This window comes from Crinia signifera, chromosome 19 (genome assembly GCF_055691185.1).
Source record: "Crinia signifera chromosome 19, ASM5569118v1, whole genome shotgun sequence".
Taxonomy (NCBI): Eukaryota; Metazoa; Chordata; class Amphibia; order Anura; family Myobatrachidae; genus Crinia; species Crinia signifera.
This window is the reverse complement of record NC_139226.1, coordinates 45,033,559-45,177,737: the sequence shown is the minus strand read 5'-3', so window position 1 is coordinate 45,177,737 and position 144,179 is coordinate 45,033,559. Positions and strand designations below refer to the sequence as shown.

Genomic DNA, 144,179 nt, shown 5'->3' with positions numbered 1-144,179 from the left:
TTCTCTGTGTCTTTTTTGGGTTAAATCCTAAGAGAAAAAAGGAGAAATACACATTTCATCTTGACCTAAAGCGCTCTGGATTAACTCAGAATCTATTGTGGTATTGTATGTCTTTGTTAAATTGGAGTGGTTCTCCAATCAACTGTTGTTGTTTCTGGGGCTGCTTGCTATAAGCGCACGGTATACTGATTTGAAACCATCCTATTTGTAGCCTATTTGGAGATGCTTATAAATTATTAGCAGCTTGCAGTTCTAAAGAGAGGTCCTGGCCAATTGGCAGTATACAGGCAATAAATTCCACACCTTCCAGATTATGAACCCTCTAATGTATCTTCTTCTTTTTTTAAGAAGAGCATTCATTGCAATCACATCATGGGTCTGGTCACCTGATGGGACTTTAAGTCTTCGTCCCCTTTTGATGTGAGCATTCAGAATACTATGTATGAGGACTTCTACAGGAATGTTGTACTGTATATTCTAATATTGTTGTGGAGACCCCTGTTATCCAGATCATCAATGTTTCATTGAATTACACTCAAGGCCTGTAGTGCGATACTGTACCACAAACCTGCAAAAGGAGGTAATCAGAAGCATCCAGTAGGTATCGATTCTCAACCCCATTGGTGCAACATATGCTTGATCATAAGTTACATGAGTTATCTGAATCTATAAAGAATCTTGCAGTCCAGATGCAAGCACCTGTACAGTCTGTTGGAGGAAATTTAACTACACAGTTGGATGAACTGTGAGGTTGCCAAATTGAAGGGATTAGGCCATTGTTGTAAAGGAGAACCGTTGGGCCATAGGAAAGTTTCACTAAGGTGTGACATTTTTAAAAGATCTTTTCCCATTGGAGAGCTAAAGCAAGTTAATCTGCTTGGGTAAAGAGCTTGGCTAACATTTGTGTTGAAGAAGGTCACATTCTTCTGTTAGGGCCAGATGTACTAAACTTGAAAAGTGGTAAAATGGAGAGTGATAAACCACCAACCAATCAGCTACTAACTTCCATGTCACAGGCAGGGTTTGAAAAATGACAGGTCGGAGCTGATTGGTTGGTGGTTTATCACTCTTCATTTTATCACTTTTCAAGCTTAGTACATCTGGCCCATAGTGAGCTCAAAACAACATGATGGTTGCATAGAGGTACATTTACTAGATGGGAGTTCTATTTCAGATGGGATGTTGCTATGGTGGAAATTTACTAGGATGGGATGTTGCATCTTATTTATTTATCACCTTCTAGAAGATAATACTGTAGATAGTATCTGATAGGTTGCCCATAGCGACATCACATCTGAAATAGTACTCCCATCTTAGAAAAATGTCCACCATAGATTCTCTATGCAAGGCCATGACACACATGGAGCAGCTGCAAGGGCAAACGCAGCGGACAGCAACACAAACAGCGAAGCAGCATGTCTCCTCTGCAGTCTAATAAGTCCTGGGTCCTCCAGAAGAGAGCAGCCCGCATTAGCCCACAGGAGATAGAACCACTCCCAGTGATTCAGAGTGAGGCAGGAGCAAAGCTTGGTTATGCCCAGGTTGTTAATTGGCTGCATGGAGAAAGTTAAACGGGTGACACACAGGCTTTGTGACGCCAACTCCAGCTACACATATCAGCACCAAATAGCAGTCAAGCCACACACCCCACAAACATGTTAACTAATGTCGCTGCACACTCACAGCCTAAAACAGGTGTCCTGGTACAACATTACCCGAGCATGCTGTCATATGCCAGTACACAAGTATACAGGATTAGCGGTTTCAAAGCTAAAACTTTAGTATAGCATTTGTTGAAAAATGAGAAAGCAGTGTGTTATCAAACACTGCATGATACACAGTGATAGTATTACAATATGACCAGTGTAAGCCATTGATCATTATAGATCTGAAATGTACAGACCACCCTGCTGTAATGGAATACAATCTGCAAGTAAACGAAGGATAGGTAGAAGGAATATACAATTATTTACAAATTGGAAATAGTATTTCTCACTATAGATCACTCTGCTAAAAAGCTCATTTCAAAAACAATGGGCATCACAGAAGCAGACCTTATTTTTAATTTGAGATCAACTGTCTTCGTTAGAAACCTACTGACGATGGTATTTGTAAACAAAATGCATTTAAAGTTTGACACAATAGTGTAAGTTGATAAAAGTATATATACTTAGCACACAGGCTGTACAAACACATATAAATCCTTTATCTTTGTGTGTTCCAAATATGCAGTAGCTAGTGATGCCTGTGTGGTCTTGCATTCCATTGTTCATCATGCCGCAGTGTTGATTTGGAGAGCTTTAGGCAATTACAGCACATTATAAATATTTCTACAAACACTTCCACTTTAATGCTTAGGAGTATCAGTTATCCAGCACATTACAGGCACGTGCTTATCCCCTTGTTGTAACAGGTATGGAAAAGTCATTTTTTAATTTACAAATTGAAGTTAGCCTATAAATATCTACCCACCTGACCCTGACCTTACATTCATTTTTCTGGATAATACGTATCAATCTCTATTTAGTTTAAAATAAGGTCTATCATTGTGATATATCTTTAGGCAACATAAGCCAGTCTGTCTTGGCTTTTGCCACCTAAACTGTAAAAGATATATCACTGTGATAGACTTTATTTTAATCTATGTAGAGATGGATGATTTTTTTTTAAATTTACTTAAATCATCACCGCTTTCATATGTTTTTGATGGTTTTACCACATTTTAAAATGTACTAACACCCGGCTGCCGCGTTTTCGCTGGCCAGGGTATCGTCACCTTTGGGTGGCGCAGCGATGGGTGGAGATACAGCCTGCCCTAAATCTTTCTTAACAGTTGCTCTATAGAATTGTAAAAACTGCTTAAAAATCCATCCAGTGGTTCTCAAAACTAGCCCAGACACACAGATGCCTACCAGGGTAGTGATATACTCATACACAGTATAACCAATGATAACAATACATACAGTTTGTATACTCTTTGTCTTATATACTGTACATTACCAACAAGCCATCCCGATTTAGATGGGGCAGTCTGGATTTGACCTTAATAGTATGTACGACAGAAGGACAATAAGTAATAAAGGATATGATTTCTCAAAGCTGGGAGAGAGATAAAGTAACAACCTACTCAGCTACTGGCATTTATCAATCACAGCCTATAAAATGACAGCTAGAAGCTAAGTGGTAGGTACTTTATTTCTCTCTAAGCTTATAAATCTCCTACAAAATATATGAATATATTTTCATAATGTATATAAAAGAATCAGGGCGTTCCTAAAAAAAATAAAATTAAGTTAAAAATAAACTGAAAAAACAAACAAACAGAATAAAAAAACAACTATATAAAGACAACGATTTCAGGGTCCCTATTACCCTGCGTATCACTTATTCCTCAATCTACATAATGACCTCAAAATCTATTATTTAAGATATTCAATAATTGGAAGGACAATTTCCAAATATGCAAAATGAAAGATTTTTTTTATTTTTTATTATGGTTAAGGATTCGGTAATTTTATTTGTTTTATGGACTATAACACAACCCATATTTTAGAATGATACATTGGATAGAAACGAATTACATCCAGACTTCAAAGCAAGAAGAGTAATACTTAGATGCCATTATGTGTATTGGACTCTCACTTGCAGTGGTCAAACTATAATGATCTTGATCTATTATAATATGAGGCTCTTACATCCTCTTTTTTTGTAATGGATATATATATAACGAATGCATCAAATTTTGCCATTTGTATATTGTGTACCGAACACCGTTGTTTTGTTTTTTAAAAGGGAATTAATGTAATTTCCAGTGTGGATGACCCCTTCCCTTACATGCATCTATGATGGACCAATAAACGGATTTGAAAAAGCACCAATCTGTATATCACTATTCTGGCATGATAATATCAGTAGTTGCAGGGAATGCTGATACTTGTAGTGCCATATTGGAGGATTTGAGGGTGCTTTCAGGGGAATTGGATCTTAGTTAAGAAATTAGTAAATGTATGGCCCACAATAGGTGCTATTATCATGGAGCACAGGACTGCCAGAGCAGAGACGCCATGCCATGGCTGGTGGCTTAACGCATACCTGCAAATGGATGTAACTGAGATCTCTGCATTACTCTTCTCATGTAGGGTGGAAGTCTTTTGCTGAAGCATTGCAGGGTGCCGGGGGGCAGTTGTTTTTTTCTTGTCTAGATAGACCATAACGGGATCTGGTCAGCATCCTGGTGGTCAGGATGCCGGTATTCAGTATACTCACAATGGCATCCTGACTGCTGTCTGAAGATTGGTGCTGGAACATTGAACAGGATCAGGATGCAGATGCCAGAACACTGACAGGAGATTGGTAGGTATACACGGGCAGATGTATCAAGATTCAAAAAGTGATAAAATGGAGAGTGATAAACAGCCAGCCAATCATATCCTAAACTGCCATGTCATAGGTGGAGTTTGAAAAATGACAGGTAGGAGCTGATTGGCTGGTTGTTTATCCATTTTACCACTTCTGAAGTTTGATACATCTGGCCCACAGTGTGGGCTAACACGGGGCATTGGGTTGGGCATTAGTGGGGGACTTAGGGTTAAACTGTAGGGAGGGGAAGGTTAGGGTTAGGCATTGAGGTTTAGGCACTTACTGTAGAAGAGGGGTTAGGGTAAGGCTACGGGGAGGCTAAGTTTAGGTGGCGGGTTATGGGGGATAGGTTTAGGCACTAGCAGGGAGGGATAGAGTCAGGTTATAGGGAGGTAAGGTTATGGTTAGGCTTCTGCAAGGGAGGGTTAGAGGGTAGGGGGACAGGCTTAGTGCTATTCATTCATGTGTGGTTGCACCTGCGCTATCCTGCACAAAGTACTGATGTTCGGCAACAGATTGACAATCTGCTGCCTTTTCTTGGGGGGTGAAGACGGGGTAGCGACGACCTCTGTTTGTGAATATGGAGCCATGTTGCTGCCATTTAGGTTGCAAACCTTTAGGTTGGAAACCTATGCTTGGAAATCTTATCCTAGGATGAGATTTCCAAGCATACTAAGGTGCAGTAGTGTCCCAATATTATTATTATTATCGTTTATTTATATGGTGCCACAAGGTTTCCGCAGCGCCTAACAATACATAAATGAGCAAAAAACAAATAACGAATGACAGTACAAGACAATTTAGGACAAGTACATGGTAAATAAGGATAGTTACATCAGGGGACAGGACACTGAAGCAATCATCAGGGTGGCAGAGATTTATATATTCTAAGAAAGGCACATGAGGAGAGAGGGCCCTGCTCGTGAGAGCTTACATTCTAAAGGGGAGGGTTAGACAGACAGGAGTGACACAGAAGGGGTAGCAGTGAGCATAAATAGACTGTTAGGATGAAAGATGGTTGGATTTTATGCGGGAGGGTGGGGAGATGATCAGTTCAGTCCTAGACATTTTAAGTCTAAGAAAGCGCTGGCTCATCCAAGAGTAGATAGCAGAGAGACAGTTGGGAATGAGTGAGGATAGAGGGAGAGAGATCAGGAAAGGAGAGGTAGAGTGGAGAATTATCAGCATAAAAGTGAGCTCACCCTGAAAGGGAGTATAGAGAGAGAGAGAGAGAGAGAGAGAAGAGGATCAAGAACAGAAACTTGGGAGACAACTAATGACAGTGGAAGTGCAGGACAGGTGGAGGCATTAGAGGTACAGCTGGGCATTTTCAAGACTGACAGTACAAATACAAGCATTAACGGTTATAGTGAATGTTCTTGCTGATGTCAAAAAGATTATGTGATTATGGAAGAATATTCAGATTAAGCAGCAGGAGTTGTATGGTGTGAGGATAAAGTGAACTCACTCAAAGTAGTCCTTTGATATTTAGAGTTATGGTTGTGCCCATTAGTGCTTTAACCGTCACCTTTTTTGTGTGCAGTAACTGGGCTGTTCACAGTTTGGGTCATCTGCTGATGTGTGAATATATACTATAACTCTGCAATATTCACTCCTGCATATACACATCATTGCCAACATGTAGAAGCTCCTGTTGACATGTTATAAGTTATAGGAGGACATACCATCAGCCACAATAATTTGCCTTTCTGTTTTATTGTGCATTCCTGACTGTCTAGTTCAGTGGTTCCCAACCTTTTTTCTCTCCCGTACCCCTTGATTAGGCTTTTCATTGATAAGTACCCGCTCCTCTCATTTTGAAGTATGGACAGTACTTAGCGGTATGCGGATCCTTATGCATGTCCTTATATTAAGGAGGAGCAGAGGTGTAGTATACAGCAAGGAATCATGCCCTTCTGTGTCTAGAGACTCGTTGTGTACTATCTCCAGGATTCCCGCTAACACCAGTAGAATTAATGCCGCTGCTTCCTCCACCTTTGTCAGTGCTGGGCAGATGAAGGCTGATGTCTGAGGGCAGAGCGGGAAGCTCCCAGTGGATTGCAGGTCAGGCATATGACACAACATGGTTTGTCTCCATGGGTCTTCTTCAGCCATCAAAAGACCTTTTCATCGTCAGCCATTACCAATATTGTTTTCAAGTACCCCCAACTGGTCTGCAGAGTACCCCCAGGGGTACTAGTACCCCAGGTTGGGAACCACTGGTCTAGTTCATATCTGGTACAGTTCAACTCAGATTTTAAGGCATCACATTTAGCTACATTCTGACTGGTGTTTATCACTACAGTGTCACGGCATACTTGCCTACCCTCCCGGAATGGTCCAGAGGCTCCCAAAAATCGGGTCTCCCTCCCGGCCCCCCAAAAAAGTGGGCAGGTCCCCTGTATTGCTTCCAGTCTCTCGCAACCACCCTTCCGCTGGGTTTTGTGGGGACCAAATCGTGTCATCATAGCCCCGCCCCCGCTGTGTAGTGCCTGAAATACCAGCATTGCATGGAGGGCGTTGCCATGATGATGTCATTACACTGGCCATGCCTCCAATACAAAACTCCCCCCCCCCGTAAGATCTTCCACCGTCCTGCCCCTTTTACATCCTGCCCCAGAGAGGGCAGCCGAAAAGTAGGAAAGTATGAGTCGTGATTAAAAGCTGTAGTTGAGGCTTTCTTTGTTGAATCATTTATTTGAGTAAGTTTAATTTAGTGCAGCCTTGGACAGGAGCTTTAGATGTACATGTCCAGGAGGATTGGTATCTCGACGCTGGCACATGGGATGTAGCAAAAGACCAGCAGTAGCATCCCATGTGCGGAATTCCAACACCCACATGGTAATTGATTTATTGTGAGCAGTGTCGGAGTTCCACTGCCAGTCTTCAGACCACGCCGGTATTTTGACTGCTGACTTCCCAAACATCCCGACATTTAGGGTAACATTGCTCCGACGCCATGTGTTCCAGGTGATTTTTGTACGGGCAAATGCACAAATCTCTGGGAAAATGGTGGCTGGTTTGTTTTTCTGGCGATTTGTGCAGTGAAGGACTCCAGGGAGGTAACTGTACCAAATGGATGCACCCATTATAGTTACATAACTGAGACTAATTGTGGCATATGCAGAGTTGAAAATAATCTGAAATCCCCCCCCCCCAGGCATATAATTGGCATTGAGTCTAGGCTGTTGATGATGATGATGATGATGAAGGTGGTGGTTGCGAGTAACACTAAATAAACTTTATTCCTAGGTGATGTTTCCATGATTTGATTTGCTGCTCATGCTGTGTATTCTGGAGATGAGACATCTAGCTGAGCTATGTCTGTACTGTCTGCCAATGACATTATTGTTGCTGCCCTCTGGTGTCTTCATACAGAATGCCATCTTGCCTGAAAAAATACATGAGAAATGTCATAATGCCGTCATGCATCAACAGTCTTTGCTAAGAATTTACCAGTTCTCTAAACTCACAACACACTTTGGGCCTGATTCAGTTGTGGTTGGTGTTGCTATGGCTGCTGGTAACATAGAAGCAGAAGGGATAGCATTACTATTACGAGTTGTGTCCTGCAGGTCTGAGTGACCCATCGCAGGAGCTACAGTAGGAAGAGGCCAGGTAATCTCTGTCATTGCTATCCCAGGGTTGCCTACCTCCAGGAATTGCCGGGAGGGTCCCGGAAATGGGGTCCCCCTCCCGTCCCCCCCAGAAAGGGGGGCAACCCTCCCGCAGAGCAGTCCATCTCCCACTAACCATCCCTTGAACCATCCATGGGTCAAATGACACGAATCGCATCATTTTAGCCCCACTCCCTACAGTGCAATGCCAGAAATACTGGCATTGCATGGAAGGGGCGTGGCTAAAATGACGCAATAGCGCTCACCCCGACCCCAAACAAGTCAGCCCTCCCATGGATAAAGGGAGTAGGCAGTGTTAGCTCCAAGCACTGCCTCCTCCCCCCTGATGATGTCAGTGACTTGCTGGGTCATTGTGGGGAGATTTACCTCCCAAGTGCCGGGTCGCTCCCAGGATGGACCTGTGTCCAAATCTCAGGTGCAACCAGGCTTTTGCGATGTGGAAGGGGTATGCTGAAAGTGTGTAATAACTACTGATGAAGTTGGAAATCTAAATGCGTTGGAATTGGGAAGTGAGCAGGAAGTGACATTAGAAAGCCTTTGAAAAGAAAAGTGGAAAGAGATAAAGTACCAAAACACAGCTCCATACCCCTCCCCCAACATTGGTGGTAGTTCAGGAGGGACACTAGTGTCCAAGGGTGAGGCAGCATGGCCTATGGTTGCAACAAGATTTATCACTCATTCATAAATAAGCCCACAGCCTATTGGGGACCTGATGGCATTTAGGCACCTGATTGGATGTTACTTTACCTCTCTCCACTTTATCACTCTCTATGTATTATCATGCACTGCTGCATATTCCTCTAGGTCTGTTCTGGTGGAGGGGAAATCAGAGGTCAGCATGAATCAGTACTGTTTTTCGGGATTGGAGGTCTGGTTGTCCATTTAATTTGTGAAACGCACGTATGTGTTTTTTATGAGCGCATTATCTTACCATTTTGCACCCCCCTTATCTGCTCATACTCCCAGATAATCTGAAGCCTAATAGAAAGTACACCAGAGGTTACCCCAGGGGAGCTGCACCTTACTACTGATACTCTACCTGGGAAAGAGAAGTGGATATCTGGGAACTTGGGCCCTTATTCTGATCGGTGCGGATTTTTCCGCATGCGGTCGGACCGCCGATGGTTTCCGACTGCGCATGTGCAGAGGTCACTCTGCGCATGTGCAGGCGGTTTCGCCGTACCTATTCTTTAAACGCCGCACAGGGGGCGGAGAGGGGCGTGAAGGGCTACTTACCCTCATTACCCTATGCATACGCCCCGCGTTTCATGGGCGTTCCCATGCAAACGCAGGGCGTATGCATGGTAATGAAGCCGTGACGCATGTTTAGGGGGCGGGCATCTGACATCGCCGGATGTCAGCTGCCCACCCCCATACATGATTTCATACGGACAAGTGTCCGTGTGGTCTAGGGTGGCGGGCGCTGGTGGAGCGTGCGGCCCTGCATTCGATGTTCGGCGACCATCGAATGCAGGGGCTGCTCCCAAGATGGAGGAGGCGTATCCCCGTCCACTTTCATGCGGACCGCCACATATCCGCGTACGGACGGCAGGTGGCGATCCGTATGGAAGGCGGGGATTCGCCTGCACGGTCCTGGCCGCATATTCTGATCTGGCCGCACAGATCAGAATAAGGGCCCTGGTCTGTTGTGCGGGACTCTAAACTACAGTACTGCATAATAAAATATTGGGTTATTCTTACCAGTGTAATGTGTTATAATGGACAGACAGGGCCTCCATTAGTGGGGTGCTATGGGGACAACTGTCCTGGGCCTAGCCACTCTGATAGATGGTAGGGTCCAGGCTGCTGTATCCCAGGACATTTTACGCAGCTGTTCCGAGCCCCTCTGAGAGTATTCATTCCACACTTTACTTCAATGCTGCTACAAGCCAATATGCTCCCAACTGTTACAAGCTGTGTTTGCAAAATGACAGGTGACTGGTTGGTAGTTTATTTCATTCTACTTTATCACTCCCCAAGGCTTAGTACATCTCCCATTTTATCTCTATCCACTTGTCATACAGAGAGTTTGTTATATAGGAAGTATTTGTTATACAGGAAGTGCCTTTGCCGCCATTGTTCAGCATGACTGCAGGTCATAGACTAAAGTCACACTTCCACAGCTCTACAGAGTCCTGAGGTGATTGAACAAAGACTAATTTGCAGCAGTAAATAGAATTTTTCAACTTTAGTGCCAGTGCTAGGCTATTACTGCCAGAGCCGGCCCTAGTCAATATGATGCTCTAGGCAAAATTTTGCCTGGTTCCCCCTAGCACTGCTGCTAGTTCCGCCTTTGATCCAGCACCCATAACCCAGCAGCACAGATCACAGCAGCAGCCAGCAACACCCACCACCCACTGGCATACCCTGAATGAGTGCAAGATTTGCGGTGCATATGGTCCCCTGGGTCCTGGCGGCCCCACACACTGTACACCCTGCACCCATTTCATTATACTTACCTCTACGTCTTTCCAGCAGAGCAGCGTTAACGATCACTGGCAAAATAGCTGCATAGTGACCCATAGTCACATTACACAGCGCATAGTGACCCATATTCACATTACACAGTGTGTACTGACCCATATTTATTTATTTATTTATATTCACATTACACAGCACGTAGTGACCCATATTCACGTTACAGAGTGTGTAGTGACCCACAGTCACATTACATAGCATGTAGTGACCCATCGTCACATTACACAGCTCGTAGTGACCCATAGTCACATTTCACAGAGCATAGTGACCCATAGTCACATTACACAGCGCGTAGTGACCCATAGTCACATTACATAGTCCGTAGTGACCCATAGTCACATTACACAGTGCGTAGTGACCCATAGTCACATTACATAGCCCGTAGTGACCCATAGACACATTACACAGCGCATAGTGTACCCATAGACACATTACACAGCGCATAGAGACCCATAGTCACATTACATAGCCCGTAGTGACCCATAGTCACATTACACAGCGCGTAGTGACCCATAGTCACATTACACAGCCCATAGTGACCCATAGTCACATTACACAGCATGTAGAGACCCATAGTCACATTACACATGACGTAGTGACCAATATTCACATTACACTGGATGTAGTGGCCCATATTCACATTACACAGGACATAGTGACCCATATTCACATTACACAGGACATAGTGACCCATATTCACATTACACAGGACATAGTGACCCTCAGTCACATTACACAGCCCATAGTGACCCACATCTTATTACACAGCCTGTAGTGACCCACAGTCACTTTACACAGCCCATAATGACCCACAGTCACATTACACAGCGCATAGTGACCCATAGTAACATTACAGAGCCCATAGAGACCCATAGTCACATTACAGAGCCCGTAGTGACCCATATTTACATTACACAGCCCGTAGTGACCCATATTTACATTACACAGCCCGTAGTGACCCATAGTCACATTACACAGTCCGTAGTGACCCACAGTCACATTACACAGCGCGTAGTGACCCATAGTCACATTACACAGTCGGTTGTGACCCGTAGTCACATTACACAGTCTGAAGTGACCCACAGTCACATTACACAGTCTGAAGTGACCCACAGTCACATTACACAGCCTGTAGTGGCCCATAGTCACATTACACAGTCCGAAGTGACCCACAGTCACATTACATAGCCCGTAGTGACCCACAGTCACATTACACAGTCCGTAGTGACCCACAGTCACATTACATAGCCCGTAGTGACCCACAGTCTTCTTTTGGCTTCCTGAACTTTTTCAAGATAGGAGTTCAGGAAGCCAAAGAGAACTTTGAGAAAACATCCTCAATGAACAAGGGCATATGCTTGGGCAGCACCAAGCAGGTGGATTTGCAGCTATTCCCACCTGCTCAAAAAAAAAAAACTAGCACTGAATAGGTCGGACCTATTAATGTTGAAAACTGCTGTCTTTCGACATTTATTTATTTATTAACATTTTCTTATATAGCGCATACATGTTCCGCAGCACTTTACAGAGAATATTTTAACATTACAGACAATATTTTAACATTCACATCAGTCCCTGCCCAGAGGAGCTTACAATCTATATTCCCTACCACATGTACATGCACACACAGACATTCTAGGGTTAATTTTTGTTGGAAGCCAATTAACCTAGGATTGTGGGCGGAAACCGGAGTACCCGGAGGAAACCCACGCAAGTACGGGGAGAATATACAAACTCTGCACATTTAGGGCCATGGTGGGAATCGAACCCATGACCTCAGTGCTGTGAGGCAGTAATGCTAACCATTACACCATCCATGCTGCCATCAAATGAATATACCCCACAGTCTAATTTTGTTGACAATAAAATAAATCAGTTATGTACATTAAACAATTACAGTTAATTTATTTTTATTTTTTTATTGTCTATGGAAATTTGCTTTAGCTGAAATCAAATATAAACTGAAACATTCATCTGTTTGGGATCTCAGAGGAGCTTACTTGAGTGTTATGAGTAGATATTGGTATTTGCCATTTTGACATCATATAAAATAGCCTGTGACAGTTACAAGCAGAGATAGTGTATAACGTTACAGCATACAGTCCTTACTTCCTACAGTCAGAGCACTTAGTCCCAGGAGTTCTGAAAACCAAGACAGAAGCAGCATGAAAGGATATTCCTAGAGATGTGAGACGTTTCAAAAATGCTCTTTGGAATAGGTGCGTGCCTAATGTTTCACCGCCAGAATTTGGCATTTACTGCTCCCCCATTTTACACCAACAAAACCGCACGGCAGAATAATTTCAGTCTTTCTTACTGGTTAATTCAAAGAATAGAAATTCCAGAGAAATTCAAATTTACAAATAGAGCAGATTGGCAAATCCAATTTGTGTGAAATTCTGCCCAACCTTAAATATTCTAAATTCTAAATTATTTTATCTTATATCTTAGATTTCCTATTAAGTCCCTGTGTGTTATGGCATAGAATCAGAGATGTAACTCTGGGAGGCAATGGAAGCATCTGCCACTGAGCTCCTGCTCCCAATGGGGCACCTCTACTCTCCTGCGAGTTTGATTCAGTTAATTGAAGCTGTCGATATTTCTTCTGTGGCTGACTCTCAATCCTCACAGTACAATAAGATGTCACAATGTCTTTATGCTAAACATCATTTTTGCAAGTGTCACGACCTGTATTAGAACCCATGACCTGTCTTACTGGAGCCAGAAACCTTACTGATGGTGTTATTTGGGGGGAACCAATATTTAGCTTGCCTCTGGGCAATTGGGATGAATTTATTAGAGATGAGTGGGCTCGGATTGCCCAGATCCGACCCCCAACAAACGTCACGGATCCAAGCCCGCGTTCAAAACGTCATTGCCCGATCCCGGATAATTGTGAGATCCGGATATCCATAAATAGCGACTCCCGCACTGCCATCTTCATTCCAGTCTGGGAACCGGGGTGGAAGTGTGTGTTAGCTCTCCTCCTGTGCTGGGGCCTAATAATTAAATAATATATTGTCTAGTCCACTGGTGCCACTGCATATTTAACTCTGCTTGTGCCTACCTACCGCTGTGTATGTATGTTTATGTGGCGAGCGGACGCGTATTACTTTACATGTATTCTGCGTCCGCTCGCGGGGCTCGCTGCACTTGCCACGCTTCGGGCTCGGTGGCTCGCTGCGCTCGCCACACTATATAAAGTCAACTCCACGCCGACATGGATAGTGGGGGTATGAAAAGGTCGTAGGACGCGTACCGCCGCCCCTCGCAGGCTCGCTGCGCTCGTCACGCTTTGGGTTCACGTTCATAGTGGGGGTGGCGTGGGGGTGCATTTAACATTGTAAGCCCCCATTAGGGTGCTTATACAATTTTAAATCGCATACCATTGTATATGCAATAGATTTAAAATTGTATAACATCGGCTGCCATCGCATCGCATGCCTTATGATCTGCGATGCGATGGGCGCCGTGCTAGTGCACAAGTACCTAATATTATATATAATAATTAATTATATTATATATATAGTCCACTGGTGCTGCCTGCACTGAATCTGCCAGTATAATTGAGTTACTCAGTCCACTGTTGCCACTGGCAGTGCTACTGCCTAAGTGTACCTACCTAGTACAACTACATACTAGGCTGCTATATATAATTTAATAAAAAAATAATACTTGTGCTGCGTGGGACTGTAAAAAATAATTCCATGCTGCTGGTGCACTGACGTGTGCCACTGAGTGCCACTGCCAAGCAGTACCTAATTATAAAATTAATTATTATAAATTCTGCTGGTGCACATACTAGTATTGCTGACGTATCTACCTGTCTTGTGCCTAGTACTGTCTTATCTACCTGTCTTGTGCCTTGTACTGCCGTATCTACCTGTCTGGTGCCTAGTACTGCCGTATCTACCGCTGCAGTGCCACTCTTACTGTACATGAGCCATGTGTTCGTGCCGCACACTTGTGTGGCTTAGCATAGTTATCCAGCTACCTCGGTGCAACCTTTTGCCCTAAAAACAACATTGTGAGGTGTGAGGTGTTCAGAATAGACTGGAAATGAGTGGAAATTAGGTTAATATAGCGTAGGAGCAAAAAAAAAAAAAAAAAAATTCTGCGATTTTAGCAGTTTTTATGCTTTTTTTAACAAAAAAATCAGAACCCAAAACCCCAAAAATCCAAACACAAAACACTTAGGAGGTGTTTTGCCAAAACCCATTAGAACCCAAAACCTCAAGGTAATCAGAACCCAAAACCTGAAAAGTGGCCGGTGCACATCCCTAGTTAAAGTGTGCATGTCCTATTTTGCAACATAAGGGTGGGCGGAAGGGCCCAAGGACAATTCCATTTTGCACCTCTTTTTTTACTTTGTGTTATGTGCTCTTTCGGGCCTAGTTTTTCAAACTGCCATCCTGTGCGCCACTGCAGTGCCACTCCTATATGGGCCACGTGTTTTTGCTGCCCACTTGTGTCGCTAATCATAGTAATCAAGCTACCTCGGTGCAACCTTTTGTCCTAAAAAAAATATTACGAGGTGTTCATAATAAACTGGAAATGAGTGGAAATTAATGGTACTGAGGTTAATAATAGCGTAGGTGCAAAAAAATATATATATATATTCTGCTATTTTAGCAGTTTTTATGCTTTTAAAAAAAATCAGAACCCAAAACCCAAAACGTTGAGGGGGGTGTTTTGGCAAAGCCCATTAGAACCCAAAACATGAAAAGTGGTGGGTGCTTTGGTTTTAGCACAAACTGTAACTTATTTGCTAGTAACATCCAGGAAACTACTGAATTGTTGTGGTGTTTCTTTGGCTGAATCTGCTGCATAATGATGTGATTCTCATTGAACTGCTTCATTTTGCACCTTCTACATTTCAGAGACCTGCAGTTTGTAGTATTATGATGGGAAGCGCCGAGCCTTGCTGCCCCCAACATTGTAAATCACCATCTCCCCTCCAGTAGGCTAGTATGGACTGCAAGCAGAAAAAAACAGTGAGTATAACCAGGGGCGGATTTAGGGATGACGGCACACCTAGGCACAACAATAACGCTACCCCCTGTCTAATTATATTATTTTTATTGATTACGTATAAGCCCTCATTTGATAATAGCCAATATAATGGATTTATTAAAAAAGCCACTAACTGTGACATTCTTTTATTATGTATACATATTACTAAGTAGGACAGTTTACAGGGGCAGTATCTGCATCTATTTAAGATGGAATACGGTACAGTACAGTGGATATTTTGCAGTTATTGGTACACTTTGGGCTGACAGTACCATCACAGGCATCCAAGTGCCGCCCCCAAACATGTGCCGCCCCTAGGCACGTGCCTCACGTGCCTAATGGGAAATTCGGCTCTGAGTATAACCAGGGGCATAACTAGGGTGGTGCGGACTGTGCGACCACACATAGCGCTGCATGGTAGAGGTCTGCTCCCCTACCACTTTTGTTGCTAATACTTACATAACATTCATGAACTTAGTTTGAGAGATCTTTATTAATCAGTCACACTGTCCTTTATTACATTTCAAGATACCTGGGTTTCGAATCCATCGCCTGTGGCATTGCAGTCAGACACTCTATTCATTGAGCTATCTTGCCTTGAATAGAATGCTAGATAACTCCAACTATTTGAAGGGGATGCGGTCATCTATTGCCAACTGTGTCCATGTCGACTGTGTCGACATTCGGATAAAAAAACAGTGAAACACCCATGTCGACCTTATGACCAGTCGACCTTCCTCATGTCGACCTTTATGCAAATTCGACCTTAAGTCATGTCGACCTTGGCCCATGTCGACCTTAAGTCAGGTCGACCTTCCTGCCAGTCGACCTAGTGGGGTCGACCTAATGACTGTAGACCTAAATGCAGTCTGACGCATTCCATTTGAAGGACCCCTTGTACTTTGTGATAAAAAAAAAAATATCAACATTGCAGCTGAGCAAATCTATGTAGTGTGTGGCTGCACGGGATTCAATGTGTGGCTGCACATGACCTAGATCTGCCCAGTTTCAATGCTGATTATTCATTGAGTACACATGGATTCATATAGTTAGATATCTCATAGGTTTTATGCAGGATGAAATAGCTTAATGAGTAAGGTGTTTGACTGAGTAAGGTGTTTGACTGGCTTATGGGTTTGATCCTGGGTATGGCAGTATATTGAAATGTGTTATTGTAACTGAATAACAAAGAGCTCTCAAATGAAGTGAATAATAGTGGCTTAAAGACGATTTGTGTCCAAATCCATTTTTGTCAGATACTGTACATCGCATGGGAATTCTGTGGGATCAGTATTTGCATGCCCCTTCCCTACAAGGGCATGCACCTTATGTCCTTATTGGAAAATGGGGTGGGCACTCATTTTCTTTCTGGCACAGAACATCATAAAGTTTTAGTTACTGCTCTGAGTATAATATTCTAAAAGCAAGCCAAAGGGTCCTGGAGGTTTATTATTTTGTATGGTCCCATATCTGAGTATTGTCCTTTTAACTGCAGACAATTCAGTGCTGTTTTCCATGTTCATATATGTACTGGTTACCAGCCCGTAAATATGACAGAACACCATAACAGTAATGTTAACATGAATGGCTGTGTGAGCGATGCTTGAATGGGCTAATCTACTACTGTGATGCCCACAGGCAGGGCCGGTGCCAGCCCTGTCGGAGCCCCAGGCGACCCCCGCTCAGCCCTCCCCTCCACTCACCCGCTCCGGCAGATTATTTCGCTCCGTGGGGGTGTGGGGGGGGGGGGGTCCGGGCACTCCCCGCAGGTCTGCAACACCAGCAGGGAGGAGGGGGTGCAGCAGTGGGTGCCTGTTGTGGATGTCGTTGCTGGGGGGCTCCCGGGGATCGTGGGTGCGCCGGTGCAGGCAGCCAAAGATGGGTCCGTCATACCAGCGGGGGGGGGGGGAGAGTTGGGGGGCAGCGGGTGTCTGCCATGGATGTCATTGCGGGGGGGCTCCCGGGGATTGTGGATGCAGCCTCAGGCAGGGTAGGCAGCAGGTTTGACAGGGGGGTGGCGGGGGCTATGGGCATACGGCTTACCTGCTCCCTGCTGCAATGCATTCTATGATCCTGGGATCGGGTAGCCGGCTGCTGCAGCTTTCTTTCTTCTTTCCTCAGCGGCTCAGTACTGCCCTCCAGTGGCCGGCGCCCTAGGCAAATGCCTAAAGCTGCCTTGTGGTGGCGCCGGCCCTGCCCACGGGCTAATCTTCTACTATTGTGATCCGCAAGGGCTAATCTACTACTGTGATGCCCACAGGTCTATCACTCACTAAAATTCATTGTGTTCCATCCTTTTCTACTTTTCATGAGCCTGTGGTACAGTAAGTGGATCTTGCCTGAGCAGAATAGTGGGTGTTTTAAATAAGTGTGGACCATTAGGTCGACCGCTATTGGTCGACATGGTCAAAAGGTCAATATGAAAAGCCAACATGTAAAAAGGTCTACATGAGTTTTTTTTCAGGTTCGTTTGGTGTCTATGTCAACATAGGTCGACATCGGCATCATATTAGTGTACCTCGTCCCCTCACATGTCTCGCCATGCATTAGGCACGGTTATATTCTCCCTCTATGCCCATTAGGATAGTAAAGTATGAACAAATCAATAAAAAAAAATCATGAAAAACTCATGTCAACCTTTTCATGTTGACCTTTTGCTTTTGTTGACCTTTTTCATGTGTGGACCTTTTACCTGTCAACCAATTGACTGTTGACCTAGACACTGTCAACCTAATGAATGCATACCGTTTCAAACAGGGATAACGGAACCCTATGATAATCATTTCAGATTGAATTGTTGGTACTTGTGTATTATCTCGGCACCCACGATATTCAGTTGTATGGCATTGTATTCCATTTAAAATTGTATATGGCATACAATGGCATACAATGCAATGAGATGCGATTATAAATTGTATATACAATCTTTAATTGTATAAGCACCTTAATAGGTGCTCACAATGTTAAATGCACCCCCACGCCACTGCCACTATCAACGCCAACCCGAAGCGTGGCGAGCGCAGCGATCCCACGATGGGCGGCGGTACGCCTCCTCCGACCTTTTCATACCCCCACTATCCACGTTGGTGTGGAGTCGATTTTATATAGTGTGGCGAGCGCAGCGAGCCACCGAGCCCGAAGCGCGGCGAGCGGCTGCGCATTACTTCACATGTATTCCACGTCCCCTCGTGGGGCTCGCTGCGCTCACCACGCTTCAGGCTCCGTGGCTCGCTGCGCTCGCCACACTTTATAGAGTTAACTCCACGCCAACGTGAAAAGGTCGAAGGACGCGTACCGCCGCCGCTCGCCACGCTTTGGGTTGGTGTTGATAGCACGGGTGGCGTGGGGGTGCTTTTAACATTGTAAGCACCTATTACGGTGCTTATACAATTATTTATCTTATAGGGGGCACATTTAACATTGAAAACACCCATTAGGGTGCTTATACAATTTAAAATCTTATACTATTGTATATGCCATACAATGGCATACAATTCAATGGTATACAATTTGAAATTGTATAACATCTGCTAACATTGTATCACATCGCATCTCATACCATCGTATGCCTTATGGTATGCGATGCGATGGGCGCCGTGATAATACACAAGTTCCAAATTGTTCACTTATAGACATGAGCGTAAACAGAACCCAGTGGATCAGCCATGCACTCAGATGAAGGGGGCAGGCTGTACGGGTGGAGTCATCCAGCATACTGTATACTGGGAGTAGTCCTGTATACTGTTCGATCTCACAGGATTCAGTTATATCTCTATAACAAAAGTGCTGATTATGCTGCATTACATAGAAATGACTGGCATATGTGTAAATGGTGCAGGGTGTATGGTGTACATAAACCTTAATAGCCTACTCTCCACTCACTTCCTAAGTCCAGGTGGGTTGATGATGTCATTCCCACTGAATTGTATCATGGCGGTCCTATCCAACACTTTTGCAATGATGGTTATCATGGCAATGTACTGCAGGGTGAGACCACAGTGATGCAACCTCAGTGTCATGCCTGTGCTGTGACTCTCTTGGCATAGCGCACCTGCTGCCCTTTCCTGCAGGGGGCAGCCAAATACTCAACAAGTATAATATGAGCTCATTGGTAATGGGGAAGAGACTGTGTCACTATACCGTGTAGCAGGCATCATCTGTATACCGGCTACCAGCAGCCGATGTGTCAGTCTCAGCTATCTCCAGCTTGTGTGCCATATTTTAGGAAAACATCATACACAAGATGGCTCAGGCAGCTGCACACTGGCTCCCATATTACGCCAAGCAATGGTACCACTGGTGCTCTCTTGTATAGAAGCTCATTCTAGATTTGTTTGGCAACTGAATAGAAGCTTAACCATACTTCCCAACTGTCCCACTTTCCACGGGATTGTCCCTTTTTTGGGGATGTTCCCGTGTTCCGCACGGGGCCGGCAGTGTCCCGCGGTGGGGGGTCAGTTGGGAGTCCCCCCTATAACCCATGAATAGACATTGTGTGCATGCACACAGCGTCTATTCATGCCCCCACATGGGCAAAAATGGGAGCGTGGCCTCGCGTGAACATTGCGAGTATAGGTCACGCCCCCTTTCCACTAGGCCACACCCCCAGCGCAAGCGTCCCTCCTCAAAGTTGGGAGGTATGGCTTAACCCTTTGAGTTGTAGATTTCAATTAGAGTGCTAGAAATTAGAGATGATACAAATTGTAGAAAAGAAGGAACAAGTGGTACTGTACTTGTGGTGGAGGAAATAAATAAATGAACATTTGGGAATTGAACTGAATAACATGAGATAAAAAAATATAAAAAATAAAGAATCAAAAATAAATGAAGGGTTATTTCAATAAAAATGGTGGTGAACGTGACACCTGTGGAAAGAAATGGGTTAAAATGTATACAGCTCCTTTGAGGAGAGTTGAAGGACCGCAGTGCTCTTATACTGTCCCTACCTGCAGTTTTGCCGAAGTGGTGTTGCCGCAGATGGTCCGTGCAGGCTGAGGTGTAATCCGTCACTGCTACTACAATGGTGTTTGCAGTGCAGGAGCAGCCGGGCTGCGTGGTGGTCTCTCTCCAGCTTCTGTTAGAACTTGCGACTAAAGCTGTGTACACACGTTACAATATCACTGGCAATATGGTCGCTGAGCGACCATATTGCCAGTGATTTGTTTGTGCTGCAGCGATAAATTGCCGGGTGCACGCTCCCGTGTTCAGCCTCCTAATGGTCGCTGGTCGCAGGAGCTTGCACCTGTGATCAGCTGTTTCCCTCTGCGGCTCCCCCAGCAGAGTCTCCTGTTCATCAGCGACAGAGCCAGATTAATGTCTAAATGGGCCTGGAGCTGAAAATGATCAAGGGCCTATTATGCGCAATAATAGGGGTTGTGGCCAGCAAATAATAATGTGGGGGGCGTGACCAGTGTTCTGGTTGGGTGGTCTGCTCATGGGTGTGTCTCTATTTTTGTAAATACTTTAAACTAATTATATATGCCTGGAAAAAGCAGGGGTCTGACATAGGAAAAATGCAGGGAGATATCCAAAGGTGCACCCGCAGGATGCCGATGTCCTAAGATACTTGCGGGGTGAGGCGGCACTCCAGTCAGAATAAAATAGTGTGCCGAGCGTAGCAAGGCACCATGCCCTCTGCTTGGTGAGTGCAGCGAACCCGAAAGGGGGAGCGATCCACAGCCCCCCCTTGTCAGGATTGCGGCGGTTGGGAGTCCGGCGTCGGTATTTCGACCGCCAGCATATCAAACCGGAGCCCATATATCCCTTAGACAAATCATGCAACACAATAATAACCCCTTTATACTGTACACACCCCTTTATACTCTTACACATTATGCCACATGGAATGAGAAAAAAATTCACACTGACTGAGCTAAAATTCACACTATGGTTCACGGATTGAGTCAAAATTCACATTATGCCACACAGATTAAGGCAAAATTCACATTCTGCCACATGGATTGAGCCAAAATACACACTATACCAAACAGATTGAGCAATAATGCACAATATGATTCATAAATGGGCATTGCGCGCCAAAGGTGTGCATTAAAAATTACACCATAATATCCATTACATGTTAAGCCACACACCATAATGTCCATTACGTATTAAGCCAAACACCATAATGCCTATTAAAAATTATGCTACATAAGTGCTGCTTACCTATATGCTCATTGCCAGGGGTTCCATGCTCATTGCCAGAGTTTCCATGCTCATTGCCATATGGGATTACATGCTCATTGCCAAGGGGGAATACATGCTTGTGGTAACTGAGGGACAGCCGCCGCCAGGCAGAAATGACAGCCATTGACAGCCGGACAGAGAGCAGGGGGCTGCCCGGCTGTATTCAGAGCAATGTAGGTCCCAGCTATTTGATATGATACCCCTTTCACACCAGAAAATGCAGGGATTTACCCAGGAATATTGACCCAGGATCATGCAGGGACATTCCCGGATTGGCCCCTTTTACACCAGCCTAGTTCCTGCATTTTCTGGCGTGAGGAAGAGAGAAAACTACCCTCCCCCCTTTAAACAACCAGCTATATCTTCGGAACCAACTGACCCATTTACATGAGGGATTTTAATTATTTTCAAATGAATTTGGTCCTGTGAAACTGGGCCATTTGGTTCCAGAGAAATCTGTCCTCAAACAACATGAACAACCATGAAATTACATTTAAAAAATGAAAAAAAAAAAATAATAATCGGTTTACACGAAATATCTCTAGAACCAATGAACCCATATGGACCAGCCTGGTATCAGATTGAAGGCCCAATTTGGGTTAGACTGAGATCAACCTTGAGCTTCTGTGATGCCGTTGGAACCAGGTGGGAGTCGGAATTTGTGGGTCTCATGTTATCCTATGGGGAAAACGTTCCAGCTTTGCCTGGCAGTATCTCCGGTTCCCGGGTGGCTAGAGACTCGGGGCTGGTCTCGTTGGAAAGCCCTGACCCTCAGCTACAAAATGGGCCTATTTAGAGAGTGGGCCTGGAGCTGTAGCTCCATCAGGCCCATTGTTAATCCGGCTCTGATCAGCGACCATCTCTGGTAGCTGATGAAAACTGGACACTGAGCAATATATTGCACAGTCTGTACACACCTTAAGACTTCACCTGGCGGGTGACGTCAGTCAGCTTTTTCGTCCTTGGAAATTGGGAGTAAGCTGTAATGCGGATCTTGGGGGCGCTGCTTGTTGTCCTTTGATGTCGGGATCAACGCATTTCGTGCCCACTGTACTTTTTCAAGATAAATATTTTGTTTTTAGTTGTCGTTTTTATACTGACTTTAGTGAAAAAACTTTAAAAAGCGGAAGTCAAAAAAGGAAGTGCTTTAAAAAGAGTGGGAACCACATTTTTTTCCTTTCTGAGAGACCACCACGCAGCCCGGCTGCTCCTGCACTGCAAACACCATCGCATTAGCAGTGATGGATTACTCCTCAGCCTGCACGGACCATCTGCGGCAACACCACTTCGGCAAAACTGTAGGTAGGGACAGTATAAGAGCACTGCGGTCCTTCAACTCTCCTCAAAGGAGCTATATACATTTTAACCCATTTCTTTCCACAGGTGTCATGTTCACCACCATTTTAATTTAAATAACCTTTAATTTATTTTTGATTCTTTATTTGATCTCATTTTATTCAGTTCAATTCCCAATTGTTTATTTATTTCCTCCACCACAAGTACTTTTTTATTTGGTACTTGTGTACTAGCACGGTGCCCATGATAATTAGTCGCCCGATTTTTTAACGCATCGCAGCGCATGCAGGAAAAACATGCGATGCGATTTTGACCCATATACGATATTAAATTGTATAAGCACCCTAATGGGCGCTTTTAAGCACCCTAATGGGTGCTTACAATGCTTAAATGCACCCCCACGCCACCCCAAGTATAAACGTGAACCCGAAGCGTGGCGAGTGCAGCAAGCCCGCGCGGGGCGGCGGTACGCGTCCTACGACCTTTTCATACCCCTACTATCCACGTTGGTGTGGAGTTGATTTTATAAAGTGTGGCGAGCGCAGCGAGCCACCGAGCCTGAAGCGTGGCGAGCGGACGCGGATACCTGTGAAACCCGCGAGGGGACCTGTCATACAATTTTAAAATTTTATGACATTATAGTACATCGCCCGATATCGCATCGCATGCGATATGGTCTGCGATGCGATGGGCGCCGTGCTAGTACACAAGTACCTTTTATTTTAAGCCTCCACAGATTTCTTCTTTTCTACACTTTGTATAATCTTTCATTTTTTCATTTCTAGCGCTCCAATTTAAACCTACATCTAGCTCTTTTCTTTATTTCCTTTTCTAGTTTTCTATACATCACTCTTTCATCAAAGGAATTTATCGCAGTGTCAAACCTCTGTTAACCCTTTGGGTGAGATTTAATAGGATGAGAGATTCAGAAAGTGAGAGATTTGGTAAGAAATCTCCAGTTTTTTTAAAGCGCCAATAATTTACACTGCAAAACCAGTGTGATTTTGCAGTGTAAGTGATTGCCGCTTTAAAAAAACTGGAGATTTCTTACCAAATCTCTCACTTTCTGAATCTCTCATCCTATTAAATCTCACCCTTTGAGTGCTAAGGGAATTTGTCAAAGTAGGTGTGAAAATTGCCAATCAAACCTTTTTCATAACCCTTCGAGTGCCATCGTTGCTGTAAGCGATCCTCAAAATGTCCGCTAAAAAATCCCAGCGCCGCTCAGAGCGACTGTACTTTTTGGGTGCAATTAATTGACTTGGCTGTATTTGTATTTATTCATACTAAATGAACAGTCGCTGTGAGCGGCGCTGGCATTTTTTAGCAGATATTTTGAAGATTGCTCACAGCAACTCTGGCACTTAAAGGATTAAAAGGTGTCCTATGGATTAAGCCAACTGAAAACGAGATCTCCAGTTTTTAATTCGAAAAATAAAAAATGCGGATCCGGCGTTGGTGGGTTACTGTATGTGCCTTTTCCACCGCCGTCCACAGTTTACTCTCTGGGACATAAAGGATTAGTGTGTGTACTCAGGGGGGCTAGAGAAAGGGAGATGCTAGGAGAAAAAAAAAATGAGTGTGCATATCCTTAAATACTCAGGGCTGAACATGACACCGCAGCGTCAGTGAAATCCAGCTCGTTCTCAGGATGGGTGGCAGCAGGTGACACCTGTTCCAGGAAAAACACGGATAAAAAAATGTAACCAGGGGCATGTTCGCTTAGCAAAGGCTAGATTAAATCAAAGGGCAAAGAAGAGCACCTTACTGCCAGATCAGTGTCCCTCGTACATACTGTATATTAACTAAGGCCTCTACTATAAAGCAAATGTACTATGAGCCACATTGTTGGCACAAAGCAATAATGTGAGTATATTGGCGTCATCCTGATCATGACATATTTGTAGCATATCAGTTACATGCGTGCCCATTTCACTGTTTTTCCATATGGTTGCAATTATTGGCATATACATTTTATCCCACATTCTGATGTCAAGCGTATATAAAGGGGTATTCTCCTCCAGGGCACCCCCAACCCCTGGGCAATGGAAATTAAAGGGTTAAAAAGTGTAAAAATAAGATATTGGGTTTTGTAGTAGAACCACAAGGCCCAGAAAGCCTCCCCCACATACTGGGACTTGGAGAACCACAAGTCAGAGAATGCAGGGCGTTAATGGACCCGCTGGGACTTGTAGTTCTACAACAGAACCAATACCAAAAGAAATGCCCCACGCACCAAATAAAGTAGCATTTTATTACACACTTCATACATATTTACCCATCTTGATCTTATAGCTTTGATACTCTTCTCCAGTAGAAAATCCAAATGGTTACCAATAAAAAAGATTATACTTACCATCCCTCCAGCGTAGATCGGTCCTCTTTGGTCAAAGTAGGCATCTAGGGGGTTAAAAAATAACAAACCGCAAAAAGCCGACACCAAACTGTGTTGACACTTGTGACTCCTACCCATGAATGTGGGAATCCCCATTGACATCAGTCAATGCAGCTTCCATCAGCCTATCAGAAACGTCCTCCAGGGGTGCTCCATACCTGATAGGCTGTGTACAGCTCCATTATTGCGTATGTTATGAGTTTAACATGTGTGTCTATGGCCGGTTCCCACCATAGAAGCCTATGTTACAGTTTTAACATGGACATCTATGGTGGGAACCAGCAATTCAGGCTGTCCGCAAAATCAAGTTGGGTCAAGTCTGTGCGTATCAAAAGTTTCCTCCAGCTGTGACATGACACCAATGCATGTTGGAGCTCGGTGCTGGTTATAAAAATATGGGGAATCTGATATTTTTTATCCACCATATTTTTGAAACCAGGACTGGTCTCACTGATCTGTTCAGGCTTCAGTTAAATACGAATGTAAAATGTGGTGTATTTTTCTTTTGTATTTTCTGCCGAATTTGTAGCCAAAGGTTAGTAAATTATTTGACCACAACAGAACTCTTGGATATATATGGCCAAGTTCTATCGATGCTGTTCTCATTCATACACCCGAATTTGTTTGCAAAAACGGCAAATCAACCGAATTCGGCTGATAGTATATTAGCCATACACGGTTTACGGGCAGTATTTTAGATCAAATGGGTGCATTCTATCTTAGTAAATTCCATTACATTGCATTGGAAGAATTGTCCCCTTACTGCTTTTCCATGTTTACTACTAACCATTGTTTTTAAGGGGTGTGGTATAGGGGTCCGACAGTCGGGACAGTCATTAGCCCGACGTCGGGATCCCCCGACTCTCAGACATCATGGTGAGCGCAACAAAGCCAAAGCTACGCTTGCCACCTAATCTATTCTGGCTCTATGGGGGTCGTGGACCCCAACGAGGGAGAATAGCCGGTGGCCGTCGGGCACCCGGCTGTCGGTGTTTTGACTGTCGGGATCCTGACTATCGGGACCTTGCCCGGCACCCGTTTTTAAGTTTTCTTGCTTTATGCAGAATTTAGTGACAGAATAAGATTGTTCTTTATGCCTGGATGTAGTTTAACAATCAGCCGGGTGGCTGGCATCTGGGGTGTAAGGTGATGGTGTCCAGTTTTGTATGTAATATCTGTAGGTGTAACAAAAGCCCCCAAAATGTAAGGTACTTGTGTATTATGACGGCGCCGGTGCGCACTAAGTAGTCAGCGTAGTCAGAGCTACATAGTCAGCCTCAGCCAGCGTAGTCGTAGTAAGGCAGCGTAGCAAGTGTAGTCACAGGGTCAGGTGCGCAGCAAGCAAAGTCAATGTAATGTAAAGTAACGAGTAAAGCTGCCGGCGTCCACAGGGTCGGGTGCAATGGCAGACGTTGGAACAGCATCTTAGGATGTGCTTTACATACAGTGCCGGGAACCGCCAGATCCCCAACTCTGGCTGACGCTGGCAGAAAAGTGCTCCATGTTAGTTAAATGTGCAAGCGTCTAATACGCACGAACGTCCAAGACACTCTGCGGCTGTGGACCCAGGGTTAGGGGGTGTGGCACACGTGCGTCTTGTGCACAAAAAAACATGCATTTGCCAGTGCTCCGTGTCCAATTCTAGCAAATGCCTCCATATCAAACCCCCACTATTCAAGTCAGCCCAAAGCGTGGCGACCGGACACCCCCACTATCCACGTTGGTGTTGTTGATTTTCCAAATTGTGGCAAGCGCAGCGAGCCACCGAGCCCGAAGCGTACTGAGCAAAGCGAACCCCGTGAGGGGACACATAAAACAAGCCCGAAGTGTGGCGAGGGGCAGCGGATTACTTCACATGTATTCCGCGTCCCCTTGCGGGGCTTGCTGTGCTCGCCACGTTTCTGGCTCATTTTCCGCGTCCCTTTGCAGGGTTTGCTGCGCTCACCACACTTTATAAAATCAACTCCACACCCGACGTGGACAGTGGGGGTATGAAAAGGTTGGGAGGACGCGTAATGTGTCCGCTCGCCACGCTTCGCTCTGACGTGGATAGTTGGGATGTTTAAAGAAAACATTCGCACCTGGCATATCATCCATCTGAAACAGTAATGATGACATTTGTTAACTGGCAACTGGATTTTATTGAACAAGAAAGAAGAACAGGACACTCGTGCTAAAGGGACGTCAACTGTCACCGCTGTGCTGAATGAACACTATGTTGAATAGTACAGTACGTAAACTACTTAACGCGTGCCATGATAATACACAAGTACGAAATGTAAAATAAAAATTAGCTACATAGTTCTTCCAGATGAATGTCTGTGCAACCATAAGGTATAAAGCTAAACCACTTTCACAAAAAATGTCAAGATCTCATGTATATTTGTAGACTGGGTTGTATAGTCTCACTTATAGTTATATTTTATTTTATTGTTCTTCAGCTGCAGGAATTAATGTCAGTGACTACACAAGTCTGCCGAAACCTGACCCAGTGTACGCCATTTGACCATCAGGAGTTGTCCCCCTTGGGTACTTGTTTCCTAGCACGGCGCCCGCTATTTTGATTGTATTGATCGGGTCGGAAAAATCGCGTCTATCGCATTGCATGCCAACCAAATCGCATGCGATGCGATCGACCCGATTTTTACATTGGAATCAATGTGAAATGGTCCCTGAGACCCGATTTTACATTGATTTCAATGTAAAAAGCCCCAAAACTCCCCTTTTTAATAGCAAACCCCCCCTCATGTTTGAAATGCCCCCCCATTGTTAATGCCACCCCACTATTGACGCCAACCCGAAGCGTGGCGAGCGTCCTCCGACCTTTTCATACCCCCACTATCCACGTCGGCATGGAGTTGATTTCATGAAGTGTGGCGAGCGCAGCAAGCCACCAAGCCCGAAGCGTGGCGAGCGCAGTGCATAACTTCACAGGTATACGCGTCCCCTCGCTGCGCGCGCCACGCTTCGGGCTCGGTGGCTCGCTGCACTCACCACACTTTATAAAATCAACTCTACGCCGACGTGGATAGTGGGGTATGAAAAGGGCGCGTACCGCCGCCCCTCGCTGGCTCGCTGCGCTCCCCACGCTTCGGGTTGACATCAATAGTGGGGTGGCGTTAATAATGGGGGGGGGGGCATTAACCATACTTTATAACCATATTCAATGAGAAATTGGCCATATTGGCCCATTTCCCATTGTCCCCTATGTAAAATCGCGTTGATCGCATCGCGGGCCATTATAATGGCCCGTGACCGACGCGATCAACCCGATTTTGACTTTAGAAATAATTTAACATTATTCTCTATGGGAAAATCGCATTGATAATGGGCCGCGATGGATGCGATCAACGCGATTTTCTGTTTCACCAGCAGATTAACTGGTTAGTGACAGAAAATCGGGTCCATCGAGTTGATTGCATGCATTAAGTACCTTAAACTTAAGGCATACAATCAACGAGACGGGCGCCGTGCTAGGAAACAAGTACCCCCCCTTGTTATGGCCACTATGCTTTATTTTGTCCACACACATCGTAATCTATTGTTCTAATATAGATGAAATGACACTGTTTTGTTGTGACCAGCACATACTGTACTTGCCTACCCTCCTGCATTCTGCAGGAGACTCCCTGAACTAGCAGCAATCTCCCTCTCTCCCTCATTAGTCTAGCAATCTCCCTCATTTCACCTAGCCCACATTACACTGTTACATTTTTTGGGGAAAAATAAACGAGAAATAGATACAGTTACATTGAATCATCAGCACCATTTCCTAGCACTTTACCAAGTATAGTATATCTTACTAACTGCTTTGGGGCTCATCTACATTTGGATATAAGTTATTTTAAAAGATTCCTCTCAGATGTAGCAGTACACACCCACGCTTCTAGGTGCCACATTCACAATCTCTTTTCACAATCTTTCCATATATTGAACTAGACACGCCCCCTCAATTTTAATACCAACTGTAATCTCCCTGAAACTAGCTTTTAAAAGTAGGCAAGTATGGACCAGCAAGTGGCTACTATATAGATTTGTGGAATAATTCAGCAATATATAAATTCCTAAAAAAAATTGTGAACATTGTATCAAAATCGGTTCTATTACCACCAGGGCTTAAAGTGGTCCTGGAGTGGTGTCGGCCCTACCACCGCCCGTAAGCAGAACCCACGTCAGTGTCAAGGTTTTCTACACCCCCTCACAATAGTACCCCCAATTCAAACTATGCCACACAGTAGTACAATCATATTCACATTACACATGTTATGACTCATATTGATTCACACTGATTCATACTGCACCACAAAGTAGTGCACCTTATTCATGTTATGATGCACAGCAGTGCCCCATTTTAGAGTAACACTACACAGTAGTATTCCTTATACATGTACTGTCTACACACAGTAGTGTCCCTTGCAAATATTGCCCATAGTAGCATTGCTTATGTAAGCATAATGCCCACAGCAGTAGTACCCCTTACACAATATGTCCACAGTAAGTGCCCTTTATACACATATCTATCTCTGTATCTCCAGCAGCGGGTGCCGGACAGGGTCCTGACAGTCGGGATCCTGACAGGCATTTACCCATCGTCGGGATCCCGACTGTCGAAACACCAACAGCCGGGTTCCCGACGGCCGTCGGCTATTTTCCCTCGTGGGGGTCCACGACCCCCATAGAGGGAGAATAGAATAGGTGGCTCGCTACAAGCCATCATGCCCGCAGCGTGGCGAGCGCAGTGTGGTGAGTGCAGCGAGCCCGCAAGGGGCTTTGATGCGCTCGCCATGCTGTCTGGGTCCGGCCAGTCGGGATCCCAACGTTGGGCTAATGACTGTCGGGATCCCGACTGTCGGACCCCTGTACCACACCCCCAGCAGTTTTCTCTCCTCTCTTCAGTGGCAATGACAGCATGACATCACCACATGACATGCCAGAAAAGGAAGGCGCTGGGATAGGCTTTTCTGTTGTAATTACTGTGCATGGCAAAGGTGTAACTGAGTTCCCCACACCATTACAGGTAGCCAAACTCAGTTCCACCCAGTTCCCCCCACTTTAACCCCTGATTACCACATAATTGGTCTGACTAGTCCAGTACCAATCATTATTTTAAACTACTATTGAATTTATGCATTTCTGTATCCTTTTTTAATATTGATGTTTGATACATAATTTTGTTTATTTTATGTAGGTGGCTGCCTATAAAACATTAGTTTTATTTTTTAATAAATTGTTTATAGATTATTCATACCGATATGTGTATTTGACTTATAAGCAGATGAACAAATTTTATATATATATATATATATATATATATATATATATATATATATATATATATATATATATAACTAGCACAGTATTATATATATATATATATATATATATATATATATAGCAAAAATCTAGCCCATGGGACTTTCAGATACACTTTCTGCAATGATTGATTCATTTTGATTTAAGTGCTGTGTACACATGGTGAGATATAGGCTAATGGCCAATTTTGACTAAGCGATTTTGGATTTGTGCACAAACAATTTTGACTAAGGTCCTAATTCCGGTTGGCTCACAAAAGCAAGATCTCTTTCCAATGGGCAAAACCGTGTTGCACTGCAGGTGGGGCAGATGTAATATGTGCAGAGAGAGTTACCTTTGGATGTGGTGTGTTCAAAGTGAAATATAAATTGCAGTGTAAAAATAAAGCAGCCAGTCTTTACAGTGGCGGATTCAGGGGGGGGGGGGGGGCACCCGGGCACGTGCCCCTCTGTCATTTGTTTTGTAGATGAGGATCAGGGCTTTCCAACGAGCCCAGCCCCGTGTCTCTAGCCCCCCGGGAACCGGAGATATCGCCTGGCAAACCTGTAACGTTTTTTCCCCATAGGATAATATGGGACCCGTCAATTCCGACCCCCACCCGATTCCGACGGCTGCCAGTTCTCGCCCTGGCATCACAGAAGCTTAGGGTTGATATCATTCAATTCCAAATCGCTGGGCCTTCAATATGATACCAGGCTGGTCCAAATCGGTCAATCGGTTTCAGAGATTTTTTCATTTTTGAAATGTCATTTCATGGCTGTTCATGATTTTGAGGGCAGATTACTCTGGAACCAAACGTTCCAGTTTCACTGGACCAAAATCATTCAAAGCCCACTCAAAAGTTCTTCAATATCATACTTGTCTCATGTAAATGGGTCAGTTGATTCCGAAGATATAGCCGGTTAAATGAGATAACTGGTTAAAGGGGGGAGGGGTGATTTTCTCTCCCCCTCACAGCAGAAAATGCAGGGACTAGGCTGGTGTAAAAGGGGCCAACCTGGGAATGCATTTTCTGGTGTGAAAGTCGTATTATTTCAAATAGCCGGGACCTGCAGTGCTCTGAATACAGCCAGGCTCTGCCACTGTCAGTGGCTATCACTTCTGCCTGGCGGCGGCTGTCCCCCATTTAACGCGAGCATGTATTCCCCCTTGGCAACGAGCATGGAACCTCTGGCAATGAGCATGGAACCCTTGGCAATGAGCATGTAGAGAAGCAGCACTTATGTAGCATAATTTTTAATAGGCATTATGGTGTTTGGCATAACACATAATGGACATAATGGCGTGTAACTTAACGTGTAATGGACATTATGGTGTAAATGTTTAATGCGCGCCTTTGGTGGACAATGTCCCTGTTTATGAAGTGTATTGTGAATTTTGGCCTAATCTGTGTGGCATTATGTGAATTCTGGCTCAATCCATGTGGCATTATGTGAACTTTGTCTCAATCCGTGTGGCATTATGTGAATTTTGGCTCAATCCATGTGGCATTATGAGCATTTTGCCTCAATCCGTGTGGCATTATGTGAATTTTTTCCCAATCCGTGTAGCATTATGTGAATTTTGGCTCAATCCATGTGGCATTATGTGAATTTTGGCTCGATCCGTATGGCATTTTATGCATTTGGCTCAATCCGTGTGGCATTATGTGAATTTTGACACAATCCATTTGGCATTATGTGAATTTTGGCTCAAGCCGTGTGTGTTATTATGTAAATTTTGGCTCAATCCATGTGGCATTATGTGAATTTTGACACACAATCCATGTGGCATTATTTGAATTTTGGCTCAATCCATGTGGCATTATGTCAATTTTGGCTCATTCCATTTGGCATCATGTGTAAGGGGTAAGTATAATGGGGTCTAGTATTTTGTTGCATAATGTGTAGAAGTTGTATATGGTGTTGACACGCCCCCTGTTGAGTGGCCTCACACCCTTTTCTGGAGCGTGCCTTTGGCGCGCGCACAACTACATCCTTCACTTTTGTCGCCATGGTGGGCCTGCGTACTTTAAATGCCAGGGCCTATTTTTAATTCCATTCCCACCCTCTCCTGCCGCTCTCTTAGCATGTACACTGGCAACACTAACACCGCCCCTCCCCCACCCAAACCCATTTTTATCATGGTGCCCCCCCCTGTCATTTTATCCTGGATCCGCCCCTGAGTCTTTACCCTGCACAGAAACAAAATAACTCACCCAAATGTAACTCTCTCTGCACATGTTACATCAGCCCCACCTGCAGTGCAGCATGGTTTTGTCCATTAAAGGAGTTTACTTTAGCATACCAACCTGAATCACCCCTGATGTGTGATTTGGCCAAAGGCTAAATACACACAGGGGGCCTAATACTGACCTGATCGCAGGATAAATTTGTTCTGAAAATGGGCAAAACCATGTGCAATGTAGGTTAGACAAATGTGCGATTTTATCTAATATGCTAGACAATTTTCACTATTATTATTTATTAACAGTTTCTTATATAGCGCACACATATTCCACAGCGCTGTACAGAGAATAGTTGAACACTCACATCAGTCCCTGCCCCAGTGGAGCTTACAATCTATATTCCCTACCACATGTCCACGCACCCACAGACATTCTAGGGTTAATTTTGTTGGGCGCCAATTAATCTACCAGTATATTTTTGGATTGTGGGAGGAAACCGGAGTACCCGGAGGAAACCCACGCAAACACGGGGAGAATATACAAACTCTGCACACTTAGGACCATGTTGGGATTGGAATCAATGACCTCAGTGCTGTGAGGCAGTAATGCTAACCATTACACAGTCCGTGCTGCCACTATACTGTATAAAGTATTTCTAAAATAATCCCAGATTTAACTAGTCTCTGTGCAATAACTTTAAACTGCAAATTACAATTAGTAATATAAGCACAAAAAATCTAATTCAAACTTGTATTTCCATTTACAGTATAATACAGTTTAGCATCAACAATCTGATCATCCAGGGAAACATTTTGCCTATTAGCAAAATGCATGTGGCTGATCCATGTACATGCCTCTGTGACTGATCCATATACATGCCTCTGTGACTGATCCATGTACATGCCTCTGTGACTGATCCATATACATGCCACTGTGACTGATCCATGTACATGCCTCTGTGACTGATCCATGTACATGCCTCTGTGACTGATCCATGTACATGCCTCTGTGACTGATCCATGTACATGCCTCTGTGACTGATCCATGTACATGCCTCTGTGACTGATCCATATACATGCCTCTGTGACTGATCCATGTACATGCCTCTGTGACTGATCCATATACATGCCACTGTGACTGATCCATATACATGCCACTGTGACTGATCCATGTACATGCCTCTGTGACTGATCCATGTACATGCCTCTGTGACTGATCCATGTACATGCCTCTGTGACTGATCCATGTACATGCCTCTGTGACTGATCCATATACATGCCTCTGTGACTGATCCATGTTTATGACTCTGTGACTGATCCATGTACATGCCTCTGTGACTGATCCATATACATGCCTCTGTGACTGATCCATATACATGCCTCTGTGACTGATCCATGTACATGCCTCTGTGACTGATCCATATACATGCCTCTGTGACTGATCCATATACATGCCTCTGTGACTGATCCATATACATGCCTCTGTGACTGATCCATATACATGAATCTGTGACTGATCCATATACATGCCTCTGTGACTGATCCATGTATATGACTCTGTGACTGATCCATGTACATGCCTCTGTGACTGATCCATATACATGCCTCTGTGACTGATCCATATACAAGCCTGTGACTGATCCATATACATGCCTCTGTGGCTGATCCATATACAAGCCTCTGTGACTGATCCATGTACATGCCTCTGTGACTGATCCATATACATGCCTCTGTGACTGATCCATGTACATGCCTCTGTGGCTGATCCATATACAAGCCTGTGACTGATCCATATACATGCCTCTGTGGCTGATCCATATACATGCCTCTGTGACTGATCCATATATGTGCCTCTGTGACTGATCCATGTACATGCCTCTGTGACTGATCCATATACATGCCTCTGTGACTGATCCATGTACATGCCTCTGTGACTGATCCATATACATGCCACTGTGACTGATCCATGTACATGCCTCTGTGACTGATCCATGTACATGCCTCTGTGACTGATCCATGTACATGCCTCTGTGACTGATCCATGTACATGCCTCTGTGACTGATCCATGTACATGCCTCTGTGACTGATCCATGTACATGCCTCTGTGACTGATCCATGTACATGCCTCTGTGACTGATCCATATACATGCCACTGTGACTGATCCATGTACATGCCACTGTGACTGATCCATGTACATGCCTCTGTGACTGATCCATGTACATGCCTCTGTGACTGATCCATGTACATGCCTCTGTGACTGATCCATATACATGCCTCTGTGACTGATCCATGTATATGACTCTGTGACTGATCCATGTACATGCCTCTGTGACTGATCCATGTACATGCCTCTGTGACTGATCCATATACATGCCTCTGTGACTGATCCATGTACATGCCTCTGTGACTGATCCATATACATGCCTCTGTGACTGATCCATATACATGCCTCTGTGACTGATCCATATACATGCCTCTGTGACTGATCCATATACATGAATCTGTGACTGATCCATATACATGCCTCTGTGACTGATCCATGTATATGACTCTGTGACTGATCCATGTACATGCCTCTGTGACTGATCCATATACATGCCTCTGTGACTGATCCATGTACATGCCTCTGTGACTGATCCATATACAAGCCTGTGACTGATCCATATACATGCCTCTGTGGCTGATCCATATACAAGCCTCTGTGACTGATCCATGTACATGCCTCTGTGACTGATCCAATACATGCCTCTGCGACTGATCCATGTACATGCCTCTGTGGCTGATCCATATACAAGCCTGTGACTGATCCATATACATGCCTCTGTGGCTGATCCATATACATGCCTCTGTGACTGATCCATATACGTGCCTCTGTGACTGATCCATGTACATGCCTCTGTGGCTGATCCATATACAAGCCTGTGACTGATCCATATACATGCCTCTGTGGCTGATCCATATACATGCCTCTGTGACTGATCCATATACGTGCCTCTGTGACTGATCCATATACATGCCTCTGTGACTGATCCATATACATGCCTCTGTGACTGATCCATGTACATGCCTCTGTGACTGATCCATATACATGCCTCTGTAGCTGATCCATGTACATGCCTCTGTGACTGATCCATGTACATGCCTCTGTGACTGATCCATGTACATGCCTCTGTGACTGATCCATATACATGAATCTGTGACTGATCCATGTACATGCCTCTGTGACTGATCCATATACATGCCACTGTGACTGATCCATATACATGCCACTGTGACTGATCCATGTACATGCCTCTGTGACTGATCCATGTACATGCCTCTGTGACTGATCCATGTACATGCCTCTGTGACTGATCCATATACATGCCTCTGTGACTGATCCATGTTTATGACTCTGTGACTGATCCATGTACATGCCTCTGTGACTGATCCATATACATGCCTCTGTGACTGATCCATATACATGCCTCTGTGACTGATCCATGTACATGCCTCTGTGACTGATCCATATACATGCCTCTGTGGCTGATCCATATACATGCCTCTGTGACTGATCCATGTACATGCCTCTGTGACTGATCCATATACATGCCTCTGTGACTGATCCATGAACATGCCTCTGTGGCTGATCCATATATGTGCCTCTGTGGCTTATCCATGTACATGCCTCTGTGGCTGATCCATATATGTGCCTATGTGGCTGATCCATGTACATGCCTCTGTGGCTGATCCATGTACATGCCTCTGTGGCTGATCCATATACATGCCTCTATAGCTGATCCATGTATACCTTTGTGGTTGATCCATGTACGTGCCTCTGTGGCTGATCCATGTACGTGCCTCTGAGGCTGATCCATGTACGTGCCTCTGTGGCTGATCCATGTACGTGCCTTTGAGGCTGATCCATGTATGTGCCTCTGTGGCTGATCCATGTACGTGCCTCTGAGGCTGATCCATGTATGTGCCTCTGTGGCTGATCCATGTACGTGCCTCTGAGGCTGATCCATGTATGTACCTCTGTGGCCAATCCATGGACAAGCCTCTGCCGTTGATTCGGATTATAATGCAGTGCATTAGGCTGTAGCAGCAGCAGGGGTATTGCAGTTACAAGACTAGTTAATTTACACCAATGCAAGTGCCCACTGATAATGATGATGATTGTTATGACACTTTGCATGTGGATAGGGACGGTGATGTCACATATATGCTTACTGGCAAAGATCCCTATTTCCTTTGTGCATGCAATGCAGGTACAATCATGGCCGACTTATCTTCCATTCTAAGCCACTGTATGTTTTGAGGTTACAGTATTAAATGTAAGTCACTGATGAGAAATATCAGAATTTTAATGTAAGACAAAGATATTAAAAACTCCAAAAGTTTCTAAGTTGCTTGTTTTGGAAATTCCCAATTGGGGTTTCCATCTAGAAATAATAGGGAGATAAGTACCCTAAATTAATTGTAAAATTGAGGGTTTCCTCAAGCTCTCATGTCCTTAAAAGAAGTTCTTAAAAAGGTTAAAGGCATCAGCTCAAAAGCCGTCCAGGGTGTACGGCGCTGAGATGAGCGGTGGGCGCTGATGCACACTCCTTCATCATCGCTGGCCTGGCCGCTCATCTGCTGGTATTACCAGTGGATGAGCGACTGGGTGGACGGCTTTCCATAGCATCCTGCTATGGTAACCGATCCATCCCCTGGGAAAATCGCTAATACGGGCATAAAAGGCTCAGTGTGCATTCAGCCCAGCGATTTTGCCCATCATACAGTCAGTATACAAAATTTCCCAGTGTGTATGGACCTTAAAAGCTATGTAGAAATTACTTGTCTTCTTATGGGAGACTATAGGTGCAGGAATATCGCACATGGCACTGACCAAAAATAATTTTAATTGGTCCTGGAAGGTGAATATCTACTATTTATTTATTATCAGTTATTTATATAGCACACACATATTCCGCAGCGCTTTACAGAGAATATGTGAACACACACATCAGTCCCTGCCCCAGTGGAGCTTACAATCTATATTCCCTACCACATGTACACACACACAGACATTCTAGGGTTAATTTGTTGGGAGCCAATTAACCTGCCAGTATATTTTTGGATTGTGGGAGGAAACCAGAGTTAGAGCCATGGTGGGGATCGAACCCATGACCTCAGTGCTGTGAGGCAGTAATGCTAACCATTACACCGTCCGTTACTATACAGATAAGCACCTACATTTATTGTTTTGAAATGCATCCACCTTTACTGTATATCATAGTTTGTGTTTCTGCACGTTGGCCATCAATCTTCATTATCTTATCTTAATTATAACCAGTCCTTAAATTGAACTATTAAAATATTAACATCCACCTGCAGCATTAGCAGGTGGCACTTATACTGTATATGGGGCCTTATTCTAGTTCACTCTTTCCGACAAAATCCTTCTTAGATGGTCAAAACCATGTGCACTGCAGGTGGGGCAGATGTAACTTGTGCAGAGAGAATTAGATTTAGATGGGGTTTTACTTCAAAGTGAGATCTATATTTCAGTGATAAAAATAAAGCAGTCAGTATTTACCCTGCACAGAAGCAAAATAACTCACCCAAATCTAATTCTCTCTGCACATTTTACATCTGCCCCCCTGCAGTGCACATGGTTTTATCCATCTAAGAAGGATTTTGTCAGAAAGAGTGAACTAGAATAAGGCCCATGTAGCGGTGCCAAAGGGGGGGGACGTCTTTTTAATTTGGCCACTCCCCCTTCAATACTATGGTCCTGTGCATTCCTCTACGTACTGTTAAAATGTGTATTTGCATATTATATTTCTTATTGATTCTTCACTTTATATATGCACTGGACAGTATATGTTCTATATAGTTTTGTATTAGAGATGTGCGGGCTCGGATTCCTCAGATCCGAGCCAGCACGGACGTCATCAATCCGGGCCCGGATACGAGCAGCGCTCGGCGCTTCCCGCCTTACTCGAATCCGGGCGCACGGGCAAAACGTCATCGCCCGGCGTCGGATTCTCGCGAGATCACGGAACCCTTAAATTCCGCAACCTCGCGCCGCCATCTTCACTCCAATCTCGGAGAAGGGTAGGGAAGGGTGTGCTGCTGCTGTGTGTGGTCTCTGCTGGGGCCCGTGCTGCTGTGTACTGTGTCTCTGCTCAGTGATCAAGACATCACCATTGCAAGGATGACTGGTGCTGTGTTCTGTCTCTCCTTTGTGCTGGGGCCTGCCTCTGCTGAGTCTGCTCCTGTATAGTCAGTCACAGTGTGATAGTCCACTGGTGCTGCTAGTGCCACTGCCTGCCCTGCACTGCCTAGTGTCTGCTGCAGTCTGCTCTCTGCTGTTGCCACTGGCTAGTGCCTACCAGTACCTATTACAGTATATAATTCCAGTGTGCTGTTGCCCCTGTCTATCAGTACCTATCACAGTATATAATTCCAGTTTGCTGTTGCCACTGGCAGTAGCTACCAATATTTTATTTATTGCAGTATATAATTCTAGTCTGCTGTTGCCACTGGCTACCAGTATTTATCGCAGTATATAATTCCAGTCTGCTGTTGCCGCTGGCTACCAGTATTATTTATCACAGTATATAAAAATCCAGTCTGCTGTTTCCACTGGCTACCAGTATTTATCGCAGTATATAATTCCAGTCTGCTGTTGCCGCTGGCTACCAGTATTATTTATCACAGTATATAAAAATCCAGTCTGCTGTTTCCACTGGCTACCAGTATTTATCGCAGTATATAATTCCAGTCTGTTGCCACTGGCTACCAGTATTTATTGCAGTATATAATTCCAATCTGCTGTTTCCCATGGCTACCAGTACTATCAGTCCAGGGGTGCCCACATGTGTGCTGTATCCATCCAGGGGTGCCCACATGTGTGCTGTATTTGTCCAGGGGTGCCCCCATGTGTCCTGTATCAGTCCTGGGGTGCCCGCATGTGTGCCATATAATTCCAGGGGTGCCCCATGTGTCCCATATCAGACCAGGGGAGCTGCCCTTTTTTTTAATGAAAATAAAATTAAGGTGTTTTTTTTTTACTGCAAGGGCTGTTAAATGCGCTGTAGTCCAGGGGTGAGCCAAGAGTGCTGTATAATTCATGGGGTGTTGCTAAGTAAGGTGTGCTGCTCTTTTTTATAATTAAAAGAATACACATTTTTATTTTTACTGCAGGATTTTGTCTGCCGTATAATTCCATGCCTGCCGCCATGTGTGCCGTAACAGTCCAGGGGTGCCGCCATCTGTGCCGTATAATTCCATGTGTGCTGTATCAGGTCAGGGGTGCCACCATCTGTGCCGTATAATCCTGGGGTAAGCCAAGTCTGCCGTATAATTCATGGGGTGCTGCCAAGTGTGCTGTATTAGTCCAGGGGTGATGCTAAGCGTGCCATATCAGTCCAGGGGTGATGCTAGGTGTGCCGTATCAGACTAGGGGGGATGCTAGGTGTGCCATATCAGTCCAGGGGTGATGCTAAATGTGCCGTATCAGTCCAGGGGTGATGCTACCTGTGCCATATCAGTCCAGGGGTAATTCTAGGTGTGCAGTATCAGCCTAGAGGGTATGCTAAGTGTGCCATATCAGTCTAGTGTTTGTGCCGCACACTTGTGTGGCTTATCATAGTTATCCAGCTACCTCGGTGCAACCTTTTGCCCTAAAAACAATATTGTAAGGTGTGAGCTGTTCAGAATAGACTGTAAATGAGTGGAAATTAATGTTATTGAGGTTAATATAGCGTAGGAGCAAAAAAAAAATAATAATTCTGCGATTTTAGCAGTTTTTATGCTTTTTTAACAAAAAAATCAGAACCCAAAACCCAAGAAAATCCAAACACAAAACACTTAGGAGGTGTTTTGGCAAAACCCATTAGAACCCAAAACCTCAAGGTAATCAGAACCCAAAACCCAAAACCCAAAACCCGAAAAGTGGCCGGTGCACATCTCTATTTTGTATCAGGAGCAGAGGCGTAACTATAGCACCGCAGCCCCCGCGGCCGCGGGGGGGCGCTGTGCATGTGTGGGCGCCGGGGGGCTGTGGTGCTATAGTTAGCCCCCTCCCGTCCGCCCATCTGCCGCCCGCCAATCCACCGCCCCCAGCCTTACCTGACTTCACTGGTCCCGTCCCGGCTCCCTTGCTGGCTTCATTCTGCTAGTGAGACGGACCACAATAAAATGTACGCCCCATATAGCAGACAGTTCTCTGAAACTGTCTGCTGTATGGGGGCGGACATTTTGTGTTGGTCCGTCTCACTAGCAGAAGAATGAAGCCAGCAAGGGAGCCGGGACGGGACCAGCAAGACAGGTAAGGCTGCGGGCGGGGGGTGCGGCGGGGGGCGCCCCCCATTAACGGCGGGGGGGCGCCCAATTCATAGTTACGCCACTGATCAGGAGCTTATGTGCATGATAATTATCTATCTATCTATCTATCTATCTATCTGGTTTGTGCTCATGAGAAGGTAACTGTTATTGTCATCATGCATCACACCACATGATATAATTACAGCTGGTGCCTTTAACTCTGTTGCCTACTGTTTTTGTGAAATAATGTGTCCTTTTAGTGTAGCTCATCAGCAAATTGCCCACCTGCTCCTATACTTCCTCTACAACAATAGGCAGTCATGCCATGTCAACAGCTGAGCAACGTCCTTACCGCAAGCGGCAAGCCCTGCTAGGATCTAGTATCCAGTCTGTCACCATTCATGACATCATGAGTTTATCATCCACTGATTGGACAGCTCGCTGGCACAGGAGTAACAGGTGTGTTGTTAGGTAGTTAGAGGACAGACAGACCTTAGTGTGTGTTGATGAGCCCCTAAGCATATGTTCCTGACTGTCAGGTGTCAGAGATATTGGGATGGCGCTTGCTGATCACTTTGACATGACTGCTGCAGTCAACTTTCGCTTTGGTTGCTGAAACCGTATTTGCTCTCACAACTACTGATGATGTTATAGTCACATTTTCTCTTGCTTTTTGGTTCAACTCATTATCTGTCATTTACAAAACATCTATGCTCTTTTGTGACCTCACACCTCTACTTTGTTCCAATGCATGTAGGGGAAAACATGGAATTGAAATTCAAGCTTACAGAATGTGAAGGGTTACAAAGGTTTGCAATGTATGATAAAAGGAGTTGGGAGTAATCCTATAGACACACACAGTGCGATTTGGGCTATCGATTTTGATAGTCAAAATCAATAGCAAGTTAGTGCAAATCTCATCGTGTTTGCCTGCCCCGCGGCATCGGAATCCAAAGTAGAAATAGAGTTTGCAGCATGATATTTTGCTACTATCTTGGAACAAGGGCCACGCAGCATTGAGCAGCCCCCCACTGTGATGTCCCTCCCTCGCTCCCAGCCGATGTCGGCACCCCACGACCACTAATATCAGATTGATATCGGCGGCAGCCACATCGTACAGTGTGTACTGAATAATGCTCAATCCCGGGATCCCATGATTGGCATCTCTAATAAAAAAAACACAACCATCCCGGGATTGAAATTCCAGACATTTTGGGGCCAATTTCTAGGATGTCGCCGATCACGGGATTGGCTGCCCTAGAACACGTGATAGTGGGATGTGCTAAAGGATGTGGGATGTGCTAAATGCGTGGAAACCCCAGTATTTAGGGGTTTTACTGCATTTCCTTATGTACTAAGCCCTTGAATCCTTGACTTTGGCTCGGAGGGTAATTCCAGCTTTTGCTGCCATTAAGCTATAGAAGCCTATGAGTTTCTTTCTGCATTCAGAAAAGAGAGGGATCCAATCAGATCCCACCCAGCGCACCATGCGGCCAATGCCTTACTCTGAGCATGTGCAGACAGACTCCTTGTTTATAAGGGTATGGATCATTAGGTCTCCAGCATCATGGTAGACAAGCATTAGGTCGACAATGACATGCATTTAGGTCGACATGAGTTAAGGTCGACATGCAGGAAGGTAGACATGACAGGGTCATTAGGTCGACATGGGTAAGGTTGACATTGAGAAAGTCGACGTGTTTTTTTTTTTTTTTTTTTAACCAGAATGTCAACACAGTCAACATAAACACTAAAACGTACAGTGGCGGGCTGGGCCGGGGGGCAGAGTGCCATATGCCCCCCGGGCCGCTTACCCACCCACTGGCTGCGGGCCGTGCTGCGGCTGGATCAGCTTCTCCAGCCCTCCTGCACTGGCCGCGGCTTACAGAACACGGCCGCGGCTACAGGAAAATGGCCGCCGGCCCCCTGCACTGAGGACATGTTCTCAGTGCAGGAGGCCGGCGGCCATTTTCCTGTAGCCGCGGCCGTGTTCTGGAAGCCGCGGCCAGCGCAGGAGGGCTGGAGAAGCTGATCCAGCCGCAGCACGGCCCGCAGCTAGCGAGTGGGTAAGCGCTCTCCCCCCCCCTCCCTCACCCCAGCATATGTGTTTCTGTCACTGTGGGGGCATATCTGGCACTGTGTGGGGGCATATCTGGCACTGTGTGGGGGCATATCTGGCACTGTGTGGGGGCATATCTGGCACTGTGTGGGGGCATATCTGGCACTGTGTGGGGGCATATGTGTATCTGGCACTGTGGGGGGCATATCTGGCACTGTGGGGGCATATATGTATTTGGCACTGTGGGGGCATATGTGTATCTGGCACAGTGGGGCATATGTGTATTTGGCACTGTGGGGGCATATGTGTATCTGGCACTGTGGGGGCATATGTGTATTTGGCACTGTGGGGGCATATGTGTATCTGGCACTGTGGGGCATATGTGTATTTGGCACTGTGGGGGCATATCTGGCACTGTGGGGGCATATGTGTATCTGGCACTGTGGGGCATATGTGTATTTGGCACTGTGGGGGCATATGTGTATCTGGCACTGTGGGGGCATATGTGTATCTGGAACTGTGGGGGCATATGTGTATCTGGCACTGTGGGGACATATGTGTATCTGGCACTGTGGGGGCATATGTGTCTGGCACTGTGGGGGCATATGTGTATTTGGCACTGTGGGGGCATATGTGTCTCTGGCACTGTGGGGGCATATGTGTCTCTGGCACTGTGGGGGCATATCTGGCACTGTGGGGGCATATGTGTCTTTGGCACTGTGGGGGAATATGTGTCTCTGGCACTGAGGGGGCATATGTGTCTCTGGCACTGTGGGGGCATATGTGTCTCTGGCACTGTGGGGGCATATCTGGCACTGTGGGGGCATATGTGTCTTTGGCACTGTGGGGGAATATGTGTCTCTGGCACTGTGGGGGCATATGTGTCTCTGGCACTGTGGGGGCATATGTGTCTCTGGCACTCTGGGGGCATATCTGGAACTGTGGAGGAATATGCGTATTTGGCACTGTGGCAGAATATCTGGCACTGTGGCGGCATTTGTGTCTGGCACTGTGGGGGCATATGTGTATTTGGTACTGTGGCGGAATATCTTGCACTGTGGGGGCATATCTGGCACTGTGGACATCACATTGTGCGGTGTAATGGGCATCATGGTATGGGGCGTAATGGACATTACGGTGTGGGGAGCATTGGGTAATTGCCATCACAGTATGGGGTGTAATGGGCATCAAGGTGTGCAGCATAATGTGTAATTAGCATCACAGTGTGCGGTGTATTAAGTAATTAGCATCGCAGTTTTGGGCGTAATGTGTAACTGGCATCATGGTGTTCAGCATAATGTGTAATTGGCATTACGGCATGTGGCTTTATGTGTAATGGGTATTACAAGGTTCGCTAAAATGTGCAATCTGCAGGTACACAATACAATCATGGTACAGGCAACGCCCCTTATGATAGGCCACGCCCCTAATTTTTCGGCGCGCCTATGGCGCGCAAAAGCATTCCTTCCGACGGTGGCTTGGCTGATTATGGGCCAGTGCTCTGGACTTGCCCCCTAGGCTAAAAGTTGCCAGCCAGCCCCTGAAAACGTAGCACCGTGTCCCCTCACATGCTTCGGGTATAGTATTTTATTCTCCCACCACGCCCTAGTGGATGGTAAGGCATGAAATTCCTCCTGTCGGCACATGTCGTGTCGACATGGAGACCGAAACGTAGCACCGCGCCCGCATGGTTCGCTACGCTCGGCACACTATTTTATTCTCCCACCATGCCCTAGTGGATGGTAGGGCATGAAATACCGCCTGTCCGCACATTTTTGCTCAAAAACCAATAAAAAACCCCATGTCAACCTAATGACCCTGTCGACCTTACCCATGTCGACCTAGTGACCCTGTTGACCTAACCCATGTTGACCTCAAGTCATGTCGACCTAAATGCATGTCGACCTAATGGTGTCAACTTAATGCTTGTCTACCATCATGCTGGTGACCCAATAAGCATACAGAACTTATGGGTAGAAAAAACAGTAGAGACCACACAGGCACTGACTAAGCTGCTGCTCATTAGGGGGGTGTTAGGTCACCAGTAATCCAATGAGAACAAATGGGGAAAAACAAGGTCAGTGGTAGGGCTCACCGAACACATGCAATACAGTATATGCAGCGGCTTGTTAAAGACATTCAAACATCCATGAATAATAAATCAATCTATCTCCGTCCACTTTATCTCTCGCCACATCTTAGTAAATAGACCCCTACATGTGTTTTGGCCCCTGAAATACAGCAACAATTTAGATATTGTACTGTACTTTTTTATGATTGACTTTTTTTATGCATTGACTTTTACTAAGATGAGAGTTCTACCTCAGATGGGAGGTTGCCATGGGCAACCAATCCAAAACTATTTATTCTCCTCTAGAAGGTGCTAAATAAATACGAAATAGATCCTGATTGGTTGCCCATAGCAACATCTACATAGTAAATTTCCCACTTAGTGATTAAACCCCTAGGTCTAATAGATATTATTTACAATGTGTTTTTAAAACAAGTTAATGTCATCAAGCTTCAAAAGTGATAAAATGGAGAGATAAGCAACCAACCAATCATCTGATGCCTGACATTTTTCAAACACAGCCTGTGACATGACAGGTAGGAGCTGATTGGCTGGCTGTTTATCACTCTCCATTTGATCACTTTTGAAGCTTAGTGCATCTGGCCCATACTCTTCTCAATTGATCTGGATTTTTAAATGCAATCAATACGCATCTACAGGTAAGAATACACATACTTCCCAACTTTTTCTGTAATAGGATCGGGACACACTCGCGGCGAAAGGAGGCGTGGCCTATGAAAAGGGGGCATGGCCCCGTGGGATGATGCGTTCTAAGGCCACGCCCCTGTTTTCGCCGCTGTGCAACGCTGAATAGATGCTTTTCTCTTCAGACTCCCCCCCCACACACACACAATGGGACAATGGCGGCCCCGGGCAGGGCAGTCGAGAGGAATGCCGGGCCCCGTTAAAATTTTGGGGGTGTGGCCTAAGTGTGTGTGGTGTGGGCACCTGCCACACTTAGAACACACCCCCAAAATGTTTAGAGGAGGGTGAAAGAAAACTGTAATCTCAGACGCAACACACACCTACTGCATGTGCTGTGCTGACAGCAGGCTCAGCATGACCTCTCACGCTGTCAGTGAGACACTCATGCTGAGCCTGTTGTCAGCACAGCACATGCTGTAGAAGTGTTTGCTACTGTTGCTACCCAGGAGGGACAGAGGGGGAGGGGTCGAACCAGGGCCCCTGCGGGGCCCCTTCAGCAAGCCTGGGCCCGGGTAATTAGTACCTGCTCCCCCCCTCTCTCGGCTCCCCTGGCCCCGGGTGGGGAGCAGGAACGTCCCCAAAAACCAGGACGTTCCCGGGTTTAGCGGGACAGTTGGGAGGTATGAATACATCTTGCTGTTTTGCATATTTAAATGTATCTAAAGGCCGATAAAAGTCATATTAAATGTGCACATAAACACATTGTGGTTTATATTTGCTATTTACAGATAGTGGTAGATGCTCAAATTAGTTCAGTAATACCATTCAGGTGCATGCAAGGGAGGGGTTAATACTGAGTAAGTGCCCCTGGACTGGTTGGGCTGGGTGGCTTTAGTTCGGCATGCCCTTACATTCTATTAACACTTTTCCCTCATTAACACTATCTCTCTCATTTTAATTACATTTCATTTTTTATTTTATCTCTCTCTCTCTCTCTCTCTCTCTCTCTCTCTATATATATATATATATAGCTTCGGCTTCCTATCACTAATTATTAACACTATAGTATCTCACTGGTGTGCCGCACTGGGCTTTCTAGCTTATGATAGTTTTTGGGGTTCCGCACCCTGCACCTAGATGTAGCGCTAGGGACCCCCAATATACAGAGAAGCCTTGACGTGGCTTGGGGGCATATCATACACCTGCGCAGGTATATGTAACCAATATCTCTGAAGTCTATTATCATGTAGTGTTCAAGATTGGTTACTAATACCATTCAGTGAGCTGGGGGAACCAATGTCTTATATTTGCTATTGCCTGCATTTTAGCATGCCCCCCCCCCCCCAATAAATGCATTTCAAATGACAGTGCATATGTAGCTGTAACTGCTTGCACAGTTGGGATGTATGGACCTACAGTACTACGAGGGTTGCATGAAAGAAGAGAAGAACTCCTGCTGATGCAGCATTGCCTGTCTGCTGTAGAATTGGGGGGTGTCAAGTGTCAAAGCAGATGGCATTTTATCACACATGGAAGGGACAGTCAGGCAGAGGGGCGGGCAAGGGGCCTTGCTTGCAGTACAGAGAGAGAGCGAGTGTGTGTGGCAAAGACAGTGAGAAGGGGGATCTTTCAACTAATGACCACATCCATTGAAGTTCCCTATGCTCCTAGAAGTCGGGACTCTCTCTGGACTCACTCCCTCATCCCTTCATTACCTTTTGTTGCCTGTAGCCTTGCAACTGACAGGTCTTTTGCACAAGGAGCCTTTTGCAGAAACTATTCCAAAAAAGACACCATCAAGATAAATCAAGCAAGAGAACCCCTGAAGCAGTTCCTGTCTGAAGAACATCTAAGAAAAAACAAGCAAGACTCCAACAAAACATCACGTAAAAACTCCACACAAAAAAACACCAAGAGGATTTTCAAGGCCTGATTAAAATCTCATTTAAAAAAAAACATTTTTTTTCTATAGACTTTTTTATTTTATTTATTGAAGATATTAATATATAAAGATATTTATTTTGTTTTTTTTGCCAACGTATTTATTTATTTTTCATTTTCGACGCTGGATTTTTTTTCCTTCTGTAATCTTGTCGTTTAAACGCCGCAATTACGTCTGTCTCCGGCCCATTCATTCAGTCCACTGGGACGTCCGGAATTTCGCCACCAAAGATGACTTTGCTGGCTTCGGAGCGTTCGCTGCTCATCAGGAGTAAATTCCGCTCAGGTAAGATGGTCCGGGGTATAGCGATAAAATAAGGGTTCCACTAGCTGCTAACATTAATCAGAAATATAAGCGTATATACATTGGCTTTGGATTTCCTTCCTGATGGGCCTAGGTTACGGGTGCCTAAACCGGTCCTCGAGATCTACCAACGGTCCACGTTTTCCAAATCACCTAACTGGTGCACAGCTGTGGTCATTACTACCTGTCACCAGTACTATTTTTCACATATATATATATATATAGAGAGAGAGAGAGAGATGTATATGTTGTATTTAAAAATGATGGCACTCACAGGTGACTTTAAAATCAAACTTTTGGAAAGTTATAGAAAGTACATTTTGGCCCAGAACAGGTTAGTTCCTGATGATACATACAGATAGTGGTAGATGCTCAAATTAGTTCAGTAAAACTTTTCAGGTGCATGCAAGGGAGGGGTTAATACTTAGTAAGTAACAAGACATTGGTTCCCCCGGCACACTGAATAGTTTTAGCAACCAATCTTGAACACTACATGATAATAGAATTCAGAGATATTGGTTACATATACCTACGCAGGTGTATGATATGCCCCCAAGCCACGTCAAGGCTTCTCTGTATATTGGGGGTCCCTAGCGCTAGTTCCTGATGATGTCATATTTAATAAGAGGTTCAGGAACTGAGTTCCTGCTGGTTCCTGCTGAAAAATAGCACTGCCTGTCACATTATCAAACATGCTGCAATCATTCCTACTATAGAGCCACAGGTGGTCTGAGAAACATGAACTGTTGGTAGATCTTGAGGACAGGGTTGGCCACCCCTGGCCTAGGTCATGATAATCCTACATTTCTGATAACTTTTTCTATTTAATTAATTATACCCACGTAACTATAATGAATGCTGAATAAATAACAAATGGGCTTATTTACTCTATGCACCTCACTCCATGTGTACACCCTACGGCGATGCTCGGTCCTGTGCGTCACCATCGTTCGCTCAGATAGACCTGTTTCCTAGTAAGATCACCGAGCAAGAATAAGAAAAACAGTGGTTAGCAGACATCGCTCAGAACACAGGTACACAGCATGTGTGTCAGCGATGGGTGCTGACTGAGAGATCTGTGCGTAAGTGCGTCGCTCAGCACGGGGATCCTGTCGCCCCATGTGTACGGTGCTTTATACTCTTCTGATCATGAAAAATGTGGTCACATGACTTCATAAAGGGATTTAAAAAAATAAATACAACATTGCATTTGGCAAGGTAATTATTTGAACTATCGGTAACTATTCCTTGCAAGTGCGTGCTATCGCCATAAATAAACTTGTTGCTACTAAATAAATTCTGTCAAGTTTAAAAATGTGTACTCTACTTGTTGTACTGTATTATATTATGTATGCGCATATTATGTTTTTTTCTTAAAGTGTCTTTAGGCTGTATTAGGAATTTTACACCAAATAACTGTCTGTGGCCAGCGAGGTTTGTCCCCTACAGATGATGCTTTCGCAGCTGTTCCGCACTGATGACATTTTCTGTGCAGCTGTAGGGACATCGTATGTCCAGTCTCTAGAGGCTGTGCTGCTGTCATTATGCACACCCTTGTAGTGATTTCATAGGTCTGACATTACTCTCTGACCAATCAGTGTTGTCTTACAAAGACCTCAGCCAATGACATCTGACTTACAGTTCTAAATGCAGCTGCTCGTTTAATACCGCTGAAGCACTGTTAATACAACTTGGACACTTTCCAGGTCTACAACACTTGTTTACAACACTTTTTTTTTTTAAAGTTCTTATTAATATTATTATCTTTTATTTATATCATGCTTCAAGTAGTCTGTAATAAGGATGAAGGGGGAAGGAACATATAGCAACATACATAGACAAGTTACTAATATGTGTTCTTTCACCATTATAACATAAATTAGCCAGTTATGGAATTACTGCCGCTGAAGACGGTGTAGTTGATACAGGGCTCAGGGTAATCAGACAATTCTAATACCCCTTTCACACCAGAAGCAAATTACCGGGTTAAAGCTTTACAACCCAGGAATTTGCTGAAAAACCCGGGTTTTTATTTGGTGTGAAAGGGTCAACACGGGTTTTAAATCCCGGCTCTCCGACCCTGCTGTTGACTTGACCAGGGTCGAAGTGCCTGGATTTAAGACCCATGTTGACCCTTTCACACCACAGAAAAACCCAGGTTTTTCAGCAAATTCCCGTGTAGGAAAGCTTTAACCTGATAATTTGCTTATCACATGACATCAGGGGCTGGTCCTGATGTCATGTGACATCAGCCGCCCGCCCACGGCAGGCATCGGGCCGCCTGTGTTCCCAGGGGAACGCCCAGTGTTTACATGGGGACGCCCATAGAACCCTGATCTGCAGAGGCCTCCTGCACGCCCCCTCCATCCCCTACTCATAAGAATGCCTCGGCAACTGAGATTGTCCCTGAAGGCCCTGCACATGCGCAAATACAGCGGCCCTGCACATGCGCAAATACGCGCAGAGCCGCACCATCGGTCCCCAGCATGAGTATGATTACTATTGAATCGGGCTTTTAAGGTGTATATATATAAAATGATGCTGAATGGTTGCTATGGGTAACGACTCTATTTTATCTTTCTCAAGGCTTACCCCATAATCTTGTACCAGATCATTCATTATCAGGATTTTAAAGTCCACCATGAGAACACTTTGTGCAACTGCATGGAATGAAAATTCAAACAACCGTCTTCATTTTAACAGGAAAATCTGTTAGTAACCTGACCCACATTCTGTAGTGGCCGCATTCTCCGTCTGTGCTGTTCGCTATGTGGGCCGTGCTGAGATTTTTTTAATTCCTTTAGATTAGTGTGTAATTGAGGATGGATAGTCTACTTCACACCGTGACAATCACTTGAGTACGGACAGGTGTGAGGGGCACTTAGGGTAGCGCGACCATACTGTATCATCCCGAGACAGTGGCAGTATCAAAGAATACACAGAACATAATCTTATATGGGTCTATTACTAAGCATTGGAGAAAGTTAAAGTACCAACCAAACAGCTATTAACAGTCATTTTTTGCAAACACAAAATGTAGTAATGCATGGAGCTGCTTGTTGGCACTTTATCGCTTGATGGCTTAGTACATAGATCCCTTTATTTATCGGTCATAAAGTGATTTTAATCAAGAAGCTTCTGTTGGTGTCAGTGGAGTGTTTACTTCTGAGATCTGGATAATGTCAACTTTTGCGTCAAGTTTATCAACATGAAATTATATCTTTAATCCTTAACAAATGTCTATGAAATGTTTGCTACAGCACAGCAAACCATACAACAGTCGCAAGGTGACCGTAAACAAGTGTGGTTTGGGCCTTTTGCTCACAATTTTGACGCATCGGGCCGATAAATCGTGTGAAAAGTGTCAAATCGCATTACATTGACTTCCGGTTCCGATCCGATGCTTGGCCCTGTGCCCATCGGCTCAGATCCAGATGTTGCATTGCTGTCACAAGGATTTGTGTATTGCGTAGCGGCTAATGGGATCCTATGCGATACATCGTATGCAAAAGGAAGATATAGGGATAGATAATGCAGCTGATGTGAGTACATCCCGATTTATCCATCAATGTCTAAATGTATGCATTTATATACTGTACTAGTATCGGCTTGTGTAGCAAATGAAAAATAAGCACTGCAACTAGTGGGGTGGGGAGGGGGAGGCGGAGCAAGAACTTTTTACCCGGGCCCAGTCCTGTTGGAGGTGCTCAAGTCCCGTTCCCCCATTTCAGAGAAAGAGAGAACTGTCGCTGCAGCAGCCTCTCTCTCCACCCCAGCACACACTGCTTATTGCTGTGGGCTGGGTAGGGTAGAGAGGCAGCTGCAGCGGCAGCCTGAGCTGTCTTTCCCTGAGTGCAAGTCCGTGTCCCCCCCCCCCCCATGTAAAGGTTTTTTTTAGACATGACCACACCTCCTCCTGTTGGCCACGCCTCATCCATTGGTCACACCCCCTTTTTTTACCGGGCCCGGCTGATGTGTCAGCACCCCTGATTGCAGTGTTGCAGAAGATGCAGAAGTGGCAGAAGAATAAAGCTAAATACCACGTACATTGCATATATTCAGTGTTTATAATCATGTTATCAACTACTGCCTTGGAAACAGCTAGTTCCCAGGCTGTGGATGTAGCTTTGGACCATGTGACCGATGGAACACACCATGTGACTCGCAATGGCTGTGGCAGCAGCAAGGTTGGTGCAACACCAATTTCACTAACCCCGTCACCACCGATTGCCTTTAGTAACCAGGTGCCGAGCAAAGTGGAGCAGAGCGAGCCACCGGGCCCAGCGCGTGAGGAGTGAAGCTAGCCTGCAAGGGTACACGTCTGGGTGTCCTGTTGGTAACTTTCATGCTCCCCCTGCCCTCCCGGCTCATATGGTTTGTCCCGTCAGCCAAAACATCTACTGCATGGGATCTATATCCAGCCCTACTGCCTAGCATGTGCCTCATTAGTAATGCTGATGTCATAAGAGAATCCAAGGGCTGCATTCTCATGCATGTTAGATGCTCTTAGCTGTATAAAAATATTCCACATGTCACTAATACAGCAGTAGCCGCATGAAGAGATATTTACAGTGTATTACTGCTCAAAAATAAACTAGATATGGCTGGCTTTACATTTCCCCTCACAGCTGTGCAGCCTTCTCCGCAACAGCTGCTTGTCATGCGTTTCTCATTCCACAGATCATTGTTACAAAAAAAATAATAATAATAAACTTGTTAAACATTATAGTGTGAAAAACAAACAAACCCCCGAAACATTCAGGCCATTTTCTTTATTAATGTTAAGTTGTTGCAATGTCATACTGATTGTCAGGGAGACACCCCAAAATAGTAGCAAGCTCCCCGCTGCCGTCCACCACCTCCCCGGTCCCCATTGCTGGTCCCCACCGCTTACCCGCACCCGCACCTAACCCTGCCCGTCTCCCTGAAGTGGAGACGGGAGAGTCACGCCACCCAGCTGCCGAGTGACTGGGATGCGCGTCTCATTCTAATGGAGTCCCTCTCCACCAGCGCTTACCAACAGGGACATTGTGGCGAGCGCTGGCAGTGAATGAGAGGGGCTTCACCATTATTTTCCTGCATTGGCTTTATGGGACAAGGGTACTGCAATCGCACTCTGCACCTAGGTGTTGCTGCAGACCCGCACACATTGAGGATTTTCATGCATCGAGGATTTAATCACAAAGTGAATGACAGGAAGGGGTGTTGTGGGGTGTTAACAGGGAGTGTTTCCATAATTTGGGGCATGGCCTAGTAGACAGGGGACTTGGACTACAAATCACATCACTCCTGCGTGACCACGCCCCCATTTTGTGCAGCGTGATAACGTCAGAGGTCATGCTGCGCAGGCCACACAACAGCCGCCGTCCTGTCTGCACTGCGCTAACCTCCCACCAACTCCATGAGACCGCCCACCCACCTAGGCTGCCTGCATTGTCTTTTCCTGGACCCCCGTACCATCGCCCGACGCACACCCGCCCAGGCTCCATTCTCCCGCCTACCCGCCCGGCTCCATCGCCCACCTGCCTGGCCGCACCACACCTTGCAGCCGGGGCGGGTTGCAGCCGGGGCAGCTTTTTGTATTAGGGAAGCCAATCCCGGGATCGGGCATTTTTCAATCCCGAATTCCGGAATTGAAAAAATGCCCCGGGATTGGCATCCCTAGTTGCAAGGTTGAGACAACATATAGTATATAGAAAAGCAAAGAACACCAAGCAAGAAATTATAAGGAGTTTTATACCAATGGGAAACATACTCCAAGAAAAGTGGAAAAAAAGGGTTTTTAACTATTTCCTGGACGCTAAAGTGTACAAATATCGACATAAAAATGAACCACCAAACCAGTGAATTTTAGTGATTTAGAAAGTCGTACAAAATTGGAGGAGACATAGATAGTAATATGCTTTTTTTAAATTAGCTATTCTTTATTTAAATGTTTCATTTTAAACTATACTGCAAAAAGCAAAACATGAAAATACAAACAAGAAAAAGAACACACAACATAGTAATACATTTAAAACAAAAGTAAACAAAATGGATTTTCTCACTGCAAACAATACAACCTCATGGTTTGAACCATTGTTATTGAGTTGAATGCATTTACAAAGAAAAAAGAAAAAAAAAAGTTTTTCATTCATGTCCGCTACATGTTACATACACGCAATTTGAATATTTGATTTTTTTTACATTTTATTTAAACACATTCTTCAGAAGTGGCAGCTTTGCATATGGAGTAAAACTCAGTACCTCACGGACATGAGTTTCCCACATTTTTTATCCCTTTATCTCTGTGAGAGATGTGCAAAACATCTGCTAAAAATGCCAGCGTCGCTCACATTTGTTATATAAATTCAAATAAAAATGTTGTGTAAAAAACATTGTAAAAAAAAGTCTGAAAAACAGCGTGGCAAAGAGTAAAAGGTAAATGTAGCCATGAAAACAAAAGGGTAGGGAAGGCCCTGTCTTGTGACTGCTTCATACACAAAATAGATTGTCATCAATTTATTGGCTCTTATGTAATGGTGCTTCTTCCGACTTACTGGAAAAAATATCCAAGGGTACAACCCATAATCATTATTTAGCTCAAGGCTATAACAAGTAAATTATTTCACAGGGGGATATCACAGCTAGACTATAGATTTTAATGAGACATGTAAAAAAAAGGTTGAACTTGATAGACGTATGTCTTTTTTTCAACCTCATCTACTATTATATTATGTTAATGGCAAAATTGGTAATGTGGCTCAGTGCTGGAACTGACAATGGCGGATAATCAACCTGTGTCCTGTGTTTACTTAGGAAGCAAATTTTTTTCTTATGTTTAACAATGGTTTCAGATCAAAACCCTGTAAAGTGATGTATTTCCCCCACATACATCCTTGTGTTCAACTGTTGCCGACATGAAGATAACATTTTACACCACACGTGATATATAAGCAATGTTTTTAAGATCTACATGTAAATCCTGCTTGATCTCTAAGATTACGATGCCCAGATGTATGTAAATTCCCAGACTTTGTCAGCATTACTGTCTGACTGTTTGGAAATTTAATACAAATACCAAAATTTCGCTGCTGTTGTTTGTGGGTGTGAAATCAAATGACTTAGCTTTATACTCACCAACTGTTGCCTGCCATTTGTATACCCTTTAAAGCAAATGTTCAATGGAATCCCAATGGGCTGAACCTGAAAGCATGGAAGGTTATGTGTACAGGATGGCTTATGCAGACATCATGGGATCTGGATGGTTCTGAATGTAAAACTTTATTTTGGTAAGTGAGCGAAGGCTGCAAAGTGCTTTCTGGGTCACCAGTGCCTGAATTGTCCGTGTAAGCAGCAGCAAGCTGGCACAGATGACAAAGGGTATTTTCTTCCCAAGTCAATCGCCTAAATCCCCAGGTGTGGCAACAGCATGACTATGGGTGCGAGTAGACTGGTCAGTGCAAGATAAAGTGTTTACGGGCACTGCTTTTGGCTTCCCATGGTATTCAAAATGGTATCCGGACCCAGGGCCGGATTAAAGGGAGTCAGTACCCCTGGGCCCCCCTCTAGCTAGGGCACCCTGTGTTTGGCATGTAGTTTATTTTATTTTTTTAAGATAAAGGTTTTGTGCATGGGAGTGGGGTAGTGCTGCAGCTTCACCTATCTGCCAATGATTAATGGTGCTGAGCATTGGGAGCCAAGGCACACTGACTGCACAAGTGTGCAGTGCATTACTGCACAAGAGGTCAGAGGCTGAGAGGCTTCTGCTGAGCTCTGCTTGGTGGAGCTCTTCATATGCTTCTCAGGCCCAGGGGAGACAGCAGCAGCAGCCTAGTCATGGGAGGGTTTTTAATCAGAGGCAGCACTGAGCCTGTGAGGTCTCCTACAGTCCTACAGAGTAAGGAGCAGAGGGACAAACACAGGCTTTTCATGTGGCATGGGTATGTATGTATATATATATATATATATATATATATATATATATATATATATATATGTATGTATGTAGGATAGCCTGATGAAAATGTCCTGAGGGACATTGAAACATTGCTTAGAGCATTAAAGAAACTTTTTATCACATGGATGGAGTGCCTCCCTGTCTGTTGGAATCTGTTACTATTATTGTGGTGAACGCAGTGGCACCCACACAGTATTGGATCTAGGAGGACGTGCCAGACATTGCAGGATATATATATACACACAATAAGCACTGTATTTACAGACACTCAAAAGGTAGGAGGGCCCTGCTCGCAAGCTTACAATCTATAAGGAAATAGGCATTAACACATAAGGATAGATACTGTATTCTTTATTGTATCAATTCCACCAGAATGCAAGGTTCCGTGTCTGGTTCTGGAATTTGATAAGCTTGCCTGAAGAGATGAGTTTTCAGGGAACGCTTATAGGTTTGGAGACCGAAGAAAGTCCTGCAATCGGGAATGGGAGCGAGTAATGAGTGTGGATGAGAGACGCAGATCTTGGGAGGAGCGTAGTGGTCTGGTTGGAAGATATTTTGAGAATAAATGCGAATAAATACAAACACTCTGTCCGTAAAGTAAGGACAAGATCCGTAGTGAAAAGTGGCTGTTTAGCAAAGGTTAGCGAATTTAATCCCGAAACACGGTCCTCAAAGCAAGGAATTTTACCTGAAAAGCTAAATCTATTTTGCGAAAAAAACCGTTCTCTGTAGCGCAGTATGTATGGGTATTAACTATCGTGTACATGGAGGCCTGCCATTGTGAATTTTTGTTTGTGGAAAAGTCCGAAAGAATTTGATAAGCACCAACTACTGTAACTACAGTACCTGTATTGGTTTAAAAGAAAAAAAAAGTACGTTTAAAAAATGAAAATATATTGTAACCAACTGAGGATCGAACTACTGATACTGAGATAGTTAAGCCGTGCCTCTACCCGCTAGGCCACTGTTGCCTGTGATTATACTGCTGGCAGATGGTTAGCATGGCTTCTGCACCAATCACATACAGTTCATGACCATACAGTACGTCACTGCGGCTGCGAATAAAATACTAAAACTCTGTCCGTAAAGTAAGGACAAAATCCGTAGTGTAAAGTATGATACTGTAGGTCCTCAAATAATGTTTTAAGTAGTCATCCAGCAATAGCAAAGGTTAGCATGGCTTCTGTACCAATTACATAAATGACCGTACGTAGCTGCTTCTGCGAATAAATACAAACACTCTGTCCGTAAAGTAAGGACAAGATCCGTAGTGAAAAGTGGCTGTTTAGCAAAAATCCGTAGCGTAAAGTCTTAACGTGGAGCATTAGTCACCCAGTGGTTAAACTATGTATTACATGGCGTGGTACATAACGCAGGACATAACGCAATCTGCAACTCGCGAGTCAGAGCCCTCAAAAGCGCGTTGTAAACCACGATGTACCTGGCCATAACTGTAAGAGATGATATGTATGTTGGTGTAATTTGGTTTATGGCTAAGTAAAATAATATATATATCCCCCCTGCAGTTACTCATTGACCAAGTTTATACTGCCTTTACTCTGTGTTTTGATAGTGTAATATTCTCCCATGCAGTTTGTGGCCAGTAATGGAAAGTGCAAGGGGGTCCCCTTGTCTAAAGTGCCCTGGGCCCCCCGAAGGGTTAATCTGGCACTGTCTGGACCCTATATATATATATAAATATATATATATATATATATATATATATATATATATATATATATATATACATAAAATTGACATGTAAGATTTAAATAAGATTGTGAATTGGTCTGCCCATGATATATGGAAGAAGAACACTTGTTCCTTGATGATAGGCAGTGTACCCCTGTCTACAGCAGTTTATAACACTTGGGCTGGAGCGCACATTTATTAGTTGCAGATGTACAGTATTCGCTTGCAAGGCAGCTAATCCCACATGAAGCCTGAAGCATGAAATGCAGTAATGCCGTTGGGCCGCTGAGTCTAGTATATCCTAACATGCTGCGTTCATGTAAAACTGCTTATTTAGCTAAGCAACTAAAGTACAGTATGCTAACCGGCTGAGCCATCTCCTATGGGCTACCTGTAATTGTCTCACATCTTATCTACACAATGGATTGTGCTACAGATTACATTTGCTTGTGATATAGAAGAGATAAGTTGTCACAAAATCATTGATCAGTTTGGTACAGTAATAGGTACAGTATGTCATGGCAAAATATTGATTTTGTGTCATAACACTAGACAATCCAGCAATGCTCAATAGCATTCTCATGCAATGCAGTCTATGAACATATCAACATTTCCTTTTATTTTAATTTGTGTATTTATATAACGCCGCCATATTATTCCTAACACCACAGTGAACCAGTGAAACTTGGCGGTAACAGGAATTATTACACACACTGTGATGTGGCGCCTCCAACAAATAGGACAAATGACACAGTTAGACACAGAATACGTCCCTGTTCCCAGGAGTCCAGTCCTGAAAATATTTTCCAAAGGGGGGCGGTTAGTATTGGTCCTCCGTTGTACCAATATAGGGATACATAGAAAGAGAAAGTGGTGTAATATAGTGTCATACCATTTTAATATGTAACATATATACAAACACAATAATATAGATAAAATACTGGTCTATTCCATATAAATCCTTGTATGAGCGGAAAAAGAGGCAAATTACCAGCTAGGGTGGAGAACCAGGACGTCACTAGTTCTCAAACAAAGCAGTCAGAATGTACAAGACACCCATCATCCCATAGCAATCCGCATCCGTAGAACCGTAAGTAGGCATTCTGGTGCCCTGTGCCAGCAAGAGCAGTGGCACCTTCACCCCTATATATTAAATAGGACCAGCACGTGCCAAGTCAAGTGGTCTTGCTGGGAAGGGGCCCCAAGTTCAAATTACACCACACAGTTGTGTGACCCTATTCACATTAGACCGCAGTAGTGCCCTTTTTCATGTTATTCCACGCAGTATTATCAATTTACCTTGTACATGTTATATCTCACAGTAGCCCCCCTCCCCCCGCAGGACACACAGACCCTTATCCGAAACCCCCCCTCCATCCCTCTTGACCAGGCCACATAGGTCAGCTTTTGTGCCCGGCAAACTGCCGCTGGCTGTCCTGCACCTGCCACTGTGAAGGGTCAGCAATCAAAAATAGCAATAACCCTGTGAAGGGTCAGCAATCAAAAATAGTAGCACGCTTTCATCGCAGGATGACCTTGCGTTCGCGCATTGCGGCCCAGACACATGCGAAGTCTATCCATAATCTCCCGTGCTGCACATTTGCAGCCGTGCCATCAGATCTGAATTAGGCCTGTGTCCCCATCACTTCGATGAAGCAGTAATATTTTAATGCATCACATGTTGTGGATTGCACAGTGAAGCCCTGTATTGTCTGCAACGATGGATAGGTTGGCAGCATTACGCAATCTGCATATACAAATAGCAATCCAGCGCCCAATATGCCGGGCCACAGTACCCGATAGTGACATCATTATCGATGCTTCCTGTGGCCAACATATGGGTCTGCCTGTAGCCCGTACACAAAAGACAGATGCAATGATACTGTACATCTGCAAGATATATCAGCCTCTGCCATGTTGCCACGTGATACTGTACGTCTGTGAATGACGTTGTTTGCAGACATATCCAGGGCCGGTGCAAGGCACCAGAGCGCCCCAGGCAAGTCGGGGTGGGGGCGCCCCGGTGTCTGCCGCCCGGGTACCTGTCCTGCGGCACTGTAAAGCTGGCGGCGGTGGCAGTGGCGGGTCCCTGCAGTCAATAAGAAACGAGCGCTATCCGCCGGGCTATGCGTAAGCGCTTCTGTTTGGAAACACTGGCCGCACGGCGCACGCTGATTGGCTGAATCTCAGCCAATCAGCGTGCGACCAGTGTTTCCAAAACAGAAGCGCTTCCGCATAGCCCGGCGGATGGCGCTCGTTGTTTCTTATTGACTGCAGGGACCCCCGCTGCCGCCGCCAGCTTTTACGCCGCAGGACAGGTACCCGGGCGGCAAGGGGGGGGGGGGGGCGAAATGCCGCCCTCCAGTGGCCGGCGCCCTAGGCAAATGCCTAGATTTGCCTAGTGGTGGCGCCGGCCCTGGACATATCAGGTCTATATCAGGGTTGAGAGGAGACGGTCAGCAGCACTTCGGGGGACGGGCCTGATGTAGACGTCGTGAAGCACTGCCACCCAGTACTGCAAATACCACAATTTGCGGGTATTTAAAGAGGGGGTGTGGCTAAATGGTACACCCTCAAAAAGCCTAAAAATTTACCACTACGGCCAGGGAGATTCTGGGGGGTGCTGCCGGTATTCGGGAGGGGGGCCCGATTTTTTGGAGCCTCATGGCCATTCTGGGAGGGTAGGTAACCCTGGTGTACTGTACATGCAAGCCGACGGCCAGGACAATATATAACTTGTCGGCTTGGGTGTGTACCCAGCCTTAGCTGCTGCACCTGCACAGGTAGATCTGCCGCTGTACAATGCACTGAAAAGGTAACAGGCTGATAACACTATCACCATGACACGGTATTATAGCCATATGCTCCCAATCAGAAACATGTAACTCCATTGGAGCTGATGAACCAGAGACAGTTGGAAATGTTGAGCTACAGCGACAGTGATCCAAATTCTTTCTCAGTGACTGTAGTCTCTACTATTAGTATTAGGCTTGTTCACACTATGTGAGCAATCAATAAATGAGTGGTTCCAATACTGTTGGGTCATATTTATGCAGCAAATGACAGTCCGTGTCTTCTGAGGGACTGTGTGAGACTTTGTATTTAATATATATTAGCAATACATTACATTTCTTCAGCTACTGATAGCAGCAATCTATTTTTTAATAATGAACAAACTCCACAAAAACTTATGTCCTCTAGTGTTTTATTTTACCAGACAGATATTAGATATGGGATCAGTTCTGGCTTTGGAATGCATAATACTGTGAGCGCTTCACTGAATACCCCAAAGCCGTGTCGCCACTCACCCAGCACCGCGTCGCCTCCCGATTGCGTCCCCCCGCTGGTCATTAGACTACGGATGCATTTCCCTGAATGCAACCACAGGTTATGGGCGCACGCATGCGTAAAAGTGCAGAAATCCTCGATTAGCGATTTTCTGCACTTTAGCGTCCAGTGCTGAATCAGACCCATAAACAGCTATTTCCACATGTATAAGGCACTTCCATTAATATCTTAGAGTCATTTTCTAAGAACCTTGTAATGCAGAATACCATACATATATATATATATATATATATATATATATATATATATATATATATATATATATATATATAGGGCTATTTTTCAGTAGGCTTCGGCAGGTACTGAGGCCCTTATTCTAGTTCACTCTTTCTGACAAAATATTTCTTAGATGGACAAAACCATGTGCACTGCAGGTGAGGCAGGTGTTACTTGTGCAGAGATAATTAGATTTGGGTGGGGTTTTACACCTGCATCACCTGCAGTGCACATGGTTTTGTCCATCTAAGAAATATTTTGTCAGAAATAGTGAACAAGTATAAGGGCCTCAGTTCCTGCTGGAGCCTGCTGAAAAATAGCCCTGTATATATATATATATATATATATATATATATATATATATATATATATATATATATATATATATAAAAGGCTAACTACTCCTCACTCCTTTGAGGTGAAGTACCTCCAGTGACCACTAGAGGCCACTCGATGGACCAAATAACTCCTTAGCAGAAAGTGAAAGCAAAATGATATGTTCAAACTTCCTGGATATGGATAGAGCGAACTGTTAAGAAGGAGGTAGGAGCAGATAGGGACTAAACTGTCATTTTGGCAGCCATTAACTAGTGTTTCCCATATTTCTCACTGCACATTGCACCTATTGAGCGGCTCTGAAAAGTGTAACTCTTTGCGGCTTCCCTGTGATAGAGAAGGCCATCTTTAGATGGCGCTAGCTGCTGTAGATTATAAACTATGCTATCGCCAAGGAGGGATCTTTAGATACTTCCTGCGTAGCCTGGTCATTGTGCATGCTCCACCCCATGCGTACATGCGCAGAGCAAACATGTCCTTAGCTGCTGCAGTTAATGAGGCACAGTCATTTCTGAGGAACTCTTATAGAACGCGTGGTCCCAGTATAACTGTAATGATATATTAATCTGCAAATAGCACATACCTACTTTCTTTTAAAAAAACTCTCTCTGGCAAAGTCCTAAACAATGTCCAACGTGAGGGGGTGGACCCACAGTGGCGCGGTTCGCCGCATTTTATGGAAGGGTTGGGCCGCAATGTTGCGATTCAAGGTGAAATGCGTCAATAAATACCCAGGTCACCTAGTGTATGGGGCATTCAGGAGATTGGACCAATCTTTCCGTGCCCAGTAGAACCAACCGAAATTCAGGGATCTCCCTGACATTCTTGGAGAGTTGGCAAACATGAAATAGTTGTTAGAATATATTGCAATTAATTAACATAAATGGTATTAAATACTCCCTTTTGTCATTCAGAATTGAGATTCTAATAAGGCCTAACGTGAGATTAATCTATTGATGTTTCTTAATTTGCAGATAAATAGTTAAAATAAAACTATATTTGTGATATATAAATTTCGACTGCTCCAGGTCTGCCAGCAGCCACATCTCTCAGCTTCCTCACAACCTCACTGTCCCTGGTTGTCTGGTGATGTCATCTCTGAAAGGACAAGTGCAGCTTGGGCCTGTCAATCAAGCTCTGACACCTGTGCCATTAGATCTGTATAAATCCTGACTTGGCTGCAACCGAACACTGCAATATTACCTCACTGTAGTTTTTTTTTAAGTAGCCCATTTTTTCCTCTCTGCAGTGCTCGGATTAGTCAGGATTCCCCTTACATACCAGGACAGATTTAATGTTCATAATATAAAAAATACCTCAGTCAAGTGTTAGGCCACTGGAATGAGTGAGAGGGTAGTTAGTTTTTGTCTTTCAAAGAAGCATGGAGCTATAAAAAAAAAATCTGGAAGAACTTTTTAACTCACGTTACCCGGTGGCCATTTTGTAAGTTAGGCTGGTGTTAGTGTTCTCAGTGTAAATATGTGTTTTGTACAGCTCCACACACTGGGGCTAATTTAAAGTTTTGCTTAAAATAACAAAACTGCAAACGCAGTTGTTCGCATGCTGGGAAAAATACTTTGATTCTGCTTTTTAACTCACGTTACCCGGTGGCCATTTTGTAAGTTAGGCTGGTGTTAGTGTTCTCAGTGTAAATATGTGTTTTGTACAGCTCCACACACTGGGGCTAATTTAAAGTTTTGCTTAAAATAACAAAACTGCAAACGCAGTTGTTCGCATGCTGGGAAAAATACTTTGATTCTGTGCTGAGCATGCGTCCCCACCGTGATCAGCCTGTGTCCATCGGACACACATAGCTGATCACATTTTCTCCGTTTCTGCACTGCTTTCTCTTCTTGCAGAAGCCCCTAATTTGCATGGGAGCCCTCCTGTGATTAGCCAGTTTAAGCTGGCGTTATTATCTCAGGGCTCAAAGCTTTTTTTTATTTTTAATAGTAAATTTGTCCAGATCGCATTTCCCATTATATGTATAGGAACTGCAATATGGTTACAAAAAAAAAAAGAAAGTTTGGAGCAGTGTTTCATGAAAACTGCACTAAACACCTTTAGGTGATACTAAAATAATGCAAAGAAAACACCCCTTTTTCACATTATTTAAGTTAAAATGTGTTAAGAAATAGTCCCCCCTGGAGAGTACAGATGGATAAAGTATAAGCCAATTAGCTCCATACTGCCATGTTACCATATCTCCCAACTGTCCTGATTTTAACGGCACCAGCTTCGCTCAGGGCTGGCAGTGTCCCACGGTGGGGGTGAGGCAGATGGGAGTCCCCCTTGCCCGGCCTGCTCTGATAAGCATACCACCGGGAAATAGACACTGTGCCCATGCTCACGGAGCCGCTGGCCATGCCCCCACAGTGATGTAAACAGGCCTCTCGGGAGCATCACAGGCATAAGTCATGCCTCCTCACTGCTAGGCCACACCCCCACATTTCGGGCGCATCACAGAATCCCGATTTCAGCAATTAAGAAGTTGGGAGGTATGTGTTACAGGCTGTGTTTGAATAATGTCAGGAGCTGATTCGTCCACTTTATCTCTCTCGAACAGAGAGCCGGTATGTTGGTACTTTATCTCTGTCTACCTTATCTCTCTTTAATGTTTAGTAATAGACCTTATGTATTAGTCACACATGTGTGGAGAGATTCTGTCTATAAGGAAAGCTGCATTCAAGATGCCTTCCATTTTGAAGCAATGCATTTGTGTACGGTCACCATCTGAGGATTTACAGTGTGATATCATGCTAGATATGCCAACTGGCATTGTGGCCACTGGCCACGCTACATCAGCCTATTGTGTCATAGCATACAAGGGAGTCATTATTTATTAATAGACTAGTTACCAGCTCTTCAAAATGGCAGAACAACTTAACAGTAACGTCAGAGCCGGCAGCTGTGCGTGCCCGAACGGAGAGTCACAAATTGCACCGTTGGCGTGTGCAACACTTTAATTCCCCCCTTCCAAAGAGGTGAGGAGCTGAGGAGCAGCGCTAGCTTTTATTATACATGATAATTGTGCAGGGAGGGATCCAGGGGCTGACCAGCTGATAAGGCAGCGCTGGGTACACCCCCAAAGTGACGTGAACAGGGAGATGCGGTGCTAGTCTACGCCACACTGATCTAGTCCATGCCCACTTGTCTTGTAGCTCCACCCCATCTTTGGGCCAGCCACTCATTCGCCATCACAGGTCCCAATTCATTAATAGCAATGAATGAGTAAATGAATTACAATGAGCTCATCTTAGCAGGGCCACCAAGACACTGTAGGGGGCAGGGTTACATCCCATTGGAGTGTACATTCCTATGGTGCATGATGTCATCATGATCTGCAATTGGAGGACTGGTAGCGGCAGGGGATATACTCCTGCTTGCCTTGCACTCCTGTCCCCCCACCCCCATTGATGCTCCTTCTCCCTGTAGCTTCCCTGCTTCTTAGTACTGATGCTGTAACATGTAGATGAATTCCAGGCTTGAAAAATATAAAGCAAGACACCCATGTTACCTACCCGTACCCTAGCCATACAGTCAACCTTTCGGGGCCAAACAAAGAAAGCAGGAGCATGCATTATAGGATACTGCATGTCTAGTAACAGAATAGTAACTGTATAGAAAAAACACATGTGGACCTTTAATACGGAACTATGAGGCAGATGTATTAAGCCTGCTAAAGAGCTAAAGTAGGAGGTGATAACCCACCAGCCAATCAGGTATGTTAGATAAATTACAAGTAGGAGTTGATTGGCTGGTGGTTTATCACCTTCCGCTTTATCTCGCCACCAGGCTTAATACATCTGCCCTATGTGCCTAATTCCGCGTGGATCGCTATTCAGAGAGTTTGCAGCTTTTGAGCAGAAAGCCGCAGCCCAGACAGAAAGAAACGATGACCGTTGCATAATTGCAAAAATATCGCATACAGTAATGTTTTCGCAGATACATTTGCATAAACCAAACCATCACCCAGTTTTTTCCATCTGCGCCAGTCTAGCGCTTCCACTAATCTGCTCAAGAACCAAGCTGAAAGTGATCATCGTTGACGTCAAAGACTCACCCGAAATACATCTAGGAACGACTTCACCAAAGTCGACTTTCACAAACACACGCAAAAAAACGCCATGTTTCCACCCCTAAAGGCCAGCTTCCTGTCAATCAATCTGTGATTATTTAGCATCATCTATGCGTACGGATATTTTTCTGCTATACTGTAGAAGCCAGCGCATGTTTGATGCCAATATTGTTCATGTACAGTTGTTTGATAATTGCTCGGTTGTAAAATTCTCGGATTAGTGATACATTCTGAATTCGGTCCTACTGTATGCTTTGAGTTTCCTAATAAAAAAAAAATCGCATTTTTCAAATATTGACCTTTTTATAAGTGGTGAATTGGGATTGTCATTTGTTTTTCTCTGTGCATTGTGGAGAATGGGAGATATAGAGAAGGGAGTGGGTGTCTGATCAGATTACTGGAATAAATAGAAAGCCCTGTCACTTAAAATCATTCAGCTGCTCAGCACAAACATTGGCCAGGGACAACTGCGGAGAGCCTGAAACGTCTGGAAATAGAACATGACCCAGTCTTAGTATGTCTCCTTGGCCTTCCATGCTATCCCAGACCTATAGAAGTATGCTGGACTGAAATATAACACACTTGTGGGAACGTGGCCTGTATGAAATGCAGCAGACCTGCACAACCTTTCTATATAACACGGAGTAGAAATTAATTGTTTTTTTTGGTCATATAAAGTTTGTAACCAGAGATATATCTACACTCTAAAGCTGGGTACACACTATGCGATTTGCAAGAATGATATGCACGATAACAATATTATTGATTATATCATAGATAGTGCATATCGTTCAGTGTATACCCACTATATTGTTAATGATGCGTGCTCAAGCAGTGACGCTATGGGAGGGGAAGGTTAGGGTTAGGCTGGGAGATTGGGAGGTTAGGGTTTGGTTGCAGTAGATAAAGGTTAGGGTTAGGCTGCAGGAGGGGAAGGTTAGGGTTTGGTTGCAGTAGATGAAGGTTAGGGTTAGGCTGTAGGAGAGGATAGTTCTGGTTAGGCTGTGCAAGGGATGGAATAGAGTTAGGCTGTGGGTGGAGGAGATTAGGGTTAGGCTGCAGGTGGGGGAGGTTAGAGTTAGGCTGTGGGTGGAGGAGGTTAGGGTTAGGCTGTGCAAGGGATGGAATAGAGTTAGGCTGTGGGTGGAGGAGATTAGGGTTAGGCTGCAGGTGGAGGAGGTTAGAGTTAGGCTGTGGGTGGAGGAGGTTAGGGTTAGGCTGTGGGTGGAGGAGGTTAGAGTTAGGCTGTTGGTGAAGAAGGTTAGGGTTAGGCTGCTGGTGGAGGAGGTTATGGTTAGGCTGCAGGTGGAGGAGGTTAGGGTTAGGCTGTGGGTGGAGGAGGTTAGTGTTAGGCTGTGGGCGGAGGAGGTTAGGGTTAGGCTGCGGGTGTAGGAGGTTAGGCTGCTGGTGGAGGAGGTTAGAGTTAGGCTGTGGGTGGAGGAGGTTAGGGTCAAGCTGTTGGTGGAGGGGGTTAGGGTTAGGCTTGCAGGTGGAGGAGGTTAGGGTTAGGCTGTTGGTGGAGGATGTCAGGGTAATCTGTGGGCGGAGGAGGTTGGGGTTAGGCTGTGGGTGGAGGAGGTTGGGGTTAGGCTGTGGGTGGAGGAGGTTGGGGTTAGGCTGTGGGTGGAGGAGGTTAGGGTTAGTCTTACAGTACTCACCAAAATGTGTTCGGATTCGGTTGAGTGTGTATTATTAGACTTTACTGGACTCTGTTAAAGTCATTAATGTATGTGTTTAGAGACCGCCAGGTTCCATGACCTGCACAATGGATCTGGCAGGAGATTGGACTGGCACATGCACAGAAGCTGCGGGGTGATTGTGCATGCGCAAAACACTGATTTCTTGATTTTGTTTCTGTGCAGGGAAAATACTGACTGCTTTATTTTTACACTGCAATATAGATCTCACTTTGAAGTAAAACCCCACCCAAATCTAATTCTCTCTGCACAAGTTACATCTGCCCCACCTGCAGTGCACATGGTTCTGCCCATTTGAGAAGGAATTTGCCTCTGCGAGTGAACTAGAATAAGGGCCCATGTCTGCAGCAAAAACTTACAGGAACTAATGCTAGTATTTTAGGCAGCAGAGTAAAAGCTTTAAAACAAAACAGTCACATCAAGAACTACAGATATAGTTAATTCTGCTTACTTTAAATAGTTTAACTCATAGTTTTCACTTCTATTTTATTTCAGTTCTCCAGCTGAGAATGCAGCATCGGCGCTCACAAGAACAAATGTCTGAGCGAAACCTCATACCAAGTAAGTTATATGGGAACATCTAGTATTGTAAGGAGCAATGTGATTGCAGGTTACCGATCATGTTATTTACTATTGCGATGTCCTACGTGTGCATACATTTTTCACATATCCAATATATAAGCTGTCAGATCTGGCAGCTGCAGATGATAAAATAGTTCCCTAAATAGAGGCTTGGTGTCCTTTCTTATAATATACAAGAATAACAGTTTTGTTTGACAACTGAAGTTGATTCAAAGACAACTTGTAACTGCAGAAACTAATACATATTGTTTTATATATTTATAACCCTAGCTGTCAACAAAACGCATTTGACGTTCCCAGATCAAAATGGCAACTTGGGACAATACAAGGTAAGTGTGCAACCTTGTTTACTTGTTATTGCCATTGGTATCCCAGCTGTAACAAGTAAAGAAGAAGAGAAAAAGTATGTCCTGGCGTGGTGCACCTACTGGGACTCACACGAGTAAAAGTTAACTTTTATTAACATTATTTAAGATAGCGAAATATAAAAACACACAAACAAGACATGAATATAATGTGTTTAAAAAACGGTGGCTCACTGACTTCACACAAATTTCGACTGTCTCAATATATTTATTTGTATACAGGTATTATCAGCCGACACTTTATATAATTGTATATGTAATATTCAGTATAATAGTGTCTTATTGGCTGAATTCCCCAATGTAGAGGTGCGCAGAACTGATAGTGGTGCAATGTTTTGATATCCGTTAGCCTAGTACAATATATTGGTACAGGCCACTAATAATTTCTTTATCCAAACAAAGATGTAACCAATTGTTGCATTAGTGTCTGCATAGGCTGCTGCTTATTTTTGCAGGCAGGTAGGAGGTTTTTTGAAAAGGTCAACACAAATGTCGACTGGTGTAAATTTTTCCCATACTGGGAAAATTACACATCCTGTCTCTTTAATTGCACCCTGCGGGTGCTGTCGGCCACTTCTGTCCCATGGAGCATATGCACTGCATATACGCTGTGTGCAAGATGCTGCAGGCACCACCCTATTTACAATGCTGCCACATATAGGCCCTTATTCTGCTCGGTGCGGCCGGATCCGAATATGCGGCCAGGACCGTGCGTGCGAAACCCCGCCTTCCATACGGATCGCCAACTCCGTCCGTACACGGTAAGAAGCTGGCCGAACGGACCGCACATGTATTTTTCACGGAATACGCCTCCTCCATCTAAGGGAACCTCCCCCATCATTCGATGGTCACAGACCATCGAATGCAGGACCGAGTGCTCCACCAGCTCCCGCAACCTCAGACCACACGGACATTTTTCCGTGCAAAAGCAGGGATCTGGTCGGGCAGCTGACATCCGGCGATGTCATATGTCCGCCCACTACACGTGCGTCACGGCCGCATTACCATACGTACGCCCAGCGTTTGCATGGGAACGCCCATGAAACGCGGGGCGTATGCATATGGTAATGAGCCCAAATAGCCCTTCACGCCCCTCTCCACCCCCTGTTCGGAGTGTTCACATATCATGCAGGATTTTGCCGTACGCCCCGCTCGCACATGCGCAGAGACGCCTCTGCACATGCGCAGACACAAAACATCGGCGGGCCGTACGCACGCGGATATATCCGCACCAACCAGAATAAGGGCCATACTGTAATACATTTTTTTATTGAAGTTTTACATGGTGAGTGCAACTGTCCATCTATGTTTTTATCACAAGTTGTCTCTTTGCACCCTCTGCAGTTAGACTTCACCACCCAACATCCAATGTATCTGAAAAGGGATCAAGTCTAAGGGTCACTTCCCCACATGGGCCTCTCCTGCTTTTTCATCAATTCTCTACATTTACTCAATAGGACTTCTTGCCACAGTTTTCCATGGTTCACTTCCTGTATATTTAATGACTACTTCTGCTTATCTAATAATGGCACATTTGGCTTTTCTGATGAACTCATTCTCTTTAGTTTCATTATCACCTCTATAATAATGAAACCAAAATCTACCTCTCCTCCCTCAGACTCTTCCCTGCTCTATTTCAGCTATGTCCAATCTATTTCTTCTATCCAGAGTCACCATGTACAGGTGCATCTTCCTTGCAGTCAGCAATATCTGTTACTGCAAGAGGTGCTGCTGCTCTATTCTCTCCTGCAGTACCTCTGGGCTGCCAGAGGGGCTGCTGATCTATTCTCTCCTGCAGTACTTTTGGGCTGCTAGAGGGGCTGCTGTTCTATTCTCTCATGCAGTACCTCTAGGCTGCCAGAGGGGCTGCTGTTTTATTCTCTCATGCAGCACCTCTGGGCTGCCAGAGGGGCCGCTGTGTGGAGCAGCGATTGCGATAGTGTCCCAGCGATGGCAGCAATAATAATAATAATAACCATAATAATAATAATAATAATAAGCATGGCAGCCATAACATGCACCATGACATAAAGTAAATGGAACTGACTACCCACCTATTAAAAAAAAACTATTATTATAAAAGTATATAGGAGTCCTCATGGTTCAAATGGCATGCCTTTACTGATCATAGTGACATACAGAGTTAATGTTAATTTGGACACAGGGCACATTTTGTTAGCAGATAGCCAAAACTATGCTGCACTGCAGGTGGGGCAGATGTAACATGTGCAGAGAGAGTTAGATTTTGGGTGAGTTATTTTATTTCTGTGCAGGGTAAATACTGGCTGCTTTATTCTTACACTGCAGTTTAGATTTCAGTTTGAACACACCTCACCCAAATCTAACTCTCTCTGCACATGTAACATCTGCCCCACCTGCAGTGCAACATGGTTTTGACCATCTGCAAACAACATGTGCCCTGTGCTCAGGTCTGAATTAGGCCTTAAGTCACACCTCATGAAATTGACCTTTATGTTTCCTGTTTTCCTTTCAATTTATTTATGAGTTATTTTATTCTGCAACATTACATATCATCATTATAAATACATGTTATCCTACTACTACTACCAAGGAAACTGAGATGTTCTGTCACTGAACTGTGTTTCCCCTCCACAGACAGAAGACTTCATGAAGTGCAAGGCTCAGAACAAACTCCACAAAGTGGCAGCTGTGAAGATGCCTTTCTCTGAAGGTTAGAATTGATTTGGTCATGTTTGGTGTAGGGAAGTAGGTCATGTTTGGGGTAGGTCGTAGGTCATGTTTGTATGCAATGGCTGATTGTCACGCAATGGGCCGATGCATGTGCTACAATCTCAATGCGTAGGTGCGAGGGAGCTGCTGCAATGTTGCTCATAATGTGAATTCCATGGAAAAGTCAACGACAGGAAGTGATCGTTTGGAGGGGTTGATGGAATGTTCATGGAGAGCGGTTGGAAAAATACAGACGTGTCATGCTGCGCAGCCACTGACCAACCCTTAGCTCCAATGTTCCACGGTTTTACACATCCGCTGCTAATATGTACACAGTTGTTTTTGATGGCTCCACTGGGCATAAGCTTCACTTGCTATCATTAGCAGTTCCATGGTCTAAAACAGGGGTGGCCAAACTGGTCCTCGAGATCTACCAACGGTCCACGTTTTCAAAAACACCTAGCTGGTGCACAGCTGTAGTCATTACTAACTGTCACATTTTCAAAAATGCTGCGTTCATTCCTACTATAGATCCACAGGTGGCCTGAAACACAAGGACTGTTGGTAGATCTTGAGGACAGGTTTGGCCACCCCTGGTTTAGAGAATAACAATTGCATTTGCATACAAACATGAATGAGGCCCAGAATGCAGTTTACATTTTGGACGCCTACAGGGACCTTAAGTCCTATGCAATCACCCCAGCCTGTTAACCCTTTATAGCAGTGGTCGTTACAACTAACACCACTTACCTCTACCCTGGTGGTAGTGTAGAAGATGCAACTAAAAATGGCATGCACATTCCATGTGCCCGACTCAGAATAGGTCAAAGCTCTGGCTACATGCCCAAGAGATGATTCTCTTACATGTGAACAACCCATTACCCCCATGTAATGCTCATTCAGCTCTTGAAGGGAAGTGTATAATGTACGATTGCTGCTCTAAGTTGCATATCTTAGCGTTGGCCAATGGGCAAATTGCTAGACATTGCGCTGGATTTGGACTTGTGTCCAGTTTAATCTCTATGTGTTCTTCCTTATACAGTGGAGTACGTCTGAAAGAGAAATATATGTTGGCAATAAACACACTTCAATGAAAGTAGTATAACTGGATAGTTAGAAGCATTGCCAAATTTTCTTAGCTTGGCCTTCGACTGTTTTGATTGATCTTATTTTATCAAGTTTTTTTAATCAGGACCATTTACCCCCCAAGCTACAATTGCTGCAGCCCACCCAGACCCCCATGGTGTGATCATAGCAGGAAGTGAAGTTTATTGAAAATTTGAGTCATTTCCTGAAAGTTTATTGAAGTTTCATACCTATCTCTAAACCATCTGTGCGCTAGGTCAGATACATGTTGCCAACCTGGGGCCAAGCATGCGTTTACCATGCATGTACAGACACAGGTTGTGTGTTCCACCTGTTTTGTTACAAAATAATTATGGTGTGCTTTAGGCAGTGGCTTAACTAGATATTTGTAGGCCCCATAGCTAAAGTTTAAAAGGACCCCTAGGTACCACACAATGGGGAAAAATGTATATAGCACAGTAAGGTGGCCCCTCTCAGCTGTGGGCCCCATAGCAGCTGCACTCCCTGGACCTATGGCAGTTATACCCTTGGCTTTAGATCTTCTCCTTTATCGCTGAAATAAGCTAAATTGAATATGAGTTACCTGCTGGGTTTTTAGATGGTCTGGTTGAATCAGATGAACTTAAGGAGAAGAAAGCTCGCTTGGCTGAAGATCTGAATGAAAAGATCCTGCATCGGCCTGGACCTTTGGAACTGGTGAAGAAGAACATCCTGCCATTGGCTGCCACCATGAAAGATGGAATAAAGGGTGGGCTAGTGTTATTTATAAATGCATTATGCTACACATTGTTGTTACATGATATTAAGCGTATTGTAGGTCATGAGTGTGATATTCATTCAACAATTGTTATTTCAATAGCTGATTATATGCTATAACAATATTGTAAAAAAAAAGGCAAGAAGCGACAATTCTTGCCTACTGCTGCTATTCCGGACAAGTATGTTCTGCCCTTGTATTGAATACAATACAGATGTTGTTACACCTGTAATTATTGGATATTTATCATTAATATGTTAAAGGTCTTTGGAGAATTTATATTTTTACTTATTGTCATTTTTTTGCACAAGGCGGGGTATTTAGTTTGTTTTTAGCATAACTTTTATGCTGTATGCATGCTGTAAATGCATGCGCATCCATAACACATAAGGAGGGATTATTCCCTTATGATAGTAACTATACAGTAGGTTGATTGGGCTAATTCAGGTTGGATTGCTAATCTGCAAAATTGCAGATGACTGCGAGTAGATTAGCAGCCGCCCAGGCAGAAAGAAAACCCACCCCTTGTAAAGTTGCAAATGGATAGTGAACTGGTATCGAATCAGCAAATCCATACGTAATTTTCAAACCATCGAAAAGGTTTTTGCAATATGCAGGGCCGCCGAGAGGTATGCGGGGCCCTGGTTACATTTTGGGGTGTGTGGCTTAATTGTGGGAGGCGTGACCACATCCTGCAATAAGGCCACCCCCCCCCCCCCAAATTTTTTTTTTAGAGAGGTGAAAACCACTCTAAAGTCGAGGGGGGTTTTATTGCCCCCTCCCTTCAGCAGCAGCAGCACACCTACACCTGACAGCAGGCTCAGCAAGAGCTCTGACGCTCACAGCACATGCTGTATAGGTGTGTGCTGCTGCTGCCTGGGAGGGACCGAGGGGGAAGGGGGTGGTCGGACCTGGGCCCCCACCAGCAAGCCTGGGCCTGGGTAATTAGTACCTGCTCCCCCCCATCTCAGCGGCCCTGGGAATATGTGCTAATGTGAGTAGTTCTGACCTTTCCACTAATTTGCGCCTGAGACAAAGGGATCAAAGCCATCGCTGATGAGACAAACCCTCCCCTAAAACACTTGTGTTTTTTCTAACACTTCCAGTTACCACCCCCAAACACCAGCTTCCTGTCATTCAACCTCCGTCTGCTTTGCTTATGCTTTTTCTATCACTAATCGAGCTTGCACATGCGAAATGCATACGAAACGCATGCACAGTAATTCGATAATCGCTGACCAGTGATCGAAGCTGAATTAGCCCTGATAATCTTTAATGTAACCAACAAATTTGCTTATGCCCAGTAGCAAAAATCGATGCACAAACATTGACATTACGTACGTAAGTGCCCACATTTTTGAATCCGGCCTTTTATATTTTATGTCATTTGTTCATTGTTTAGAGGTTTTAAAATAAAATATATTGTTTTAATCCATCACATTGATATTTTATATGCCGCCATATACGAATATGAATGCTGTTTAATTATTTAAGCATTTGAAATCTAAGGATCCCTTGTGTATTGTATTATTTTATTTTAGATCAATGTTTTATATTTTTATGCAGAACGATTATTCTGCAATGTGAATCGTTTTCTCCGGAAATTGGAATTTATACGACTTTGCACATTGATTTTTATTACTTGCCGTTCATAGCTGTTACTTGTAGGTCAAATTATCATTACACATTAGCATTTTATGTGACATTACACAGCAATTTTATTTTTACAAACTACATGTACATTGTTAAGATAAAGAAAGAAAATGCTTTCACTTCCGGGGAATTACAATAGGAACCAGTCACACGTAAAGAATTCTAAATACAAAATAGTTTTTTCGTCTAATGAATGTGCAATGCTTTTTATCTCATTAGATCAGATCCAGATCTCTTCCTCTTCTGATACTTTCTCCTTTGATGATGACATCACTAGTTCCTCTTCTTCCTCTACTACTTCTTCTCCTCGTTTTGCACCTTCTCCTGGTCTTTCAGTTAACCTGTCCCCAACATCCACCAACACTTCCTTTCAGGTATGACGATAATTTGAAAATAGTAATTAATAAAAAAAAAAAGGATGTTCATTAGCTTCCTGTACTTAAGCAAAGTATGTTTGGCTTTAATACAACTTATGAATACAAATAATTATTTTCAAGCCAAAAGCACATTAGAAGCCTTCTAATTCTGAGCCTACTGTCATTCAGCAATGTACGTAACAGAGTAAAATGAGTAAAACCAATTTAGAAGTTTAGTAGTCTCGTTTCATCATATGTGTAAAAGTCACAAGCTGGCTCCATATAGTTTATCGAAACTGTCCATCCACAGAATACAAAAATGCTGGAATTTTTCTATGTTATGATTGAGTTAAAAAAAAACATCAGCTGCTTACAAGAAATGTGGCCAGATCCAACCATGTTTGATGCATCTCACTCATGGGCACAGTAATGTTTGACGTTAGGACACAACACATTTGCTCTGTTTTGTGTCCATGATTAAACATTTTTACATTCACATTTTGTCTTTCATACGATTTTGTTCTGTCTTATCAGAATCCCTGTTATTGTCTTTTAGTTGGATCTTCCCCAAATAATTGAGGTGAACCAGACCAGTGCAGGAATGATCACAGAGGCTGACTCATTGGCAACCAATAGGCCAGCCGCTCACCATTCAGCAAAGGTGTCACCTGGAGTTCCGAAGGTAAATATTTCTCTCATTGTACAAATTCGTCAATAGTTTTATAGACTACAGATGTAGCTCTTTTCATCTTTGTAAGGGCTGGCGGTTCCATCGCCAGCCCCCGCCTACCGCCAGCGCGCATGAGACGCTCGTGCGCCCTGTGGCAATGGAGCCTGTCGGGGGTCCGCCGCCTACCCCGCCATCACCGCCGGTCCCCCTCGCCGCCTTGACCCCCCCGAACTGGGCAGCGTCTCCCTGAACCGGAGACCGGCAGGGAGACGCTGTCCAGCTGCCGTGAGACGCACGTGCGTCCCAGTCCCTACCGCCGGAGCTCGCAGTGAAAGGGATCTGGCGGGCGCCGTGCAAAGAAGAGAGGCGCTACATCTGTATGTTGTTGGGAGTTGGGGTAGAATATGTTGTTTTGTTCTACCTTTTTCGACATGTTTTTCATAATAATAATTTTCATATTATTTATCTACATTTTGTTTGATGTGATTTATTTATTAGCAGTTTCTTATAAAGCGCACACAGATTCCGCAGCGCTTTACAGAGAATATTTGACCATTCAGATCAGTCCCTGCCCCAGTGGAGCTTACAATCTATATTCCCTACCACATATACACACACACAGACATTCTAGGGTTAATTTTTTGGGAGCCAATTAACCTACCAGTATATTTTTGGATTGTGGGAGGAAACCGGAGTACCCGGAGGAAACCCACTCAAGTATTGGGATAATATACAAACTCTGCTCAGTTAGGGCCATGGTGGGTATCGGCCGGTCAAGTTCTTCTATGCCAGACACTATTTTCTGATGAGCGTTGCTTTGATCATGAGGGCACTGCAATGCTGAAACAAAAAAGTGCTTTCCCAAACTGTACCAAAAAGTTGGATGCACTCAATCCATTCAGGCATCAGCCAAACCTGGATTCCTCCACAACACTGCCAGTAGGTGAATCATGACTCCAGAAAATACATTTCTACTGTTCCAGACACATGGAGATCATGGAGATCTGAAGCATGTGTGCGGGTGCTCAGCCATACAAGCCCAATCTATGAAGCACCTGATGAGTAGTTATTATGCTGGCATTGCTTCCACAGACAACTTAGAACTTGATAGTGAGTGTTACAACCGAGGATAGACATTTTTTTACAAGTAACAGGAAAACCTCAGCAGTGGTTTCTATGGCCAACCACCGCGTGTTGGCTCTTTTGTAAGCCCTCAATGCTTCCACTTCATTAGACCAGCACTTGCCAGGAAAGCTCTAGTGGTGCTTGTTCTCACAATGGGCAAAACCATGTGTACTGCAGGTGGGGCAGATGTAACATGTGCGGAGAGAGTTCGATTTGTGTGAATTATTTTGTTTCTGTGCACCGTAAGTACTGGCTGCATTATTTTTACACTGCAATTTAGATTTCAGTTTCAACACACCCCACCCAAATTTAACTCTCTCTGCACATGTTACATCTGCCCCACCTGCAGTGTACATGGTTTGGCCATTTTGAGAACAAATCTGTACTGCAATCAGATCTGAATAAGAGCCAGAGTACGTATGGCCATCGGTGTGGTTGCCATTGATGGAAGCCAAGTACACATTGGGTTACAATCAATGGTTTCACCAACTCATGGACATCCCTTTTCATTGAATGACTGGCACTTGCGCCAATCAGAACATGGGTGTTGGAACCACCTGGTTCTCCCCCATTGATGGAAAAACTATTGTACATCAGCCATTGTCAATGACCATCCTTAAAGCGGAGGAGTGGGCAATAGGGAGCCTCCCAACATACCACCCACAAAAGGACACTATAGCCAGTGGGACGGTATGCTTTTTTTGCATCATATAAAATATAATAATCACAATAATGTCATAGTATTGAATAGTTGTGTTACTGTGTGTCACTGTAGCAAAAATGTACTGTACATGTGCAAGCAGATAATAGATAGCAAATATACAGTAGATAAGACCCTAATTACCAAATATGTCCTGCAAGACCGTGCAGCAGTATAACCTCTATCTGTTTCTTTTTAGCATGAGTGTATTGAAAAGCCCATTAGATTTCTGCATATAAAATGCCTCCCGTAATTGGATTATGTAATGAAACCAATAATGTCTTTGTGTTTTTAGGTCTCCTCTAAGTCATCTGACATGGGAAAAAGCCAAAGGCAAAAGAAACCTAAAGATGCCAAACCAAAGGTGAAGAAGCTGAAGTATCACCAGTACATTCCCCCAGACCAGAAGACGGACAGGTCTCCGGTTGCGATGGACGCAGCCTATTCTCGTTTGCTGCAACAGCAACAAATTTTCCTTCAACTACAAATCCTCAACCAGCAGCAGAACCAAACCTTCTGCGTCCAAGCGGTTCACCCATTGACTACAAGGTATTTAGTAAAGACATAATTATTTTCTAGGAATGCAATATGTACTGTAAGCATTTCATTTTCATGGGCCTGGTGACAAAAATGAATAGACCCTTGTTTACATTTTTTTTGGTACTGTTTCAGTATATCAGCGGATCAGGTGATTAGTTTCACAGGGGCATCACCAGCTGGTACACCTACCATAAATCTCTCATCTCCAACTGGTACAGCGGCCATGGCAACAGCACCAAATTCAGCCACGAACTCTCCTATGAAACCTGAAATGTTGCCAGCAAACTTGGATGATCTAACAGTGAGTGGGACAGTGTTGATACTGTATTTGTTATTTTTTTTTTAACACTAAGGTTGTATCAAATTTAAGAGAGAGATAAAGTGGAGTACTAACTGATTAGCTTCTTACACTGTCTGTAACATGAGCGTTAGGAGCTGATTTGTTTGGTAAAGATGAAGCGCCTGTCAGCCAGCCTGAACTATTGCCAGAATTCTTGAGCTGGCACAGGCTGGCGGACATGAGCTCCATATGATGGGGACGCGCGAGCGTCTCACACGCACGCGCGTCCCCGTCAGCACGGTGGTGAGGAGCGTATTCCCCACCTGTCTCTGCTTAATTGCAAGTGGGGTTTCGGGCAGCGACGGTAGAGGCCAAGGGAGCAGTGGGGAGCCGGTGGAGGGTGATGGCGTCAGAACGAGGCTTGCGAGCATCTCGTGAATGCGCGCCCCCTTCTGCCAGCTGGTGGCGGCTGGCGAATGGCAATAGATTCACCAGGAACAGCTCCAATGTGAGCTGATCCTGCTGTACTTTATCTCTCTCCAAGCTTTGATACATCTACCCCTCAATCTTACACTGTATTCTGCTGACTTGATTAAGATTAAAGCCCGATACACACTAGACGACAAGGTGCACCGTCGATATAGTTAATTATACTAGCAGTGCCACTAGTTAAATGATATTGTACACATTGAACGATATCGGTAAATGATATTGTTCAGTGACGTCATTGGGACCCGGTGAACATGTGCGTCGTTGACTATATAGCCAAAGTTGACCTGCATGTTCAGCAGATGGGAGGGGGCGGGTTGTTAATGATGCGTGAGAGCATGTATTATTAATGGTATTGAGTGTACATGCTGGATGAGCGATATCTTTTACATTCTTGGCTGGTGTGTTTGGGGCTTACGTGCTGCATTCAGATAGCAAGTTGAGAGACATGTTCGAAAACTTGAAGAAGTTACAGGTCCAAGCTGATAGACATGGGCAAAAACTTGAAGAAGTTACAGGTCTACAGAGGTCAGCTGAGGACACTGGAGTCGTGTCACTGTATATTTGAGTTTGTACATTCATGGGGACCTAGTATTGCATCTAAAATTAGCAACTGATTTGAAGATCGTTTTATGACTGTTCTTGCTTTGAGAACTATTTTTGTTTTATTACAAACTACACCAAGCGATAACCAACGTTAGGATTTCTTGAGAATTTGGAACTATCTGTTATAAATGATCAAATATAATCTGAGTTATTGAAAGGAAGCTCATTCTTAAAATTGTAAATATTATCTGATCAGTTGATATCGATTTGTTGTTATTTGTTGTTATTTGCATCCCAACATGACCCATTCCAGGAGGGGCAAAATCTTCTCTGCCTGGACTTCCTTCTTAATTTATGATTACAATCACCTGTGTTGAAATTACTTATTATAAATGTAATAGTTCAACACATGTGAATCATATATTAACCCTTTGAGTGAAAATATCTCTGTGGGAGATGTGCAAAATATCTGCTAAAAATGCCAGCGTCGCTCACATTTGTTATATAAATTCAAATAAAAAAAGTTGTGTAAAATCGATTATATTTTCTATACAAGGTAAACATTACAGGTCATTATGATGAATAAAAATGTTTGCTTGGAAATAGGGATGCCAATCCCGGGGCATTTTTTTAATCCCGGAATTCGGGATTGAAAAATGCCCAATCCTCTTTATTTTGTAGCAGGTAAACAGCACAGGCAAGGGAGGTTACAGCATTGCAGCATACAGATGTCACAGCATAGTACAAACTCCTCCGCATGTTCCAGTGGTCCGTAATATAGCCTACACCCCAGACCTATCACCTGGGCAGCTAAGTCACCATCAGGAACATTTACCCTCTTCCCTAGAAACACTTACATCAGGAAAGCACAGATGCTGCTAATCAACCCAACCCTGATCATGTCAGGTTTCCAGCTGCTGCTCTAAAGCCTGGAACGGATCCTCCACATTACCGTCATGTGACGGTATGCTGTCCCTGCCACACTCCTCCTCCTTAGCTTCAACCACCCTGGTATGTACTAGATAATTTAAGCTAGAATGTGGTTGCTATGGACAACTACTCCACTTGATCTTTAAAAGATTTGATCGTTTCTCTCCCTTTAACACTCATTTACACTACAGCAATGAAAGTTAGTCCAAAATCAATCTAAATAACCTCTATTCGCTTGGTCCATTATTAAAAAAATAAGCACACACCCTGACGGGAGCCATACAGATAAATTTATATATATTGATCATCTAGGTCATATCCAATATTATTAAACATATATTTGTATATTCATGTCCATCCTAATCACAGACATTTTTCTGTTTTGCAAGGTTTCAGAACTTCGTCAACATTTACGGAAAAGAGGGCTTCCTGTATCAGGCACAAAGCCAGCCTTACTGGAACGCCTTAGGCCGTACCAAATTGCCCGTGCCAAGACCATTCCAGCCCCCATTCAAAGTGCAGGCTTGATAACTCCAGTCATTGAACTGCCTTCCTTTCTAAACCAATCGGCATGTGACCCTACTCCTGCCACACTTTGCACATTTCAAACATCTACGTCTCCAACTTCTTCTGAGGGTCTTCACAAGTCCTCAGAGACATACTGTAGCGTTGCAGAAAGTCCGGCTGCACAGATAGGAATGCAAGACAAAGACATACCCATGCAAGGTATTGATGATGACCAGGTGCTTCTTGAAAAGCAAAAAGTGATTGAAAATCTCACTTGGAAATTACTGCAAGAACAAAAACAGGCAGAAGATCTCCGAGTAGAACTAGAGATGCACAAACGCTTAAAGAACCGACGGAAAAATGACAAGTTAAATGCCAGGATATCCATCAAAACAGAGATAGATGAATCTATGACGTCCTCTTGCGCAAAAGTTAAAGCCGAAGAATTTTTATATAGTCTCAGCAATGAGAGACTTGAACTAGCACCACCTGTGCAGGAGCAGCACAGGAACCCAGACATTAATGAAAGTTACATGGTAAGTTGTACTGTATATTGCAGGTACTGTGACGTGTAACAGAAACACGTCACATAAAGTAACTACATAGATTCTATTAAAACAATTCCTATATCCATGGTATCTAGATGATATAGGTACAAAAGGTCAACAAATACAACAGGTTGCTATGACAATGGTCGACACACAAATTGTGCGACAATTTGGGGGATTTTTCACGTTTGCCCAACATTTGCTTGATTTACTATACATGGGGACATCTGGTGGTAATTGTAACCTATGGCAAGTGAAGCAATCCAGCAAGGGTATACGTTTGTAGAGTAGGTGTCATATAACATGGAATATACAGCATTGTTCCTAAAAAACAAAACTAAAAAACTTGTCATCCATTTTTTGTGGCAACCATTGTCATAGCAACCTTTTTACTTTGTCAATCTTCTGTACCTTTCAATCATTACCATTGTCAACTTTTTATCTGTCAACCTAATGTATGTCAGTCGTATGTTGACTGTCCACCTAAATATTGTAGATCTATTATACCACACCCCAATTAATAGAACATAAGACCTTAATAAGATGTTTACTTCCCAGGTTTTTCATCCTCCTCCGTGTGATGTGATAGGACAGGACTTTGAGCTTCCCATGCAGATCACTGCAAGTCCTGAAAGTCCTGTACAGAAGTCTCGCTCCTTTGAAGAAGAGCTTCAGGAGGCCATACAGAAAGCACAGGTAAAACAATCACAATGCAATCACCAGGTGCAATTTGTAGCAAAAAAATGGAAACACCAATACAAAGGCACATAGTAGGGTATTGCACAATCACTAGGCTCCAGAGGAGCGGCTAGAGAGCAGTTCAAAATTCATGGGAGGCGCAGCAACTGCCACCAACTGCTATTCCAAACTGACTCACTGGCAGTTGGTGTTTATCCCCTAGTTGAATTTTGGTCTGTGCTGCAGCCTCACCTCTAGAGCCACCACTGACCACCACATGTGACCTCTTTGTAGAACCATTCTTCCACAAGAAAACCCCTCACTAATGTTTGGCTAATATTGGAGAAAATTTCGAAGTATTCTATAAATGCTCATTTGGGTTCAGACCTAGTAACTGAGATGTCTATGCATGCCACAAGAAGACACATTTGTTGGTAGGAAATAAATGCTGCAACCTACAGTAGAGTCAAAATTACCATTCATTAACATTAAGTAGTAACTAGCTACAGTGTATCCTTACTGTAAGCTAATGACTATACCAAAACCATGGTAGAACATGCATGCCACATAAGGAAATCTCCAGAACCATTCATTGTTGCAAGCCAAGACTCAACGTTGTAGATTTGTTTAAATTGGCACATGACCACTCGTCCAGTTGTCAAGACCATGGTGAAAGATGATTTCTAAGACAAATGACCTTCCTGGAGTGTTATTTACTTGATTAAAGCCACGTTTGTGTGAAAAAGCTTTCACTTCAGTATGCTTGGTATCTCATTTACCCAGGAGTTTCCATTTTTTTGTCCACTGTACAGTAACTAACATCTAGATAACAGCTCTTCAGTATATACAGTACTGAACATCATGTAAATGATCTGCTTCTCCACAGATGGCCCTTTGCCAGTCAATAGAAGACATTTTAGAAGAAGAACCGCTAATATGCACAGGTTGGTTTTTAATGATTGTTCATTGAAGCAGTATTAGGGGGCAGCAATGTGAATATAGGATATAAAAGTTTCCCTTTTTTTGTTTTTGGCTACACATATACCACTTATTTGTGGCTAATTCAGTTAGCCACACAGTAGTAACCTGGTGCATTCTGTTTCTGCAAACTTTGCCAGCAATGATAGTAAGGATTACATTGTTTGAAAATGAAGTTCATCCTCTAAATATAATATGGAAACATAAATCATCATGTTACTACTGGGGCAATGTACAGTAGATAGGATTGTTTTGTCTTTCATAGAACCCTGCACATCAGTTAGGAGGCCTAAAGGACCCTATGATATTTCAAAGTTAATTGACCACAGTTGAAGATGAAGTTGACCACAAATGAAGATGAAGTGTCTGCACTTTTTTCTTCTTCCTACTCTACTACCTTTCCTCTTGATCCTCTATCCTTACAAATAAGTAAAGTTCTGTCTCCTGTGTTGATCGCAACCTTAACTTAAATTTATAATCTCTCTCTCTACTGGTACCTTTCCTCCACTGTTCAAGCATGCAGTGATTACTCCAATTCTGAAAAAAATAATTTCTCAGCTTCCATGCCTCTTCAAGCTACTTGAGAGACTTGCCTACACTCGCCTCACAAATTTTCTTAACTCGCACATTTTATTGGACCCACTTCAGTCGGGCTTTTATACCAACACTCCACAGAGACAACACTGACTTGATTTGGTCACTGCTAAGTCTAAAGGCCAGTTCCTTCTAATTCTTCTAGCGGGGAGGTGGGGGAACGTGGCGGGGACCCGGGGGGAGCCCCATTGTAAGGGGACGCATGCACGTCTCGAGCGCGCGTGTCTCATTCCGGCGGCTGGTGCGCGGTGAATCCACCGCCAGCCATTGCAAAGTTGAGCGGCGCTACAACTGTATCTAATCACTCTTTCAGTGTTCTTTCTCTGATTCCACCTTCTCTTCTCTACCTCTATCAGTTGGAGTACCTCAGTCTTTGGTCCTTTGCTTTTCTTAATCTACAGTATACAGTACCTCCTCTCGTGGCACACGAATCAGCTCTTTTGGATTTCAGTATAATCTGTATGCAGATGACACTGAAATCTACCTACAGTATATTCCACAGACCTGTCACCATCTGTAATGGGCCGGGTCACTGAATGCCTTTATGGCATTTCATCTTGCATGTTATCTTGCCACTTCAAACGGAATATTTCAAAATCAGTATTAATTATATTTCCTCCAACCAATAGTAGTTACCAACCTGATATCTCTATCACTGTTGAGAACACAACAATCAATCCTACTCCACAAGATTTCTGCCCAAGTGTCATCACCTAAAAAACATATACAAATTACACCCATACCTTACACAAGACACTGCTAACACTCTAATCATTGCTCTCATACTCTCCGAATGCAGCTGCAAGGCTGATCTTTCTCGCTAGACGTTCATCATCTGCAAAACTGCTCTGCCAATCCCTCCATTGGCCACCTGTATTCTAACGTATACAATATTAAATACTTTTACTAACACAATGTAAAATACTACCACATAAGGCCATAAACACAACTACACCAATGTACATCTCTTCTATTATCTCAAAATATCTTCCAATTCGTCCTCTTCACTCTTCACAAGATCTGCACCTCTCATCCACACACATTACCTGCTCCCATTCATGATTGCAGGACTTTCTACAGGCTGCACCTACTCTGTGAAATGCCGTCCCATGCACATTAGTCTACAAACCTTCAAGTGTTCCCTGAAAACTCATCTTTTCAGGCAAGCTTATCAGATTTCAGGACTGCCCACATAACAAACCACAAACCTTTCCTATCTAATTACTTTCCCATTGTACAGTACAAACATGCTCACTTATTTTTTATCTCACCTTTCCATCCTTCTGACCCCAGGCTTACATTGCTGAATGATTACTTGCCATATTATTCAGCCCACCAAGAGCCTTTGCAATCTGGGGGCCATTATAAATAAGACATCGCCTATACTTGTGTATTAATGTCTGTTTTCCTATAGACTGTAAGCCTGCAAGCACGGCCCTTTTATCATTTTGACTGTGTAACTACCCAGTTGGTTTTATCTCAATTTCCTAATGTAATGCGCAACGGAACTTGATGTGCTGTATTAGAAACTGTTAATAAATAAATACATGCTGTTGCCATATCAGTCAATATCTAGCCTTCAGCTCTTAAGGCCCTCATACATTAGACTTCCCCTGAGCAGCTCCCCGGGAGATCCCACAAGATTTGGCACTTGATGAGCGACTTGGGCCGATTTCACCAGATTTCTCAGCCCGATCCGCCAGAATTGGGTGAAATCGGGCTCAAATCGCGTAGCGTATTGGCACCTTTAAGCCAAACACCAACATTATTTTCATTGTTTCTGAACACTGTCCTCATGGGACCTTAAAAGTGGATATTTTTAAGGTATCCTCAGAAATAATTAATACCACCATTAAATCTATTCTGTCCATTATCACAGCTAGATGATCTGGAAAACATGCACTGTTTAGGCCGGGTATTATATTTTTCAGAGTGTACTTAGCAGGTTAATAAAAGATTTAGCTGTTGGGTGCTTATGAAGGTAATATATATATAAATGCCTGGTAAAAATAATAAGAATTATAATAATAATAATAATAATAATAATATGATTTCATCGCATATCGACTATTATCAATAGTCTAAAAAACATAGATTTATTTTAAATACTAAATCAGCAGTTTTAAGAGAATAAAAAAGCTATCCCAGTATTGTATGAAAACTTTATTGATTATTATAATATTCCTAAATATAATAATGATGATGATGATAGGCACAACACAAATGTATCTGCTTCTATCTTTTTATTTAAAGTGTAAAATGTCAATTCTGATCTGTGTGTTACCATATGCCAGTTTTCTTCAATCTAATCTACTGTATTATTTGCATTTTTTTTTCCAGATGAGTTAATGCATGTTGATAATAATATGGCAGAAAAAATGAAGCCCGACATTGATCATCAAAATGTGTCGTCTGCAACCCAAAATGGAAATTTTCCAAAACAGATGAATTGTTGCTTGGATACCCAGCCACCACAAATAATGTCCAATTCTGGAATCCTGGAATTTCCTGTGTCTTTGAATTACGACTTCCTGTCTGGTCAGGACAACCTTTCAGTTGTCTTCTCTTCAGATCCGATTGATATGCCAGCTTCTCCGGATCCCCAGGACAGCAGTATGTCTCTGTCCTCATCTTCCTCACCCTCATCTCGAGCTGCATTTGATCCAGCAGACTGGCTAGAAGCTCTAACATCTGGATCTACCTCCAACTTTGGCCCTAGCAGTCCAGTTGGCTCAAGTATATTCTCCACTGACATTTTTGACTCTCCAGACTTAAGTATTAACAGAATGATTGATTTAATGGTGGAACAATGGTAATCTGACAACCAAAAAGGACACAAAACAGACACAAACTAGATGCCCCCTCTATGTAACAAGTAAGAGAAAGATAATCTTTCTTATACAAATAGCGATTGCTAGTCACAATAAAAGGGGTGGAATGTGTGGTCAATGCCCGGGTCATGTGATAGGTAGGAATGTTATGGATGGAACTGGTCACAACCGCTTCCTGCAGGCACTGTCATGACTGCACTAATACTCAGTAGAGGCGACTGTCTATCAAGAGGACTCACTGCTGCTTTTGGTCTATCAAATAAATGTCATGTTTGTTCTATACATTTTGGATCAAAGAGGAAATATATAGCCCAGTGTAAATTACCCGGGCCCAGGTTGGATGGAGGGGCACCGTGGGGCCCCCATACCTGGCAGAAGCAGCTGCAACAGCTCTTCTTATAATCAGCACATGCTGCTGTGTGCTGAGCTGCATTGTGTCCAGGGAGATGCTTAAAGTGCTAATTTTTCTGTATTTAATTCTAAGGGTGCATGGCCACGCCTCCTGCAATTAGGCCACGCCCCCTGACATATACCTGGTCCCAGCCAAGCTCTCTACTGCCCTGATCAAGAACAACAATTGTTAAAAATAAATATTTATATAACATCTGAATTTGAACCTATATTTAAGAATCATCAACTGGCACAATAACTGTCAAATTCAAAATGTATCTTCCAGGAATGTTCTACAGTACTTTCTAAATGGATTAAAATGAAGTTGCTAAATTAAACATTCTCATATTGGCATTTCCATGACTATTGGTCTATCTTATATTGGTGCAATTTCAATGAGATGCAGGATATAGATTTGATGCAATTTCAATGAGATGCGGGATATAGATTTGATGTAACTGCAGATACTGTATCAGATTTATTTTTGGCATTATATGGTAATGGGTTCTGATCAGAAGAGTGGTAAGACAACAACAGAGACATGGTTTGTGGCCAATTTCTGGGAAAAAGTCCAGTTTTTGTGAACTAACCGCACCAGCACAAAAAGATCAATCTTTTATACATGTAGGTGTAATAAATTATTTAGTATCTTTGAGGCTCAGATTATAAAAATGTTGTATAAAAACAAGTGCAGTGAGACCACAAATGGAAAGTATATGTGTTATTTTTGATATATTGGGAAAAGAAGACTTGTGAAATTAGCCCCACTACAGTTGTGGTGGTAAAGTACTAAGTGGCATGGCTCTTTAAAGGAGAGAGAAAATTTGTGTTATATGAGACTTTTGTAGCCAAAAATTGCAGAAGTAACTTCATGGACCATCAAATAATGTGAAAATAGTAGATGAGCTAAGTAGAGGTGGATTAATGGCCTCAATTCCCTCAATTTCGATACAATATCGACCAATTGTATGTAAATTGGGCATGTTTTGGCTGTTTTAGTTCCGATTCTGATCCGATGCGCGTCCCCACTGGTCGTTTGGTCGTTTTTGCAGATCCAACCAGCTGCAGTCAGGATTTGAAAACGATGCCTTCAGCTGGGTACAGTTGCTCCAACAGATGGTGCGATCATCGTATGATTGTCTCACGATCTGCTCAGGCTCTTGATCATTCTGGTGTGTCCCCTACAGTAGACTTCACAGAGCACTATACAAGATACCAGTTTGAGTCCCTCAAACAATCGATAGCACTATATTTTGCTGCTGATTGCAGGCAGCATCGATAGAGAACCTTGGCATGTTCACAGTCTACTGATAAATGCTCATTGCATATAAACTGAATCAGGCTCTAGGTCTTTTGGAAGTAGGCCTACTTTACCTGTGTCACACTTACAGTAACCTGACTGCACACATACAGAGGATGAAACCATTTTGTGTGTTCAGATATTTTTTCTCCTATCAAAGAACATCAAATGGTCATTAAGAGTGTGGGCAGGTCCATGTGATGTCATGACATCATATGTTAGTTGTGTAATGCTCCTCTGGGAAAGGTTTGGATGGGGCCCATTGGAACCTGCTTGGCCCTAGGCTGGCGCCTAGGTAGCCGTGTAGAAAATCCGCCTCTAGACTCTTTGAAAAGCTCAATCTGCATTTGCGGAAACAGACACTAAATTTTTTAATTCCACAGAAAAAGACTTTGATTCGCGGATCCACATGTTTTCCGGCTGATTCTGAAAATCCAAATAAAATTGAATAACTGGAATGCGAATTCCATCTATTCTTTGTGGAAATGACCGCTATTTTGACAAAATAGCGGCATTGAATACCCCCATATTTACTGGTCCTTCCTTATACAATTGTTTTGTAGATTGGTGTATACAAAAAACATGTAATGCATAATACTGATGATAATAATAATAATATCACAAAAAAACTTCATATGAAGCTGTATTTGTGTGTAATGCTGGAAACAAATGAAGGAACTTAAAGAAAACATTTGCATTGTGTTTTAATGACCGACTAATGTTTTTGAGAGGGCACTCACCACCAATACCAGGTAAAAGGCTCTTTATTGTATTAGGATAACATACTTTGTGTCAACGTTTCAACCCCGGAGGACTGTTTCAGGACAAGCACAGGCTATTCAGTAGATCAGCAAGTTGCTTCGGTGTTTTCCTGCCTGCTGCTACCTCATGAGATAAGCTATCCTTTTACTCATTGTACATCCAGTACTTTTACTATGAAAAACTTGCCAAGAACCTCATATATTATATATTATAAATTAAAATGCTAATGGTGTGTGCTGCACCTGCTATCCTGTTTCCGTATTGTAGTTCTGTGCTCTGTGCGGGGAGGGCTAGCGTGCGGCCCAGGGAAGGGGAGTGGTGTTAGGGTAAAGGCTGCTGGAGGGGAGGGATAGGGTAAGGTGTGGGAGGGGAGAGATAGGGTTAGGTGTGGGAGGGGAGGTTTAGGGTTAGGCTGTGGGTGGGGAGGCCATGGTTTGGCTGTAAGAGGGGAGGCCAGGGTGAGGCTACTGGAGGGGAGGCCAGGGTTAGGCTATTGGAGGGTAGGGTTAAGCTGTAGGAGGTAGACGTATGGCGTTTAGGCAGCAGCTGCAGCAGGGGAGGGTTAGCAGTAGAGCCTCCTCTCCCTGTACCCCCAGCTGCACACCTTGCCTCCTGTACTCCCCAGTGCATCTTGTACTCTTTCGTCCCTGCTACCCTGTGCTGTCACAGGGGAAGCCTCCCTGTACAGCCAGATGCCTCTTAATCACCACCCCCTTCCTCCCCACCGCGGTCACAGTGCAGGGATGCATCCCAACAGCATAGCCACCCCAGTCAGTGCTCACCTCGAGCGTTGCTTGTGGCCTGTGTTCGGTGGAGCAAGTTGTCTAAGGCATGCTTTCCTTTCCTGCGACGTTTGCAAGTAACAGAGATGGGTCCCTGCGGCTGGTGGTGAAGTGCTGTTGGCGCCGGTCTCATCTTAAGCTGGGTACACATCATGTAGTGTGTACCCAGCTTATTAAGAGTGCTTGAAATGTACTTAGCTGTATAAGAATAATTAATGTGCCTGTGTAGCAATAATGTTTGTTGTAGAATAAAAATGACACATTTTAGCGCCACTTCTGTTACAAGAAAGGATATCAATGTACCTACTGTAGGCAACTGTGCTAAGGAGACTAGCTTTAGAGAGGAGCCAGGGTGCAGTGCTGCGAACTAACCCCTCCCGTAATGTATAGACAGAAATGCGGTGTGTTCCGGGGTCCTGACTGCGCTACCTACAGTACCTCACTGCTTGATAATACAGTACACTCTAAATATAACTTTGTGCATTTGTATATAGTGGCTATATAATCATTCATGGGTCAAATGATATAAAGGTGGGGCTGGGTGCTCTGGGCACCATTGACACCTGTGCCCAGTTCCATGGCAGAACCAATGCATGTAACAGTGAGTACAGCTGTACATTCACTTCCACATACATCAGAGCCGATTAAGCTAACTGACTGGCCATTGCCTATATTATTTTACTACTGATGTGCACAGTACTCTGCTCAGTCTCAAGACACACATTCCCAACACCATGTAGTGCATTTGACCAGCCAATCTCCTTCTTTCATTCTTGGCTCTAGGGATTGTGGGCCTCATTCTGACCCATTTGGTCATGTCCGAATTTTGATGCTGGTCGATGCTTGCACTACTGCGCAGGCACATTGGCCACATATTTCTATTTGCAAGCCATTCACTGCCTCTGCAATCACATTCGTAAGGCAGAATTTCGTGGGGGAGGTAGTTACCTTCTCGCTGAGCTCCGAACACTCGAAGCCCAATGGGCAGGACTGAATTGGGCCCTTTGTCCCGGATCTGCAGCTCTCTGGTCAGTTTACCCCATTAGACTGCCTGCTCTTAACTGCTGCTGGAGTTCAAGGGGCCCCCCCAAAGTGATAACATCACTGACCAAATGAATCATTTGGGGGGGGTCATAATTCCTTTCTCTATGGAATTCTTGGTGATTATCTAGAGATCCTCCTGGAGAGACAGAGGTGACAGTGTTCTCCTGGGGTTAAAAGTAGGGGGAACGGGGTGGAACTCAGTTCCACCACCTCTAATGGTGAGGAGGAACTACACAAAACAAATGATAGAATAATGACTGTGCCCAAGATACTGCAGCCCGACTCCTAGACCCTGGAGAAACTTATACACAAAAATGGGTGATCCTCACTGTGTGAAACCGTACACTATATTCAGTATTCAGTATCTTCCGTCCAGATGTCCCAAATAAGACACTGTTGACTGACCTGTAGTCTAGACTAGATGGCAGAGGATAATGAGTTCCCCACCTCTCCAAGACCACTTTAAGCCCTGCTGTACGGAGTACTGTAACACCCAGTAACAAATTGTTATTTAAACCAGATCTTACTCAGGAACCAATGGTGGTACGTGGCAAAGGGGTGTATTCAATGCTTTTTGCGAGCTGTGACAGAGAGCTGTGACAGGGCTGCTCCACTCCAGCACGTGTACAAACAAACCCTGCATGGAAATAATAGTTCCCCACACCAAGGGGAACTGGCTGGGACAACACACAGGAAATCATTGAGGTAATAATGAGCCAACACACTCTCTCCCGTCCGGGCCGCCACACACCAATGCAAAACGCTGCTAAGGCATTCAAAATATGCACATGAAATCAAGCAGCCCATGGGCAGGCATTTATCCATATAAAAGCCAATGGGTAAACGAAAGCTTGTGAACATGAATGAGTCCGGGTGTAGCGGAAGGAATCTGAAAGTGGATTCCACATCTATCCTTGCTAATAAGGATCCTTCGCCAGACCCCTGCTTGGTCAAACGATTGGTAAAGCACGACACAACTCCATAGGAATAGCGTCGTCCACGGAAGATCCGAGAGGGTAAGACAGACGTTGAATCAGACAGAATTTGCCAGCCTCCTTTTTGGGGACACCCCCACCGGGGAAAGTACTAGACCCTCGATGGGAGGGGTAGAAAAGGGGCCAGACATTCTACCCAGACTAACTTCCTTAGACACCGTCTCCAAAACTACCTGAGGCATTTCAATGGCAGACTTGAGGTTCCTAGGTACCACGGCAGACACCTCCCCGTGGACGGGGAGGTGAAAGCCAAACCTAAAACCGGAGTCCAGAATGTCCGCATCCTCCCTCCAAGGGTACAGCTATACGGTCGATGCAGACTGGGGATGCAGATTTACTTAGGTACCCGCCTGGGCGGAGGCTTGGGAGCATTACCTCCTGCCCTGGGGGCACTCCTTCGCCAAATGGGGGCCCCAACTGCGCGTACCTGCATGTCGGCACCTACAACAGGCTCCCGCCGCGTACCCAGCTCTGTTGAAGGAGTAGCACCGACCCCTGAAAGGGAGGTGGGGCCCTCCGCGGAGGGTTCGCAATGACAGGGGAAGCCGACCTCTTCAACCCCATCCATATCTCCATGTCTTTACATCCAAAGTCAATGACGGCGGAACCCGACTGTTTGCCTCAGAATTCCTCGTCATATCACCTCAATGAACTATCGCCGTTGGAGAGAAACATTACATGTATCATATGCATGTAGCGAACTATGGGCCTTATTCTTATTCACTCTTAGAGGCAAATTCCTTCTTAAATGGACAAAACCATGTGCACTGCAGGGGGGGGGGGGGTGCAGATGTAACATGTGCAGAGAGAATTAGATTTGGGTGAGTTATTTTGTTTCTGTGCAGGGAAAATACTGGCAGCTTTATTTCTACACTGCAATATTTGATCTCACTTTGAAGAAAAAACCCACCCAAATCTACTTCTATCTGCACATGTTATATCTGCCCCACCTGCAGTGCAGGAATTTGCCTCTATGTTCATGTGCTCCTGAGGCCTTGTCTCTAAATAACAGGCAGCAAACATGAACAAACTTGTATGCAACCTGTGATACGTACAATACTCCTCTTTGCCAACCCCACCATGACGCTTTGCCGCCCTATAGTCCTTTTTGGACTGGACTGTCATAGTACATAAATTTACATAATTTCCCTCCCGTATCCTGTCTTTAATACTATGATGCAGAGAACAGCCGTGTTCTCGCAATGCACCACTTTTCCTTTGGGAAACAAAGGAGAGCCGGAGCTACCACTAGTAGACTGGGACCGATGACACAATTGTGAGTGATGACGGAGACGCCGGGGCCGGTGTCTTTCCCCCTCCGCCGAAGTATCCGTAGCGGAACCCGAGGAGGATGAGGAGGCAGCCGCTTGGTGCTTGGGCTTCTTGGCGTGATAGGAGGACTCACCTGATGGACCTTCGTTGGGGGTCTCGCCCACCGCACCAGCCAACACAGCAGCATCTTCGGATATGACCACTGGAACAGGTTCTGGGGAAACAGTCAAATTCAGAGCAGACGGATCAACAACTGAAGGCATAGCAGGGACGACCGACAAACAGTCGGCCGTGGAGACGGCAGCAAAGGTCTGGAGACCCAGCGGCGGCAGGACCTGCGTAACAACCATAGGCGTGCGCACGGGGGGTGCCGGGGGTGCACAGGCACCTCCTAATGCCCGTCGGCACCCCCCACGCGATTGCACGCAAAATGTTTCAAATGCAGCAGTTTCACTTGCCAGTCACGGCCGCTGCCCGCTGCCGTTCTCCAGCCTGGAAGCGCTGGCCGGGACGTGGGCTGTGCAGCTCAGTGAGCTCCGTGAGCTCCATTCACATTAGCACCCGGCCCCGCCTCTAATAACGTCACACACAGACGTGGTGACGTCGTCCTGGCCGCGCTCCCTGCGTCTTCCTGGACGCGCTCCTGCCATCGTTCTGCCCACGCTCCCGCCGTCCTCCTGCTGCCTGAGAGAGCAAGCCCAGCAGCAGCACGCGCCCTGGGCTGGCAGCAGAGGCACTGCAGTGAATGATCCATTGATCCACCACCAGTAGGAGCCAGCCAGCGTGAGTGACCTGGCTGCCTGTAGTGTTCCTCCTAGGAGGAAGCAAGCTAGGTTAGGTTTTTATTCATAAGTGAAAAATTAACAATTAACCCCCTGAGTTGTTGGTTTTGCTGGGGCAGGACAAACCTACTAGGGCAGGTTTGTCCTGCCCCAGCAAAACACACAGATGTTAGGAAGTTTCCGCTCCCCACTCCCCCCCCCCCCCCCCCCGGCAGGCTCTGTGATGTTTTGCCTCCTACGTCACTATGAATGTCGGGGGTGATGGGGGGGGGGGGGGGACCCCTACAGGTAGTGCGCCAGTGGTGCTCTGCTGGAGGCACCACTGGTGCGCACCTAATGTAAAGTGGTATGCATCGGCAAGTGTATAGTCATATGCACACTTGGTGATGCTGGTTGCAAGGGAGCCGATGACAGGTGGAAGTGACGGCTGTGCTGTAGCATGACTGTCATTAATGAGGACTCCCTTGTCCGAGCATGTTTAGACGATGAAGATGGTCGTTAATGATGTACAGCAGTGGTGTCAAACTCATGGCCCTCCAGCTGTTGTGGAACTACACGTCCCAGCATGCCCTGCCACAGATTTTATATAATGCATTGCTAAAACTGTGGGAGGGCATGCTGGGGCGTGTAGTTCCACAACAGCTGGAGGGCCATGAGTTTGATACCACTGATGTACAGTGTACACACTAGGCGATATTGGTCACATTGGTCATATTGATATTGTGACCAATTTGGCCTAGTGTGTATGGGGCTTAAATAATACATTTCTTTCAAGCGGTCCCTGAAAAACACCCAGTGGGCGGTGATAGACACGCCCAGTGGGCGGTGATAGACACGCCCAGTGGGCGGTGATAGAAATGCCCCTCCAATTGTGCACCTACTAATAAAATGGGCTGCGCACGCCTATGGTAACAACTAAACCTAATGGGACCTGAGCAGTAGCCAACTGTGGCGTTGATGACGCCACAAGGGTACCAGGACCCAGATGTTGCTGGGAAAGCTGGATAAGCAAAGGCACCAAAATTGCTACCAACTGATGTACTGCCTGCAGCATGGCTGAGGGTTTCAGCACTGGAGGGCCGGGCATCCCTGCAGCAACTGCTGCCACATTACGGGCCAGCCGCAGCACAGGGATCAAATGCAAGCGCTGGAGTCTCTCTCTGCGCAGCGGAGACATAGTTCGCAGCTTGAGTGCAGGGGGAGGGGCACCCAACACTACCCTACATGTGTAGGCTGACGGAGGCAAACCCGAGCCTGTCACGGCATGTATACAGGCAACACTCTATGCAGCAGGTTCAGTATGCCAGATGGGCACGCCTCGGTCCCTAGCAGATCAGGCCACACACTGGTGACGTCACGCCGCCCACTCTTTGATCCCAGCAGCACCGACTTGTGCTGTAGTGGTGGGGGGCTGTGGGGGGAGGGGAGAGAACTACAAATTCAGTCACTGGCTCCCCACAGCCGTGACGTCCCCCAACTGGAGTCTCTCCATGAGCAGGGGGAGGCGGGCCTGCCACGTCCCACCGCCATGCACCCTGGGAGATGTAGTCCTGGCAGGCTGCTCTCCCACACTCCCTGGGGAACAGTCGGCGATGTAATGAACTTCATCTCCCAGAGTTTTGTCAGCCAGCCAGAAAATCTGTACAATGGGTACAGTTTGTTTTAGCCGGTACAAACTGTTAAAAAACGGTACTGTACCGGCTAAAACGGTACAGTTGGAGGGTATGACAACGACTTGGCTGTGATCAGCCAGGTTAGTACATTTCCGCCATAGAGAGATCGTATATCTGGTAATAATTGTAGTGAAGGGATATCAGCAGTCCATTTTGACAGCATATTGTTCCAAGCATTTGATGAAAAAAGAGACTTGAATAGAACATATAACATACTAGTGGCAAACAATTTGACAATAGAGCTAAAAGTAGTCACAGTGGCCTCTAGGTCAGTCAGATTGGGAAGTGACTGAATGTAGTCTCTGGTTTGTAATAGTCAGTTAGTCTCTGATTTGTTATAGTCAGTATAGTCAGTAAAGAAAAGCAGTTGTCCATCTGGACCATAGTGAGTGTTTTCTTTTTAACATGTAGTAGTGCAGGGATGCTGGAACATTTTGTGGATTGCAGGTAATCTCAGGTCTCCCTGGAGCTAAGCGGGAGACTTCTGTCTGCCACCATGTCCATGTCATACTATACAGTAAAAAAGACAAGATGGCTCCTGCACATGCTCAGTATAGTTCTCGGGGGCCATTTTGGAATGCTGCATGAATCCGCCCTGGAGAACAAGAATACTGAAGTGTGTGCAGGTACGCACTGCTCATTCAATAATCCTGCCAAAATCAGGCTGGTTGGGAGTTCAGTTGTTCAGTGCATTTTTAATTTAACTAATAACTAAAATAAAACAATAAAATATTTAGGAGCAATCAGTGTCTCTTTTATCTTAATTGTAATGATAACTATAATGAGGGGAAATGCCATCAGTTTTATGCAGGGGTCTCCTCACCTGCCATTGCATGGGGTATAATGACTAATGTATTAAGTTTCACAGAACTGGAACTAGTAGCATAGCATAGTGTACATTAAATACATTAAATACATAGCATAGTATACATTAAATATAATTTGAAATTATTATTGAGTCCTATTGACAGCTTTAAGAATGCTTGATTAAGGCAGTTCATTTCAATTAAAATAATGGGTCTGATTCAGAGACATAGGTCCGAATTCGGCCCCTTCCCCAATGTTCGGGGTCTGCGCACACGCAAATATGCTTTTAAAGCAGATGATTAAATAATGTAGACCAAAAAGAAAACAGTATTGGTGCGCCACCTAGTGGACAGAAATCAATTGTCTTTATTGTTCTAACCATTCTTTATGCACAGTACATGATACCACCATATACTCCAAATACTGTATATTATTAGTGAAATTACAGCAGACAGTTCAGCTTAATCCATCTTTTAAAATGACAATTATTCACTTGTACAACCCAAGCAAAAACAAGGATTTATTCAACTTAATAGGTCAAAAGCCAATTTCTCTTTTCCTCCAAGTGTATAAACTTTGGAGGAGATTTCCCCCCTGTGAATTTGCCAGCTGCCATCCACGGAGACGTCTTAATTTGGGTTCAAAATGTGAAAATATTATCATAAGAAATGTAATATTCTTCTCTCTGAAAATGGATATTTTAAATATCAGAAAAGATAATACATAGGTGACCTGCAATCCTGCGTGTAATGGTCTGTACTAACAGTCTGGGGCCCCTGACTGTGCAGCGCTGGATGTATGAGGCCCCGTCAGAACTTATTGCAAAATAAATACTATAATAAAGGGCCTGATTCAGGTTCTGCTTACTATTTTTTTCCCGTTCGCAAATAAAAGTCAGTCTAGATTATTTTTTTTTCTTGAAGGAGATGGCCGAAAAGGGGGCGGGCGCTGGCGTCATGTCATCCACCCCGAGCAGGCATCGACCTGCCTTCATTCCCCCGCTGCCGCCCTCATGCCTTGCCCGTGCGAGTGTGATACTCACCAGTGGCGTAGATAGAAATTTTTCTCCCCCCTGCCAAAAAAATTCAAGGCGCACCCCCCCTCCCGCCCCCCCTTTCCAAACTCATGACATATGCACTGCACTGGGTCCACGCTCATTAGATATGTACAGGGCGGGACCAACTCAGCGCTCACTGCTGCCTGGGTTGCCTATCAGTTCAGCCAACGGCGCCCACCACAGACCCCGCTGGCGCCGCTCCCCCAAGCCACTGCGGGGTCTGCCACATATGTAGCTATGCCACTGATACTCACCTAAGGCATTCACACACAGGGTCTGTACATGCACATATTCGTCCACGCACATGCGCAGACCCGCACAATCAGAAATGGGACTGTTTGGGTCTGAATCAGGCCCAAAGTACCTTAGAGTCCGAGCTACGGAATTATAATGAGATTTGAGGGCCGATTCTGGTTCACACAGAGTGAACTGAATTCGTCCCCTGCCCCAATGGCTGGAGTTTGCGCCTGCGCATTTCTGCACATGTGCAAACGCCGACTGCGAATGGCCGCAGCGATTTACACTGTTGCCGGGCAGTTCGCAGCAGGGAGGGAGGGATGGGGATATTGGGCATTTTTTTACCGATCACGATTTTGGGTATTGAGTCATGCACTGAATTGCAGATTTCTTTGGAGAAAAACGTTTTGGAGTGGCGCCTGCTGTGCAGGTTCTGCTCCTTATATGCAAAAATCAGTCCTGGTCCAGGAATCCTTATTTGAGGAAAGGGGTGTCTGTGCCTGTCCACTGACTTATATTTGCAAAGGCAAGGGAAACCATTCGATGGTCGGTGACCATCGAATGATTTCTCCTGCTGCGGGCACATGTAAGGGTACGTCGGCGGGGCGGGCTCTCTGGGACTCTGGCAGCTTACTGAGTCCACCCGAATCAGGCCCTTAGTGATTGTATAATATGAATATCTGCTGTAAGCAGCATTGGAACGATACAGCAGTACAATGCTCATGTATTATATAGTGAATGTAAAGGCATCAAATGGCCGCAGAACCCGATTTTGGATCTTTAACATGGTTTATAAATAAACATTTCCCGGTGCTGCAATGTTCTGTTTATTTGCTCAGAGTGATCCCCACTTTACCTCCCTTCTTATGACATAATTAAAAGTGTTTTGGCCAGACTTCAGTAATTGTCATTGACTAGGTGTCGGCTGACAACCTGTCAGCAAACACAGAGTCGCCAGGGTGAAAACGATTAAATGTGAAAGCGGAGTTGTAAACAGCTCTCACTAACACATCCACTTCTAGCCTGTCAATCATCTTGGATCACATTTTGACTAGACTAAATCATGACGGCAGATGTATAGAAAAATAATATTAAAGCCAAGTGACGGGCGCTTTAAAAAAAAAATGCAATCGCTAAATTAATCTGTGATCATGGAAGAATAATTCCTGGGTGTTTCTCTCAAGAGGACCATACATCTGGCAAGAATCAGACAATTCTCCATTTTGCTGATTACTTATTTGGGGGGGGGGGTGGGTGCGCGGGCAGGGCAATTACGTGTTAAAGGGAAATGAGTGCCGCCACCTCTCCAGAACTACTTTAAGACCTGCCGCCGACCCTACATGCTATTATGTGGCATATAAAAAGCCACGTGCCCCCTCCAGTCAGAGCACGACCCATCTCCTATTGTGTTTGTGGGGTCAGTGTTATGAATCGGGTAATTGGCAGTCAGGACCATCCGGGTGTGGTATGGGGCTCCGACAGTCAGGATCCCGACTGCCCGTACTCAGACAGCATGGCGAGCGCAAAAAAGTCCCTTGCGGGCTCGCTGCGCTCGCCACGCTGTGGGCACGGTGGCTTGCTACCCGAGCCACCTATTCTATTCTCCCTCTATGGGGGTCGTGGACCCCCATGAGGGAAAATAGCGGGTGGCTGTCGGGCACCCGGCTGTCGCCGTTTTGACACCCGGGATCCCTACGTCGGGTAAATGACTGACGGGATCCCGACTGTCGGGAATGCGTCTGGCACCCGACCATCCTACCTCGTGGCTCTTCATCACTTATGGAAATACAGATGCCCGGTATTCCACATCACTGTTGTATTTGACCTGTAATATGATACATCTATATTCAGGGGTTAAAATGGCCCTAGAGAGGTGGTGGAACTCATTTCCCTTTGCCACCTAAATTCTCCCCCTCCCTTGCCCTCATAAGGCCGAACCAGTACCAGACGTAAGGTTATTGCCACCCCACGCAAACTACTGTACAATGCTTTTCTGCTAGAATTATTGTGCAGGGCCAAGGCTAAGCAGTGGCGTAGCTATGGCTAGGCAGCCCCAGCCATCGCGGGGGGGAGTTGGTGCCACTGGGGCGCAGCAGGGTCACGGCACTCTCAAAGCCGTGCAAGCTCTGCTCAGTGCTCTGCTGGGAGGAAGCTGGGTATATACTATTAAGCCGCCTGTAGATGGCGCTGCAGCGCACACTGAGCTGAGCTCCTCGGCTGTCAGGAAGAAGCTCCTCTCTCTGTCTCCAGGACATGGGGCTGCCTGAAAGACGAAGCTATGAAGAGGTGACATGCTGATTCTACAGGTTTGTGTCCCTTGTTGTGGGTGCCAGCTGCAGGGGCATGCACAGGGGGAGAAAAGTGTGGGCACCATTAATGTATGCTGGCCCAGTGAGCACTATGTCTTGGTACCTGCAGTGGGAAGGGGGAGGACTGGGTATATGGAAACGGGACTATGTAAAAACCGGACCGGACTAGACTCCGGACCGCCGGACAGGACATCAAAATCTGAAGTCCGGAGCTTATAGGGTCCGGTCCGGGGGGTGTCCTGTTCGGGGGGTGTCTTGTCCGGGGGGGTCCCTGTGATAGCTATCATCAGGGACATGGGGAAGGGGAGATTACAGCCTCCCCCTGTGGTCCGGACCGTCCGGTTTTTGCTACATGCCCGGACCATACAGGGAGACTTTATTCTACCCCTCCTCCTCTACCTGGTGACAGGTGTCACAGGCAGAACCCCCAGACAGGACACCCCCGGACAGGACATCCCCCGGACCGGAAGCTACAAGCTCCAAAATGCAGAGTTTGTTGTCTGGTCCGGCGGTCCGGGGGTTTTGTCCTGGTCCGGTTTTTACCCATAGGGTGCCCTCCATTGCTTGTGGGGGTTATTTGCTTTAGTATTGGTGTTTGTAAGTATGCTGTATGTATACTTTTTGTGTATGCTGTGTGTGTGTGTGTGTGTATGTCCTTTGTGTAAGCTATGTGTGTCTATAGCTTGTGTATGTTTATAAATATGCTGTATATGTGCATGTTGTATTGTATCTGTGGTTGTATGCCATGTTTGTGTGCGTGTATGTCCTTTGTGTCTAAGGTATGTGTGCGTGTATGTCCTGTGTGTGTATGGTATGTGCGCGTGTGTGTCTGTATGGTATGTGTTCGTGTCTGTATGGCATGTCCTGTGTGTATGTATGGCATGCGTGTGATTACTGAATGTGTGCATGTATGTCCTGTTTGTATATATGTATGGTATGTGCGTGTATATGATGTGTGTCTGTATGGTATATGTGCGTGTATATAGCAGCCATGGCACTGCTTCCCCAGTGGCAGCTGTCACAGCCACACGTGCTGCAGGGTCATGCTGGGCTGTAACAGCTGATTTCCATATGTGAAGTTGCAGCCTGCACCGGGAGTGGCTGCCGCGCAGGCTACAATAGACGGGGACTGGCTAATGCTGCACCTTACCCCCTCTGCCCGCCCCAGTGCTTGCTTGCTACCTGCCACATGCCCCACCCTCCACCTGCTGCCTGCCTGAAGTTAGGCAAATGCCAGAAATTTTGTTGCATATTTGTTATGTTTTCTACATATATTTTATTTGACAGATGCAGGAAGGACAGGGAGCCGGAGAGGTGAAGGAAGTCAGGGGGATGGAGAGGTAAAGGAGGGACAGAGAGGTGCAGGGGGGCAGAAGGATAGAGAAGTGCAAGGGAGATGGAAATGTGCAGGGGAGGACAAAGAAGTGCAGGGGGGTGGAGAGGTGCACAGGGAACGGAGAGGTACAGATGGGATCAGGGGGCAGAGAGGTGCAGGTGGGATCTTAATCCTGCTCTGACTGCTGGGATTCACTAAAAGTAAAAAAAAAGCTAAAAAGTGTTCAAGCTGCATTGTGAAATATATTAAGGCGCCCAAGGGATTATATTGGTTACCCTTTGTTGTTACCCTTACATAACTTCCTAGAAATAATTCACGCGGACACCTTATCTAAAAATAAGACTCAGACAACCATGGCATAAGTTTAAAATGGTCAAGTTATTTATTTAGGTGGTATGACCCTTGTTAGTCTATCAAAGGGATGGCCAAGACAGCACTTGAGACCAGCACCAGTCAGAGGTGTATGTCAATGGCAGCGACTGCCTCGCTCCAATCTAACAAACACACCCCTTACGTAAGGTACAGCCTGCACCGTGACGGCTCCCCGCCCCCTCTAAGGTAGGGCGCGGACACCTCAAGGAAGTGCCCACCGTCCCCGCTCATTTCGGGACTCGCCCACCGTCCTGGCAAGGGGGGGGTAATACCGCACGGTGACCACCTGACACCTCACCCGACTGCTGGTCGAGAGCGCCTTCTCGCCGATTTTTAAACTAAATTAAATTTAACCGAATTGTTTGGACAGCCCGAAGGCAATGAGCACCAGAGAAAGGAAAGAAAAGAAGGGATGGGAGGGTGGGAATCCGGATTCCAAGAGGAAGTTCCTCCCCCAAGCTGGACCCTATATACCCCACTTAAGCTACCTCCCCTCTAGGTGCTGATTGGCCCCTATGCCCCACATGCTAACCTGCCTAAGAATTACACACTGCTCTGTGCTGCATGTGCATCTGCGTTTAACCCCTAAATCCCCGGGCTCTTAACTGCACTCTGGCCTATGCAGCCCTCGTTTTGCCTAAGGCGCCCAAGGGATTATATTGGTTACCCTTTGTTGTTACCCTTACATAACTTCCTAGAAATAATTCACGCGGACACCTTATCTAAAAATAAGACTCAGACAACCATGGCATAAGTTTAAAATGGTCAAGTTATTTATTTAGGTGGTATGACCCTTGTTAGTCTATCAAAGGGATGGCCAAGACAGCACTTGAGACCAGCACCAGTCAGAGGTGTATGTCAATGGCAGCGACTGCCTCGCTCCAATCTAACAAACACACCCCTTACGTAAGGTACAGCCTGCACCGTGACGGCTCCCCGCCCCCTCTAAGGTAGGGCGCGGACACCTCAAGGAAGTGCCCACCGTCCCCGCTCATTTCGGGACTCGCCCACCGTCCTGGCAAGGGGGGGGGGTAATACCGCACGGTGACCACCTGACACCTCACCCGACTGCTGGTCGAGAGCGCCTTCTCGCCACAGCCAAGGCTCCCCAGACCTAACACAAGGTCGCCCGGGACCAGGCCCGCCACCCCTCAACTAGACCTTAATGCCTTCCTATTGCCGAGTTACACCAGAAAAGATGTCGCCCAGGAAAACTTCCATGCCCGCGTCAGACAGGTGGACCCCGTCTGACCTATAGAGGTGGGCCGACTCCCTAACTATCGTGGGGTGCCGCACTGCCCTACCCCCCATGGCGCTTACCCTCCTGGAAACAGCGTGGTTCACCTTTCGCCTTGCCCTGTCTATGGCAACTGCATTCCTGCAGCCCCGCCACTGAAGCCGGGGGACAATATCAGACCACACTAACTGCACCCCTGGCCAAAGGGCCGCAATGCGCTCAAGGTCAGCCGTTATGCTACACATGAGGGAGAGCCCCGTATTTTTGACCAGGTTGTTGCCCCCTAGATGTATTATCAATGTGTTGGGGGGACCTGAACTGCGGGCCTTGGAAACTAGTAGGCTATAAAGCCCACCCCACTGAAGTCCCCTAACCCCAAACCACTGCACTGAGTCAGCTCGTAGCAAGCCTAAAGCTCTGGAGGCCATGGGATGCCTGGCCGCCCAAAAAATATATGAGTGGCCCACTACCCAAACTCTCCCCTGATGTGATGAGGAAAGGGAAAAGGCTGAAAGAGAAAAAACCTAACGTTAACATTAATATAATATACACTGTAACACAACCAGAATACAGTAAACAGCCCAAGTGAAGGTGAAAAACTTAAAAAACCCCCGGTGAACTTTGGTGACAGACGAATTGAATTAGTTCTATCTCGGAGGAAAAAGTAAAAAATTCACTCCACACCGTCGATTCCAGAACGCTAGCCGTTCCAGAACCGATTGTAAACTTACGTTTTTGGGCTGGCGCAACAGGCGCATTCTACAACTTATCTACCTTATCTATCTTATCTAATCTTATATATTTCTTATAAGCCGATGACTTCCACCTCCCTACCTTCTGTATGGCAGAGGGTGGAAGCCCCGCCGCCGCTGCGCATGTTGCGGCCCCTATGCGAAAGGAGTGTGTCCCATAATCCTGAGCCTTCAGGCCTATGCCGGTCAAGCACCGTCTAAACACAGCCCCAAACTGAAACCGGGTGAGGGGCACACCATCTGTGTGCACCAAAAACTGCATGGCTCCAACCGGCCTAAGAGACATGTAGTCCCTGCACAATGCTACAGGACAAATGGCTTGGTTCACACTGGATCGCAGGGTGGCCCAACTACCCTTCCCCAACTGGTCTGTTTTGGATCTCTGTATCCTACACAGGACGTGGTCCTCATGGAGAACCACGTCCTCCGCCCTAAGACCAGACTGGGCTTTCTTGCTTGCAGCTACCAGCTCCCCAATCCTGAATGCCCCGAAGAAGGCGAATGAAAAGGCCACCTTCAGGAGCACAGCCTCAAAGGGGCTATCGGCCACCCTATCCAGACTTGCTACTAGCTCCCCAAGCATGCGCTCGTCTATAGGCCGCCGAGTGTCAGGAGGCCCCGGCCGCTGCTTAGCCCAGCCCCTCAAAGCCTTGCTCAATACAAAAGAGGCTGTGGGATCCTGCTCCCCTCTCAGCCTGCTGTGAAATGCTATACCAGCCAAAGCCGCCGTCATAGCCGACTTTGATCCGCCTCTTACATAATGGCCCCATACAAATGCGAGTAACCGGTCCTCAACCGACTTACCGCTAGCGTCAGGCGCAGACTGAAACTCCTCCCAGTCCCTCCAGGCCGCCTCGTAAGCCCTGCAGGTTGAGGGCGCCAGTGACAGCAGTGCCAAACCCTTCATGCCGATTCTATGATCTGCCATACAAGATTTGGACACCTAAGCCCCAGGGGTGACGCTTCAGGAGCAAGCTCCCGAAACTTTGTAAACTGAAACCTAGACAGGGCGTCAGCGATAGTGTTCTCTATGCCTGGGACATGTCTAGCCCTAAAATGTATATTGTTCTTCAGACAATGAAGCACAAGGTAACGCAGTAACCTGAGGGCCTCTGGGGAAGCCGCCCTCTGATTGTTAATTGCGTGTACCACCCCCAGGTTGTCGCACCAGAACACTATGTTCCGATTTGCCAATTCCGCTGCCCACAGCTGCACTGATACTATGATGGGGAACAGTTCCAGCAGCAGAAGATTGACCGTGAAACCCCTGTCAATCCAAGACTGTGGCCACCGTGAGACGCACCATTCCCCCTGGAAATAAGCTCCAAATCCCGTGGAGCCAGCAGCATCTGTGAAGAGCTGCAGTTCCTTGCTGGATTCGGGCTCTGTGGGCCATATAAGCTCTCTATTAAATTGCCCCAGGAATGCGGACCACACTTCCACGTCGTCTCGCATTTCCCGTGACAGCCTGACCGTGTGGTGGGGGTCCCGAACCCCCGCCGTGGCCCTCTCGAGCTTGCGGCAGAATACCCTCCCCATGGGAATGATGCGGCAAGCAAAATTAAAGGACCCCAGCAGGGACTGCAATAGTCTCAGCTGTATCCTCTTTTTCTGCAAGCACTCAACTATAAACCCCTGAAGCTTTGTCGCCTTATCCTCAGGCAAACGGCAGCACCCCGCAGCCGAGTCTATTTCTATACCCAGGTAAGATAGGACCCTAGTGGGTCCCTCCGTCTTATCCGCAGCTATAGGGACCCCCAGCTCCTCCAGCAGGGAAACCGCCCGGGACAATATATGGGCGCATGTGCCGTCATCTCCTGGTCCCACAAAGAGAAAGTCATCCAGGTAATGGGCTACGCCCGCACAGCCTGTACTGCTCTGTATGCACCAGTGCAGGAACGTGCTGAATTTCTCGAAGTAGGAGCAGGAGACAGAACAGCCCATCGGTAAGCACTTGTCTATGTAAGAGCCCCCATCTAGCCTGAAGCCCATGAACCTGAAGGACTTAGGGTGCAATGGGAGGAGCCTAAACGCGGATTCAATATCCAGCTTGGCCATAAGTGCTCCTTGGCCGAAACCCCGGACTATGTCTAGTACCTCGTCAAATAGCTGGTACTGTACACTACAGAACTCATCCGGGATGGCGTCGTTTATGGACGCGCCATGGGGGTGTGACAGGTGCTGTATCAACCTGTACTTGCCCGGGGTCTTCTTAGGGACCACCCCGAGAGGGGAAAAACACGTCGGGGAGGGGGTTCCCTTGGAAGGGGCCCGCCATCCTGCCCAGGGCCACTTCAGCCTGGACCTTCTGGCGGACCACCTCCGGAAAATCCCTGGCTGACTTGAGGTTCCTAATGCAGGAAACTCTGATTTCGTCAGGGATGGGGAGGGGGAAACCAAAACTAAACCCGTCTAACAAAAACCGTGCGTCAGCCCTGTTAGGGTACGCCATTAACCTACGGGCCAGGGCGTCTACCACAATTGGGGAAGGGGCCTTACTTTCCACCAGTGCCAGCGTCCCCGTGATCCCCGCCTTTGGCCGCTGACCTACAGGATTTGGAGGGGTGCCCCGGCCCCCCCGCAGTTACTGCAGTCGTGACGGAAGCGGCACTTGGCGCCCCTGTCACATTTGCCTTCGTTGTATGCAAAGCACTTCCCTTTGCCGCCGGTTTTGGAACCGGGTTTGGTCGCAGGAAATGGCTTCCTGCCCGATGTGTCAGAGCTATGCTGCCCCTTGCCTATGACCTCGAGCCATATCTCCACGTGCTTGCAGCCCATGGGCATGACCCTTGACCCGGCGTGAGCGAGGCGGAACTTCTCATCGTAGTTCCGCCACGCCTGCCCCTTATAATCCGTGTACGTCTCGTTCACAAGGAACAGGTAGCGTAAGACGTTCACGTGCTCCCCAGGCCGTGTGCTCAGGTAACAAGAGGAGAAGATTATAAAGCCCTTCAGCCAATTGTGGAAGCCTTTAAAGGCCGCCTCGCTACCACTTCCCGCCTTCTTGGCTGCCTCAAAATCTTTTTTCATGTCGACTGTCAGTGTAAAGAAGTCGACAAACTTTCCCCTTTTTATCTTATCCTTTATCCCCTTACGCAGGCCCCTGGCCATGGCGGTGTTGGTTCAATGGACCATATCGCCTGCCTTGGTAGCTACTTCTGGCTCCGCCTCTCTCCTAGCCCGCTTAGTGCCACCCATTTTTTTCGCAACCGCGCGCGCAACCATTTTTGCGAACTTGCGCGGGCGCTTGGGGGACCCAGACTCGTCACTACTAGCCGAGGAATGGGAGGAAGAGGATGCACACTCTGATGTATTATCATTCTCACCATCTCCAGAGGCTTCGCCTTGGACCACGGGATCCACCCGTGCTGTGGCCCCCGTCCCTGCGGAAGTGGATGCTTCTGCCCTTGACGTGGACGCCGGGGTCTCAGTCGTCCTGGGAGCTGGTGCCGGGACCCTGGGTGTGGCTGGAGCCGCCACCGGTGTTGCTGGCCTGGATTCCGGAACCCTCCTGGACCCTTCTGCGTCCTCTTCCTGGGACGATCCCCCGAAAATGCCACTCCTGCCACCGACAGAGGATACCTCAGGAGAGAAAGGTGCAGTGTTAGGACCATATCCTGAGCCTGTCACCCTCACTGACCCTCCCGCTGCTGTACCAGAGCTCCCCAGGCCCCCAGTCGCATAAACCTGGTTGACCTGTTGAGCCTGGGCATACATGTTGGGGTGAGTGTAAGCCGCCCCCTGAAAAGCCTGCTGCGGCCCCCCCGGGCCCTGCGGTTGTGGTGCACCAGCACCCAGCCATGCTCCCCCGGGATACCCCCCTAGAAACCCTCCACCTGCCCCCGCTGTTTGGGGGAAGTACGGGAAAGGGGCCTGTTGAGTCCCTGGGTAGGGCCCGTAATGTGGGCTGGGCATGGGGTACCCTGGGTACCCCCCTGCGTTCGGACCGGGAAAAGCCCACTGCTGTTGCTGCTGCACGGGGGGTTGCATGTATGCCTGCTGACCCGCACCAAAACCCGTGTGGCCAAAACCCTGGTGTCCCCCCTGCCCCGCCGGGGCCCCGGCGAAGCCCTGAGGGGGCGCAGGGAATGGCTGCTGGCCCTGATGCCATTGCTGCTGCGGGGCCTGCCAACCCTGTAAGGGGGGGGCACCGCCATCTATCCGGCCGCCGACGAAAGCGTCCCCACGGCACCCCCAGCCCAAGGGGATGAGCGACCCCCTTCCCGGGGCCAGGATGTTTGTCAGGGAGGCTAAAGGGCCCTGACCTGCCCCGCGCTGCCCACCTGCATTCATCCGCAGAGGGCTCCATGTGGGACCCCCTGTTATGACTTGCAGAGGACTCCCTGGACCCTGCGCTAATGGGGTACTAGTCCTGGGGGGCAACCCCTCGTCTCCCCCGCTAAGTGAAACCCCCCCACCGCTCACCCCGCTGCCTGAGGCGCGCGGGGTGTCCATAGGGGTCTGAATAACCTGCGCTGGCGTTAAAACGCCAGCAGATGGCGCCAAAGCACTGTCCCCAGCAGCGCTACTCGCTGCTGGGTGCCCACCATGTGCTGATGGCGCAGCGCGCTCCCCGCTCATAGCAGAGCCCTGCTGAGCCGGGGAGACGCTTCCCTTCGCTGGGGAAACATGTCCCCCAGAGAAAGACTGTGCAGGAGACGGCGCGCGCACCCGCGATGACGCGGTCGCGGCCGTCCTGCTGCCTCCCCTGCCTCCGCCGCGCGCTGGTAAAGTCACCAGCGGGCGGGCTGCGTCTGCCAACCACCGTGGTGGTGGTGCAGATCTCTTGGGGCGGCCGGACATGACTGCAGCGTACCGGTAGATTTCTTGAGGATTGACAGAACGGGAGTGCCTTGACTGGGTATGACAATTTACTTATAAACATTTATTTTCTGGCACCCCACCATTTACACTACTTTTAATTAGTGACATTCCAAACTCGGACATGATTTTGTATGTGTGTGTATATATATATATATATATATATATATATATATATAGAGAGAGAGAGAGTGCGGCCCGTCACTCTCCTCTCCTGGTCACTTGCCCCGGTTCCCCCTGGCAGATGAATGTAGTTTGGAATGAAAAACGGCACTCAAAGGTTCTTATCAAAACGTGCTATAATGCGAAGTAAAAAACACTTTGCATTATAGCACATTTTGATAAGACCCTTTGAGTGCTGTCTTTCATTCCAAACTATAATATATCTATATATAACATGTGTGTGTTTGTACAGATAGATTATAACACCTTAATCCCCCCCCCCCCCCCCCCCACACGAAGCCTAACCCTGTACCCCGCTGCCTAAACCTAATCCTCCTACCGCGCAGCATTTCCCTACCCTGCGCGGAATGTGTAAGGGGCATTAAGATGTTTGGTATATTTTCTAAGGGACATTATGGTGTGTGACATGATGTGTACAGGACATTGTGTGTGGCATTGTCTAATGGGCACGACTGTGTGTGGCATAATGCGTAAGGGTCATTACAGTGTCTGGCATATTGTCTAAGGGGCACTACTAGAAGGTGGAAAAATAACAAAAAAGGGTTATAAATCTATATTTTTTTCCCTGTGATTGCCAATGTCTGGATGTGCAGGTAGCAAAACTGGGGTATAAGTTGGTCTTTTACTGCAATGTCACACCCCTTGCAGCAAGGACATGCACCCTTTCTGGAATAGGCACTCCATAAATGTGCACAAATTCTTTATTGTTTAATTTTTTCCTTGGGGGGGGGGGGGGGCACCAGAAAGGTTTTCGGCTTGGGGGAGCAAAATTTCTGAGGCTGAGGTTGAACTAGTTCCACCTCACCATTAGAGGTGGTGGTCCTCAGTTCCACTCCGTTCCCCCTCACTTTAACCTCGGTCTATATTTAGTCTGATCAGCGGCGGCTCCTACCCTTTTATATGAAGGAGTATACAATGTGTGCTGCAGTGTGAGTATTGGACCAGCCTCTGTTCCCTTTGACACATGTCCAATGCATCTGACCTGTGACCGGCGCATGTGCACCAACACCTGCTTGTAGGGACTGCATTTGCTGCAGCCCTTTTAGAAACTAGGGTGCAGAGCCAATTTAACTTCATTGTGGTTGTGTGTGCACACTCGTGTTCTTCTGTTTGTTCATTCATTATGTATGTAATCTGTAAAAACGCTTTTAACTGCCTGAAATAAAAATTATTTTTTTTAATTTTGTAACTACACAAGCAATATCAGTGATTCAACAAGAGTTATACTTTCCTCTTCCCTGCAGCGCTCCTGATCACTGCCAGACTTCACCATTTATCACAAGAATGCCTGCTATGTACTACCATTCCACTGCAATAACTAGCAACATAGAGCAATTAGCAGTAATTGTAATTGTTGCTTCTTGGTTACCAGGCTCCTAGGTCTTCTTATTGATATGCTTACTATTGTCATTGAAGGAATTCTGTGCAGATCTTCTTCTTTGTGTGGTAAATTAGTATGCAAATCCCCAACACTTGTACTGTTAGATGTATATTATATACATATATTAAGTAGGAGTAATAACAATTTATGAAGTGGTTACTAATCTTCATTAAAAGTATATCATACTTGACTTGATGCACTGTGGGGAATATCCCTTAATATAAATGAAATTGTATTCAGTAACGATGTTTTCAGAATCTGAGGGCAAATTATTATTTCCCTATTGAGTTTCCAGTTTAATTGCTTTTTTTTCTTTTCTTCTAATATGATTATCATTTGTAGATCGGTTCCTGTATTCTGGACCTGTTTTTATTAAGGCTTCTGTGTGAATCATTGGCATGCTGGTGTGGTTTTGAGCAACGTACTGTATGAATTCAGCGGGGTTTGCACAGTTATTGAAATGTTTATAGGTCACAAGTACTAAGTTTAATTTGAATTAAAAATAAATTAAAATCTAGTACTGTAATATTGTGCAGCTATATTTTTTTTACAATCTACCATGCCTTAGTGGATTGTAGGGCATGAAATACCACCTGTCAGCACATGTCGGCTCAAAAAACAGTGAAAAACCCCACATCAACCTTTTGACTATCGACCTTACCCATGTTGACCTAATGCTTGTGTTGACCTAAAGACCTGTCCACCTAGACCCATGACAACTTAGACCCATGTCGACCTTTCAGCATGTCAACCTAATGGGGTTGACCCAATGCTTGTCGACCCAATTCTTGTCAACCTAATGACCATATCCCTTGCAAAGAACGCTTTTGGCAATAGAAAAGGTCTACCTTTAGACAATGGGGGGTATTTAATCAGTGCCAATATTCCTAAAGTCAGAAACATTGTCACTTTTCAACGATAATAGGACATTTTTCTACAGATGGCCTAAAATGGCCGCAAATTCCACAATTTAGCGCCCGTTTTCGCCAATGCAGATTCGACTTTTAAATCTGCATTGGTGAAATCGGCCTAGTATTTGTAGAATTCGTGGCTGCATTGAATGGGTGTGTGTGGATATATCTGCCTATCGGAAATATCGTCACACCTTGAATACCTCCCTAGGAGGGGTATTCAATCCTGTATGTATATTTGACCCAATCTTGTCGAAAACAGACAAAATTTCCACCTGCTGGAAATATTGTTCGTTTTCTACAAGATAAAGTTAAATTTGCATTCGACCTATTCAATGTCAGGTCCATTTTTACGACTGTCAGAAAGATTCCAACAGTCGGGAAAGCCGATGGATTGGCAAAAATGGCCGCAGATTGTCGAAAATGGCTTAGATTCAACATTGCAAAGGCAGTTTTCGACATTGCAGATTCGACTTTTTATAAAAACGTCAGGGATTGAATACTGATGGACGAAGTTTCCAACTGTCAACAATATCGGCCAGGACTGGATACCGCGCATAGACAAATAATATTTTGGTAAACTTAATCCAGATGATGAATTCATGAATATTAAAAGTTTATTCCAAAATCAGTAAATTTTCTTTATACGCAATTGTTATTTTTTTTTCTCCTTTCACATTTTTAACAATGGGCGGTCTTGGTTGATGCAAAATGTTTAGTTTGCGCTTGTGAGACATATGCCCTATTTATCATTTTATTTGAACCTCCTGTAAAGTTGCTAATTGCACATACTTCAAAGTAGAGATGTACGCCAGCCTCTGTCATGGGTTCTGGTTTTTGATCTGTATCTCCTTCATGTTTTGGATCTGTATTTGGTTTTGATGAAACCATCCTTGTGGGTTTTGGTTTTGGATCTTTCTCTTTTTTTAGAAAGAAATCATAAAGACAGCTAAACTCACTAGGGGGAGATTCTCTAAGCTAAATATGCAGTAAAAACCCCGTTATCGGTGTTTTTACCGCATTTTGGGATGCTGTAAGCATCCCCCGCCGGGTTACCCCCGCACGGACCCGCGCCGCCCCGCACGGCCCCCCGCCGCCCCGCATCGCCCCCTCACCTGTGTCCGGGCAGCACAGAGCTGTGCTGCCCGGACCTGTAACCTCCTCCCTGCACTGATCCTCTTCCGGGTGCAGGGAGGAGGAGAGCCCGGCGCAGCAGCAGCAGTGCCGAGTGTGGGAGTGAGGGGGGAGCCGCCGGGACCTGCTAGGACCCGGTGACTCTCACCGCAAAGGACAGCTCTTAACGCAAGAGCTGTCCTTTGCTATAATTATCGCATATGTTAGAACATATGCGATAATTATAATTGTGAAGAGAGGCGAAGGGGGGCCGAGATTCTTAGAGAATCTCCCCCAAAGTGTTTGCTTATTTTTGTTCCTACGGGATTATTAACCTCAATAACATTTCCAGTCATTTCCCATTAATTTTGACCACCTCACATCACACAATATTGTTTTACATTGCTTACCACTATTGGAAAAGGCTGCAGCAAGTTGGCGGATGACACTAAAGTGTCAGAGAAGTGGCACAAATGCACTCTATGCCATACTGTAGGGTACATTCGTCACAAAACACCACACAGTGGTACTCTTATACATGTTACGCCACACTAGAGCCACTTATACACATTATACCATGTTATATCCCCTCCTCATTCCTCATCCATTCTTAACACCATAATTTCTCCTTCCATTCCCGCACAGCAGCAGCACACAGGGTTACACCACGCTGCAGCAGCACATAACAGAGTTACACTGCAATGCACCAGCACACCTACAGTGTTTCACCGCACTGCACCAGCACACACACAGGAATACAGTGGGGAAAATGTACTAAGATGGGAATTAGACTTCATATGTGATGTTGCTATGGGCAACCAATCAGAATCTACTTCTTATTTATTTAGCACCCTCTAGAACAGGTATGTCAAACTCGCGGCCTGCGGGCAGCATGCCACCCCAGCCACCTACTTTTGTGGCCCACAGGTTGATGGGCTGCTGACAGTGACAAGAAGCGCTGGCACCTGTGAAAGCACTGCTGAGAACAGGGTTCAAGAGCTGCTGATGGGCTTGAAGTTTCTTCTGAAGCCCGGTCCCAGCAGTGCTTTGCGCCGGTGCACGGGTGACGTCACCATGCACCCCAGCGTAGAGCGCTTACACATCAGTCGCCAAAGGAATGCCAAAGGAGTCGGTGGAGGCGGGCAGTCGGCAGATGCAGGAAGGAAGGCATATTTCTGGCGACTGGTGGAGGTGTGCAGTTGGAGCGGCGGCAAGGAAGGCATATTTATGGTGGCTGGCAGAGACGGCAGTCAAAGCGGCAGAGTCAGGAAGGAAGGCATATTTCTGGCAGCTGAAGGCGCATATTTCTGGCGGCTGAAGGCAAAGTGGCAGCGGCGCTGCAAAAAAGTAAGACTGAATGCAATTATGGTTTGGTGGGGTCGTCGGTTGGGGGGGAGGATGTGGGGAGGAAGAGGAACAGGGTCTGTTGATCCCACCTGACCCTGTGGGCAAGCTATGCCCACATGTTTTCTATGAAATGTTTTTAAAAAGGTAACACTCGGTAACCCTTATTGTAAGGTTGGTGGGCATAGCTTGCTTTTGTGATGTCAAAATCATGGCCCTCCAGCTGTTGTGGAACTACACGTTCCAGCATGCCCTGCCACATATTTTATATAATGGATTGCTAAAACTGTGGCAGGGCATGCTGGGGCATGTAGTTCCACAACAGCTGGATTGCCATGAGTTTGACACAGCTTGTAATTTATGGTGTGTTAGGTGTCAGCTGACATTCCCCGTGTCAGGATGTGAATTTTGGACACATTCCCTGTGTCAGAATGTGAATTTAAACGTATTCTTGGTGTCAGAATGTGAATTTCAACTTATTCTCTGTGTCAGAATGTGAATTTATACTTATTCTCTGTGTCAGAATGTGAATTTTTAACTTATTCTCTGTGTCAGAATGTGAATTTTTAACTTATTCTCTGTGTCAGAATGTGAATTTTTACTCATTCCCTGTGTCACAATGTGAATTTCGGCTTATTCTCTGTGTGGGGGCCAGATGTAATAAGCTTGAAAAGTGATAAAATGGAGAGTGATAAAATGCCAGCCAATCAGCTCCTACCTGCACGTGACCCTAACAGATACCACCACTAAGGAGACGGGACAGACTGTTATATGTATTTGTTAACGTGTCTATACCTTTAAAATGTATAAATGTATTTTTTTTATACCAGTTGGGTCCATTCTGAAGAGATGCCTGTGCAATGCTGTCGGGAAAGACAGCATTGAATGGGCACCCGCCGCTATTTCCCCCTTCGGAAATAGCGATGGGGGCAGAGACGGCTTTATCCAATTTGATGCCCTAGGCAAGATTTTTCTTGGCGCCCCCTAGCAGATGATACACCACCAAGTATTTAACTGACCCCCCCACACTTGCCGTTACCACCTTGCTGGGTTGAAACGGCGAGTAGGGCCGTGAAAACGGTAAGGCTCACCTCTATATGCAATGGGCTCGCCGCATTTTCAGCAAGCCTTGCCGTTCTGGGGAATCCTTGCCGCACCTCTGAAGGGCAGAAGTTACAGCAGTGGCTGTAGTGCCAGGGCCCCAGGCATAGGCAAATCCAGAAATATGGAAATGGGTGGTCCCTTGCGCGGGGAAAAGGGGGCCTGAGCAACCTTACATATGCATGCACGTTTAGGAGGAAATGGTTGGGCCGCTGTCATCCGGTGGTGTCAGCTGCCCGCCCGCTGTCCTGGGTGCCTGCATCTGTTCACCATGGGTGCACGCACCATGTGTATGCACATGCGCAGAAATCCGCACAGCGAGACCATCGATCCCAGTGCGAACACAGGGCAGCAGCGAACGGAGCTGAATAAGGTCCTTAATCTGAGCATTAAACGACATAGTTTCTAATGTGTGACATCTTTTATTTATGTACGTGAGGTTGCCAGTTCCCCCTTCTTCCTGACACTGCTGCTGGCAAGCAATCTATTCATTTAAGCTCAATTATTATTTTAAGTGCTGAGTTTATTGTTGGAATTGGTCTACTGAGTATTCTGATAGTTTGGACAAATAGACATTTTGCAAAAATGTATTTATTACTGTTTCTGTGGAGCCTTAAGGGGCTGGGAGGATTGGCTGGGAAGCTTGTACAGACTAGTATAATCGTTTTGGAATTCTAAGCAAATGGATTTATGATCATGAAGAAATGTATTTTGGGATTTTTGGATTTCTATAATATTTTTTTTATCAGCTCTCTCCAACAGTATCTCAGCTGTGGAGCCAAGGTCTTGTCAGCTTTGTCACCTGTTTCATTAATTCCCCTTTCACGCCGCTAAAACAAAAAATAACCCGGGTGAGACTCGGGATGTTGCCAGGTCGACATGTGGTGTGAAAGCACCAAACCTTATAACCCGGGTCGATCAACCCGGCAATTCGACCTGGATTATAAAAAGGATTAAACCCAGGTTGGCCATTTTTAACTCACTTGGTTCCATGTGCAGTGGCGTGATGTCAGATGCCGCGGCACTGCAGCGCTGTGCTGCATAGTCGCTAAGCAACCAGCATACACAACGGAAGCCTGCCTGTCAGCTATGCCTCCCGTACTGTGTACACAGGACACCGCTATTATGCCTGGCGCTTATGTGATCAATAATAAACATAGCTACACCATGGACCCATCAGTAGGAGATGCGGTACTTGTTTCCTAGCACGGCGCCCATCGCATCGTATACCATAAGACTAAATATGGTATACAATGGTATGCGATGCGACACTAATTGTACAATAAAAAATAGTATGGCATCATATGCCATACAATGGCATACAATGCGATGGTATATGATTTTTTATTGTACAACCACCCTGATGGGTCCTTTCAATGGTAAATGCCCCCCCATTGTCAACGCCAAACCGACGCGTGGTGAGCGCAGCAAACCCGCGAGGGGCGGCGGTATGCGTCCTCCAACCTTTTCATACCCCCACTATCCACGTCGGTGTGGAGTTGACTTTAGATAGTGTGGCGAGCGCAGCGAGCCACCGAGCCCGAAGCATAGCGAGCACAGCGAGAGCAGCGAGTCCCGCGCGGGGACGCGGAATACATGTAAAGTAATACGCGTCCCCGCGCGGGGCTCACTGCGCTCGCCACGCTTCGGGCTCGGGGGCTTTTAGCAGCCAACAAGGAAATTTTTAGCTAATTAAAGCAGGAGTAGTCTAAACTGATATACTTCTAGACATTATAGGTACATATTATAGCTTTATAAAAAAAAAAAAAGATACAGGTAAGCATTGATTTAGGCCTTCTGGAGACACCGTATTCAGCTGGTGTATTTATTTATTTATTAACAGCTTCTTATATAGCGCACACATATTACGCAGCGCTTTACAAAGCATAGTTATGAGCAAAAACACATAACGAATTACAGTACAAGACAGTTTAGGACAAATACATGGTAAATAAGGATAGTTGCATCAAGGGACAGGACACTGAAGCAATTATCAGGGTGGCAGTGGTTTATATATTCTAAGAAAGGCACATGAGGAGAGAGGGCCCTGCTCGTGAGAGCTTACATTCTAATGGGAGGGTTAGACAGATAGGGGTGACACAGAAGCAAGGGCGGATTGCCTCCCGAAACCGGACCGGGAGTGGGAAGCGGGGGGGGGGAGGTGGCGGCCGGAGTTGCGATGCACAGGGGGGGGGAGGATTGGGGGACGGCTCAACTGGCTTCCTCCCGGCGTCCAGTGTCCCTGTATCCGCGGCTCCGGTGTGCGCATGCGCAGCAGCCCTCCCACGGCCATGTTTGATTTGGGCAAAGTGCTGCGGCCGCTTCCCGCGGCCCAGCCAGCCCAGGGGCGAGCGCTGCCGGACCCTTTTTTAAGAGTTTTGGGCCGGCCCACCGGGAAATGGCCCGGTTTCCAGGAGGGCCAATCCGCCCCTGCACAGAAGGGGAAGAAGTGAGCATAAACAGTAGATTAGGATGAGAGATGGTCAGGTTTTATGCAGGAGGGTGGGAAGAGGTCAGCTTAGTCTTTGATATTTTAAGTCTAAAAAAGCGCTGGGTCATCCAAGAGGGATGCGGTCATTTGGTCGAATGCATTATGGTCGAATGTCATTACATCGAATCCATTAGGTCGAATTGCTAAAAGGTCGACATGATTCTAGGTCGACATGGGAAAAGGTCGAAATGATTCTAGGTCGAAAGGTCATTAGTTCGACAGGTCATTAGGTCGACAAGGTCATTAGGTCGACATTGTCTAGGTCGACATTCACAAAGTCGACATGGGGTTTTTCACTGTTTTTTGAGCCGACATGTGCTGACAGGCGGTATTTCATGCCCTACCATCCACTAGGGCGTGGTGGGAGAATAAAATAGTGTGCCGAGCGTAGCGAGGCACCGTGCCCGACGCATAGCGAGCGCAGCGAGCGATGCGAGGGGATGCAGTGCACTTTAAACTGTGTCCATGTCGACTGTGTTGACATTCAGGTAAAAAAACAGTGAAAACCCCCATGTCGACTTTGTGAATGTCGACCTAGACAATGTCGACCTAATGACCTTGTCGACCTAATGACCTGTCGAACTAATGACCTTTCGACCTAGAATCATTTCGACCATTTCCCATGTCGACCTAGAATCATGTCGACCTTTTAGCAATTCGACCTAATGGATTCGATGTAATGACATTCGACCATAATGCATTCGACCAAACGATCCCAACCCATCCAAGAGTAGACAGCAGAGAGACAGTTGGAGAAATGAGTGAGGATAGAGGGAGAGCGATCAGGAAAGGAGTGGTAGATTTCAATGTTATCAGCATAGATGTGATAGTGGAAGTCGAGTGAGCAAATAAGCTCACCCAGAGAGGACGTATAGAGATAGAGAAGAAGAGGGCCAAGAATAAAATTTTGGGGGACACCTATTATCAATGGAAGAGCAGGAGAGGTGAAGTCATTAGAGGTACAGCTAGGCATTTTCAAAACTGACAGTGCACATACAATTATTAACCGTGATAGTAAAAGTTGTTTGCATTATGGTTGAATAGCCAGATTAAGTAGCCAGGAGTAGTATGTTGTGAGAATGAATTGAACTCACTCAAAGCAGTCTTTGGTTTTCTCAGTTGTTGTTTTCTGTTATTCTGTTTCACTTCCGTGGAACACCAGTATAACGCTGCAGTTATATTTAAATTATGCCGCACTTTAAAAATGATGCACTTTAAAACTATTATGCACACAGCTAAACCATGCACACAGCCTATACGGCCCACAGCCTATGTAGTGATCTTTAAATGCATTTGCACTCATTAATTGGACTTTCCCACCCAATCCCAACCCCCCTACTACATTGAATGGTAATAAAAGTGGCTTACATAAACACCCATGCATTCCAAGATAGCATGTGTCATTAAGAGTTATAAGATATTCCTCCCTTCACGTAGGCAACAGAGATTTGCTTTTTAACTTGCAAAATTAAGTTTGTCAATAACACATTTCTGATATCTAAAGCAGTGTGCAGAATGATCAATTACCAAAGCATTTAAATACATCCAGCACCCGAGGTGTAATAATCTGCAACCCAGCCAGACCAAGTATGTAGAATGCTGGTTACCTATGACAATATCAAATCAATCTAGGACAGAGGGTGTATCCATTTTGCCTCCAATTGTAATAGCCTCTTATGGCGCTCCGCTCCTCTTTTCATTGGCGGTACATGGTCAAATGGTTTATACCGTAGGGTGGCCATCAAATGTTTGGCATCCCTAAAATGGCTAGCAACCAGTTGAACACAGTCTTTGCCTTCAAGAGCTGCACAAATTGCTGCACAATGTTGAGCTGCTCGCACTTTGAAAGTACATATTGTCGTCTTTCCAACATAAAGATATCCACAAGAACATGGGGCCAGATGCACTAAGCTTTCAAGGGGATAAAATGGAGAGTGATAAACAACCAGCCAATCAGCTCCTACCTGTCATGTCACAGACTGCGTTTGAAAAATGTCAGGCAGGAGCTGATTGGTTGGTTGTTTATCACTCTCCATTTTATCACCTTTAAAGCTTGGTGCATCTGGCCCATGGTACCATATAAATAATATATTTGCTGGTGCATGTTAATACATGTTTTATTGGAATCCTTTGGCCAGATCGAGGATGTCAAATATAATTGCCTGTAGTGCAACCAGTGTACTTCTACATTCCTGGGTTCCTTCTAAGGAATGTGTCGTAAGGTTTGATACCAGGAATGGCTATGCCATTTCTGACAACCAGTCTTTGATATTTCTACCTCTTTTATAGCAGTTTAATAGTTGGGTATCATGTACCCAAGTTTTTATCCGTGGTGACCATTGGCTAATATTTTTTTTAACTATTTGCAATGGACTTGCTTGCAGTTGAAAAGGTAATGAGTAATAGTAGTGTCTTATGTTGAGGTTTAGGAGTACTCGATAAACACGCCTCCCAAGGGCCCTCTTTTTAGCAGCTGACAAATCTAATTTTTATATCCACATTCCAAAAATTTACAGAGCATAGCATCCATCTGTAGTGCAGCTTGAGAATCATTGCTTGAAAAAAATGGGAAAATGGAAGTCCTTATTTAAGTGCTACGGGGTGTGCTATTGGCGTGAAGGAACGTATTCCAATCAGTGGTTTTGAAAAAAATGGCCATTTCCAAACGATCTTCTACTCGAGAAATCTTGACGTCCAAATAATCGATGGTGAGGTAATCGCAATCATAGGTAAAGTGGATGGTTTCATCCATCTGATTAATATTATCCATCAATTCTTGGAACTCTTGTTTATAACCTGCCCAGATGATCAAAATGTTGTCTATATAGCGGGTAAATAGCAAGAGACGATCTGCAAATTTGGCATTTTCCAAAAATAGGTGTTCCTCTATGGCGAACATGTAAGTGATTTTTCAAAAATGTCACAGACTGTGTTTGAAAATGTCAGGCAGGAGCTGATTGGCTGGCTGTTTGTCACTCTCCATTTTATCACTTTTGAAGCTTAGTGCATCTGGCCCACTATCTATTATCTTCTAGCAGGGTATTAATAACTTAGAAGTAGATTCTGATTGGTTGCTACTGTATGGGCAACATCCTATCTTCAACAGAAATCCCATCTAAGTAAATTTACACCTTTGAGGGGGGTGTGGATCAGTTGGTCACCAGCAAGTTGTTAGACAGTCATTAGGTTGACACCATTTAGGTCGACATGAGTTAAGATTGACATGCAGGAAGGTAGACATGACTATAGGTTGACAGGGTCATTAGGTCGACAAGGGTAATGTCGACATTGAAAAAGTCGACATTTTTTTTTTTACCGGAATGTCAACACAGTCAACATAAACACTAAAACGTAGCACCACGTGCCCTTGCATAGCTTGCTACGCTCGGCACACTAGTTTATTCTCCCACCACACCCTAGTGGATGGTGGGGCATGAAATATCACCTGTCGGCACATGTTGTGTCGACATAGAGACCGAAACATATCACTGCGTCAACTCGCATGGCTCGGTACGCTCGCCATGCTTCGGGCATGGTGACTCGCTACGCTTGCCACACTATTTTATTCTCCCACCACGCCCTAGTGGATGGTAGGGCATGGAATACCGCCTGTCAGCACATTTTTGATCAAAAAACAGTAAAAAACTAATGACCCTGTCGACCTTACCCATGTCGACCTTAAGTCATGTCGACCTAAATGCATGTCGACCTAATTCTTGTCTACCATCATGCTGGTGACCCAATGACCATATCCCTTTGAGGGCTATACACTGTGGGGGAAATTTACTTATTTTATGATGATTTAGTAGAAAAAAATCGTACAGAAGGGGCAGGCCTCTTCCTTGCTGGTGAATCGCCAGAATGTCAGCGCTGGCGATCCGCCAGCGGCCTGCCTCACCATCTGACTGAGACGCGTGTGCGTCTCACGCGCACGCATGTCTCAATCTCCGTCAGCGGGGCGACGGGAACCCTGTCCGTCTCCGCCTCAGGGAGACGGACAGGGTTAGGGGGGGTGCGGGCAGGCGGCGTGGACCCCGGGTTATCGCCGACAAGCCGGCGGTGACCCGGGGGAGCGGCTGGAAGCGCCGTCGGAAGGGGACTCGGGCTCCTCTCGTGCGCGCGCGTCCCCTTCTCGTTATGCAGATAGCACTGGCAGGGGATGGCGGCTGGCGTCGCCATTGCCATCCCCTGCCAATATGGGACCTGCCCCATCTGTATTTTCCAACGAAAATACAAATTTTTTGGGTGTATTCATATTTTTGGCATTTACTATGCCAAAAATACAAATATTCGTATTCATATTGATGGGACATTCGTATTTGTATTTACAAATACGAATGTCTACACCATCGTTAGAATACGACAGGAATCACCATTCAAAAGAATGGTGGTTCCTGATTTACTAAGCAGCCGTATTGAAAATACGGCTGCTAATTAGTGTAAAACTGCCACGAATATACGGCAGGAAAATACACCTTATTTTATGCTCCACCCAAAGGGCGTGTCTAATTCCATATATGGAGAGATTGTGAAAAGAGATTGTGAACGTGGCACCTAGAAGCGTGGGTGTGTACTGCTACATCTGAGGGGAATCTTTTCTAATGACTTATATCCAAATGTAGATGAGCCCCAAAGCAGTTAGTAAGAGCTACTATACTTGGTAAAGTGCTGGGAAATGGTGCTGATGATTCAATGTAAATGTATCTGTCTCACATTCCTTTTTTCCCCAAAAATGTAACAGTGTAATGTGGGCTAGGTGACATGAGGGAGATTGCTAGACTAATGAGGGAGAGAGGGAGATTGCTGTTATTGCAGAATGCAGGAGGGGAGGTAACTATGCACCACTGTCCATTACAGATTTACATTCTGAAACAAACCAATCTCGCTGTAGTTTCAACATAACAAAGAAACACTATAGATTGCGGAAGCAAGTTGTGACTTCTATTTACACTCTCCAATAACATATTTATGTCAGGGATATTTAACAAGAAATAGGAGAAAGAAGACGAATGGGAAACAAATAAACCAAGGAATTAAATTTCTAAATTACATGCAGAATATTACTGATATTGGATTATTTATGGAGCTGTTTCTTTGTGTAAGTATTCATCATTCATTCCCAACTTGTAGAGCAATGCACTCTGTCACATTAATGTGCAAATTGAAAAGTGTCAGTAACACAGTTAAGGCTAAAGATACACCAATAAAGCATATCTCACATTTTGAGAAGTAATCTGCTTTTGTGTTATTTGATTTGAATATATATGATATTCACAGCTCTCGTCTTCCACTGTATATAGGGGATTTATATGTCTTCTGAAGCAAAATTGAGTACATTTCATGAGAGGTTAGAAAAACAGAGCTATTTTTATTATTCATATTAACCAGTTTGGGGTCTGAAATTAATATCTAGAATGAAACATTCGATTTTTTAATCCCAAATCACTGGTACAGTATATACTATGTGCAAGAAAGAAGTTTATATCCATTAGCGCACACAAGGGGGGTTTTGAGTACCCAGAAACATAGTACCCTCTACTGATAGCAATTTGCCGTGAAGAGTGGGTCAATGAGGATGGAGCAGAGCCAATAATGGGGTTTATTCTAGTTCATTCTTTCTGACAAAATCCTTCTTAGATGGACAAAACCATGTGCACTGCAGGGGGGGGGGGGGAGATGTAACATGTGCAGATAGAATTAGATTTGGGTGAGTTAATTTGTTTCTGTGCAGGGGAAATACTGACTGCTTTATTTTACACTGCAATATAGATCTCACTTTGAAGAAAAACCCCACCCAAATCTAATTCTATCTGCACATGTTATATCTGCCCCACCTGCAGTGCACATGGTTTTGTCCATTTGAGAAGGAATTTGCCTCTATGTTCATGTGCTCCTGAGGCCTCCATCTAAGAAGGATTTTGTCAGAAAGAATGAACTAGAATAACCCCCCATATGATGAGATTCTATTAAAATGGTTTTATTTTGAAACTCCCTCCCTATAGTAACTCCCTCCCTATGCAAATTGTGCCAGTTGGCCATGAGGGGAAGGGTCTTAGTAATATAATTAACTGATGTCACAGGGAATTCCCTCAGTCTCGGGGAGGGGTTGTAGCAACCCCTCAGTGTCCGCTTAGATTTGGGTGATTGTTTTTTTTAAACCCGTGGATTGCCTACATGGAGCAAAGAGGCCCGATCTATGCCGGAGGGGTTGGTGAGTATGATTTATTTTCACAGGTACCCTATAGATTCTACATGAAGAAGATGACAGACTTTTGGGGGACCTTATAGGTATGCGTGTGGTGTGCATTGAATTTATACTTTATTACGGTATATATGTGTTTTATTTAGGTATTGGTTCTGTTATGGAACTACAAGAACCAGAGGGCTCATTTATGCCCCACATGCAGGGTCTTGTGGTTCTCCAAGTCCTTGCATGCGGGGGAGGCTTAGTGGGATTTGTTGTTCCACAACTGAACCCAATACTTTATTCTCTTTTTTACACTTTACTGGCATCAGCCTGCTGGGGTTCTCCAGGAGCAGGTAGGGCTTTTTTGGGGGTGTCTTCACTCCTCCAGGGACCTGGCCTCGGTTGATCAGCCACAATAATCAAGCTTTGGCCGGGGGACCTTATGTAAAAAGTGTCCCCTGGCTGTGGCAGAACACCACTGGCTCGGTGCTGGTTTCTGAAATACGAGGACCCCTACTCCTTTTATCGCCCATATTTTAGGAACCAGAACTGGGCCAAGAGCCTGGTGCTAGTTATAGAAATACAGGGGGACCCCATTTGATTTCCCCCTGTTTTTCTGAAACCAGGAACCTGTTCAATGAGCCTAGGGCTGGTTATGCTTGTGGTGGGTGGTGGTGGTGGTGGTGGGGACTTTAGTGTTACAAAATCACATTATATACCAGAGAGCCCCCAGTCTACAATATATGTGAAAGTATAGTGTCCCGAGTTCACAATATATGCCACACAGTGCCTCCAGTTCACAATATATGCCACACAGTGCCCCTTTTAACAATATCTGCCATACAGTGTCCCCAGTTTACATGATATGCCTCATTGTACCCCTAGTTCACAATATATAACACACAGTACTCCCAGTTCCTACTAAATGTTGCAAAGTGTCTCCAGTTCCCAATACATACCTCACTGTGACCCCAGCTCACATTTTGGGCGGGATGTATTATTTAAAATACATACTAACATATGCGGCTGGCATCGCGGTGCGGTGACGGAGGCCCCCCGCGATACCTGTACACCGGTGTGCGGGGGGGTCTCCGTCACCTCCCTGCCGCCATGCTCTCCCCTCACGCCGGGAACAGCTATGCATGCTGTCCCCGGCGCTTCCTCCTCCCCCCTGCAGCCGGAAGGATGTCCGGCTGCTTCACTAGGGGGAGGCAGGGCTTACCTTCCGGGGTCCAGGAAGACCCTTCAGGAAGGTAAGCCAGAGGGGGGGTCGGCGAGACGGCGGGTTTGCGTCGGCGTCGGTGGGCGGCGAAAAGAAGCCCATAGGCTTCTATAGGGTATCGCCACCCAAAGGTGGCGATACCCTTCAGTGCGCTATCATTTTTGATACATTGGAAAATGCGGTAAAACCGGCGTTTTACCGCATTTTCCATTTGAAACATCTTGCCCTTTATGCCATCTGAGTCCTCAGATAGAGCAGAAACACATTCCCCTACTTGTGGTTGGGCGGAATCACCTGAGGCCAACAGTCCAGTTGCAGGTAAGAGACAGGAAACCACAACAGAGTGAGCTGCAGGCTCTGTCAAGTAAAGGCCCCCATACATTAGGCCAGGGGTAGCCAACTCCAGTCCTCGAGAGCTACCAACAGTTCACGGTTTCCAGCTCACTTCACAGATACACAGGTGCACTCATTACTGACTGACACATTTTAAGAGATCCACAGGTGGATCAAAATACTTCACTTGTGATTCTGTGAGGAGACCTGGAAAACCTTCACTGATGGTAGCTCTCGAGGACTGGAGTTTGGCTACCCCTGCATTAGGCCGACTTGTCCTGAGGACAGGTCGGACCCTATTCTCCTGCGAGCCACCCGGCAGCTCCCCGGGAGGCTCACATACAATTTGGCACTTGATGTTCCATTTTTTTTACATGTGATACTGTGAATCACATGAGATTTATCACATGTAACCGGTAGGCTGGCCAATCCCTGGATCGGGATCGGCGGGATCCCGGGATTTGGCCCCAAAATTTTTCGCAATTTCAATCCCGTGATTGGAGTTTCCAATCCTGGGATCTCGGGATTAGACTGTGAATGCACAGTCTAATGCCGGGCTGTAGCTTAGCACCCTCTCAGATGCTGCCCAGTTGTTCCCAACAAGGTCATAGGTCACGCTGCACAGGCCACACCGCTGTACCTCCGTAGCTGGAATCTCTTCCTGCCCACTCCCGCTGCCAGTAATCTATTGCTGCCCACTGCCCACTCCTGTTGCCACTTCAACAGCTCTGTCACCCAGCACCACACCCTATGACTACTGCACCACTGCCACCTGCCCTGATCCCCCACTCCCCAATTAAGTTAATGTGGGGGATTGTGGGCCATTTTTCTTTTAGGGATGCCAATCCCGGGATCCCAGGAATCCCGGGATGGAGCATTTTTCAATCCCAATTACCGGAAATGAAAAAAATGCCCTGGGATTGGCATCCTTAGTAACCGGGGAGCTGCAGTGGGCGGTGAGGAGCGGTGTGGCAGGTGGCGGGTGCTGAGCTACAGCGGGTGATGAGGGTGAGGGTGGCCTCTCTCAGCTCTGGGCCCCATAGCAGCTGCACACCCTGCACCTATGGTAGCTACACCCCTGTATATAACACATGTAACTGTGACAGGGAAGGTGGCCCCTCTCAGCTCTGGGCCCCATAGCAGCTGCACCCCCTGCACCTATGGTAGCTACACTTCTGTATATCACACATGTAACTGTGACAGGGAAGGTGGCCCCTCTCTGCTCTGGCCCCATGGCAGCTGCACTCGCTGCACCTATGGTAGCTACACCCCTGTATATAACACATGTAACTGTGACAGGGAAGGTGGCCCCTCTCAGCTCTGGGCCCCATAGCAGCTGCACTCCCTGCACCTATGGTAGCTACACCCCTGTATATAACACATGTAACTGTGACAGAGAAGGTGGCCTGTCTCAGCTCTGGGCCCCATAGCAGCTGCACTCCCTGTACCTATGGTAGCTACAACCCTGTATATAACACATGTAACTGTGACAGGGAAGGTGGCCCCTCTCAGCTCTGGGCCCCATAGCAGCTGCACTCCCTGCACCTATGGTAGCTACACCCTGTATATAACATGTAACTGTGACAGGGAAGGTGGCCCCTCTCAGCTCTGGGCCCCATAGCAGCTGCACTCCCTGCACCTATGGTAGCTACACCCTTGTATATAACACATGTAACTGTGACAGGGAATATGGGCCCCTCTCATCTCTGGGCCCTAGATAAGTTGCACCTATATGTAGTTTTTGGACAAAAGTATTACTATAGGAACAAACAAAGGACATCCATTTCTCTGCAGGAAATACACCTTCATACTAACTCACTAGTAACTGTATAAGTATGGACCAATAATGCCCTTGCAATTGTATTTTACAATATTAAGAAAAACAAACTTGTAAAACTCACTTGCACTTTTTCTTCCAATTTAATTTAGCTACAAATAATACCATCATCTGTCACGATTGTAATATTGTTGGAGCTTGTGTCTAGGGAGAATAATGACTTTAGAAGAAATTCACATCTTCCCCTTTGCGGATTTCTGTTTTGGTTACGCAATCATTTGAGGGTCTGTGTTTTCCCTTGTGTCTTTTATCCTTGTACTGCGAATACATGTGGACTGAATATTTAAATATACATTCGGAATATTTCTCCTTTTCTTGTTGATATACTGGCTGACTGACTGTTCATTGTGTTTATATAGGGCACTGTTACAACGTATAGCTGTCACGTTAATGACGTGTCCGCGACTTAATCTGGAAAGTCATGTAGTCTTTTCACCTCACCTCTTTAGGAATATATAAACTTCAATATTTAGAGACGTGTGTTAAAATGCAGATGAATGCTCGGGGGGAGGGGGGGGGGGGGCACATTTGTTTTGCTTATTAGGATAGACTTCATTTACATTGCAATCTGTGGGTTCAGCATTTCATGTAAGATTCCTCCGCTTTGAGGCATTTCTGTTTTTTCACTTGACATAGAATTACCACCCACTAACATTCTATTGCAGTGGTCCAGCTACACAGTTAACTATCCATATAATGCTACTGCCATCGCACTAGCAAAACTGACATTTCCTCCCAGTGCTGCATATTAATAGAAAGTATAATGTGTTGTATTTGAATCCAGGATCGCATGTAAGGAAACATAAAAGTTATTTACGACCGACAGTAATTGTTTTGGCATTACGTATATCAGACCACAGTTATATAAGTACAATACAGGATGCTGGGATGACTTTAGTCTTTTCTTTGTGGAGCTTAAAAAAAGAATTAAATTCACAAAATGGCCTTTTATTTTTCCACCATCATCAGCTTTGTCTAAACCTCAAGAAAACTTAAGACCCAGATTTATCAAAGTCTATTTCTACTTACACACATCGGTATCATAAGCCCCCTTAACACTGTGGGATTTGGCTAACTTTAAAAATGTAGGGCGTGGATGAGCGGTATTGCCAGATATTAGTATATTCACATTACACCACACAGTGTGCCAGGTGGAGCCCCTTATACACACTGCACCAGGATTATGCACACCGTAATGCCCATTACACATTGTTACACATGGTAATGCACATTAATATTATGACACAAACTGTAATGCCTGACTCAAGAGCGTAACTACCATAGGTGCAGAGGGTGCAGCTGCTATGGGGCCCAGAACTGAGAGGGGCCCACTTTGCCTGTCAAAGTATCATGTGCTGTATACATTTTTCAGCATTAGCTGATAAATAGGGGCCCTTAAATTTTTTGCTATGGGGCCCACATGTATCTAGTTACGCCACTGGTCTGACTATTCTAGTACAGAGGGAATTTGGGTCCCCCCCTTTGGGTATCGGTGGCAGAATAAGATGCCCAGCCCCTCAGGTATGTGTCACCACAACAACCATTAGCTCCCTCCCAACTTCAGGGCACAGAGCCCGGGGTACTCACCCATGCTGACCAGAAAGGGGAATCACTCTCTGACCTCTCTGACACAGATGGCGCCATCAGGCCATACACTCTGCCCAGTGCTGTGCTACTATGCCCAGGCCTCTTTTCCTCCCCTCACCGGCTGCTCTCCATCCCGACTACTACTGCTGCTGCTGACATCCGGGCTGCCAGGCAGCCACAGCCAAAGTAACCACCACATCATGTGCGCTGGCCAATCAGCTGCGTCTCCCTCCCCGGAGCCTGAGTGATGGTAGCAGCCAGAGAGCAAGAGTCTGGTCCGCGGCTGTTCCCAGGTGCCAACATCACCTGGCCGCCCCATCCCTCGCTGAATTTTATCACACACACTGCCTGTCCCTGTCACAGTGATTTTTCTTTGACTTGTTCCACAAAAATCATTATTGCTCGGCTCCCATACGGGATAGGCCGATGGTCAATATAGCTAAACATTTCTCGAGAAATGCACTAGATAATAGTAAAACTGCGCAAAATGTAATTGAGCAGTTTTCTACATTAGAGTGTTCAGACAAACAGACAGACAAGCTTTGGGGACTTTCTTTTATATTATCTAAGGATACCACCCACCTTAATGTATATTACATATTATACAACACATCGTAATGCCTATACATATTATGCCACATAACTGCCTCTTACCTACATGCTTTGTGATGTATTAGTGGGTATTACATGCTCGTTAAATATAAAAGCATATGATAAACACATGGAATAAGTCTTTTTTTTTAAATCATGTTATGCCTTAGTGCACTCAAGCAGAATGGCCCTTATTTTGGTTCACTCACAAAGGCAATTCCCTCTCAAATGGACAAAACCATGTACACTGCAGGTGGGGCAGATGTAACATGTGCAGAGAGAATTAGATTTTGGGTGGAGTTTTACCCCCCGCAGTGCACATGGTTTTGTCAATCTGAGAATTAGATTTGGGTGGAGTTTTACTTCATAGTGAGATCTATATTGCAGTTTAAAAATAAAGCAGTTATTTATCCTGCACAAAAACGAAATAACTCACCCAAATCTAACTCTCTCTGCACATGTTACATCTGCCCCACCTGCAGTGCAGATGATTTAGTCCATTAAATAAGTAGTTTGCCTTTGTAACTGAACCAGAATCAGGCCCTATGCGTAGAAAACTGTGCTTCAGCTGCTGTGCGTCTTATTGACAGCAGCAGAGGGCAGCACAACACAGCTCCAACTTGACAGTTACCAGAGAGTTCTGCGCTTTGCCCTGATGAATGTCAGACGCTCCCTGGACTTTGCTCCTCAAAAACAGAAATCTGAGAGTCCCAGTGGTTATAACTCAGCTGACAGCAAAATAACTTGAGACTCCTGATCAAACATGAAGTAAGCCAGAAAACTGCTAATCAACTGCTTAGTGAGAGTGATGCAGTACATAATATCACATCTTAATGGAGCAATTAATATTCTGCAAGCTGAAGGAGTACAGTACTTCCCTGGTAATATCTGCGGCGAGGGAGAAGCTCATTTCCCAGTGTCAGCTTTCATCTCAGGGCATCATGCACACAGGAAACCACGGCGTAATACCGGATCATGGATGGGAGACATAGAATGGGAATGTGTCCACCTGCATAACCATACATATTGCTCACAATTACGGCATGTGCTTGCGCATACATTATACACACTGACCATACTGTATACAGAAGATCATATTAACATTACAGATATTCTGGCAGGGATTCCATTATTCTTATCAAATTTTATATAACACGGCTTGTCCGGTAAGTGAAACGAGTTAGGATTTCCTCCCAGGATTAACCGTTATGTGCCTAAAAAGACAGAATGGGGTCGGGTAAGCATAAGTTGTGCACGTTACTGTACTGCACCAAGCTATGCTACAGATGTGACCTTTCAGACCTGATCTGATTGGCTGCTTGCATATTGACCTCACGGGCTGTTAGTACTTAATTATTTACTATTGGTGGGCGGGTGCTGACGTCATGTGATGTCAGCCGCCTACCGCGAGCAGGCAACGACCCGCCTGTACTTCCAGGGAATGCCCAGCGTTTTCATGGGGACGACCATAAAACCGGTGCCGTCTTTCCCATTGGGCTTAATGGGCAGTTGACCAGGGGCCCAAGGATTCTAGGGGCCAGCTTGCCACCCCACTGGGGTAGACGGCACTGCCTCGGGGAGCTGCTGAGGTGGCGGGCAGCGGTGGCTGAAAGCTTGTAGTGCTCTGCTATTTGCCGGGGGCGGGAAGGATGTGCTACTGAATTTGAAAAGACTGGCCTGACACTGATTGGCTGAATTCTCTCAGCCAATCAGCGTCCTGCCAGTGCTTTTAAATTCAGCAGCACCTGCTACCCGGCAAATAGCGCTACAAGCTCCCAGCCCTCGCTGCGCGGACACCGCTGCCTGCAAGGGGAGGGGTGGGCCCAGTGAATTATTTTGCCCAGGGAACTGGGCTAATGTTAAGACGGTCCTGCGTAAAACGCCTCATTTACCTGCTCCGGGCCCGAGGTTTAGGGGTGATTTGATTAATACATTTGATTCAACTATGGCCCTGGTGAATTATTTTTAACTAACCGGCGGAGGTACTTGTTTCCTAGCACGGCCACCACGATTTCTATCGTGGTGGTCGTGTCGGAAAAAATCGTGTCGGTCGCGTCGGGTGCATACCAAAACGCACACGACGCGACCGACGCGATGTACCCGATTTCTCCATAGGCTTCAATGTTAAATTATTTTAACATTGAAGCCTATGAAGAAATCGGGTCCATCGTGTCCATAGGCTTCAATGTTAAATTTTTTAACATTGAAACTGAGTCCATTTAACATAGTATAAAAATGGTAAAAGGGCCAATATGGCCCATTTCTCATTGGGTATGGCCCCGTCATGTGTGTAAAAAATAATGGCCCCCCATTGTGTCCGCCACCCCCACGATTGACGCGAACCCGAAGCATGGCGAGCGCAGCGAGCCCGCGAGGGGCGGCGGTGCGCGTCCTCCGACCTTTTCATTCCCCTACTATCCACGTCGGCGTGGAGTTGAGAATAGATTAGTGTGGCGAGCGCAGCGAGCCACCGAGCCCGAAGCGTGGCGAGCGCAGCGAGCCCCGCGCGGGGACGTTGATACCTTCACAGATCCCTGCGTCCCGTCGCGGGCTTCACAGGTATCAGCGTCCCCTCGCGGGGCTCGCTGCGCTCGCCACGCTTCGGGCTCGGTGGCTCGCTGCGCTCGCCACACTAATCTATTCTCAACTCCACGCCAACGTGGATAGTAGGGGAATGAAAAGGTCGGAGGACGCGCACCGCCGCCCCTCGCGGGCTCGCTGCGCTCGCCACGCTTCGGGTTCGCGTTAATCGTGGGGGTGGCGGACACAATGGGGGGCCATTATTTTTTACACACATGACGGGGCCATAGCCAATGAGAAATGGTCCTTATTTGGCCTTTTCCCATTTTTTACTATGTTAAATGGACTCAGTTTCAATGTTAAAATAATTTAACATTGAAGCCTATGGAGAAATCGGGTCCATCGCATAGGCTTCAATGTGAAATACTTTAACACTAGGTGATTCATCGCGCCCTACGGGCGCTCTTCACACCGTCGTAAGGGGCTGCGCCCCCTTAATTTGTGAACATTTGTATATGAGAAAGATGGTTAGAATTGTATGAAAGATGGCATGTATTGCAACTTGAGTTATAGGTGAAATGTGTTAAATAGAGAGCATATGATGTGGAAGGGGGGTGTATTGTTTTGTTTAATTAAAAAGCGGTTACAGAGTAAGATGTACATTGATAGTGTGGATGGTACAGTGACATTTGTGGGTGTGGGGGTGGGGGGGGCTGTGTGTGCATGTTGTTTAGGTGTGTGTGTGTGTGCAATAGTATAGTAGTTTTTTGAGTCAGCGGCTCCCCACTGGCGGAGGTCACGACACAGGAAAACAGGAGGCTGGGTAGTGATAGGGGTGTGTGGACATAAGGGGGACTAAAGAGGAGGGTGGGAGATACTGTGCAGCTTCTGCCAGTGGGTGAGGGTCCAGTGTGGCAGTACAGGAGTACAGGATGGTGGCCCTGAGTCAGTGTCTCCTCCTACTGGGTGGGAGTTAGGGTACATGAGAGCAGGAGGCTGGGCTATGAGGCATGATAGGGGCATGTGGGCAAAACAGCGTCAGCGACTCCCCAGTGGTGGAAGTTACGGTTCAGGAAAGCAGGAAGCTGGGTAGTGATAGGGGTGTGTGAGTATACGGGGGACTAAAGAGGGGCTTAGGGGTGCCGTGAATTGTGGGAGGGGCGTGTGGGGTGCCGTAAATCAAGGGAGGGAGGGGGCGCAGGTGTCCGCGGATCGCGGGAGAGGGCGGGGGTCCGCAAAGCGTGGGAGGGGGCGTGAATTGCAGGAGGGAGGGGTTGCGAATTGCGGGAGGGGGGTGTGTGCGGGGGGTGACGTGAATCGTGGGAGGGGGCGTGAATCGTGGGGGGGGTGCGCGGGGGGTCCGTGATTTGCGGGAGGGGGGGCACGGGGCGCGATAAATCACCTAGTTGGTTATATATTCTTGTAGAAGGATGGTCGGATGTTGCTGTCATTCAGAATGCATTTACATAAACAGTAATAGTAGCAGTAAAAGATCTGACTTAAAACACCTACAGTAAAACAGAACAGATGTTATATATTATACAAAGAATTGGTTGATGATGTGTAGGTTGACGTGCACATAGTTGTCACTGTAAAAAAATTGCTACAAGAAAAAATCAACACAGAAAGGTCAACACATGTAAATGTTGACATAAGTGTGGCACTTCATTGGTGTCCATGTCGACACATAAGAATGAATATGAAAACATTCAAAAAAGAAAAATAAATCTTCAAAAACTCATGTCATCCTTTTTCATTGTCGACCATAGCCGTGTCAGTGTTTTGCATGTGCCATTTAATCCTGGGGTTGCCGTGAATTGCGAGCGGGGGTGGGGGGGGGGGGAGGAGGTGAGGTGTGTCCGCGAATCACGGGAGGAGGGGTCGTGGGTGGATGCCGTGAATTGCGGGAGGGGGGGTCGCGCGGGGGGGGGAAGGTGTGGGTGCCGCGAATCGTGGGAGGGGGGGACGCGTGCATTGTGTGCCTTAACTTTATAAGGCACACAATGTGACGCGATGCCCACGATTTCCCCATAGGCTTCAATGTTAAAATATTTTAACATTGAAGCCTATGGGGAAATCGTGGCCATCGCGTCGCATCGTGTGCCTTAAAGTTAAGGCACACGATGCCCGCGATTGTGGCCGTGATAAGAAACAAGTACCCAGGCGGAAATATACTGAGGTGGGAGTTTTATTTCACATGGAATGTTGCTATGGGCAACCAATCAGAATCTACTTCTTATTTATGTAGCACTTCTAGAAGGTAATAGAAAGTATTTGATTGGTTGCACGTAGCAACATCCCATGTGAAATAGAACTCCCCCAAACAATCTGCTGCAGCGGCTGATATATGCTGACAGGCGGGGGCAGGGGAGGAGGCAGCACTGAGGTGATGCTGCTGCCTCCTCCATAGAAGTGAACCCGGGTTACCAGTTCACATTGCCCAGCAACCTGGGTCCAACCTGAGAATAACCCTTCTTTAATCCCAGGTCAGATAGCAGGGTTGCTGGACATTCTAAATGGCTTTTTTGCCGCAAAGAGTCCTGGGTTGACCCGGCAACAACCCTGGATCGACCTGGGTTTTTTGTGTGGTGTGAAAGGGGTATGACGCATGTGGGGGCTTATTCTGATTCAATCGGACGGGGCGGAATTTGGTGCCTCCCAAATTAATTTAAATGGTACAAATTGCTAAAATAATATAAAGAAAATACAGATGACACAGAATATGTGTCATAGGTGTATTCTTTGTATTATTATTTTAAACAAAATTACAGGGGAAGCACTGCCTCCCCTGCCTCCCCTGCCTGCACATCCCTGCTTGTTTCCATTAAAAGATAAAAAATTGAACATCCACTTCTGCTTCTATCTATTACTGTATGTTAATAATGTGGTAAAATGCACCAAGATATGTAGCCAAACCATATTAATATGCTGAGGTGTGAGTGCATGCAAATTTATTTAAATGTGAAAAACAAAACAAAATGATAAACTGCAGATTTTGATTTCGCCCATAGAATCACATGCACATTCCCAGAATCTTATTGTGAGCATATATGTATGAACATAGCCTTCTAGTTACATACAGTAACCAGAACACAACATTTACCATTTTTCCGCCAGAATCCCGGGTCACACACACACACACACACACACACACTCACAATGGGTTGATCCCCTATTACACTGCCCTGTTTTCCTTGTTTTTTCCTGGGTTGATCCCTTTTCAACTGAAAAGGGAAACCTGGAAAAGCAGGGAAGTGGTGGACAGGCACCGACGGGGGTCAGCGACGAATGGGCACTGGTGGGGGTCAGCTACGGACGGGCAACGGCAGCGGGGGCTAGTCAAAAAAGGGCGGACATCAGCACAGGGGGCACCGATGGGGTGGCGAGCGCTCAGCGACGGATGGGCGGGCACTGTCAGGGGGGCGGGCTGTCAGCAGTGGACAGGCAGGCAGCCGTTATCACGGCTCATTACCTGGGTTGACCCCACTAAAAACCCTGCTTACTTCCTGGGTAAGAATCTTGGGTCACCTTTTTACCTGGTCAGCATTTCCACTGACAAAAATCCTGGGTCAGTGCGCGTTCACGTGCAAAAACCTGGGATTTTTAAATTGGTGGAAAAGGGGTATTATGCTCATCTCACTTCCAGAGCACACGACTAAAGTATTAAAACATTTTCATGTACTATAGTGCGGTGAACACAAAAGATGACAAATGTTAAATAAATCTAAGTGATAAACCAGTACTCCAGACTATCGCAGCCAAAAAATATACACTAAATCATTTCCCAAATCGTTCTGTCCAACATTCCTGCAGCATGAGACGACGGTCTCATTTACATTTGGACCATAAGAAGCACCCAAATTTATTTTTTAAATTTGAAACTCTGTTTAGCAGCTCCCATTCCCCCTATAGCGGTGTGATGTCTGTATAGCGCTGCTATTATTGTTATTCTAGCAAGAGTTCAAAGGTCAGCAAATTGCATTCCTCGTACCCAGATTAAGGATATGTTATCTTTGCAGACATCTTCCCATCCTTTCCTAATTATCTCACCACAACCCACTGTTCATTAAAGTAGTGTCATGCCCTTACCTTCTCTGTTTCTGACAAGGGGCTTGCTCTTGAGGCAATCCATTGTGCCTGACATGTATACCAGTATGAGAAAAGCTGCGGGTTAATATAAATAGGTTAAACCTAAACAATATTGTTGGCTTCTTTTCTTTGTTGTATTTGTTTAGATACTCAGAGATATCCTGTTGATCTGGCAGGACTTATTCTGCGTGACCTCTGACCATTTCTCCAGGTCTCTCTGTAGAGGCCGCAGGATCTGATTCCAACTGATGACAGAAAGGTGTAAACTTACAAGAGAGGAGGTGTAAAAGACATTCAACAATAATCTGTACTACAGGGTATGCACGGAATGTTATCTGTAACAGCCTGTTGTTTTCATTGGTTGGGAGAGCTGTTAATCATTTTGTAATTCAGTTCAATAGGGAATAACTGATGCATGTCTTGTTATTTGAAGTGTCCTTGGAGAAAGAGCCAGGGTGGGATGGAGAAATCGCAGGTGCTAGGAATTTCAGCGCATGACCACCGATACTGTTTGAAATTTAAAGAACAAAGGGCCTTATTCAGAACTGTTCACTCGGCTGCTTATATTCGCAGTCTAGCGAACAGGTAAACACTGGCCTGCCATTATCTTGGGGCTATGATTCTGCCTCCCTGACATACCCAGTCCCTCAGAGACATGCCTCACCCCCTTTATCTGCCAGTGCTGTGGAGAGTAACCACAGGCCCGGGTAAGGGAGTGCATGGCCAACTCCATGGAGATATGACTAAAGAAATGGCCCCTAAAAAGTAGAAAAAATAGTAGGTTCAGTGTCTTGTGCTGCATTGGCATAGGCAAATCTAAGGGGTGGTCCGGAGGTGGGGGGGGGGGGGGGAGAGCGGCGCCTGATGAGCCTAGTCCAGGACGGCAGATAGCCCTCCCCCACCCATCCAGCGTGTGATTCCTTGCCCTCCCTCAAGACCAGCTCAGAATGAGCTCCGTCACCCAGCGCAACTCCGGCCTAGTGCAGCGCCGCACCGAGGCATCCCACAGGGGGTGGACGGGGACAGGGACTGGGAAGAACTGGAGGATGAGGACAGGGCTGGGGACAAGGAGGCCAGGCTCACCCTCATGGAGGAGGTGCTGCTGCTGTGGCTCAAGGACAGGGAGGGCTATACATCCTTCTGGAATGACTATCTCGGCTGGCCTATGCGGGTGCTTGCTAATTGAGCTGGCTGATTTCCCTGGAGGCTGGTGGCACCTTGACAACGGCATGAAATGCCCTTGGCATCGAATATGAAGCCCCTGGCATCGAGCATGTAACCCCTGGCATTGAGCATGTAGGTAAGGGGCACTTATTTGATACAATATGTAATGGGCATCATGGTGTGAGGCACAATGTGTAATGTGCATAACGGTGTGTGTCCTTATGTGTAATGGGCATTATGGTGCGTGACATAATATGTAGTAGCAGAATAATGTGTAACGGATATTATAAGATGCAATATAATGTGTAACGGGCATTACGGCATTTGCTATAATGTGTAATGGGCATTACAGCATGCCCATTGCCCGTTAAGGTTTAACGGGCATTATAAAGTACGATATTATGTGTAACAGGCATTACGCCATTTTCTATAATGGGCATTATCATATTTCTAGATTCGCCTATGTGCATAGGGGGACGTTGTACCCCTTCAGGAGCATTGCAAAGGGGGACTACTGTATGTCCTCATTAGCAGCTGTCCAGTCCCAGATGGGTCACTCCAACAAGCCCCTACCCAGGTAATTAGTACTTGCACCCGACCTCTTGACGTTTCTGCCTGGCAGACCCTTTCTCTTATACAGTATTTTGAGGTAAATATGTTCTTACTGCTCCAACATTGGGACATTTGCTGTATGCTGATTTTGGCTCAAGCCCCAAACATGATAATGCTGTAGCGAAGTTTTGGAGGGAGTTTAGTTAGTGCACCCAAATAATGATTTAAAGGTTGCTATATGTTTCAGCTGTACAAATAAAGAAACCTTGTGCTCTATCTGATTCACAAAATATCTTTGCAGTATAAAGTTTCATCCTACAAATCTATGACTGGCCATATGAAATGCCCATGCCTCTCCTGTTGGATGAAAAATTAAAACTGTGTTCCAAGGACAAACAACAATAAACTAACAACACCATGCCGCGTGGGTGTGAGGGATCCAAAACTGGAAAGAGGAAGCTGCTTCCTCATACAGCCTTAATATAAACTAACAAAACCCGCCTCCACAGGACAGCTAGTAGGCTCATGACTTTGATTGACACATCAAACCAACCTTTCAACAGTAATAGACAAAAACCAGCTTAAACCACTAATGTTTCAATCAGGGCCTGATTAAAGGTTCCAGGTGCCCTAGTTTAATCAGGGTTGCCGACTTTAATATTCTCCTCTCCGGGAGTTTCAGCAGCTGCTCGGGGGCGGGGCTTGAGCGTGATGTCACTAAGCCCGGCCCAATTCGAGTAAACAGGTGAATTCACGGGTCTCCGTGGAGGGGGCGGGGCTAAAATGACTTGATTTTGCCATTTTAGCTCCACCCCCTCCTCTGAGACCCACGGATTGCGGCATTTAAATGCCGCGATCGGGGGGCGCAGCGGGGGTCGGTCCCCCCTGAATCCGGGAGGGTTGCCCACCCTTCCGGGGGGCCGGGAGGGGGACCTGATTTTCGGGAGACTCCCGGCCATTCCGGGAGGGTAGGCAACCCTGAGTTTAATAGACATGCAACTCCACTTGTAATGCTGCTAAACACACGTGCATGGGCGCTCAGGGACTCACCAGTCATACTGCACATGTGCATTTAACGAAGGTTATACAACTGGCATGTAGGATCTTTTGCTTGCGACCGATGAAGGAGACTTTGGCATTAGGCTGCCCAGCTGGTGTTGTAGCACAATGTACATAAAGTAATAGTTCCATCTGTAAGTTACATTGGCACAGCCATCTGGCAGTCACCTTAACAACTTCAACCCCCCTCACAGTACATCAGGACTGGTGGATAGCTGCTAACAAGCATGGAATAAATGGGTGCGGTACTGCGGTCCAACAGGGGGATCGCAACGGTCAGTATCCCGACATTGGAATCCCGGCTGCCGATGCTCCGACAGGGGGACGAGTGCAAAGAAGCCCCTTGCCGCCGTAAATTCCAACATCGGGATACTGACTGTCGGGATCCCCCCCTGTTGGGCAGTCATCCGGCACCCGGAATAAATTAGGCCTTGATTTGATTCCTCTACTGCCACCTGCAAGGCGCCCCCTACCACTGCCTATCTCCTAGCTGTCCTGATGGGAGGTATGAGGCACTAACAGTTTCATGTTTCTTTGTAGGAATGTGCGTAACTGATGTTCTTTTTTTGGGGTGGGGGCAGATTTGGTCGAGAATCTCCCATGAACTGTGCCCATCATTGCGCTCTACCATCTGTAGCATACCCTGCTTAGATTTTAGGATAAGGCAAAATGTATTCCTGCTAACAGATGGTGCTCTCATCTACTCTGTATTTTGTAAAGAATTTCCTATCATTTAGGGTCCGATTCAGACTCGCTCATAGCGGGCCAAATCCGGCCCCTTCCCCAATGTTTGAGGTTTGCGCGTTTATGCGTTTCACACTCGCTGGGCTGTACGATCAAGAGGGGGTGTGCGGAGCCAGACAGAGCCCGGGAATGCACAGTGTTTTATGGGCATCCCCATGAAAATGCTGGGTGGTGGGCGGCGCTGTTCGCTAGGCTGTGATTATACTATCCGAATCAGGCCCTTGATTCCTCCCAAGTACCTACTTTCCATAAATGCTGCCATCTTGCCCAGCTAACACTTGCAGGCAACCATTGCACACTTGCGCACATTTAGGCGTACAAGAGAATTGGGTCATTTTGCACTTCTATGTGCACTGGAATATGTATGGATCTGAGCTCTGCCATACAATAAGATGCTTATCGTCTTTCGTGGCTACATTATCGTTAAATGGCAGGCCCTGCTTACCCTATGAAGGAGTGATGGCTGAAAATAGACCCACTCTCACTGGAGGTGGAAAAAGAAGTAACAACGATGTTAGTGAATCTGTTTAACTTTAACCCCAATGTTTAAGTAAAGACATAAAATGCAGCTTTGTATAAACAAGAAGAGAAGAATGCTTTAAAGCTCTCCCCTGCATTATCTCTGCAGTACAACTCTTGTTTTCATGTCTATGTCTGGAGAACTGTTGACTGTTGAGAATTAGCTGGTACGGATGCATAGCTGGTATTTCTCTTCTTTATTACCTTATTCGTGTCAGCTTCTTACCAGCATAATAAATGATCTTACATAATATTTCCTGTCCTGTTTACCTGCTGATTTTGTCTCTACACAGCTTCTGTATCCTGTAGATTTTAGTTTGGTAGAGCCCATAGGCATACCTCCCAACATGACCCATTTCAGGAGGGACGACATGCTCTATTCCTGGATTTGGATGCCAGTTGCAGGGTTGCAGGGCTACTCAGAGGAGGGTGGGGGTGGGTGGTTACTATTTACCCAGGCCCAGACTTGCTGGAGGGGCCCGGCGAGGGCCCTGGTCCAACCCCCCCCCCCCCCCCCCGTCCCCGTCCCTCCTGGGCAGCAGCAGCAGTAGCACAGACCTACAGCAGGCTCAGCATGAGAGTCTCACTGACGGCATGAGAGCTCATGCTAAGCCTGCTATCAGCACTGCACATGCTGTAGCCAGGGCCGTAACTAGGGGGGGGCTGGGGGGGCACGCGCACCGGGCGCTGGAGGCTGGGGGGCGCTGGAGGCAGGGTGTCGCTGGTGTGAGCAGCAGCAGCAGCAGCGGGGAGCTAGCGCCGCAGACATAGATGTATGTCTGCGGCGCCGCTGCCACATCAAAGATGGCCGCGCCATGAAACAACAGACAGACACTAGAGGTGTGCTTGACCTCTAGTGTCTGTGATAAACACAGTGCGCGCCCAGCGATACGCGCTGGGGCTGGAGTCACTCTGGACAAGCCCTGCCTGTCTCTTCATGGGGGAAACTACATCTCCCTCCTCCTGCAGCAGGCACCCCCTTCGCCCTGTCCCTGGATCCACTGGCTACCTGGACACCCTGCAGCTCCCCCCACAAATTGGTGAGTGCCCAGGGATTGACCCCCCTGACCCCCCTGTACTCCCTTCCCCCATGTGTGACCCTTGTTACCCCCTTCCTCTGTGTCTGTGACCCTATCTGCCCCAATTTCCCTGGTGTCTGATCCCCTCTTCCCCATATGTGTGTGTGTGTGACACCTTTTACCCAAATTAAAATGTGTAATGGGCATTACGGTGTGTGCTATAAATTGTAATGGGCATTACGGCATGTGATATTATGTGTAGTGGGCATTACGGTCAGTGGCATTATGTGTAATGGGCATTACAGCATGTAATATTATGTGTAAGGGGCATTGCAGTGTGTAATATGCTTAATGGGCATTAGCGTGTGTGGCATATGTAATGAGCATTACGGTGTGTGTCATTTTGTATAATGGGCATCACAGTGTTTGGTATAATGTGTACTGGGCATTACGGTTTGTGGTGTAATGTGCTCTGGGCATTACGGTTTGTGGTGTAATGTGCTCTGGGTATTAGGGTGTGTGCTGGAATATGTACTGGGCATTACGGTGTGTTCTATAATGTGAATTGATACTACTATGTGACCACCCCCCCCCCAAAAAAAATGCCCTAAATTTTTAGCGGTTTAATGTCCCCCTTCTGCTGTCTATAAGCACACATAAATGGCTTCTGATTAATGTGTACTGGGCATTACGGTGTGTTCTATAATGTGAATTGATACTACTATGTGACCACACCACTCCCCCCTCCCCCCCCCAAAAATGCCCTAAATTTTTAGCGCGCGCCTTCGGTGCGCACTGTCCCAGTTTAATGTCCCCCTTCTGCTGTCTATGAGCACACATAAATGGCTTCTGATTAATGTGTACTGGGCATTACGGTGTGTTCTATAATGTGAATTGATACTACTATGTGACCACACCACTCCCCCCTCCCCCCAAAAAAATGCCCTAAATTTTTAGCGCGCGCCTTTGGCGCGCACTGTCCCTGTTTACTGTCCCCCTTCTGCTGTCTATAAGCACACATAAATGGCTTCTGATTAATGTTTTTCTTTCTGTGCAAAACCAAATGCCAAATGTGTGCCTGCTTCTGGAAAAAAAATTAAAAAAAATATTTATATATATATATATATATATATATATATATATATATAACTCTCCAGACGGCGGCACTCGACAATAACGGAATGTCCAAGCAGGTAAGTGATATCAACGTTTCGAACTTTTACTTAGTCGCTTCATCGAAACGTTGATATCACTTACCTGCTTGGACATTCCGTTATTGTCGAGTGCCGCCGTCTGGAGAGTTGTTTGTACCCCATGGGGTTTTGGATGGCACCGCGTCCATTACACGACAGGTTGAGGTGTGCTGCTCTGGACTATGACTTTATATATATATATATATATATATATATATATATATATATATATATATATAATTATTTTTTTTTTGGGGGGGGGGCACTAAATGTATGTCTTGCCCCGGGCACCAGAAACCCTAGTTTCGGCCCTGCTGTAGGTGTGCTGCTGCTGCTGCTGAAGGGATGAATAAGACTCCCCCCTTTACTTGACAGTGTTTTTCAACTCCCCTTAAACATTTTGGGGGTGTAGCCTAATCACGGGAGGTGGCTATGCCTCCTACGATAAGGCCACGCCCCCAAAATTTTACTGGGACCCGGCATACCTCTCTGCTGCCCTGGCTATAGCACAGTCCAAAATTCAGATAGGGGAGCTGCACCAACTGCCACCCCAAACTCCTCAGTCAAGGAATCACTGGCAGGTGTGGCTCCCCTATTTGAATTTTGGACAGTGGTGCAGTCTCTGCAATTGCCACTGGCAAGGAAGTCCAGGAGCAGAGCATTTTGTCCCTACTGGAATGGGTCATGTTGGGAGGCGTATGCCCGGGGTTAACTATAGGGTTTTGACTAGTTCCCCATCTCTGAAAGGACCCGGATGTGACGTCAGGTGAGGGCGGAAGTTGTTTGATGCCCTAACAGCATTTTTTTATTCTGTGTCTAGTCTAAGTTTGGTGTAGGTTATTTTCTTTTATTTCTGCATTTCAGCTCCCCACAGGTTACTGTTCCCCCTCCAAGAAGACATGGACCCAGTGCATGATGGGGAAAGGTCCTCCCAGAAAAGGAGATCTAGCAGCTTCCATAACTTTACTGGGAGCAAGGGTTGTCATTGCTATGGGGCATAGAGGCTTTGGGGAGCCTGGACCCATGTTGAAAAATATCATACCAATATCCAAGATTTGCCTGCTAAGCAGCTGGGTCTGGACTCTGGAGTATAATATGACATCTTCAGTGAGAGGAGTGTGTAGTAGATGTTATAATGGTAATGGAGCACGTAATATGGCATAATTTGATCTGGAGGGTACTGTAATGCGTCATAATCTGAGCTGCTCATTAGGGAACTATAATGTTACATAATAACAACTAGGGCATTGTAGTGTGGCACAACCATGATATTGAGGCATTATATTAGGACATAATATGAATTGAAGACACCCTACTGTGGCACAGAATAAACAGGGGGCACTTTAATGATGCGTTAAATGAACTGGGGCACTGTGTCTCATAATGTGAATTGTTGATACTATGGAAGTTATTCTGGTTGGATCGGTTCTGTTCGCGTTCGGACGGAACGTGTTTTTTCTTCTGCACATGCATAACGCCCGCAATACGCATGTGCGACGTTAGTACACCGCTTGCGACGTTAGCACACCGCTCGCGGACGCAACTCTCCGATCAAAAAGTCCTGTCCAATCAGAGACGGACAAAGTGTACGTGTTTATGGGAGAGGCCAGAAAATAGGGCAAAACTGGGCGTATCCCTGGGTGTACACGGGTTGCGTACTCAAACTGCACGGAGGTGCATCCGCCTCGCTCGGAGAGTGATCGGGGCGCTTATACCTCAAAACCATCCAACCGCCAAAGAGTGCTCCATAGATAGTGAGGAAAGTGGCACATTAGAACAGAAGAAATATAAATGTAATGAGGGTTCAATTGTAGATTTATTAAGGTAGACAAATAAGGTCATAGAAAGCAATTCCTTTCAAAGGGAATAATTGCAGGACCATATATGTGAAGCGTACGCCACCGTGCTCGAATGTTCGCTTCCTCTCACAATGGGGAAAACAAGCTCAGTCTCCGAGCGAAAAGACTGAGAACCGTCAGAGCACGGTAGCGTACACTCATATGCACGCCTCTCCCCATTGTCGGCTTATCCCACGTCCATGTGCGGATGTTCTGTGGGCGGACTCACGCTAATTGAAAGAGTGCGTGATCCGTTCGGTCCGTCCGTACACACACTTGTCCACCCGATCCAACCAGAATAGGGGCCTATGTGACATAATATGTACTGGCAGCCTACAATGTTACATCATGTAAACTAGGGAACTACACTGGTATAAACTAGGGAACTACAATGGTATAAACTAGGGCACTCATGGACCCTATTACATTTCCCCGCAAGTATGTAGTCACATTTCTAAAATCAGGAGGTGGTCGGGGACCAATTAATTGTAATAGGCAAAACCAATGCTTGTGGCTTCCAATAATAAAAATATGGGAACAAACATAAACAAATCCTGCCCTTCACTATATCACATATATAAGTCACATTATTGTTGACATACATGGACTAGGGCCGCTATGAAAAAATGCTGACACTGTAGGGTGCCGTGATTCATAACTCTACGTGGTTAATTACTTTTTACATTTATTTTCATTACACAGAATATAAACTCTAATAATTTGTCAGGTTTATTGTTAGTACTTTTTATAAAAATATTCATGTTTGAGATTCTAATAAATTCTATTTGTAAGATATTGTAATCCCCAAGGGCCAGATGTATCAAGCTTCAAAAAGTGATAAAATGGAGAGCGATAACCCACCAACCAATCAGCTGTCATTTTTCAAACCCAGCCTGT

General features: G+C 45.7%; 1 protein-coding gene across 1 annotated transcript; it reads left to right on the top strand.

Annotated features, from left to right (window-relative positions):
- Positions 1 to 48,091: 48,091 nt before the first annotated feature.
- On the top strand, positions 48,092 to 86,361 carry LOC146041531 (myocardin-like). The gene is made up of 14 exons (XM_083161492.1): positions 48,092 to 48,146; positions 52,266 to 52,451; positions 67,966 to 68,031; positions 68,323 to 68,381; positions 71,034 to 71,109; positions 72,793 to 72,942; positions 74,824 to 74,978; positions 75,517 to 75,642; positions 77,751 to 78,004; positions 78,128 to 78,296; positions 80,630 to 81,283; positions 81,854 to 81,991; positions 82,860 to 82,917; positions 85,886 to 86,361. The coding sequence occupies exons 1-14, from the start codon at positions 48,092 to 48,094 to the stop codon at positions 86,359 to 86,361; spliced, it is 2,622 nt and encodes an 873-aa protein (XP_083017618.1).
- The last annotated feature ends 57,818 nt before the right edge of the window (positions 86,362 to 144,179 follow it).

Coding starts and splice junctions, on each gene's coding strand:
- LOC146041531 (XM_083161492.1), top strand. CDS start 48,092: ATGACTTTGCTGGCTTCGGAGCGTTCGCTGCTCATCAGGAGTAAATTC. Junction 68,032..68,322: donor TGAGCGAAACCTCATACCAA/GTAAGTTATATG, acceptor TTATAACCCTAG/CTGTCAACAAAACGCATTTG. Junction 72,943..74,823: donor CATGAAAGATGGAATAAAGG/GTGGGCTAGTGT, acceptor TTATCTCATTAG/ATCAGATCCAGATCTCTTCC.